Source organism: Pteronotus mesoamericanus, unplaced genomic scaffold (genome assembly GCF_021234165.1).
Source record: "Pteronotus mesoamericanus isolate MK-2021 breed Mesoamerican mustached bat unplaced genomic scaffold, CSHL_Meso_final contig_171, whole genome shotgun sequence".
Lineage (NCBI taxonomy): Eukaryota > Metazoa > Chordata > Mammalia > Chiroptera > Mormoopidae > Pteronotus > Pteronotus mesoamericanus.
In genome coordinates this window covers 1,025,575-1,136,215 of record NW_026555070.1, presented here as the reverse complement: position 1 = coordinate 1,136,215, position 110,641 = coordinate 1,025,575, and the positions used below count along the sequence as shown (strand labels likewise).

The window sequence follows — 110,641 nt, the reverse complement described above, 5'->3', positions numbered from 1 at the left end:
GGACACCGAGGTGAGGCCCAGGCTCACGCCCACTTTGGGGGACGGTGCAGGACAGGAGAAAAGGGGGCAGCCTACGAGCAGCCCTGCCGAGGCCGCAGGGCCAGGCAGCACGGCCGAGTGCAGTTGTGTCTCAGGTTTACGCAGGAGGCCTGAGGCAGTGAGGCAGCTCTCCGCCTCCTGAACAGCCCTGAGGCGCCCCGAGGCGCAGGCCTCAGGGTGGCCAGGCGGTGGGCCTTCCCTCCGAGGACCTCCCCAGCAGCCCCCAGGCTGGGGGTTCACTGCCCTATCTCTGGGTGCAGCCTCGGAGCCCAGAGCGGTGCCCCCGCCCCGCCTGCTCACAGCCACAGCAGTGGCTCCTTAGCCACATCCAGGAGTCAGGGCCCCGCCCTGCAGAGGCCCCTCCGTCCTCCCGCTATCCTGCTCAGGTGGCCCACAGGTGCTCCTGTGGGCAGGGCCTGCACTTCAGGGCAGGTGGCAGGAGCACAGATGGCGCCCAAGGCCAATGATGCCCCTGAGGCCCCGCTCGGCACCAGCCAACCCAACCCCACACGCTGCAGGTGCACAGCTGCTGGCTCACTGCACAGCAGGTGCGTGGGCCTCAGGGCTGCGGGCGCGCCAGCGGCCCCACGGGGCCCCGGGGGCCAGGAAGGGCTGCGGCCAGGGTCTCTCCTTTGTTGCCTGGAACTGAGTTCTGAGCCCTGCAGGAAGGGAGCAGCGCGGGCAGGGGACAGGAAGGCCTCCCCAGCCGGGGTTTGCCTCAGGGCCTCAGACCTGGCTGGGGCTCGGCACCATTCGGCTTCCGTGGGTGATCCGGGGGTCCTCTGAGGTCCCGGCCCCACGCTGTGGCTCCCTTGGAGAGCCCCCCGCCATCCCGCCATCCCCACGCTCTGCAGGTCCCTGGGAAGGCACCTCGTTGTGGCCGCTGACTTATCCCCAGAACCCAGCCCCAGCCAAGCCTCTGGAGAGCCTGTCCCTTCTGCTCGCAGCCCTCTAGGCAGGGCCCCAGGCAACCCCAGGGCAATCCACAGAGAGGGGGCCAAAGGTGTCCCAGCGATGCCACAGGCCCTGTCCCTGACCACTCGGGGACAGACAGCACCAGCGTGGCCTCTGTCCCTCAGGGCTGTCAGGCGGCCTCAGGCCCCAGTCGCTGTGTCCCACCCTGTTGCAGGACTCATCCGAGGTCCTCAGTGCGGGGGGGGGGGAGTGGAGAGCACCCGCCCACAGCACCGCCAGCAGTGCCCTCCTCAGGCTCGAGTTTGCTGCGGACGAGCCTGTCCATGGCCGAGAGCCACAGCCGGGTGCAACTCAGCTGGACGCTCCGCTTCACCCCCAAACTCAACACTCGGGCGTGAGCGCCCAGCCCTGGCCTGACCGACCCTATGAAAGTGGCACTGTCACCGTCACCCGGCGCCAGCGCCGATGAGCAGGAAGCTGGCTCCGCCCGTCCCCGCAGCCCTGCGCACGGGCCCGCGCACTGACCGGGGCCGTGTCCAACGTGACGTGGGTGCAGAGCAGCAGGTATAGCATGTGAGCGTTTGTGTGACAAGGCACAGGAAAGAATGTGAATTTGCATTCGCTCGTTTTACATTAAAAATCTCTAAAACTTTAAAAACATTAAAAAATAGACAAAAGCCTAACAATAATAGTTAACTTTTGAGAAATGTGGGCTGGGTAGATAGAGAAGGACTTTCTGCTTTTGAACCATGCCATGTATTACCTATTCAAATTAATGAATTAAAAATTTGACACACACACACACATCTCAGACTCTGAGGGCAGAGAAAATTGCTACCAGCTTCCAGCTGTGGGAGAGTTCTCTGCTGGGGGATTACTAAACAGGATCTGTATATTCCGAATTGTGCAGAATATCGCTTTCCAGAATGATGGCACCAGTCCATGTGCCCACCAGCAGGGTTCAGGGGTCCCCAGACCCTTGACGGCACTTATATCATCAGGGTATATTCCTGTGGTGAGATATGTGCACCAAATGAAAAAATCATGAAGGAGGATGGAAGTCAGAAATCGTGGCATCCTTCGCTGGACAAGGTCAGGCAAGTCCGGGGGGAGGAGCGGATGGGGCAGACGGCAGTGAGCACGAGGCCGGGCCGCCGGCCGGGCTGCCCCTGGGAGCCAGGGCAGGAGGGGCGGGGAGACGGGGGCGGCCGGCTCTTGTCATAGCCTTTGATGCTATAAATTATTTTCAAGCAATTCTCTGGTTTTAAAAATAACTTTTAAAGCCAGATCATAAAATTTCATTCCAGCATTGTACAACAAACAATTGCAGTGAATCGCTGTAGGCGGCAGGCTGGGGCTCCCACCCCTGAGGGGGCCTGAGGCCTTGAGGGGGGTCCCGCACCCAGCGTGGCGAGCAGGGCGACAAGGAAGCACAGGTGTCACAGGTGGGCAGAGGTAACCAGGTTCTTGGTGATCGTGGACAAAAAAATTGAACGGAACACGCAAGAGTTTATAGCAGAAAGCAAGAGTAGGCGGATTTCTTGAGCCACACAGAACATGGGAGCAGGCCAGCTCTGAGCAGAGCGGAGCAGAGAAGAGCAGAGCCTAACAGCCTCGACCTGAGGGGCTAGAGGGCTCGTATTCCTTTAGGGTGGGTCTCTCCTGGCTAGTTTTGGCGGGCTTTTATTGTGCATGTACAAGTACTATTATTTAAAAGTTACTGCGCACATGGTCTCCCATGCTTTCCTTGATTGGCTACCAGGAAGGGGGTCCCACAATGCTAATTTATTATAATACTGTTGTAATGAAGCAGGGGTCAGGTAGCATCTTCTGCGCAGGTGCAGTCCTGATTCACTGGGATTCAGTGCTTCTCCAGATACAGAAACTACCAGTCTTAGAACAGGGGCTCCGCCCTTTATCCCTGTTCTTTTTCTTAGCCCTGGGGCCCCTCTGGAGTTTCCTCCTTCCTGACCATCTCCTGCCTCACAGGGGCAGCCAGAGATGATGTATCCTTCAAAGGTGTCTCCTTCCAAAGTATTGTGATCCCAAACACATGGTGTGGGGCGTGCAGGGGCGGGGGGGTGCACACAGGGAGCGCAGGGACAGGGACACTTCTCAGGGCAGCGGCGAAGACAGACCTCCTCTCCACACCAGGAGCAGAAAGCTTGCAGAGCAGGCTGGTGGCAGGAGGGGCTCCACCGCCTCCCAGCAAAACAAGCATTATGGTTGAAAATGGTTGAAAAAGAAAAAGCTTCTGGAAACTGTCTTAAGAGCATAGAGTAATGAAGAAAATGCTAAGAAAATACACTAAAACGTATACTAGGTGGCCCACTTTCCCATCTCTGGCTCTCAGCTCAGCCTGGCAGAAGCTGTGTTCCCGCAGGCGCAGCCAAGAACACAGGGCTCCCCGCACGTCCCAGGCGAAGGCTCCTGTCTCCCCCAGAGGAAGAGCTGCCAGCACGTCTCAACCCTGTCCCCAGCTACTTGTGGCCAAAGGTAAATCCTGGGTAAGTACAAGGCGAGTGGTCAGGGCCCTGTTCCTCCGCCGGCCCCCGCATTCGTAGAGCGGAGACGCAGGCTCAGCTGCTTCAGTCGGAGGCTACAGGAGCCCCGGTTGCCCTCACCCCAGCTCACGTGCAGGGTGAGGGCCTCGCTTTGGCAGAGGCCGGCCAAGGAGAGCAGGCCGAGCTCTGGGAAGGGTCTTGTGACTAAACGGCAGGAGCATGAATGAGGGGGTGGAAAGCAAAGTAGGAGGCTGATGTGTGAAGAGGAGTTTGGCTTTTGCCCTCTAGGTCCTTGGTAGCCATTGAAGGTTCATGGTCCCTGACAGGGTCGTATTCTTTTCCCTGAATTCAGTGCACCAGTTGGGAAAGAGGGAACCACGGAGGGCAGACAGGTCATCAAGGAAAAGAGGCAGTGAGTATAAAGTGTTGGGGGCGACGCTTGCCAGATTGACGGGTGGGTGGGCGGGTGGACGCTGAGCGGACTATGGGTGATGGAGGGCGGATGAGGGCATGGACAATGGAGGGGAGGGAGGGACGACTGGACGGTTGGGGCCCAGGGATGGGGACAGACAGCGTGAAGGGAGGTCACACAGGACTCAGGGACAGACCGGATGTCAGGGGGCAGCGCGCTGCAGCCCAGGGCTCTGACACGCAGCCTCCCAGAACGACCCACCGCCCCTGCTCCTACGCGCGCACCCCGCTTATAGTCTAGTTAATCAGTACCGCAGCCCACTGGGCGCCCTTCCCCACCTTCCTCCCAGCTCCTGCAAGCTCATGTAGATGCAGGGAGAGTGGCGAAGGGATTGTCAACCAGAATTGGATCTTACTGTGCACATTACAACGGGCTCTTTTCTGTTACTGCAGTAGAGCCACGTGTTTCTCACTCTTTTTAAATAGCTGCATGACACCAAGTCTGGGTGTCCCTCAATGTGTTCAGTGCTTCTGCTGCTGAGGACACGGGCCTGGGGGACGGGGGGCAGCAGGAAAGGGCCTGGGTTTTTTTCACTGTAAACAAGACTGAAATATTGTGTGTGTGTGTGTGTGTGTGTGTGTGTGTATCCTGCTGAACTGTATTTTTAATTCTATGGAAATTAAATGGATGCAGCAAAAAAGCATTGAATTTGACTACATAAAATTAAGGATATCTGTTCAAAGACATAGACAATGACAACGTTAGTGAACAGATAATAGACTGGGAGAAAATATCTGTGAAATTGACAATATCTAAAATTGACAAGGGCCCTGGCTGGTGTGGCTCAGTGGGCTGAGTGCCGGCCGGTGAACCAAAGGGTCGCTGGTTCGATTCCCAGTCAGGGCATGTGCCCGGGCTGCGGGCTGGGTCCCCATTAGGGGGCACTCAAGAGGCAACTGCACATTGATATTTCTCTTCCCCTCTCCCTCCCTTTCCCTCTCTCTAAAAATAAATATATAAAATATTTAAAAATAAATCATAAAATTGGCAAGTGTTCCATACCTAGATTCTACAGCAAACCTCTGTAAATCAGCAGTAAAAAGAGAACACAATTTAAAAATGAGCAAAGGAGATAGATGGTAAAAACACAAGTCCTGACAGAATAACACCTTTATGAAGAAAAACTAAAGCATCAGGAGAAAGAAGTTGGAAACCAAGGTGGGAAACCTCTTTATAAACAAGTGCCCACGATTAGGAAAGCAGAGACGTCAGCCGCGGCTGAGACGGTGAGGGGGCAGCGCCCGTTCCGCTGGGAGACGCGGCGGGACCGCCAGGCCGGCGAGCCCCTTAGCAGTGTTTCGAAAAATTACGTGAGCGTATGTCCTACAAACCAGTGGCCCCATCCTGCGCACAGTCCCCTGCCGCCCCGAAACGACTGCACAGGGGCGCAGGACGCACACCCTCCGGAGTCCGGGCAGGGGAGTAAAAACCACGCCAGGGTCTTGAACGGGGCCATCGGGGCTGATAAACATAAATCGAACGAATTTCTAAAAATGAAACGACACTCCAAAGGAGAAATAGGATTTAAACTTTAATAAATACCGACAAATTACCCTCCCGAAAGGTTGCGTCGACACCCAGCCTCCTCAGGCAGGAGGGAAGGGGACAGCCCCGCGCCCGCTCCTCCCAGGACGCCGCGCGAGCGCCCGCGCGCGCCTTTGCTCTCTCCTTTTTGCCTCATTTCCTACAAGGCGTTATTTTAGTAAACAGGTGGCCGTCCCACAGGCAATACGTAGCTTGCTGGTTTAATTTTTTAAGAGACTGCCTTAAAAACATGTATCTTGCCCAGTGGGTTTTTCGGTGTCCCCTTGAACCCTGCGCCTGGGTTGCGGTCCCGCTGAGCGGCTGACCTGGAGGCGCCCAGAGGCCCGGCCCGGCCCCGGCGCCGCGGGGAGCCCCGCGGAGGCCCCTGAGCGGCAGCCCCGCGGCCCGTCCTGCCCCCCTGCCCCCGAGGCCGCGCCCCCACGCGCCAGGTGTCAGACGTGCGCGCGGCCGGAAACCCCCGCCCGCCCCCCGCGGCCGCTCGCCTGCGGCCCGTGGGCGCCTCTGCTCGGAGGTGCCCGGATCCGTTTCGTTCTCTCGGTCGGCGGCCCTCCCTGCGGCCGAGCCTCAGCCCCGCTCCCCAGGGGCGTCAGAGGGGCTCGGAGGGCGGCGGCCTCGCCCCGACATCAGAGCCGGCCACGCTCTCCCTGCTCACAGATGAGCCTCTTCTTCAGCGAGACACCGCCGGCCGGGCGCGGGCGCGGGCGCCGCGGGGGCTCCGGGGACGAGGCCGCCTGCCTCCGCGTGAAATGGACGCGGGCCTCGAGAACTCAGTCATCAAGGTTAATGGTACCTAATGCAAATTATTAAATCAAAACTAATGCAAAAAACGGATGATAAACAAAATGTCAACATTTTAAATAAAGACAGGATTAGAGTTTCCCTTTGGCCTCGGACTCCAGCCCTTGGAGCGACCAGCCTTTGATTTTTAAACCTGTCGCACGAAAACACTGGGTGCCGATGACGGAGGCGGGGCCGCCGTCTTAAACGCAGCGCCCGAGGCGGCCCGTCCGCCCGAGCCCTGGGCCCGCGGCCGGCTTCGGGGAGCGGCCGGCCTTCCCGGCGGGTAGGTACAGGGTCGTTCATTCCCGCGGGGCCCAGGGACAGTCCTCCTGGGGGCACGCCCGGAGGACGTGAAAACGGCCGTCCACGCAGGAACCTGTATGTGGGTGTTCACAGCAGCAGCACCCACGGGAGCTGAAGAGTGCAAACGGCTCAAAGGCCCCTCAACTGCCGACCGGAGGAGCCGAGCGCGTTCGCGCCCCCAGCGGCCGGTGACGCTGCGGCCCCGGGCGCCGCAGAACCCCGGCGCCGAGGGAGAGAGGCCGGGCGCCGAGGAAGCCCGCGCGTCGTCCGGTTCCATCTGTGCGAAGTGTCCAGAACAGGCACATCCAGAGGGAAAGGAGGCCGATTAGTGGTCGCCCAGGGCCGCGCGACGGCGATGCGGCCTGACCGCTCCCGGGCATTGCGGTTTTTGTTTTGTTTTGTTTTGAGTGCTGGACGTGTTATGGAATTGGATCGTGGCCATAGATGCAGAACTTTGTGAATATACTCAAAAGCACTGACTGTGCACTTTAAAACGGTGAATTTTATGTTAGGTGAAATTTTGTTATATAAAGTACAAGTCGGAAGGAAAAGAAAGCCAGGCAGGCTGATGAGGAAAGCCTGAGGCCTGAGACGGCGTAGGAAGGAGACGGGAAAGGCCCCTGCGAAGGCCCCTCTGCGCAAAGGCCCTGCGGCCGCGCCCCCGCCGCCAGTCGTCCCTTCCCTCACTCAGCGCAGGAAGGGTTTTTTGGTACCTATCGCTGCGGGACATTGTCCCCTAGGGATACCACAGGGACGAAACACCCTATAATATGATGCCAGATTGTGAAAGTGGCCAAGGGCCAGGAAGGAAAACGAAGTCGGGCGGGGAGAGAATAGCGATGGGGGGGGCAGATGGTCAGCAGGAGCCTCTCCTGCTTCAGGTGAGGAAGCAACACATGAGCAAAGAGGCAAGCGCAGGGGCAGAGGGCAGCAGAGCGGTGGAGGGGCCCACAGGGAGGGCTGGGCTGCGGGCGTGCAGAGGGCGCCGGGAGGGTGGGGGCGAACCCGGGACCCGGCTGGAGCCATTTCCCCGGGATCGGATGGCGCCGGCGGCCGTGGACTCGCGCTGCCACCCCTCATCGGCAGAGCTAGACAGAAGCTTTATTCAGCAGGTAGGACTGCTTTTCAAAGGAGATCTCATGTCACCTAAGTCCCAGGCATGACACTAACTGGGACTAAAAACTCTGGTGGATTCCTCAGGCCTCCATGGTGAAGCCTGGCCAGGGCCTCCAATCCAGCAGTCAGAGGGCCGGTGGCTGTGGCTCTTCCCAGAGATGCAGGGTCCTGGGCCCACCCCTAGGACTCAGGCTCAGGGTCCCAGGTTGTGCCCAGGTGATGCTGACGTGGTGGCCCTCAGTCCCCAGACTGAGAAGACAGCAGCCCAGGCTGTGCAGAGCATGGAGCCAAGGGACAGTGGGACCGCCGCCCAGACCCCCAGCCTGGCCACACAAAGCTCCAGTTTTCTTAACTGGAGATCATACACGTCAGTCTGGGTCCCAGGCTGCTCTGGAGACACCACACTGGCCCGCCTCTGCTGACAGCAGTTCTGCATGGTCCCCAGCGGCCTCCTGCCCGGTTTGGTACGGTGCTGTGGACACACTGCAGGTGCAACTGTAAGCCACTCAGGCAGACAAAAGCCACACCCTCATTTCTTTCTGGAATAAGCCCTTTTCATCCCACGGCTGAGAGCCAGGGGCCTGTGGGAAGCCTGTGGACCTGGTTAAAAAAATCTGGGACACACACTGGAGGCCACTTGTTCTGCAGAGGTCATAGGAGCCCTACTCGGTGTCCCCTTAAATCCTTCGTGTTGCAGATCTGTGCCCTTACTTGGAGAATGTTTTGCTGGTAAAGATTACGGATAAACATTTTTACTTTTCAAACTAGGTAGTCCTGGATTTTAAATTTTTTAATCTAAATTCTGCTTCAGAATTGAACTGTAAGTTTCTTACTTAATCGCTTATATTTTATTACAGACAGATAGGAAAGGGTCAGCTGACACTTTCTAAATTCTTCCCAGGGTTCTCCCCTCAGGTCCACTGAGTACGGCAGCGATTTCCCGTAGACGACGGCGTTGCCAGACCTCCCAGCACGTCGCAGCAAGGGGCCCGGCCTTTCTGCAGCATCCGAGAGCGCTGGCTGCACGGCCCCCCACGTCACTCCGCCCCAAAGCCAGGGCGCAGGTTTCAGGTGTCTGTTATGATGACACCCAACCTCCAGGCACTAAAACTTGTCCCAGTTAACTACTGCGGCATAGGAAGTTACGCCCAGCACTTAGTGGCTTCCTGAAAACAATCGTTTTCTTTTCTGTCACAATTTCGTTGGTCGTAAGTCTGAGGAGGGCTCAGCTGCAGGCTCTTCTGCCCCAGGCCACGCCCACTGAGCTCTCCGGTGGCATCCAGCTGGCCGGCGGGTTGGTCTGGGAGAACCTCGCTGTAAAGGAAGCTCCCAGACGTTTCCTTCCCACGCAGGGGAAACCAGTTCTTTCCCCCTTATGAGGGTCTTCCCTGGAGTCTCCCTGGTTACTCACACAGAGCACTTTACCTATGACATTTCTGGTCACCAATTATGTGGCAGTTTTTCCTCACAACCACCAATTTTTGGGGGACACCAGCTGGGTGTCCTACAATTTAACTCAGTTCTGATGCTATCTGCCTGGAGACAGCGCCAGCCCCACAAGACTCCACGCCCACCCGTACTTCAGACCTCGCCTGGTTTCCCCGGGCCTGGCGCAGCCCAGAAAGCCAGAGGCTCTGCCCAGGAATTTGGGCGGGGGGGCCTGCGGCTGATGCTGAGGGGGCACAGGCTGCCGGGGTGGCTGCTTTTTTTAGAGAAGAAAGGAGAAACCAGGAATGTGGCCCCCATTATGGGTTCTTCTTCAAGGTTTGTCCCTTCTCTTCAGTCCTTCCATTGTTAACATGTTAGAGTCCTCAGCTACTTACTTGTTTAACTTACCGAGAGTTCTCTGTTGCCCCCAGTGGGATAGATTGCAGTGGTTTTATGTCATCTTGGTTGGCATCAGAACCCATAAATATATTTTTTAAATGTTCCCAATTACCATGTGAGATCAATATTAATTCCCCTACTTTTAGGGTAAAGAACTTGAGGCTTCTAGACGTCTGGCCAACCTATCTAAGCCGACAGAGCCAGTGCTAGAGTGGAAATAGATATGATTGAGATTCGCTCCTGGAACAGGTGTGTGGAGTGGAGTCGGAAGGCAGGGGAGGCAGAAAGGAAACGGCGTGGGAAGGCGAGGGGGGCGGGGGTGGAGGGTGTGACGCGGGAGGGAGGCAGAAAGGCAGCCCTGGGGGAGCTGGGGCAGCAAGGCCAGGGCGTCAGGGGCACGTCAGGGGCGCCGCGCCCGCTGCAGGCTGAGCGCCTCTCCCCAGAGCTCACCCCTCTTCTGTGAGGCAGGTGAGCGATAAAGGGGCCCTGTGCTCTCTCCACCGGGCCCTGACGGAGCTGGGCAGCCTTGCTGGGCCTCCTTGTCCAGGCCTGGTAGGCCACGTTGCCACGGTGCCCGACGACGAGGATTTTCATTCTACCGTTGAGAAAATGCTGTCCCCCCATGCAGTAGGGGCTGGGAAACATGCTGTCCCAGCTATTTGCTGGCACCCACCGGTCACTGTGACTGAAGAAACGCTGGACACGAGGCTGCGCAAGAGGCCCACACGGACCCCTATCCCTGGGTCTCTCCCCGCCTCCCGAGAGCCAGGGTAGGTCGGGGCTGCTGCTCCCTGAGGCCCAGCGCCTTCTAACTGAGCCCCGGCCTGAACCGCCCTTGGCCATGTCCCAGGAGCTACCTGGCCCCAGGCTGGAGCTGAGAACCGCCTCCAGGGGCACCTGTTACTGTCCCACCCAGATCGGCCACCCTCTGCTTGTAAGCATCCTGGGGAGAACCCTCTGTTACGGCTTTTTTTTTTTTCACATCAGCAACCAATTAATTCAACTCCCTGGACACCAACCAATTCTGACACCAGCTGAGTGTCCTGCAATCCAATTTAATCCCGACACCAACGACCTGGCGTTAGCACAGGCCCCACAGCCCCGCTCCAACTGCCGGCCATGGGTACCAGGTCCCCAGGCGCCTTGCACTTCTCTCCGACGCTGTGACAAAGTCAGGGGTCCCCACAGCCCCCCTCTTCAGGCCCAATGTTCTGCTAGAATGATTCAGAGGACCCAGGACAATTCCTTACGTACCATCACTATTAAAAGGCCGTAACTCAGGAGCAGCCACGTGGAGGAGACACCCAGGCTAAAGCTGGGGCAGGCGCGCAGAGTCCACGCCCTCCACCGGCACCACGTGCCCAGCCCGGTGCGAGCGCAGCCGGGGGGCGCCCAGGCCCTGTCCCACGGGGGGTTTACGGAGGTCCCGACACACAGACACGAACTCTGGGCCGTCAGTGACTGAATCAGTCTCCTCCCCGAACGCTGGGGGCGGAGAGGTGGGGCTGAGAGCTTCAACCCTCTAATCGAGGCTTGATCCTTCTGGCAACTGAGGGGCCCCCCTCCACCTCACGTCCTTAGAGTGCAAAAGACTCCCTCATTGCACAGCTGCCACGGTTTCAAAAGCCGTGTGCCAGGAACCAGGGACAAAGACCAGATGCTTATTTTTTATCATATGCACCCTCCATCCTCAGTCCATGGGGTTGGATCGAGGAGGCTCGTCTGCCTCCCGGGGTGAATGTGCGGGAAGGTCTGGCAGTCAGAGCGCCTCCCCACCGACGCCCGCACTGCCTCAGTGGTGACCTTGTGACATGACACAAACCCAGTGAGACGCAGGCTTCGGCCTGGAAAGTCCTTCTCCCCGGCTGCACACCCTGGGACTCTGAGGGAACAGAACGTGCTCCCTGGACCTGCTGGAGGTCACCTTGCACCCACGCCGGGGCAGCCTGTCCGAGGAGGAGTGGAGACGACTGAGAAGACAGCAACGTTGAGAGGGCAGCAGCGGAAGCCCAGCTCTGAGGGTATCGTTTGACCTCCTAGATTCACTTGTGCCTGAGGTTAGACCAACCCTAGACTTTTCATAAGCAACCAAGTAAATTCTCCTCCATGGCGAGTTAAACCGGCCTGTTTAGAACACCCCGCCCCCCATGCCCACGGGGCCTCCCCCTCAGCCCTCTCCACTGAAGCCCCATTTCCAACTCTTTCTTTATTCTTCAAGGGGGGCCCCCTCCATCAGGAAGTGCTCTCCTTTTAGGCTAGGCCTAATTTGGGAGTCTTTTAAAATAAGCAGTATTGGGGAAGTTTCAGGAAGCCAGGGCACCTAGAGCCCAGGCAGAGCTGTGCTCAGAGGCAAATAAGGGGAAATCTTTCACGTAGCCATTTAAACAAAGAAGAGCAGGAGAATGCACGGACCCAGGCTCCTGCACCCTGCTTCCCCACCACCCTTAGCATGTGGCTTCTGTCACGATCTTGCGTGGGCAGGAGCAAGAGGGAGATGTGGCAACAGCAGACATTCCCTCCCAGTGCAATGGCCAGACACTCATCATGGTTGGGATGTGCCTTGAGAGTAGAGATTTTTAATTATTTGCTTACATATTCCAAGTACCTAGAACTGCTGCTCAATAAACATGTATTGAATGAATGAGTGGGCAGATGGATAGGTGGGTGGGTGGGTGGATGGATGTGTGGATGGGGTGGTAGGTGGGTGGATGGGTGGATGGATGGAGGGATGGGTGGGTGGTAGATGGAGGGAGGGAGGGAGGGAGGGAGAGAAGGATGGGTGGATGGACAGATGGATGGAAGTGTGGGCAGTAGAGGGAGGGAGGGAGGGAGGGAGGAAGGAGGGAAGGATGGATGGATAGACGGGTGGAAGGATGGGTGTGGTGGATGGATGCCTATACAAGAGAGTTGAGTTTTACCTTCTGGAGCCCACAGAGTGTACTCAGGCAAGGGAGAAGGGGCCGGAATGGCTACTGAGATCCACTGCAGCCTCTGCTACCCACTACCCACGTGGACACCCGGCCTCCTGGTATCCCGTGGGCCTTCATCCTCCCCAGGTAGGGTCTCTTGGGGGATTTCTTCTTTTACACATCTGAGCAGATCTGGATAACCCCATCTCAAACTTTTTTAGGAGATTCTTACCCAGCACATGACATATGCTTCACTGGGGAGATACATTCTCCACCTTTCTGTAACTTAACCTGGGGCAAAAATGATTGGCAGGAATGAGATCCAATCGTGACACCAGAGAGGATAACGAACTGTGTCTTTAATAGTAACAATATTAAAACCCTAGCTCGTGCAATTTTGAACAAAAGATTCTTCAAGAACGTTGCCAGCATTCCTACCTTACATGCTACACTAATGTGAGACTTATCTTTAGCAAAGATGCACACAGTCAACAGACCAGATTTATATCTATTCCCCCCCCGCCAAGGGATGGAGATAGAATCATTAAATGTATGGAGAATCTCATTGAGGGTGACCTGGAGCACACCCCAATTCTACCAGCCTGACCCCCTGCAGTACCCCGACCTTTCTGCCCTCAGCTCCACCTGCCACAGTCCACCCCTTCTGACAGGGTCCTCAGTGGTGTTTTGATGCATCATTAAAGATACCTTTTTCTGATTGCAAGAAGAACACAACATTTTGAAAACAGAAAACAAAAAATGGAAGTAAAAACAATCATGTATGACCCCCCTAATAAACCAAACTATTTTTACTTTGCTGGTTCCTTACCAGGCCTTGTTCACACATGCAAACTTATTCTACATGGTGACAACCAGGGTTTTGTTTTGTATTGTGTGGCTGCACTTAACAGTACATCCCAAACACCATGTTGCTACAGCTTGCTTGGTATACTAATAGCTGCATAATCATCCTCAAATTTGTTGTGCTATAATTTGCTTAACAAATAAATGAGTTTATTTTCCACTTTTTTTTTTTTTTTGCCCCTGCAGCTAATGCTGCAATAAACATCCTTGTGCACAGAGCTTTGTTTTATTTTTCTTGTGCTGAATGTTGTTCTGCAAGCCACATGCCCACTCTGGGCCGGTGCTGGCCTTGCCCTGCTTCGCCTGAAGCTCCAAGCCGCCGGGCCGAGCGAAGCTGCTGGGCCTCTCAGGTCAGTCTCTTGGCCAACCACAAATGACCCGGAAGCGGCATGATCCTCCAGCCAGGGGACAGGCCTGAAGAGAGCAGCTTGGAACCCCACCTCCACTTCTGGAAGAAACCACAGCACTCACCTGGCAGGACACGGGACCAGGCAGCACGCAGAGTCGCCCGGTCTCCCGTGCCCACCAGGCAGTGGGCTCTGGGGCTGTGCCCCTGCACCGGCTGCCCCAGGGCAGGCTGGCAGTCCAGGTGCCTGCATTCCTAGGATCAAGGCGCGGGCAACTGACTCAAACTAAACAGGTCAGGCGCTTTCTCCGTAGAGAGATGCAACGCTGGCTTGGCCCAAAGGCATGCCCTGATGAAGCCCCCCATCTCTCTGGCCCGGGGCCTGAGGCCGCCCGGGGCTGTCCTTCTGAGCCCAGGCCTGCTGCCTCGCCTTCCCCCGGCGAGCTGTCCCAAGGCCTCCCAGAAGGGTCTCCTTCTGCATGTGTCTCTCCTGCATGGGGACGGGCGGGGAGGCTCTTCCACACACAGCCAGGCCCCCTGACAGAGGGGCTCTGGGTGCCCAGGGACCACCGCTCCAGGTCAGCCTGAGGACCAGCAGACAAGAGGGCCCAGGCCAGCTCACCCCAGCTGGCCTCTCCCCTCTGCTCCGTCTGCTCAGCCATTCATCATTCTGACCAGACAAATCTTGACAAAGGACCAGGCAATGCCTTCGATCCTGCTAAACGGCCGCCACCCCGGCAGCAGTGCCCACTCAGCATCAGCCCTAGGCTGCCCGAATTCCTGGACAGAGGCTCTGGCTTCCTGGGCTGCTCTGAGTACCAAGAAATCCAAGCACGGTCTGAATCCTCAGCCAGGCGCCCACTGGTGGGCGCGCAGTGAGGGCGGGCCTGGAAGCCAGCTGGACTGGGCTCCCGCCAGCGCTGCTCACTGCTCCTGCGCTGGGGCGAGTTCAAAGAGCTCACTGCACTGAGCTTCAGTTTCATCATCTGCAACATGGGGTAACGCCTCCCATGCCTGAGAGTCCTCAGGAGAATTAAATTCGCCTCCTCATACCATGGCAAGTTCCAAATCTGAGTTGTTTTGTCTCTCAGCGCTCCTCTGTCCGCAGGGGGGTCTCATTCCACCTCACTGCGGGGACCCCCAGAGCCCTGGGCTCAGAGGGCTGCCAGTGCCCTGCCCGCAGGCCCCGCCCCAGCTTCCCTGAGGCCACGCCCCCAGGGCAGGGGGAAGGGAGACTGCTTCCTTCCACTAGCAGACCAGGGGAGGCGCCTGGGCCACTTCCACTTTCTGAGGTTCCTGGTATACGAAGAATGATGAAAGATGCAGTAACTGTTTACACAGCAAAAGTACAGTGCAATATACAGTGATGGGCAAAAGTAGGTTCACAGTTGCTCATATGGAAAAGTAAATGATACAAGAAAAACTCTGTGTTTCGCATACTCAAAACCGTAATTAAACCTTTCGCCCACCCGGTATTCATGTTACTGACAAAATCATTGCAGAACTCAACACATTTTCCAGTGAGTTCTGAGTGGGGCAGTCCAGGGCAGGACGTCAACTTCTTGGAAACTGCTGGGGCTGGGACTGAACCCTCAAAGTCTGAGATTTTTAGAAAAAGACATAATCAAGCCCAATGCAGAACCTTCACTGGATCCCATTCAAAACAAACAGTAGGGGTTAGGGGACATTTTTAGATGTTTGGAAACATTTGAATAGGGAGGGTATGGGATTATTTTATGGAATTACTATTTATTGTCTTGCTCATGGTAATAAAGAACAGCCCAAAGGGTCATAAAAGAGTTCATGAAAAAAACATTTCAAAGGAACAGCAATAGTTCAAGCACCAGCGGCCCAGTGTTGGGCACGGTTGAACCCTGTGGCGGGTGAAGCGCTTCCCGGGCCATCCCTCCAACTTGCCCTTGTCCTTGGTTCTTCGCGAGGGAAGGCGGGGCAGCGTGCGGTGTGTTTGTCTCCATGAGGCGTCGGTGCGTGTGTCCTGCTGGCAGAGGGGCGCCTGGCGCCCGCGTGGGCCGACGCTGATCAGCCTGCGCGCCCGTCCCATCAGGACGGCCGTTCTGGGTGGCGCCTGCGAGGGGGCGAAGCGGCCCTCACCCAGGCTGCCCCCGGCCCTTCGCGGCCTCGCGCCTCTAGTAACAAGTCACAAGGACGTGGGGTGACTGCGGGAGTTGCCGCGCCCGGCACCGACCTCCGTGCGCCCCTGTCAGCGCTGCAGGGAGGAGGCCGCGGGGCCACGTCACAGAGGGAAACTGACCCCAGAGCGGCCAGGACACGGCCTTGATGTTGCGCAGCTGACATGTGGCCAAGCAGGAATTTGAACCAGTGGCATTCTGGTACAGCACTTTCTGAAAAATAAGGAGAGACGGGGATGGGGGGGAAGATAGAGGGGGGAGAAAGAGAGAGAGAGGAGGAAGCCCGGATTCACAGTGTCCGCCAGTGTCTGTGGTATCAATACTACCCTACCACCACCACGGCCGATTTCCAGGTATCAATGGTTTAATGAATGACTTGCAAAATTCCTAAATATTTAACAACCAGCACCATTGATTTGAAACTGGTCTCTGAAGCCCCGACTCCATTCTCTGTCAGCATGTCCCACTTTTGCACGTCACTTGTACAATTTTGCCACATCTGTGTTCCACCTATTACTAGTAAATATTTTCCTCTAAGTCACCTCACTTTTTAAAGACAGGTGGCATTACTATCATTGAAAGTGAAATCACCTGCTATAAGTAGAAGGTAATAGTAAAATGAACAGTTAATTTTTAAAATAAAAATGTTCTTTGCGCTTCCTAAAACACCCTTTCTGTGTGTTGGTGCTGGGGACTCAGGAGCATCCCGGGTCTGGGGATCTGGGGCCCGTCTCTCTGCCTGTCCTCTGCAAGGGCCATGGCCTGTCCCTGGGTCCTTCAAAACGAGAGCACAGTAAATCTGACAGGAACGCGGAACGCTGGGCAGCATTCAGCCACACCTGGGTGTGACCCCCCTGCCTCTGCAGGACACGCCCAGCAGCCCTCAGGACCCTGGGGCCAGGAGGAAGACCCTCTGAGCAGATTCTCCGGGGCGGCCTGCCCATGGGCCCTGGACCGGGTTTCCACCGCGGCTTCCCCTGCGGCTGCCCTTGGGGTGGGCTTTGTTAATGCGCCACAGCGGCGGCGGGGCACCCAGCGCGGACCAGGCCTTTGAGGGCCAGAGCTGTAGGGTGGAAACAGGGAAGAGAGGTTCAGGCAGGGTTGACGGGGAGAAAGCCAACAAGGTCCGTGCTGACGCCCACCCAAGCTGAGTGCCGGCCCTCTTGTGTGTCGGCTCCGCCCCGGCCTACGTGCTCTCAGCGAGGGCTCCCCTGTCCACCAAAGGACCGGGTCTCCCCAACAGCCCCATTCACAGTAGCCCCACTTGGAAATCAATACAAATACACTTCCCATCAACAGGAAAATGGACGAATCCCTTTTAGAATAATATACAACAAAGAAAAAGCCAACAGCGCCAAGCACATGCAAAAAAGAATCTCACAGACATAATATTAAGGAAAAGAAACTAAGGGGAAGGAGGGTGGGTGGAGGTGGGAGAGGATATAAGAGGGATAAGTGGTGATGTAAAAAAATACAATTAAAAAAACTTAAAAAAAAAAAAAAGAAACTAGGCACCAAAGAATACATATTGTGTAATTCTGTTTCTATGAAGTTCAAGAACAGGCAAACTCATCTATGGTAATAGAAATCAGAATATTGGGGTGCTAATGAATAAGAGGTGTAGGGACGCTTTCAGGGGGTGCTGGTCATGTTCTCCACCTTGATCTAGTAGATAATACCAAAAAAATTATTAATGATTAAATGTAAGAAAAAGATTTTTTTAAAAAAACCAACATAGTGCTGGGTGAAGAGAGTGGGAAATAGAATGACATCTAAACAAATACAGTTTAGGGATTAAGAAGTGCACCTACGCTAAACAAGAGCGCACATTCTGCAGCAACATAAAAGATACATTTCAAATACATCACTATGGTTGCCTGTGGGTTAGGAAGGGGAGCGCCGGGCAGTGAAAAAAGGGAACACATACACAACAAGGTGAAGGCCTCTCTAGGACCAGAGGGGACCATGTGCCACTTAAGCAAGAAAAGGAACAGAAGGAACAGGAGGAGGAGGAGGAGGAGGAAGGGGAGGAAGAGCGAGACCCTGGACAACACTTTGAGGTTCCCAACATTGCCCAGGGAGCCAGCTGGGGCTCTGATCCCCGCAGCCGCACGAGTCCCACAGTGCGCTTCAGCAGCAGCGCCCCCTTCAGGCCCTGGGAGGGGCAGCACGGCTCCCCGAGGACGCAGGTGGGCTCCTGAAGGAGGGAAGCCCTCACTCACCACGGACGGACGGGAGCTGGGAGGCTGGCCCTGGCCCCGGAGCTCTGCAGACAGGCGGATTTCGGCTGGGGCTCACAGCTGGTGGCCTGGGGCTTCTTATGAGCTGGGAGTTGGGAGTAGAGGGAGGGGAGACTCCCGTGTGCTGGAGTGAGAAACGGGCCGCGGAGAGGACAGGCTCGTCGGCGGTCCTCCCATGTGTCCTCCACAGCCCAGGACCGCCTGTGCTTGTATGTACTTGACTTTTAATGCACTTACGTTTTTTTCACTTAAATAAATGTTTTAAAAGGTAGTTGTGTCTAAAGCGTTGGCATGGATGTGGAGAAATTGAAACCGTTGTCTTGGTGGGAATGTAAAATGGTGTGGCCTCTATGGAAAATGAACTACCCTATGATCTAGCAATCCCACTTCTGGGTATTTATGCAAAAAGTTTGAATCAGTATTTGTACACCCATATTTATAGCACTTGCAATAGTGAAAGGTACAAGCGAACCAAGTGTTCATCAATAGATGGATGAACGAAATGTGGTATATACATGCAACGGAATGCATTCATCCTTAAGGGGAAACATGGGACACACTACAACACGGATGAACCTGGAGGACGTTATGCCAAGTGAAATAAGCCAGACACAAAAGGACAACTATTGCACGATTCCACTTCCATGAGGTCACAGAAGCAGACGGCGGAGCGGCGGGCTGAGGGGGAGGGCCCGGGACGTCGTTCTACGCGCGCAGAGTTTCACAGGAAGCGAGTCCGGCGACGGCGGGGGCGCGCTGCGCGGCCGCGTGGACGTGCCTAATGCCGCTGAGCTGCGCACTTAAAAACGGTGACGATGGTACACTTTATATTGTACGTACTTTACCACAATTTTTTAAAGGTGGGTTTGTATCACTACTATAAATGAAAAACCTCTTGCCCTAAAGACAAGGTCTCCTCGAGATGAAAGCTCGTGCACCCTCAGGTGCGGCACGGCGCTGACGTCACGGGGTGCCGGGGCGGCCCGGGCTGTCCCGGGACCTCCTCCCGCTTTGGTTACCACGGGGATCGGCAAGTGCCAGGGGAGGGTTACCAGTGTTTCAGAACCAACTTTCTCCTTGACAAATTCAGGAGGGCCGGAAGAGGGCTTCAGAGGGACCCACCTTCTCCCCACAGGGCGGACTCCATAAACATTTCTCACGCTCCCCCGCGCTTTGCTAGACCCTTAAGGACAAGGGAGTAGGGAGCATGCGGTGTCGGACAGGGGCAGTAAGAACATGTCGAGTGAGAGGAGCAGAGCAAGGAGGCCCCCACCCAGACCAGGCCCGTGCAGGCTGTCCGGGCGGGAATTCCAGGTCTCCGGCGCCTGAGTTTGGGTACCTCGTCCCAAGGCCTCTCCGCCCTGTGAAGAGGGGTCTAGCTGCGTCAGGGCCAGAGCAGAGCCTTCTGTAGGAGCTGGGCTTAGAGAGGGGACCTGGATACTTTGGTCGAGGGGCTGTACTCCCAGGAGGCAAGTGAACAAAATCCAGCCTCAGTAGCCCGGCTGGAGACTGGACAGACGGCGACGCTGGAGGTGGAGGGTGAGCGGGTGCAAGGGCAGACGTGGGAGGGAGAGACTGCGAAGGATGCCGCTGAGAAAGCACCAGTTGACGACCTATGTTTTAACACGCGTTGCCTCTATACCCCTTTCCCAGAAACAGCGCCTCAGTTTTGGGAAATTCTCAGGATAGTCTCAGGATATTTGGCTGAGCAAGGCTGACTCCACGCCTCTCACCGCAGGAGGCAGGAGAAACGACTACCACCTGTGAGCGATAATGAGGACACAGTCCGGTATCCGATTACGCTCCTAAATTCAGCCTCACCCGAACCATCCTTCCCCTTCCTTTATGCTTTAGCAGGGTGCACAGCTCACCTGACACGGGGTGTGGGTGCGTGCGTTTTGCGGAGGGGAAGGAGGGTTAAAGGGGGTGTCTTACCACCATCTCTCCCTCGTGTGGGGCCTGCGGAGGTTTCATCTAGTCTACAGAGGTCCTTCCTAACCACTCGGGGGTGCTCACAGTTCCAGACTAGTGGGCTCCTGATACTCTTATTTACAGAGAACGCCCCCCATTTAAGTCATGTCACTAATATGACCTAAAACTGACCAATTGACAAATTAAATCTCACTTAATTGTAAAATTGTAAAGTTTTAGCTTTTCTTTTCCGTATTCTCGTCTGAAACTTTCCCATAGGTTCCTAGAAAGTTCCTAGGCTGCAGGCCCTGCTCCCACCACTCCCGACGGATAAGCAAGACCCAATACGGGGCGAGCCAGGGACCCGGCCAGCTCCGGCCCTCGTGCGGGCGGGCAGGCAGGAGGGAGCCGGCCAGACCACCACGCAGGCGCGCGGGGCGGGGCTGCGCCCAGGCCTGCGCGCTCCGCTCGGCCGGCGGGGGTGGGGCGGCGGCGAGCGCGCGCCGGGGGCGGCAGGCAGGCGAGCGGGACTTTGTGTTCCACGGACCCTCCTTTGGTCGCATCCTACTCCCGCGTCCTCGCCAGGAGCCCCCAACTTGGCGGGTCCGGCCTCAGAGATGGAAGGGGCTCGCCCCTACAGCCCTGGAGGGACCCCGAGTGGACGACCGCGCGCAGCCTGACCTGCCGTCCTCGCCAAGAGGCCATGGGCGCGTCCCCGCGGGCGGGCCGCGGACGTGAGGGCGGCGAGCAGCGGCGCCGCTGTGCTGAGGAAGGCCGTGCTTGTGCTCGGCCGCGCGCCGGCCGCGCGCGCGCGCTCCCGCCGCAGCGCCGGCCGCGCCCGCCCCGCCTCTCGGCTCTGGCCCCGGAGCCTGGTCCGCGACCGGCGGCGGCGGCCGGAGGGACGATGAGCGGCGCGACACGGGCGGGCCCGGCCCGGCTCGCCGCGCTCGCGCTGCTGACCTGCAGCCTGTGGACGGCGCGGGCGGACAACGCCAGCCAGGAGTACTACACGGCGCTCATCAACGTGACGGTGCAGGAGCCCGGCCGCGGCGCCCCGCTCACGTTCCGCATCGACCGCGGGCGGTACGGGCTCGACTCGCCCAAGGCCGAGGTCCGCGGCCAGGTGCTGGCGCCGCTGCCCATCCACGGAGGTGAGTGCCGGGCGGGGGCGACCCGGGCGCGGGGTGGGCTGGGGTCTCCACGCCGCCGGGCCCCCCGCGCCGGTCGGCGGGCGGCCTCGGGTAAGGTCTCGGTCGTGCGCAGCCCGGCCTCCTTGCGGCTGGGGGGGCTCTGAGAGTGGTTGGGTTTTCCTTTCGTCTCAAGACTTGGGGAGCGTCCCTGTGCGGGCAGAAGGCTTGTTTGCGGGAGGGCACTGGACCGCGAGTTTGCAGGGATGGCTCAGACAAAGGAGGCGGTGGAGGGGCGCAAAACTCAGTCACGGGGGGTGCTACTAACCTGCCCGAATCGCAGACTTAACTCTGCATTGCATCTCAAAGGACGAGGCCCTTTCCTCGCGTACAAACGTGCGGTTTTTCTTAAGTGGCAAGTGGGGGCAGGGGGAATGGAAGAGGAAAATGGGCATCTTCCCTGTTGCTTTTGGCTCTTGTTCTGCCCCAGTAGTTTTACTTCAATTTGACGCCTAAAAATCTCAGAATCTGATAGCCAAGTCTTCCGGTCACGGAGACCGACCAAAGGGGAAATAGGTAAAATTTTCAAGAATTGTCTTTGCAGCCATTTAGCTTATCCTCTGTTAAACATAACCATGGGCTCTGTTTAATTATTTGGCATAAAACATATGTTTATAGAAAGTACTGTTCATGTTTCAAAGGAAACTCTTCCACACTGTGGAATATGATTCTTTGTGTTTTTGGCCCACTGCGAACTTTTTGGAAAATGTCTGCTGTCAACACACAGTAAGTCCTCAAGAAAGGACTATGTTTTAGACAGGGTCCCCACCCCCACTGTCACCCTGAGAACGCTGGGGGTGGGGGAAAAGTTGCTGTTCCTGTTAACAGGACCTCAACTAGGCAACCTAAATAAGGTAATGGTGTTTGTTTTTCTACTCTAAGGTAGGAAAACATGCCGCTTCTCGGGTCTCTGTTGGTATGCCGTAAGGCTAAGTTGTTTTCTTCTCTGAAGGCAGGCTGGCTGAGGGAAAAAGAATCACCTAAGGCTCCTAACTCTGGTCTGTCTTCAGTTTAGACTGGCCTTTGGAAAGTCCTCTTTTGTGCCAATAATCAGGTGCTTAAGATGCATTTCTCCTTTCCACTTTGTTAAAAACAGCGGTCCGGCCTGCCCACGGAAGCAACTTTGGTCTTTAGTTCATTCTGTAAATATTTGCATGCCTGGTCTGTGCCAGTCACTGCGATTGGGACACATAATATTGCTACACTGTGGCACTAACAATGGTTGCCTATTTTCTGGTGCGGAGGAGAACTGTGAGGGTCACGTGGAAGGTAGGAAGAGGAAGAGAGCCTAGCTGTCCTGAAGCAAGAGCCGGCCCTGTGCAGTGTTTTGAAATCTGTGGTTTGGGGCTTGGTTCCTTAGGTCCCAAATCCATGACGATCACTTGAGATTCTTACCTGCTAAGTGCTCAGCTACTTGTTGCTTGCCTGTCACAGAACAAAAGCCCCACCTGTGAGGAAGCTTGTGGAAGGGCTGTGGAGAGAAGGGTGTGGGGAGCTAAGGGGCGGACACCGACGTGTGTGTGTGTGTGTGTGTGTGTGTGTGTGTGTATGGATGGATGACGGAGGGCTAAGCGCCGTGTGTCCTGCTGCAGTGAATACTGTGACGCTGGGAGCCCAGGAGCCTCGGTCTCACCTGCTAGGTGGAATGATGAAATAATTTACCTCGTGAGGCTGGTGGGAGGCTTAAAGGGTTCCTGCGTTTTTAAAAGAGGGACCCTGTTAACTGAAACGGTCTCTGGACTGGTGGGCTCTTAGACCCCGGGGGCAGTGTGAGGAGACGGAGTCTGGGGGCACTTCCCTGAGTGTCTGCCTGCCCGTCTTCTCCACTCGCTGGGCGCTCACTTTGTAGTTGCACGTGAGTTTGCTCCGGGTTTTCTCATGGTGTTGATGGGATCCTGCAGTGGTTTGGGTCTGGCATTGTTCTGAGGGGTCTGCACACATAGGGTCTCTCGGTCCAGCAAAAAGGAATTGAAATCCCACCATTTGTAGGGCTGAGGGAGGGGCAATAGCAGTGAAAAAAACAGAACTATCTTCCCCCCTTCCTGGAGCTCACATTCTAGTTGGGGTCTTTATAAGTCAGTTTACCTAGAAATTGTTTCTAAGCCTATGGGTTTACATGAAATCCAAGACATTTTGCAGCATTTGCAGTAGGAACTTACAACTGTATTTTAAAAACAAGAATGGCGGTGGAAATCTGTTAAAATTATTCATGGTTAAGAAAATGGCTTGTGTCGATATTTCAGTTTTTTAAAATGACTTAAGATTGGAATAATGTTTGGGTATTTCACATTATGATATTCTTGATTTAGTGAATTTCACATTTTTATGTTTTTAGAATACTGTACTTCTTACGACCTTTGCTTTTGTAATTTTGCACTAAAAATTCTCAACGTCTTTATTGAGGACTTACTGTGTGTTGACAGTAGACAAAGTGATGTTCAAATTACAAAAACAAAAAGTTTGAGACAGTTCCTGGCACAAAATAAAAGGTAAAAACACACACACAAAAAAAAAACCCCAGCTGTGGTCAATGGATGTGCTCTCAATTAAGTATATAATTGAGATATATAAGTATATAATTAAGTATATAAATGAGAGAGATTTATTCTATACTGCTGAAGGGTAGACTGACATTTTTTTCCTTAGATGCTATGGTATTTTGAAAGTACATTTTACAAAGTGTTAAACTTTATAAAATACTTCATGAACAAGTGTACTTTGAAAATATATTCTTTGTCATTAAATAGAATGCACCTGCAAGTGGAGATTCATTTGTGTGGCGTTAACAAATTGCATATTTTAACTGGCAGAGAATTCATGTTTAGAAATGGCCTTTTGAGGGAGCACCTCTTGTATTTATGTGCAGATCCTAGTTGCGTTTGCACAGGGTGAGCTTCGGAGGAGAAACAATGGAAGCTGGCGAGTGCGGTGCCCACTGTGGAGCAGACATTGTAAATGTGCTTTCTGTGTGCACACACTAACTTTTTGTCTGAGCCTGGAGTGGGGGCTGGGAGAGAAGAGGGCCCTGTGTCGATGACGTCACTGTGTATGCAGATGTGCTGGTGGGAAGAATTGGGTATCAACCACTTTTGGCTCCGCATAGAATTTTCAGGATGGGATCTTACAGCGTTAGAGAACAGTTTTACCAAATGATAAACCTTTTTTTTGGTCATCTTGCTGACTGTAGGGATGCCTTAAAATTTTTAAAAAATAACTTTAGGTTTTTATGTTTTCACAGTGATTCTGTTGGATGCATTCCTTCCATATGACCTTAGTTTTTAAAATTCTCATAAAGAGTGAAGGAGATGGATGTGGAAATAAGATCTTGGATGAAAGCAGTCATGTAATGTTAGAATTCACAATGGCAAATGCAGGGGCTACTGGATATAGACATTTCAAAATACTCAGAGAAGAACTAGGAATGATCCTGTGAGCAGAGCGTCTGAAAGAAAAGAGAATTCAGAAGGAGCTGGAGGCTCTAAAAACCAAATTTTTGTGTAAATTAAATAGCCAAGCAAGAAGATAGAGGAGATATATACAATAAATCATTTTACAACTTAGAAAATGTTTTTACTACTGTGTTTTTCCTTTGCCCTTGGATGATCCATTAGCATATAAATATTTGAATATTTTTTTAAAAAACGTTTGACATCCCCACCAAATGTCCATCCTCCTACCATCCACTTTCTCTGTTTCTCTTGGGGGCAGAGCTTCTTACAAGTGTTGTAGTTGCTGTCTTTAATCGTTCCTCCCGCTACTGTTCCTCACCTTGTGGAGGTCTTCGTAGACCATCCGCTGGGCCGCAGGGCCCCGGGGCTCGGAGCCCAGCAGTGGGCGGGGCTACAGAGTGCACCCAGGGAAATGACACCTGGTCCTGAACTTGGGTAAAGAAAAAAGTCACCTGGATTGAAGGGAGGGGGAGATGGGTTTAGTTGTGTGTCACAGGACAAAGCCCGTGCCCGCGGACGAGCTGGCCCGGTCCCGTCCTGCATTCATTTGGGCCCTGGGCCCCAGGGAGCGCTGGTCCCCTTTGCAGAGGCCAAGCTACACCGCAGTTCATGTTTTGTTCTGATCGTGAGTTTTAAGAGATGAACAACCTACAGAGGGTTGTTTTGAACACTATTCTGAAAGGGAAATCCTTCCTTGGAAGGAAGGTGAGATCAGATGACTTCTAAGATCCTTCCACCTTGAACAATGCACCACTGTAAAGTGGTAAAACAAACCTTTGTAAACAGACCTGTCAGAGTAGACCTATCAAGGAGAGTGGTGTTTTTTCCAAACCAATCCCACGTATACACACATATGGACATATTGTAATGATATGGACATATTGTAATGAACACATAAAGGTAAACACGTTTAAAATTTGTTTTGTGAGATTATGTGCAATGTGTCAAACCTGTGTCTTTTCTAGATTTGAATTGTGGCAGGTGACAGTCATTTTGAGGCCGTCCCTTTCTGCTGCGCTGCGAAGGCGCTCAGAGAGGAGCCCAGCGGTGTTGTGGCTGGTCTGCGCCAGGGCGAGGAGGCGGTGGCATGGGTGGACAAACGCATTGTCCTCGGAGCTGGTTTCCTCAGCGAAATAATTTTGACTTATTCACAAAACAAAATGATTTTTCAGGACCATCAACATTTGTTTCATCTTCTTTGGGGTATTGTATTCACTAGACATTCATTATTTTCTATAAGTTGTAGTAAGTATAGCTTTCTTGAGGGAGGCAGTTTTGAACAAAACAAAGGAACCCTTCAAATGTCAAACGAAATAAATTAAAAACTATTTCATAAGCACCTACTCTGGGCTTGTGTTTGTGCAAGTCCCGGGGTGTGTGTGGAAGCCGTGCTGTGTGGTTCCCGCCTGGGCGAGCTACGTCCGTGCGCTGCCGACAGCAGCTCGTCCGGTGGCAGACGATGGTGTGGCCGTCTCTCCCTGCCAGGGGACTTTGTTCTGAAGCAGGGCTCCGGGGCGGCCGCCTGTTATTTTAAACAGTGTATTGGAGCCAGCTGGGCAGTGTGTTCACATGTCTGGGGCTGCTTTCAAGCTACGGAGTCCAGTGGCTGCAATAGGAGCCTACATGGCCTACGGGCCTAAAATAAACTTCACTTTCTGGCCCTTCAAGAAAATATTTGACAGTCCCTGCTCTAAAGATTCATATATACCTTAGTTTTTCCCATTAAAAACTATGTTATGGATTTATGGATGAGAATTTGATTCCTGCCTAACTGCACTGCTCCATACCGTGGGGTCCTGGAAGTTCAAGAGAGGGTGCTGGTCTCAGCTGAGGCCCTGGGGCTGCGCCTGAGGAGGGCCTGTGGTGGGGGTTTGCCCTCCGTGTGGTCGGTGCTGAGACCCACGGCAGGTGTTGCAGGGGGCGGGGCGGAGGGCGGGGGCAGTGGTGGACAGAGGGTCCCGCAGGGCGTCTGTTCGTGGGCTCGATCGTAAATGGCAAGGAGACCAGAGAGTGATCTGTTTGGACTTATAACCTAGAAAGTTTTCATTGAAAATGTGGAATTTGAGGTCGAACTTGATTAGTTCTGCTTCTACTCATAATGGAGTAATGGGTACCAGGTTTACTTCCCTGCTGTAAGTGACTGGGAAACTTGACAAAGCTATGAAATAGCAGTTTTAGAAATAGGTCAGCGAACAGCCCAGGACAGTGATCTCTGAGAGGAAGTAAATAAACAACAGGCCACCTGGAGACTTTCCAAGCCACAGTGCTGGACGGCGGCGATCCCCGCAAGAACCTGGTGGTCTTCCTGAACCGGTGGGATGGGGTCCAGAGCTCATAGAGGCCAAGGCAGACGGGAGTGCGGTAGAGGGAGAGGACCGGGAAGGGGGGGCTGCACAGAGAGTGAGCTCCGGAGAGCGGCACTGGGTTCCCTTGAACCGATCAGCACATTTGATGGATTGTCAGAATTAGCAGGAGGAGTTCACAGAAAACCGGGAGTAGCTCCTGGTCTCCCTGATCCAGCAGAAAGGCTTGCTAATGCATAGGGCGTGGAGCCAGGCCAGGTCAGCCCTCGAGAAAAGCTGGTCTGGACCCTCCGATACAGGCAAACCTGGGCGAGGTCGGATGGATCAGAATGATAATATTTTAAAGAATACAACAAAGCCTGGTTCCCAAAACATAATATTCAAGAGAGACCCACCAAAATTAAGAAATAGGAAATTATGACCCATAACAGTACAAAAAACAATCAGTAGAAACAGGCCTAGAAATGGAACAAATGATGGAATTACAGATAAGGATGTTAGGACACTTCTTATAAATATGCTTGATTTACTTAACGAGGTAAAAAAAAACATGAACATGATGAGGAGAGAAATAGATACAAAAAAGACTCCCATCAGACTTCAAGCAGAGAACGCCAACCTGGAAAAGTGTGGAATTTATGCTGACAGAGAGGAGGGGAGAGGGTGTCCCCGGAGAGCGGCAGGTCCTGTTCGGTGCTCTCAGCTGGTCCCGGGAGCACGTGTGGGGTACATACTGTGTACCTGGAGTTGTGCTAAGTATTGTACATGGGTTATCATTTAGTCCTCTTCACAGCCATAGGTGGTACTAGATCCTCATTCTGTGGAAGGAATTTAAGGCACTTCTGATTCTCACTTAGTGCCTTTTTTCTTCATAACAATTAACATGGTGAGAAATTATTGTATATATATCTGTACGTTCGTTCTGAGAGCAGGGATTTTGACTTTCTGTCCACTCTTGTGCGCTTGATGCATAGTGTGACACCTGGGATGTAGGCAGTAGCGCGGGGTGACTAGTGTCAGGCAGATCAAATCGCGTGAGGCCGCCCCCCCAGCTGCGTGGCCGTGGGGTCTGCGGCGCTGGGGCTCGATGTTGGCCGGCAGCACCCCCCTGGGGCCCCTTCTCCACCCTGCGTCCCAGGCAGGTTTAAGGAGTTACGATGCAGCCACTACGGGGCTGGCGCCCCGCCGTTCCAGGGGGGTGTCATGAAAGCTGCATCTGTGCTACAGACGTGAATGCCAAGGGATTCAGTGGCGACTGTGTCAGGTTTGTGTGCAGTGGGCAAGGATGCAAAATAATATGCAAAAATAAAAACTGTTGTGTTAGAACGATTAGATTGCGGAGGACATTTCCCATTTTCTTTTTTCTCTGTTTGGAAATTGTTAATTTTCAATATAAAACCTTCGTAAGGGTTAAGTCATACTCTCTGAATGGAACAAGGATCTACAGGTTAATTTTTTGTAAAGTTTATTCTCCAGCTTCAAGAAGAATGAAGTGAATTGCAAGCAAAGGTTACAATGACTGGAGACTGGAAGCCATTATACTAGGAATACGTGAAAAGGGCACGTGTTTCCCGCATAAGCAAAGAAGAGCTCCAAGACCAGGAATAGTTGGTCCAAACGTGAAGCAAGCTGAAACGGCACGGCTGTGAGCAGTGAGTGGATCCTGGAGAGGAAGTGGAATCCTAGCACAGGACTCAATGTTTCTGTGATATTTTTATGATGATATTAGCACTTTCATTGGTTTTGTTGGTTTTCAATGCTTAAAATCAATCTGTAGTTAAAACATGAAAGACTTGTAGCTGCAGAACAGAAAGTAGATGTTATCAACCTTAAGAATATACAACTGTAAGTAGATGACAAGAGTGGAGAAATGGGAGAGGGGAAAGAGATGTTAAGGACTGGTGAGGACCAGCCTCTTCATCTTGTAGGGTGAGGATGCGAGAACTAGCCTGTAGTTGCAGAAATTATAAACATTTAACCACAGAGGAAAAGAATGAAATAATAAAATCAGGAGAGCGGGAAGATGAGGGAGCGTGAGAGAGAAAAGTCCTGATTTACGATAGCGTAAATGTGTAGGCAATGTCTGACGTTGACAAGCCGGGAAATATCAGCTGTAAGCCTTTTTAGAACAGATGGAGGGTGTCCATCAGAAGAACTAAAAGCAGACAGTTAAAGTGGGTGCCCCTGGTGACTGGGGCGCTGGGGTGAATGGGCAGGTGCACCCCCTTCCACGCCGCTGGAGGAACATGTCCTTTCTATCCACGTGTGCAGTGAGATTCCCACTCCTTCCCCTTCGTGCACTGCAAATGAATCCCCCCCCCCTTTTTTTTCCTTTATAGAATCTCCAGCTCCAGCGACATGCTGCGGAATGTAGGGTTCTGTGGAAACTAAGCACCGTCTCAGGAGATCTGCTTAGTTAAGCGCTGACAGACTGCAAAATCGGGAAATGCTACTGTCGAATTAACTGGCGATACTTCCTGCACAGATCTAAGTCCATGGACACTCGAAGCATTTTGGCCGCTGCTACAGCGCCTGGCTCACTGCCTTCCGCCCACCCCCTGGGGGAAGCTGTCAGCCAGCGTCCACCGAATGGAGCCCAGTGGGATCCCATCTTGTGGCCCCCCGGGAGAGGGAGCGAGCCCCTCACCTGCTCCTGGCTTCTCCCTTCTCTCCTCCTTTGATGTGGATTCTAAGAGTCTTCATGACAGTCACTCCTTTTCTCCCTTGTCCTGCATCATACTCGCTCGGCACAGCCTCCGCCCCGGTGAACCGCACACCGTTCGCCTTCTCTGTGCTTCCCACCTCCGAGCTGCTGAGTGTTGCTGGAGGAGCTCTTAGAGCCCAGCTGGCACAGGGTTGAGATCAGAGAACTTAAGCAAAAACAAATGGGCACTTAACAATGTGCGGTTATCCAGTATTTTCCTGTAAAGAAATGAAACAAATGTCTGAGACAGCATGTTTTTTTTCTGTCTCCACGAGCCTCCTGTTACCTTTTCCCGTCCCTTTACTTTTAGTCTTGTTCCCTCCCTGAGCTCTAGGCACGTACATCCAGCTGCATGCTGGCGGTCTCTGACATCAGTGTCCTGAGGACATCTCCAGGTTCGTAAGCCTCAAATGGAGTTGGGTGTTTCGGTCTTTGTTTTGCTCTCTGCTCTGCTACTGCTGCTCCCCAGGCGTCTCCATCTCAGGAAATGACACTCCTATCGTGTAAATGGATTTAGGTGTAATTCTTGCTTCTTTCCCGCACGGTTCACATGTCAGCTGCGCCCCACAAGTCGCCGCCAGGACGTGCCGCCTGCCCTCTGCTCGCCGTCTGCTCTCCTGCGCCCTCAGCAGGCGGCCGTCCTCTCCGGCCCTCGCTGGCCTCCCCCTGCTTCTCCTAGTGCCTGCCAGTCTCTCCTCCCTGCAGGAGACAGGCTGCTCGTGGAGCTGCATCCCCTGTGACGTGGGCTGCGCGGTCACGCTCCGGCCTCTCCTCCCCTCGGGCGTGCGCCCTGCCCGGCTCGCCGTGCGGAAGCTGCTCCGATACCCTTCGGTTCCTAGAGCCTCCAGGTTTTCTTCTGGCCGGCACCCCACTCACCGTCACTCCCGACTGCCGCCCCCGGGATTCGCTGCAGCGACGGACTGTCACTGCTCCTTGGTTCTGTGTAGTGGCCAGTGAAAGGCATGGGGGGGAAGCACAGAGGCTCAGAACTTGGTGTTCATCGGCGACCGCTCAGCGGCTGAGGCCTCAGCATTCACATCTCAGGAGCCTACAGCTCAAGCTACAGCAGATGCGTGAGAGCCCTCCCACACTCGTCCCTGGAAAACAGAATGTCAGAGAGTCTGTCATTCCTCTGGGGAAAAAGTGGATTCAAATATTTGCAGACAAATTTGAGTTATTTCCTGGTCAGACTCAAGTTCCCTGGCCTTTCAGCTTCAAGGTCCCTGTTCCTTTCAGCCATTCTTAAGAATGGGGCATTTTAAACCTTAGGTGTTTCTGTCTAGTAACACGCCACCTTTCAGGATGGAGTGGGTTTAGTGGTGCCCACAAAAATGCACATCCACCTTGAATGTCAGGATGTGTCTGTGTTTGCAAGCAGACTCTTTGCAGATGTAGGTCGTTGAGATAAAATCATACTAGTTTAGGGTGGGCCCTAAATCCAGTGACTGGCACCCGTCCAAGGAGAGGAGGGCATACAGACACACACACAGAAACAAGCCTGGAAAGGCAGGGACACAGAGACGGGGCGTTGTGCTGCCGCGGCCAGGGCGCGCCGGGTCACTGGCAGCCGCCAGGAGCTGGGTGATGACGTGGGACCATCTCTGCCTGGGTACCTCCCGAAGGGCCCGCCCCGCTGATACCTTGACTCCAGCACCGGCCCGCAAGCTTGTGGTCCTTAGTTGTGGCAACCCTAAGAAACGAATACAAAAAGAAACCCAAAATTGAACCGACTGTGGCAGTTTGGTTTTATCGACGCGCAGGAGTGAGTAGAGCTGCTCTATCCCGTGCCCGGCAGCGGCTGGCAGCGCGCGTCCTGTCGGCGGCCCCTCGCCGACCCTGCCGGCCCGCTGTCCTCGGCCGCATCTCAGCCTTCTCATGGGGGCTGCCCTAAGCCACGTGGTCTTACTGGGTTCATCCTGCTCGCCCAGCCTTTCAGGATGTTTTTGAACCCTGGTTTCTCACCCGTAGTCTTCACTCTTTCTAGCAGCTTTGTCACCCCCCAGTGACTGAACACAGGCTCTGTATGTTTATCTAAATCAGTGGCTCTTACTCCTCTGGGGTTATGGGTCCCCTTTGAGACTTTGATGAAATTTTGTGGAGCTTTCTGCTGAAAAATAGATATCTATGTAGATAAATGCAAACTTCTCAATAAGGTTTGTTAGGAAGTTCAGATATCCCTTGAAGCCCCAGGTGGTCCACAGGTTAGTTTTCTAGTGTCTCTCTTCTGTGAGTCCTCAGAGATTGTTGTCAGTAATGCACATCCTTATTTGCATGTTGTCACCAGACTATAATTCATCAGGATCAGAAACCCCACATGCATGTGGGACAACTGCTTTAAATACTCATTCAGCAAATAATTATTAAGCACCTACTGTGCGGCAAGCAGGCCAGGAAGTTGCTGTCTGGTAGGGAAGTGAGGTGAGCCAGCACTTACATATTGTCTAGTGGTGTACACACAGAAAGCAGATAACAGCACAAGCAATTCTTTAATACTAATTCTTGGAGAAAGTGTCAGGGTGCTAAGAGGGCATGAACGAGAGAACTAGGGTGGCCGGGGAGGGCGTCTCTGAAAAGATACTTCAACTGAGACCAAAGCAGGGGCAGATGTTAAGTGAAGAGGGCACAAAAGGAAAACCGTTCAGGCCACGTGGCCCTGTGGGGAGGCCAGGAGGAGCAGGAGCCCTGGCTGTGCCCAGGCACTGGACGCGCCGGCGCAGAGAGCGGGAGCCCGAGCCCAGCGCGCAGGCGGGGCAGGACGCTCGAGGCCGTGGTAGGATTTTGAACTTACCTCAAGAGGAATAGAAAACTGTCAAAGGGCGTGTTTTTTAGTTTTTAATTATGGTTAAATACGTATAAAATTTACCATCTTAACCATTTTTAAGTGCACAGTAGCATTAGGTATATTCACGTACACCCAGATTCCAGAACTCTTCCGCTTCGCAAAACGGAAACTCTGCACCCGGCAAACAAGTCCGCGTTCTCTCCGTCCCTGGCCCCGGGCACCTGCCTTTGTGCTGCCTGTCTCGATGACCCTGGCCGCTCCGGGCGCCTCGCATCAGTGGCATCATGCAGCATTTGTGCAGTCGTGACTGGCTTATTTCATTAGCGTAATGTCCTCAAGGCTCACCCGCGTGTCCAAATACTCTTGAAGGGCACTGGCCGGGAGGCTCGCTTGCTTGGAGCATTGTCCTGTGTGCCAAAAGGTTGCAGGTTCGATTCCCAGTCAGGGAGTGTATGGGAGGCAGCCAATTTCTGTTGATTTCTCACTGATGCTCTTTTCCCCACTCCTTCCTTTCTCTCTAAAATCAATAAATATATCCTGAGGGGAGGATTTAAAAACTGGTGAAAGGTTTTAACTTGGGGAGTGAGATAACCGAATTTTAAAAAATTAACACACGTTTTTACTAGCTATGACATGTACAATCTTAAGCCTACAGTTTGATGGATTGCCACAGTGAACACACTGAGTTAACCCCAAACCTGATCAGGCAGTAAAGCGTCACCAGCTCCACAGAGTCCCCAGAGGTCCCCTTCAGTCCTCCTCCTCCCTCCCTCCCTGCAAAAGTGCGTGCTGTCCTGACTTTGAACGCCAGGGACTGTGCCGGGTTTTGGTTCTTGTATCCTTGCGACTCGTTCCTCAGGACTCTGCGCTCCTGGGTGCAGCCGCTGTCTGGGGAGCGATCCAGGGCACAGGCGCGTCACGGCTGTGTCTGTGCACCTGCTCTGGGGTGGTCCCAGTGGTGCTGTCAGAGGGTGTGTGCGTGCTCTCACTTGTTACAAATACATTTTGTTGGGTGTGTGTTAAAAAGTAGAATTGTTGTTTCCCTCTCAGTTTTCTTTCAAGCTCAGTATGTCCATCATGGTATCTTTCCTCCAAAAGTCTCTTCCTCTTCCAGTGTTTACTGTTCAGTCAACAGCACCATCTCTACCCAGCACGTTACGCCAGCAACTAAGACATCATCATATAGCTCTACCCCCTCCCCCGCCCCCCATATCCAAACACCAGGCCCTGTTGATCCAGACTCCCGAATATCTCTAAAATGTGTCCATTTCTCTCGGTATGTATTGCAGCCTTCTCTCATCTCTTGCCTGGACTCGGGACTCCTGACCGGCTTCCCTGTGCTCACTGTCGTTGGACTTGCAACGTCCACATATGCACTACGATAAAAAATGTTACACCGCACTGTTGGTTTTCTTTGACACAGTATCTTATTTCTGATAGTCTTCATATTAATTTCTAACTTTTCGGCTTTCTTTTCCAATCTGATTAGTTGTTTTTTTCTTTTTATACCTTTTATTGTAGCTAAAAAGAGCTTGTATAGGAAAAGTGTGAGCTCTACCAGCTTCCTTTCGCCTTACCCAGCGTGGATTTTTTAAAAGGCATTTGTCATTTAATAAGGGATAGTTTAGTTAAAAGTGGATGGTTCATCTGTAAATCCATGTGATTGAGTATGTGCTGTTTCACATTGCACTGAAGACAGACATGTGTGAGGAGTCCCTGCTGTCCCCTGTACATATGTGGAACTTTGCTCTTCAGGACGCCTCAGATATCTTACGAGAGACACAACATCTGACATGGATTGAGGAAAGCAGCCCGTGTTAATCCATAATTAAATGTCAGCAAAGCTCATTTTATTATTACCCATAACGGTGATTTTTTTTTTAATTCAAGTAAATTTAGCAAGGTCACTTCATACAAAATTAGTACACATGCCCCTCCCTACCCCCAAGTCAGTCATACTTCTAAATGGCAGGAACAAACTATTAGGAAATAAAAATTTTAAAATACCATTTAAAATGACATTGTCACTGAAAAATACAAAATGTCTCAGAAAATGAAAGAATCTCTAAATAAATGGAAGGACATACCATGTTCATGGATCCAGAGACTAATAGTGATACAGTGGCAGTATTCCCCAAATTGACCTACAGATTCAACATGATCCTAAGAAAACACCAGCTGGCTTTCTGCTGACGTTGATAAGCTGATCCTAAAATTCATGTGGCTCAAGAATAGTCAACAGTATTGAAAGAAAATAATAAAATTAGAGGGCTCACATTTCCTGATTTCAAAATTTGCTCCAGGACAGTGAGGTGCAGGCACAGACTTCTGGGGCCCAGAACGGAACTGAGATCCAGCAGTAAACCCTTAAATTGTCAGTTGACTTTAAAAGGGGAGCCACAGAAATTCAGTGGTGCAAAGAATAGTGTTTTCAAAGGTCACAGGGTCCACTGGTCAACCAGGAAGACGGGGGTGGGGGGATGGAGGAGGCTAAAGAAGTGCGTCCTGTTTTAACAGTTAAGTGGGTGGCGGCTTCTGGCACTGCTGAGGAGGATGCTATGCTGAAGGCTGGAAAGTATGCTTTGCATTTGCGAATCTAAAACACAGTGACTAGAAACTTGGAAGAAGCAAATAAATCGTTAAATTTGCAAACCCCAGAACGAAGAAAGCTGGGTAGTTACACATTACCTCAATGGGATGAGAGATTATTTGAAGGAACCAGCATGAATGCACAAGATAAACATTAGTTATACTGAGAGGAAATGAGGGAGCATGTGGCGGAGAACCTAGTCCTAAAACTGACTGTGTGTGCTTTCTCGCAATTTCTGGCTGTCTCCCGCTCCTTCTCCTTGGTAAGCGCAGCGCAAGCAGAACCAGCTTTGAGAGGTGTTTTCATCCGTTGGTTGGTTGGTTGGCTCTGAGCAGTAGATACATTTCTTTCCTATTCTTGCTCTCTGAAAAAAACTTTTTAAAAAAATGTTTTGGAAAGGGTGTTAGAGAAACCCCTTGCTTGTTCTTGTCATTATTGGCAATCTTCCTCTCTTTCTGTGTTTTTTAATTTGGAAAAATAATTAAGTCTGCATTATCACCTTGCATTTGTCTTTACAGCTTTGGATGGTCTTCCTTAAAGTTTAGTTTATCTTGTGCATTCTAGCTGGCTTCTTTATTTAGTTTCCATCAAGAGGATTTATTATTACCCAGCTTCCTTTGCCATGAGATTTGCAAAACTCTAAAATGATGGTTGCTTTCTTCCAAGTTATTGGAGACTCCACATTCTGGATCCGTGTTAGGTTCTGGCTCTGGGTACCCCTAGCCGTTGTCTGCGGGCGGTGCAGAGGATGAGGAGGCCAATCACGAACTTGTCGACCGACGGCTCCCAGCAGTGCGCGGCGCCGCAGCTCTGTCGACACTCGGGACCCCCCAGCGCCCCCTGTCGGCCAGCTTTGTGATCTGCTGAGGGTTCCGTATTTATTTCATTTGGTCAGTTGACCTTGATGTATTGCCCCATTAGAATCTCATTTTTATCTCTCAGACATGTTCTCTAGTTCTTTCACTTGCATTTCCTTGAATGACATTCATTATCTTGATATAAAATATCTGCTTCTACTTTTTTCCCTCCGAATAGTAGTTTCTTCAGTAAAATATAGTTTTGCATCATTGAGAACCACTTCACCAAGCCTCGTTATGTTTTATATTGAAGGCAAACATTCGCGTGTTCTTACTCTCTTTCCTGTTCACGGACATCTCCGGCCGCGACACTGTCAGCCCTCCTGAGCCTTCTGTCCTCGCTCGTGCTGTGTTGCTGCCTCCCGTGGCGCGTTCATTTTCTGACCGTCCTCCAGACGGCCTGGGGGCATGGCTTTATTTTCGTGTTCTCCTGCTTCCTCCTCCTGCGGTTTAGTTCAGCCTCTGGGCAAGTGCTTCTCCCTGGATAGCGCGACCTGCACGGTCGGTGTGCACGCTGAGAGGGCGTCATTTCCTTAACTCACGCATTAACGGAGGAGTAACGGCAGCGTTGCACGGTCAGCTGACGCCTGTGAAATGTGCGGAATGGTAAGAAATTGTGGGGAGAAATTTGTGTAAAACAAGGACCCTAAGACAAAGAAATGTTTTTCCTATTGAGTTGTGCGAGTTCTTTATATATTTTGAGTATTAACCCCTTATCAGATGTGTGAATCACGAATGTTTTCTCCCGTTCCTTAGGTTGTCTTTTCTTTCTTTTGGTTGTATCCTTTGCTGGGCAGAAGCTTTTTAGTTTGATGTAGCCCCACTTATATATTTTTGCTATTGTTGCCAAATCCAAAAAATTATTGTCAAAACCAGTGTCCGTGTTTACTGCCTGTGTTTTCTTCTAGGAGTTTTAGGGTTTCAGGTCTTATGTTCAACTCTTTAATCCGCGTTGAGCTGATTTGTGTGTGGTGTGAGAACGGGGTCCCGCCGTATTCTGCTTCGGGCTGCCCAGGTCTCCCACCACTGTGTATTGGAGAGACTGTCCTTTTCCCATGATACATTGTTGGTTCCTTTGTTATATATGCAGTAACTAACCATATGTGTGTGGGTTTACTTCTGGATGGTCCATTCTGTTCCATTGATCTATGTGTCTGTTTTCATGCCACTTCCATCCTCTTTGATTACTGTAACCTTGTAGTGTATATAGTTTGAAATCAGGAAACACGATGCCTATAGTTTTGTTCTTTTTCAAGATGGCTTTCTCTATTCAGGGTTTTTCACGGTCCCTCACAAATTTTAGCATTACTTGTTCTATTTCTGTGAAAAATGCCATTGGAATTTTTACACAGACTGCATTGAATCTGTAGGTTTCTTTGGGTAGTGTGGATGTTTTAACAATGTTAATTCCTCCAGCCCGTGAGGCAGAATATCTGTTAATGTGTCATCTTCAGTTTCTTTCCTCGATGTCACTGTGTCAGTGTACAGGGTTTTCACCTCCTTGATGCACTTTATTCCAGGATATTATATTCTTTTTGGTGCAGTTGTAAGTGAGGTTGATTTCTTAATTTATCTAATAGTCTGTCATTACTGTGTAGAAATGCAACAGATGTTTGTATATTGGTTTTGCCTCCTGTGACTTTATTGAATTGATTTATTAGCTGTAATCAGTTAGTTTTTTCATAGAGTTTTTACAGTTTTCTATGTATTATATGTCATCTACAAATAGAGGGAGTTTTACTTCTTTCAGATTTGGGTGCCTTTTGCTCATCTTGCCTAGTTGCTGTGGCCAGGACTTCCAGTGCTGTGCTGAGTAAGAGTGGTGAGGTTGGGCGCCCTTGTCTTTGGTATTATATTCCCTCTATACCTGCATGTTGACAGTTTTTTGTTTTTTTGGTTTTTGTTTTTATCATAAGTGATGTTGAATCTTGTCAAATGCTTTTTCTGCATCTATTGATATGATCATGATTTTCGTCCTTCGTTTAGTTACTGGGATGTGTCAAGTTGATTTGCAGATGTTGAGCCATCCTTGCATCCCTGGAATAAACCCACTTGATCATGGTAGGAGAATTTAAAATGCCTTCCAGTGTTGCAAACTTTCATTTATGAGCTGAATAACTCCTGGGGATTTTATGTACAGCATGGTGACTAATTAATAATACTGTGTTGGATACTTGAAATTTGCAGAAAGAGTGGATCTTAAGTGTTCTCGCCAAAAAAATAAACTATATGAGGTGATAGATATGTTAATTAGCTTGGTTATAATGTGTGTGTATATATTGATACACACGCACCCCCTCCCCCCGCCCCTGTTTTTATTTGTTAGTTACGCCTCGAGCTGCGGGAAGGTGCGCCCCTGGGCCCCTGCCATTGCGCCCCCTCCTGCGTCGACAGCGCGAGTTGCAGCTGGTGGCTTTGCTCTCTCTGGGTGGCTCTTGGTGACTGCCAGGGGCCCTGGACACTGTGACGGAGCTGGGTTTCCTCCACGGCACGGCCCTGCTTTCTGGCCGGGTTTCCATCTGCGTTTTTGGGCAGGTGGCCATTGCTGTCACTTGCACGTGGGAAGATTGCATTTGAGGGAGGAAGGTGATGGGTGTGAGGTGCTCTCTGTTCGTGGAGAAGTACCAGCAGGGGCTGCACATTACACACTAAAGCTCTAGAGAGATTTCTCTGTAAGCACCGCCTGCCTGTGGGTGAAGACCGCTGCCGTGGGAACAGGCAGACTGTCCACCGAGAAGAGAGGGCCTGGGGGGCCTGGGTGAACGCCCGCAGCTCAGAAGTGAGAAGGAACAGTCCCGGGAGTGGGAGGGAAGCACAGCAGACAGGAGCCGGTCGATGAGCGGGCCTGAGAGAGAGCTGTGCTTGATGTTTAGTGCTTCTGTGGGGTGAGAAATGATGTGAGTTAGATAATTAGCACGTATGTTTATATGATACCATGATTTTCAAGGGTCTAGCTGTGATTTTTATTTAGTTCTTTTGATTTGTATGAAGTACAGGGCAGAGCAAAAGTCGGTTTACAGCTGTTCATATGGAAAGTAACACCATAGCTGGCCTGGGCCAGGGCGGCCCTGTTGGCTGGAGGGTCCCCCGTACCCCCGAGGCTGTGGGCCCTGCGCCCGGTTGGAGAGCCTGCGCGAGGCAAGCAGTCGATCTTTTCTCTCTCCTCCCGCCACCCCCCATCCTCTCTCTCCAAAAGCAATGAAAAAATGCCTGCTGCTGAGGATAAAAAATAAACTAAAATGAAAAAATAATACCATAATTAATAAATACTACTACAAGAATAAACTCTGTTCTGTGTACTGACAAATGGACACCTGTTTTTGCTCTGCCTTTTGTTTCCAGTTGTAACAGAAATTTTTTGGCTATGAGTTCAAGTAAAATAATTCATATTAACCACCATTTAAAATTACTTTTAAGATGCTTTGTATTATGTCATGGAGAACATTTAGCAGATATATTTAAGTTCTAAGGATGTGAAAAACAATAAATATCCGTCTGAGACGCAGTCACTAAGTGTAGGAGACAGACGGTGACGGAGGGCTCCTGGCCTGCAGGTGGCGCCGGCGCACGCCGCCCCCCTCCCCAGACCCCGCCGCCCCCCTCCCCAGACCCCGCCGCCCCCAGGTGCACGGGAACTGCTCTGTTGCTGCCTTCTTGAAAACTACGTGAAAGGGCAACGATTCATAGTAGAATTGTTTCAAAGAAGTAAAAAATACCAATTAGGAGAAAAATTTAAAATCACGTTTATTTTACTTTTTAAAAATACTAGATTCAAAATTAAAAAGTAGATACAAATAACATTTGAGAGCCTATACAGTTAAAACCTTCGGCTTCTTCTCAGCTTAATAAGCAGAAGACAATGGAATTGTGTCTTCAAAGTGCTAAGAAAAAGAACAATCCAGAATTTTTTACCGGATTAAGCTATCATTCAAGAATGAGGACAAAAGAAAGATGATTTCAGATGTAAAAACACAAAGTGACCCTAAAAATGTGAGTTAACTTGTAACAGATCCTCATGAAGGAACTTGTAGGGATGCAGGCCAGGGAGGGAGGAGGTGAAACGCAGGAGGAGGATGAGCTGTGGCCACTGGTGGTGAATTTCCTGTGTCGCTTCGCCTGGCCCACAGGGTACCAGCTGTTTGGTCAGACTTTGTCCTTGGTATTTCTGTGAGCTTGTTTTGGATGAGATTGATGTTAAAACTGTGAGACTGGATAAAGCAGATTATAGCGGCACCCTCCCCGGTGTCGGCGGGCCTCCTGCCGGAGCTTTAACCCAGGCCTGGGGGTCTGTTTCTCTGGAGAACCCTGACCAGCGTAAGAGCTGACGGCATCTGCAGGTTGGCATCTGCAGGTCGAGCTTAGCAGTCACTGACTGGGCGAACCATCCGTGTTGAGGAAGGAGTAATTAAAGCGAGAGGACTGCACGGGGCGGAGGGGGAGGCGCCCGTGGGCGTGGCAGCGGCAGGGGTCAGCAGTGGCCTCCCAGGCAGCACGTCCGGTCGGAACCCCGGAGCCTGTGAGTGTGCATGCCTTATTTGGGGAAAGGGTCTCTGTAGATGTAATTACGTGAGAATTTTCAGATGAGTTCATCCTCAGTTACCCAGGTGGACTGTAAGTCTGATGATCCGTGTCTTCACACAAGAGGGAAGTGCAGACACAGATGCAGGGCAGAGGCCTTGGAGTGACGCAGCCACCCGCCCAGAGCTGCGTGGGGCTGGGGGAGGCCGGGCAGCCCGCCCCGGGGCCCTCGGGGGGCACTCGGCCCTGCCCACGCCCCCTCCAGGCTCCGGCCTCGGGCTGGGGGAGAGCGTTTCTGTGGTTCAAGCCCTCGCGTTTGTAGGAGTTTATCGTGGCAGTCCTAGGAAATGGATCCACATTTTAAGAGCCTTGTGTTACTTAGGAAGAGAATAGAAATACTGGTTAAATGTAAACTTCTTTTGGGTATGCAAGTTAACATTTTAAGGGTAACCACTAAAAAACAGAACTTGAATATATAGATGGAGAAAAGGGGGGAATAAAAATGTCATGAGTGCATCAGAAGCAGAGAAGGGGAGAATATGAAGGAGATTAGAAATAACAGGGTAAATGAGAACAAAGTAAAGTAAGAGAAACAGATCTAAATGCATAGTGTAAATGATACAAATGGACTAAACCTGGTAGCTGAGGCTCCTTTTGCAACCTGGTGAAAAAGAACCCCTGGGCTGCTGCTCAGAATAGTGAGGAGGTGCAGGAGTAAATGGGATTTAAGGGTTTACTGAAACACCGTATCCGTGTGCTGTGTGTGACTTAGTAATACACAGGCCTCTTTATTAACACAGAAGTAGCAAGCCTTAGGAGCGGTGTTACCAGTGCTTTGCAGTATCTGTAGTAATGTCATTGCTGTTGCTTAAAGAGTTTAGATGTTTTGTTGTCTATATTCGTAGATACAGAATATGCGGGATTTCGGTCAGTTTACTGAGTGAAAAGAAGGATGATTTGCCCTCATCCAAGTGTCACTGGCCGCCTGGGTGCTGCCCACAGAGCCTGTCCCGATCCCTCGCTCTAGGTGCTGGTCTCCCGCGAAGGACTCGCCGCCACATTCAGGACAGCAGAGTAGGAGGGAGAGGTTCAGCCGAAGGGCCTTTCCAGGGAGGCTTCGTCCTCAGGTTCAACCGTCTTGGTGGGCTGGAGCTGCCGGCCGGCCGTGGGTCCCGGAGGAGCGAGAGGGCCACCTGGGAAGGACGCCGCACAGGCTCCACCGCAGCCCCCCGTCCTGCAGGAACCCAAGTGCTCGGGCGCAAACCCCTGCCCTGGCTGCTGGCCCGGAGCCGGACTTCGGTCCCACCCCAGGGCTGGAGGTGCTGAGGCAGGGCCGCGTTCGGGGTGTGGGGGTGCGAGCGGGGCTCTTGCTCCTTTCGCTTCCTCTTTGCCATCGGAGCGCTGTCTTCATCCTGGGGTTGTTCCCTGTGGATCATAGAAGGGCCGCCCGCTTCCTGTCACAGACCGCGGGGGGCAGAAAAGGCCTCCTCTCCACTTGTCATTGAAGTTCTTCACTTCTATGTGGCTCATTCTATTTTAAAGATTTTATTTTTTAGAGAGCGGGGGAAGGAGGGAGAAAGAGAGGGAAAGAAACATCGGTCGGTGCCTTGAGCGCGGGACCTGGCCCGCAGCTGGGCTTGGGCCCCGACTGGGAGTCTGGCTGCCAGGCCGGCGCTCAGTGCCCTGGGCCACGGCAGCCAGGGCTGTGTGGCTCGTTTTAGGTGGTCTGTCTCCCTTCCTCCCTCCAGAGCTGGGGCTCAGTGGGTGTCACTTAAAGCATCTGGCCCTGTAGAGCTGACCTGTAGATGCCAGAATTAAATAAATAAACATCCTGTTCTTGTTTCTCCTTTTGTTTTTGTTTTTCGGCGGGGGGCGTGGCAGATAGCAGAGTCCACTTTAGACTTTGAGGTGGTCCCACAGACCCGCCTGGAAGTGGGGTGAAGCAGCCTGGAAACAGATTAGACAGAGCGCCTGTCTGTCCACCTACGGGCAGAGACCCCTCGAGCTTCCGAGCACAGCACTGGGGACAGCCGAGGGTGCCTGCTGGCTTGTCAGGGTGCAGGCCGGCATCTGCTTGGGGCGGCAGGGACTGGACCCGTTTCCTTTGTTCAGTGTTCCGTGTTCTTCTTCTGGTTCTCAGCATGCTGTTGGCCTGATTTAGTTGTACATATTGGAAACTAGACTATATTATATAAGTAAAAATAAAAGAGTTTCTTAAGAAAGGGCCGACTGGCATGAAATATTAAGCATCCTTGTTCCAGTAAGAAAATAGTGTACCTTCCATGTGGAGAGAGTTCTAGCCCTGGGGTCCTGGGCCTGCGGTGGCCCTGCAGGTTCAGGTGGAGGAAGAGGGGTCAGCAGTGAAGCCGCGGAAGGGGACTGGGAAGGGGGGTTGGGCTGGGCGCTCAGCTGGGACAGACGTTGCTGGGAGGTCACTTGGGAGGGTGGAGAGGAGTCTTCTGAGGCACCTCCCTGCCTCTCCTCCCCTGCCTTCTCCTCCCCTGCCTTCTCCTCCCTCTCCTCCTCCTCTTCATTCTTAAAATAGAAGAGATCCACAGGTTTAATTGAGAGGAAAAGGAAAAGAGGACATGATCATCGATACGAGGTCCCTGAGCAGCCGCTAGTGAGGCCGTTTTGCTGGCGGTTAGTGTGACAGATCCTACCAGAAAAGATGGCGGTGACAGAGGTGAGCGGGGCCGGACAAAGCAATCCTAGAAACAGGTACAAGGTAAAGAAAAACTGAAACTTACAGGTAATGTAGCAGAAAATGAAGAGAAGAGGAGGACTAAAACATTTTCAACAAGACAAAACAAACAATAAGAAGAACAATAGTCAGGTTTAAATTAAAGTATAGAAGTAGTAAAAGAATAAATTATATCCATGGGAGTGGACGAAGGGATGAAGGCTGGACATTTAAGTCCAGTGGCTGAACATTAAAAATAAAATCAGGCCCCTGACCACTGTGGCTCAGTTAGTTGCATGTCATCCTGCAGAGAAAAAGGTCGCTGATTCTATTCCCGGTCGTGGCCCGTACCTGGGTTTTGGGTTTGGTCCCCGGTCAGAGTGCGTGTGAGAGGCAACCAGTTGATGTTCCTCTCTTATGTGGGATGTAGCTCTCCCTCTCTTTCTCCCTCTCTTCCCCTCTCTCTAAAAATAAATAAAATCTCTGAAAAAAATCAAATCAGGAAATTGGGATCAAAAATAAAGATCCCAATTGTAAAGAACTGTATTTTTTTCTTTAAATCATAAATTAAGAACTTAAGAAAAAATAAAAGACGAAGTACAAGCGGGAAACCTAAAAGTTAGAGATTATCATCTAGTGTAGAAATAGGAAAGCATATAACCAGAACATTCCTGCCAATGGAAATATCTAAATCCAGGGTAGCTAGTTAGGCTTATTTTTATTTTTACTTCTTTTGTAGGAAACGGCTGACAGGACAGTGGCCCATGAGACAGGTCTTCGGCACAGGGTTGTCCTCTGTACCCGTCCTCGCGCCCTCTCCCTCCATCAGCTTCCCTCTCTCCGGCTCCGTCGGTGCAGTGCCCACCGCGTGTGGACACACTACAGGGGACGCTGGATCTCCCACTGAGGAGGCGCTCAGATTAAACAGCCGGTGACTGATGAGGCACCACAAAGGCTAAGATGGCTGCGATCTCAGGGTGCCTTGGAGACATGAACACAGCCCCCAGCTCAGCCTTAGGAGGCCGGGAAGGCGTCCGAGGGGCTCTGTCGGCCGACTTCCTGAAGCTCGGGCGGCGGTTGGCCGTGGAGCAGTGGGGTTGGCGTTTCAGGCGAGGGCCACACAACGCACGGGCTCCGAGAGCGGGAGGCCGTGGGGCCGGCGCCGTGCGCCTAGAGAAGCCAGTGACCTTCCGTCCCCGTGGGGCTCTCAGGGCGTGGAAGGAAACGTCACCTGCACAGTGACGTGACTGCTGCTTACTAAGTCACTCAAGCCAAAGTGGAGGGTTTCAGGCTGCTGGGTTGGGGAAGAGAGTGTATCTTTTTCCTTATTCACTCACAGAACCCTTTAAATAGTTGCATATTCTTTGTACCAAAATAGCTTTCCTCCTTTTCCCACTAGTTGGGGTCGTCTTTTCAGACCTCGATTATTTTATGTGTGTGTGGTGTGGTACCTTTGGTCCTATTTTCACAAGAGCCTAAGGGAAGGGAGTAACCTTCGTCCTTGTGCCCTGCTCTTTTGAGTGAGCCATTCCCGCGCTCCACGTGGGCGCCTGGACCTCGCCGGCGCTCCGCTCCTTCCCTGGACGTCACGCGCCCTCCCTCTTGGCGCCCGACGTGGCCAGGGGTGTTTGATTTCTGTGCCAGGCCTGCCGCCTCCGTGCGCAGTGGGTCTCCAAGGTCCTGCACAATGGTACGTGGCTCTATTGCATTTCTCGGTGCTCAGGGTGTTGCCAAACATCCACGTTGACGTTCATTGAGGTGAGGGTCCCTAATTGTTCCTCATGAGAATTGTTCCGTTTTGGTCAAGGAGTAAATAAAAGTCTCTGTGCTGTGTCTGGACTCAATAGGAAAGGCGATACAGGGGAAAAAAAGTTAAATTTTTCTGTAATGCCGTATTTTTCAGCTTTACTGAGATGTAATTGACAAAATTGTAAAGTATTATATATGGTATTTTATATTATCTGTAATTTCACATTTCCATGATAACTTCTAGTAAGTTTTTCCTGACACCGTAACTAATAAATGCCAGGAAGTCAGAGGTGATGTCCAGTTCTGAACCTGGCAGGAAAAACAAAACAAAACAGAAGTAAATGATTTTGAATTTGAGCAAAATTGCCATTGGCAGCTTTTATGGTTCACAATTATATGGATACTTCACGTTTTCACGTGATGAGTTGCTTCGGGCGCAGTACCTGGCGCCGACCGAGAAGCGGTGCCACCTAAGGGCACCAACCGCTCCTCTGGGGAAGCGGGTTTTCTGTTTTTTAGCTGTGAACATTGTTTTCATTGTTAAAGTTATTTTTTAAGCATGCTGCAGTGTTAAGTGGCTGTGGAAACCCCTTCCGTTTTTCCTTTTTTAGAACTTTCGTTACCAAGGCTGTTACAGAGGCTAACCCACGCCCCGCGCCTCGGCCACTTCCCCCCGCTCCCACCCTCACTGTCTCTTCCCAGTGAGAAGAAGAGCTGCTTTGAGCAGGAGGCGGGATTTCTTACTCTTGCTTATTGATGCGTGTCCTGTGAGGAGTGTTTTCAGGGCCGCGTGACATCTGGCAGCCGCGGGAGCAGGGACGTTTTTTTGCTCATCCTGTCTGTTGTGGGAATTGGTTTGCCTGCTGCTCACAGTCTGTCCTGGCAGGTGGAGGCCCTTTTAAAAGGTGGGCTGTGCCCTGTGGTCGCACCCCTTGCAATGACTTGCAGCCTTAGCCGTTGTCACTGTCCCTGAGCATCTCTTCTTCCCAGTGGCCAGTGACACTGTCGGCGCAGCAGGGAGAGAGGATGAGACGGAGCTGCGGGATGTTCGGCAGTTCTGGGTGGATTTCATGAGCCTTGGCGTGGAGTCCCTGCGGCCACCGGGCTAGACCACTAGGGCAACATAGGGCGCCACCCACAACCCGAAAGGGAAGGAGTCAGTTTGAGAGCACCCAAGAGTGGAGGAGTTGTTACAGACATTTTCACATCCGTGTAACTCTTGCGAGGTCCCAATTTTATCTCAGTCTTTATCAGTAAGTAAAATTGAGGGTGAGGAGTTGGACCCCGCGCCAGCCGGGCCCCGCCTGTGTCGCCGCCTCCCGGCCGCACCGGGAGCACTCAGGGGCCCCAGGGACGCAGGAGGGCCTCGGGGAAGTGGGCGTCTCGCAGACGACACGTGTACAGCTCTCTAGATCGTCTCAATTCTGCCTTTTCTTCAGGGTTTGTGCAGCGGCGTGTTTTTAAAAATCACAGATGAGACACTCAAAACCAGTTCTTTGCTCCCATTTGGATGCAGTCGTGGAAGTTTTCCCAAGACAGTGGGGTTGTCCCAACATGTCACTGAAATGCTTATATTTTAAACCGCATAATAATCTGTAAAACAGACATATATCACGGAGAGTGAGCAGTCCGCTTCACAGTTTCACAGCGCCTTGACTGTGTCGAGCAGTAGTTGACTGCCAAACTCTAACTTGATCGGGAAGGGATGGGGCTTTGGAGTGCAGAAGTAGCCGAAGGGAAGCGTGAGTCGTGGCTGTAGACAGCGTCAGTCACAACAATCTGAAATCACGCGTCGCCCGCGTACTGTGTCTTAGGAGACCTCTGGTAGCAGACGTGCTCTCACGCCTCCCCATGATAAGTGAGCTTGGGAAAGACACACTAAGTGGAAATGATAGGCGTAACATTCCTCTGTAGTTAGTGGCTTCTGCCCATTTTAGAGCTTAAGTCATGTAAGCATTGTGGAAAGCAGGTATTTTCCCACTGGTATTGTCTCTTTACACTTTTTTGTTGATTAATACTTACTTAATATTTTTATTACGTACTTGCTTCCCGTGCTGGGCTTGTGCTGGCACCCTCCCCTCCCCGGCCCTCCTGGTGCTGGTGGCCAGGCATCCAGCAGGCACGGGCTCGCTGTCCCCCGCTGTCCCCCGCCCGTGAGCCTGCAGTCTTCAAATGCCCACCCCCCTCTGGGCTGCCCCTGCCCTTTCATGTTAGCGTGTTGTAAATGGGAGGAGGCGGAGGTGTGGGAGGAGGGCGGGGGTGTCTGAGCCGTGGCCATCGGTCGCCTTTGCAGAGTCGCACATTGAGGGGCCGCCCAGCCAAGCCGGGCGCACGGAGGACGGAGGACGGGCATCTGAAACCAGCTGCTCCCCCGAACCTAGGGCAGGGCCCCGGGATCTGCAGTCTTGGCATCTCGTTAGGCGGGGACAGTAAGTCAACGTGGATTCTATGTGGAATTGTAGTTTTTTAACAATAAATGTATATTAGAGGAATAATTATTCTAATTGTTATTTTATTTAAATTTCTAAATACAAGCCAAAAGTGAACTTTTCTAACTTCCCTTAGGCACTTACTAAGAAATACAGTATGTTCAAGCGCCCTTAAATGTCAGCAGGACCACTTGGTAACTGAACAAAACGTTGGTCTGGCTTCCTAACTTACCCAGGCAAAGCCCGTCTCTCCGGGTAGGGGGAGGTGGGGTGGGAGAGAGGGGCCTTTGGAGGCACTTCGGTCTCCTGGGCTTCTGGGGGTTTCTGTATTTGCCTTCTCTTCCTCTTCTCTTCACCAGCCTACACTGGATATTACAGTCTTCTCTATTTTTGACAATCTATCAACAGAGTTTTTCGCTTTTAATTTGCTTCACAGGAATGTCTGTCTCCGCGTGCAGACAGGATTTAGATTCTTTGTAATGCCCTTGGATGTCTTCATAGCTCTGCTGGCAGTGGGCTGCTTGATGTGCTTTACAGAAAGACTTAATTGATTTTATTTATCTTCACTTGAGAAAATGTACTTTTTTCCCTTTTCCCTTTAGTTGCCGATCATCTGGGCTGTGATCCTCAAACGCGGTTCTTCGTCCCTCCGAACACCAAGCAGTGGATTGCCTTGCTGCAGAGGGGGAACTGCACGTTTAAGGAGAAGATATCGCGGGCGGCCTTCCACAACGCCGCTGCGGTCGTCATCTACAACAACAAGTCCAAGGAGGAGCCGGTCACCATGACGCACCCAGGTAAGCGGGCCGGCTGCAGCCTCTCCTCCGCCCCAGGTCGGCGCCTCGTGGGCCGGCTTTCCCCCTCTGCTGGAACCATGTCGTTTTCAACCGAATTCTTTGATTGTATCTTTTGGTATCACCATTTACTTGTCTTTTCCCCTTAGTGGAATTCTTTTTCTTAAATAATGACCATAAGAGCCTATGAAACTTGTACTTATTAAGAAACTGGCTGTGATTGAATCCTTAGTCACTTTACATTTCTACATTTCACTTAGTAACTTTGGAAAAGAATGCATTGGATGTAGAATCGTTTATCTTGGTATGTCATGGATTCTCAAGGCTTAACTGAGAAGATTCTTTTGTCAGAATCAGTGTTGAAACTGATAGTTTATTAACAGTAGGAATGATATGACTAATTTCTTGAAGAAACATTTAGAATATTTCTAATATATCTGTTTTAATAACAATAGCTGCAATTTATTGAGCACTTACTATATATATGCCAGGCTCTCTGATATGAGCTTCTTTTTTATTTTTGTTCTTTTTAATAGACTTTAGTTTTAGAGTAATTTTAGCAATAGGGAATGGCTTTATATTATAATTAGATACATAAAAAATCAGAATAATATGGGAAAGTAAATTGGTGCGATACTTTGGAGAGAAATTTGGCATTATCTGATACCATTTAAAATCTCATACATTGTAGTTTAGCAATTTCATGCCTAGATAAATACTTGAGTACTTTTCAAACTTTAATGTGCATCCAGATCACCTGGGAATCTTATTCCAGTGCAAACTGTGGTTCAGTAGGTTTGGGATATAGCGTGAGCTTCTGTACTTTTTGTAAGTTTCCAGGTGGTGCTAATGAATGCTACTCTGGTCCCCAGATCTTGCTTTGAGAAACAAAGAAGACAGGCAGGAAGCAGAGATTTTAATCCCATGATCTCCACCAGCCTCCTCTGTGACGCAGGCCCCGAGTTTCCCCCGAGCAGGCAGGCCTCGGCGACTAAACCTGGTTCTCTGGCAGGCTGCGGGTCTCCGCTCTGCGGGACAGCAGCGGGAGGTCTTGGTGTGCTGAGGCTTTCGCGCTTTCCTGGCTCATCTATGGCACAGCTGCGGTCGCCCTTCTCTCCTGCAGGACGGCGCTGCCCACGTGAGGGTCAAGGACCCTTCTGTCAGAGCCACAGCCCAACCCCTCCCCCCAGGGGTGGACCCAGAAATCCGGGTTAGCCCTCCCTTGCGCACGTGTCCGTTCTGTCCACCCTTCGCTTGAGGCGAGAAGCCTTTGTGCTGTGCATTCTCGTGCGGGCCAGTGTGAGCTCGTAGGAGTTGAGAAGACCAGCCCCAGCGCACGCCCTCAGTGCGGCGGCCTTCGGAGGGCCTCCCGGCTCTGCGGAGGGCCACCGCGCCCGGGCACTGCGGGCGCGCGCTGCTGAAGGACGGCCTGGAGACGTGCTGTGTTGTTCAGCTCCCTGGTTTTCAAATTCTCCATTGCTAAGTGTGAGGAGTTCGTTTTCATGCCTTGTCGACGGTGTTCAAGAGCTCGCTTGTTCTTGTTCTAACCAGCGCCCCTCAGGGGTGACGGAAGGGCCCCTCCCAGCGCCGGGTCCTCAGCGTTGCTGCAGGGACGACCGTGCCACCCGTGGTTTCTCTGGTCCCTTCTGGTTAGCAGAACGGCTGAGCGTGTACGTGCTCACGTGAAGGGGGTGTGAGACGCTCTTGGGTAGGTTAAAATAACACGCACTTGTCTGAAAGTGAAGGCTTTATTTTCCTGGTTTTAAAAAACTTATATAGACTTTACTATTATTTAGCAGCCTTAAATTATGTCATATTATGTCAGGTTATTATCAAATTGAAAATCTCTTTTATAGTTCTATTTGTGTCTGTAAGAACCTATAGATAGTCTTTCCATTGTTTAAAGAAAACTGGGGTAATTTAGAGATACATGTAACCAAATGATAATTCTGTTTTTCTGTCTTTTTAAATCAGCAGTATCAGATGCTCTTTATTGTTCCTTTGGTTGAACAGAATTAGTTGACTCTTCACCTTTTTTCCATCTTATTCTCTTGAATGTATTATCCAACAGTAACTAGGAAATGTAGACTATTCATTAAGTGAACATTAAAATCACACTTTATGAAAATAAGATAAATGACACTTTGCAAAATACCTTTAAGTATCAGTAATATGAGCCACTTAATATAAATCTATTACCTTTATTCTAAAAGCCCATCAAGAAAATGAATATAATAGGCATTCTGTTGTTTGCTGTGTGAAGTTTTTGGGTTCTAGTTGAACGTGTATTTTATCGCCTGAGAGAAGACGGAGCCTGCAGCGGAATCGCTGCTGTGGCAGAAGGAACCGTCTCACCTGCGCCTGTCTTCTTGCCTTAGTCTGCAGTATTTCTAGAATATCTTCTAGGTGATCCATACATTTTTTTAAAAATTCATAATTATCCCAAAAACTCTAAAACTGAATCACTTAGGTAGTGTAGTTGCTTTTTAAAAATAAAAATAGATTTTAAATAATAACTGCTTGATGTTTCTGTTGTCAAACTTGTGCGTAAGCGCCGAGTTTCCCATCGTTCCTCTCCACCGTGGGAGGGCGCCGTGAGCCCCTCGCCCCGTCGGACGCCAGAGAGAACGTCTCTGCGAGCCCCCCGGCCGGCGGTTGGACGGCGCCCTCGGTTTGCCTTTGTGCCTCCGCTGCGCGCATCCTCCCCCCTCCCGCAGGAGGCGGCGGAAGCTCGGACAGCGCGGAGGGCCCGGACGGGGTTAGGATGCGGGTTAGAGGGCAGCCCCGGCTCCAGGCCGGAAGACGCGCGGCGCTGACCGCTGAGCGTGTGATCGGGACCCTGGATTCAGGCGGCCCCTCGGCGTTAGTCCCGCGGCGCGGCGGCTGCGGGGGGCGCGGCGCCCAGCGTCCGGGCCACCGGCATCGGGGGCTCTGGAGCCTTGCGGTGGGGGGGCCCTCCGGGTGCTCGCTTGCCGGTGTTCCCGGCTTTCTCGCGGGGCCGCCGGAGGAAGGGGCATTCGGGGCGGGGTCACCCTCTGCGCCGCGGGGCGCTCGCGTTGGGGAATGGCTGGCCTCCAGGCCGCCGGCCCTCCGTTTCCGCCGCTGCGCAGACCCTCTGTCAGGCTCGGGGTCTGGGATCCTTGGGGGCGTGACAAGGGGCCCCACCTCCGTGAGGGGTCGGACGGGCGTTTGTATTTACCCGCTTACTAACATTTCCGGAATTCTTCCTTCTTTCTGCGGTTCTGAGTCCAACTGTTGTCATTTCCCTTTCAACCTAGATCATCTTTTAGTCATTTCTCGCAGCACAGGTCTGCTCGTGACGAATTCTCCATTTATCTGAAAATGGCTTTGTTTTCTGCCATCGCTTTTCAAGGACAGTATTTTTCCTTTCAGCACTTTTAAAAGTTTTGGTTTCGTAGCCTTCTTTTATTTTCTGATGAGATGCTGTTCCCTTTTATATAGTGAGTCTTTTTTTAATAATCTCTATTTTTTAGAATAGTTTTACAATAAAAAAAAATCGCAAGGACGCCACAAAGGACTCCCACAGACCCTGCTCCCCGTCTCCCCAACGTTGGCACTTGCCTTTGTGTGGTTCGCGCGTCCCCTTCGTGAGCCCGTGTTGACATGTCGCTCCCTGAATGCCCCTAGTTTTTACCTGACGTCCTTTTTCTGTGCCAGGATCTCGTCCAGGACCCACAGGACATTTAGTCCTTTGTCTCCTTAGGCTCCTCCGGGCTGGGACGGTTTCTCAGACATTCCTTGTTTTGATGACCTTAATAGTTTTGAGGAGAACAGTTCCTCACTGGGGACTTATTTGATGTTTTCCTCACATTAGACGGAGGGTGTGGGTTTTAGGAAGGAAGACCGCAGAGGTGAAGCACGTCTGTGTCCCTCCGTGTCGTGGGCACGTGCTGTCAGCACGGGTGGCCGCCTGCGCGAGGCGGCCTGCGCCCGGCTGGCCCCCGCTCCCCGCACCGCACTCTGGGGAAGGAGGCCGCTGTGTGCGCGGAGTTAGGCCCCCGCCTCAGGGCAGAGGGTTATGTGCTTATTTTGAATTATTCTGCATAGATGAGTTATCCCTTCTCCATTTATAAATTTACTCAGTTATTTGCTTTTATATTGGCATGGACTCATGGACCCTTATTTTACACTTTGCATTATCACGCAGCACTACTTCATTTTGTCGCTCAAATTGTCCCAGCGTCGGCCACGGGGAGCTCTTTCCGTCGGTGACGCTGCCCTTCGCCAGCCCTCCATTCCTGGGGCACTGGTTGATGGGGCGTGCTGCCCTGGAGCGCACCCATACTTCTGGCGCCCTGAGGTGCTCCAAGCTCATTGGCCTGTGCACCCGGTGCCAGCACTGGGGTCGGCCATCCCTCCCGGGAACCGCAGACTCTTCATGGAGAACGTTGCTACAAATCAGGACCTGGGCATTGGGTGTCTTTTTACTTAAGCTTTGTTTCTTCTGGGCCTCTCAGCTGACAGAGCAAGGAAATACGTGTGTGCGCTGATCCTTGGGTGTGCACCCATCTGTAGATCTTCCTTCTGGCACCATCTCTCTTTATTCAGCCCAGAGCGACCCTCCATGGCACGGATTGTCGTACGTAGTGCCTCCTTTGGCTTACCTGTACGCTCCCACGCCAGCAGTGAGAAACTGGCCCCCTTCCGTTCTCTCGATGGTTCAGTTCGCCGAGCTCCCGGGCTTACAGCCTTCAACATAGAGACGACTGGCGGGCTCTCCGCCCTCTGGCGCTGGTGTGGGAGCCGATGTGGATAGCGCCCCCGCCCCCGCCCAGGGATGTTCTCTGGAGTGCCAGCCCTGTGCCTGACCTTTCCTCCTCACCCATTTAAAACTCTTTTATCCAACACTTGAAAGAAAACCTAAAAGTATCTTAACTTGAAAATGACACAAAACTAGGTGGGTCTTGGAACCCATGTAATGGCAAAAAGAAAAATTTCATCAAGTCCACCTGCAGGTGGGTTCAAAAATTAGTGAGCAGTGTTTGTGGAGACCAGGCCCCAGTAGCCGGCGGGGGCCCCAGCAGCCCCGGTCCCACCACAGGTGCCACCAACGTCAGCCACGGCTGCTCCAAGTGTGTAGGGGGCTTGGGCTGTGTCCCTGTGAACCTGCCGTTCAGACGCGGGAGATGTGAGTCTCGCAGAAGTATTGAGTTCAGTTTGCCATTTCAGTTTAAGAAAGACATTGAAAAACTGATGTCCAAAAAAGAAGAGGATAGAAAAAGTCTGTAAACAGTATTTTATCAAAAACAATTTGGCATTTGAACATCAAATGAATAATGATGATAGTAATTAACCCATTAAATAAAACAGGAACCAAGAATTCATACTGTCCTAAAAAGTAAGAGTAAATTGCAAGTTCGATTTGCCCGGGCTTAAAGCACCTACCCACAGAACGCTCAGCAACCACGGAGGGGCAGTGAGGGGGAGCCTCAGGGGCAGTGCCTGGGGCCGCACCTCCGACTGGTCCAGGTGGGGGCAGTGTGAGGTCCTTGAATCTTTTTTGACTGGTGTGGCTCTGTTGGTTGGAGCATTGTCCTGTAACAGAAAGGTTGCAGGTTCGATTCCTGGTCGGGGCACATGCCTGGGTTGTGGATTCGATTCCCAGTCCAGGCATGTACAGGAGGCTACCAGTCGATGCTTCTCTCTCCCCACCCCCAAAAACAATAAAAAAAAACTCCTTGGGTGAGGATTTTAAAAAAGTGAACTTTAGCGAGAATGAGATACATAAAATGTGCTACCTGGTAGTACACGCGGGGGAGAGCACAGCATCACTCCTGTGCTCTCACACTGGAGGTGCATGGCCTGGCGTGGTCACAAGGAAGCCCCAGGTAAATGCACATGGAGAGACATTCTACAGAATAATTGGGCTCTGATCTTCAAAAATGTCAAGGTCCGGAGCATCCAGGAAATTCTGAGAGGCTACTGCAGACAGACAGACAGACTAACAGGACGTGGTGGCTCATGCTCTGTGAGGCTCTGATCTGGACTGCTACATGGCGTGTTTTGGGGAAATTGGCGACACTTGAGTGGCTCTTGAATTAGACAGTAGGAATGTATTGGAGCTAATTTCTTGATTTTCATTTTTTTTGGTGGTTATACTCTGTTTACAAATGATTTTTGTTTGTAGAGTACACAGTAAATATTTGGGGGCAATGAGGCATCGTGCCAGGAACTCCTCAGTGGTTTTAGGAAAGGTGGTTTTTTTGTATTTCCAGCTTTTTGTAAGCATTAGAGTCTTTAATGATGTTTTTTAGAAAATGAGTAATTTGGGATGCTAGGAATAGTTATAGAGAAAAGACTAAGGTAAGTTCAGGGAAGATGTCTTCGATCATCTGCAGGACAGTTGCGTGGAAGAAGAATTTTCATTGGTCCTGATATGTACAGCTTGAAGTTGGGGCATTTATTATACTTAGTGGCATCTTACAGTTTATTGTGAGGGTTTTGTCCCCTCGTTATACAGTAATGATGTACCTTACCGTGGATGGTATTTTATACCATGTGAAAATTTTTTTTTTAATTCAGTAGTGTGGCTCCAGAGAGGAGAACCAAGAGCCATGAACAGCATCTGGGGGTCAGGGTTTTGCTTGTAGGCCAGCCCTCCCTCATGCTCAGAACCACGGCGTGTGGGACCAGCTGCCCAGACGAAGCCAGTAGTTCATGGGGCTCCTGCGCTCCGCCAGAGACGACCCCTGAGGGGTCTGGACCAAAGGACCCTGCAACTCTGCCGCCTGACTGGTCACCCCCTCCCCGCACCCCTCCTTCCTCTTCCTCTCCTGTGAAGGAAGAAAGTGGCTTTCTCTTCCACGCAAGTCTTTGTGCTCCTGCCATCTTGTCCTTTTTATGAAGTGTAAAAACAGATTGCGTGATGACTGCGCACCATCAGGAGGGTAGCATTGGAAGAAAAGAAGCTGGCGTCCGAGCGCCAGGCCCTGAGCCCTTGCCTGCCCGCGGGAGGCCAGAGAGCCGCCTCGGTGCCCTGTGTCCGCCGCGTGACCGGAGGCCCCACTGTGGGTGGCCGCACAGGCCCAGGTCTTCCGGGCACCTGCCAGATGCTGTGGTGCCGGGTTCAATTCTGTGCAGCTGCCCCCAGGGTCTCACACCTTCCCCATGACAGGACCTGCCCTTCCGTCCCTGTGCCCACGCCTGTGTCCTCTGCGCAGACACGTCCCAGCCTGGTGCTTCCCTCCTCTGAGGCCTTGACTCCCCGCTCTCCCGCGTGAAGTCCTGCCACCCTCTGGCTGGCTTCAGGGCCGTGGGGGAAGCGAGCAGCCTACCCGCCAGGTCCCTTGTTGGGTCTTTCAACCGCCCCCCAAGTCCACCCTGCCCGCCTCCCCTACCCCGCCCGGAGCCGGGTCCCATAGCTGCTTTCTGGGCCTCAGTGTCTCCCAGAACGGTCGTAGCTTTGAGTCTCTACTCTGGTGTCGTGTCCTCTGACCGATGCTCCCTCCTTTTCTCTCCCTCTTCTGTCACTTGGTTTTGTGGAAGCTTCCAGTTCCTCGAACCCCATCTCCATGACCCTCCGGACTTCACTCCTCTGTTCTCCTCAGACCGCAGGAGCCGCACTGTGGGTCACCTGGACCAGCAGCTTCGTTTGCTCAGTACGGGCTGCCTGCCGTCACCTGGCTGCACATGACCTTCAGGCTCATTTGGCCCCCAGATGCCTTGACTGTCAGGGTCAGGCGTCTGTATTCTATTTCGCGGACGAGAGGGGCACATCAGAGGGTTTGGCCAGAGCAGCGACATGACAGGTGTGTGTCGGAAAGGCCACCGACAGTTCCCAGCAGGAAATCTGTACCTGCTGTACCCTGTCATCTGCATCTGTCAGAACTGTTGCTGTACTCATTTTGTAAAAAGAATGTAGCGTATCTTTTTTTCTCTTGAGTTCTCTCAGGGTTTGTGAAGAGAAGATGAGGAGTTTGGTTTGAAGAAGCACAGGGTTGTCGGTACGCATTTGAAGAGGACTTGAGTCAAGTCAGTGGGTGTGAGTGAGCAAGAGGCCTCAGAGCAGAGGGAGCAGGCCCCCTGAGGCCCGGCCCAGGCCCCCGTGGCCTCGCAGCGTCCGTGAGGGAGTGAGACAGACAGCCCCCCAGTCACACGTCCCTGTTCCCTCAGCACGGCCGTTCAGGACTCGAAAGCAGTTCCAGTCTCTTTCACTTACAGTGTGCGGTGCTCCGCTTTACCTCGAGCTCGGCCGGGGCCTCTGCCCTGCCAGCCTCGCCCAGTTATCCTGGCAGACACGTGCCTGTGGGGGCGCGGCCTCCCGCAGCTCCTCCTGGGAGATTTTCTAGAACAGTCTAAGAGCTTTAAAATGTCCTAAAACTTTAGCAGTTGATTTGAACTGAACAAACAAGTTTATCTGTTAAAGCATAAAACCTACTAAGTGAGATTTTGCACAGGGATTTTTTTTTCTCTTAGATAAGTTTACAGTAAAAAAAAATTTTAAAAATAGCTCCAGGAAACCCGCCTCTCCCCACATGTGGTCTGGTCTGGTGCCTCAGATGACTCATTTGCTTCCTTTCCACTTCTGTCTTTCTGGGGTGAAAGGGTCAGCTGCCCAGGGGAGCGGGGCTTGCCCCAAGGTCCAGCCCCAGGAGGGGAGACAGTGTACAGAGGGGAGATTCCTGATGCCCCCCTCCGGGGGGCCCCCTGAGCTGAGGCACAATTCCTGGCGGGAGCCAGGGGGGCTGTGTCATCGGCAGGTGTCTGGCTGCGTCAGGAAGTGTGGGCGAGTCCCAGGGCGGGGCAGGAGCTCCAGAGCTCTGTGCGAGGGCGGTGTGCATTCCTCAGTAAGCAGTGCATTTACTGGGCCTCTGCCATGAATTCTACAGGTAGTATCTCATTTTTTTGGAAGAAGAAACTGATGTTCAGAGAGGTTAAATACCACACTAGGATTTGAACCTAGACATTCTGACCCCAGAGCCCAAAGTAGTCAATTCCGAGGCTCCTTTTGTTGGCCTCTGAAAATTGGTGTTGTGATCTGGATCATTTTGTAGCAACATTACCATAGTTTCCCACTTACCTTTTTTTCCCATTAAAAATAAAATTGCTAGGAGTGGGGGGCTCTTTTATACAGAGAAATCGCCCACCGAGCAGTCATATTTTTTAACAAGGAAAAAAGGTAGCTATAAGTGTGTTAGCGCCCTGGCGGTTGAGCCACTTCACACTGTGTAGAGTGGGTTCAGCACGAGAAACGTCCCTGTTTGCAGACACAGGCTCACAGACAGCAGGCTGGCAGCTGTCGGGGGACGCGGCGGGCAGAGTGGAGCAAGTGAGCAAACACGGAGAGAGAGAGAACTCAGGGACGTGGGCAGCAAACAGTGAGCCGCCTGCCAGGGGGAGGCGGAGGGGAAGGGAGAGGAGGGTAAACGGAGGATAAATGGTTGCGGTGATGAACACACAACACAGCGTACGGAGGCTGTGTTGTGGAATTGTGCACCTGAAACCTATACAATTTTGTTAGGCAGTGTCACCCAAATAAGTTCTATAAAAATTTTTAAAATTTTTTAAAAAGAAAGAAAATCACGCTTTTACACACACTATTGTAACTGACTTAGGCACCATCAATGGGGCTCAGTGCATTGAGTGAAAGCTTATTTGAGCACAGTGTCACCCCATAGATTGTTTGTTAATTAAAAAGAGAAAAGCGCTTGTTTACAGTGGAGAAATGTGGCAAGTCGGAGGCTAGCCAGCTGACAAAACCTGCCGCCCCCAGCGCACGCAGGGTTCTGTGTGCACGCTCCAAGGGCAGAGCCTGGCCGGCGGCGCGCTCCTGCCAGGAACCTTTGCTTCTGAGATCTGACCACGAAGGACAGTGAGATCCAGAGCGAGGGACAGTTTCTCAACATGGCCTGAACGCTTCAAAAAGGTCAAGGTCATGAGCAACCAGAAATGACTGAGGACCTGCGTAAGATCCAGAGGACCGGCCAGACAGCCAAGCACGCACTGCTGCGCTGCGCAGCCCTGGGAGGCCGTGCTGGGGCGGAGCAGGCATGTCTGAAAGGGGGCTGTATCTCAGAGCAGGGTGGTACCGGAGGTCGTTTTTTTGACTGTGATAAATGAATTATGTCCTTGTTCTTAGAAGATAAGCAGAAGTATTTAAGGAGGAAATGTCATGATGTTTGCAACTTACTCTCAATGGGTTCAACAAAAATAAATATATAGGGTCCAGCAGAAATAACACCCTTTTTTATTATAAAATCTCTTATTACAAAATCATAAGCTTGTAATTCTGCAACAACAGTAGCACACTCAAGCACATCACATGACATTTTAGGTGAAACGTTCAAATTAAGACTAAATTATTACACCCGTATTATTACCCTACCAACCACACTCAAGCAGGCGTTACTTCTGCCAGACCCTGTCGAAAAGGTAAACTGTTGCCAGTTGACAAATCTAAGTAAAAAGTGCGTGCCTGTTCACGTGGTATTGAAACTGTTTTGTGGATTTGAAAATTCTCAAAGGGGGAAAGAACTGAACAGTGTGTGAAAGCAGCCAGCGTGCAGCAGCAGCGGCAGCACAGATTCACAGAGAAGAAGAATAGGGGGACGTTTTCAAGGTGAATGACAGGGGGGACCACAGCTAGGTTTCTGCTCGGTTGTCATCTCTGGTAAATTCGCGTTGGTTGCGGGCTCGGGACGCCCGGGACGCTGGGCCGCCTCCGCGACTCGCTGGCAGGGGTGTGAGAGTGGGGTGGCCGTGCGGACGCGGGCCCAGCTCCTTCACTGTTGACACCAGTACAGTCTGATTGTTCCGTACGCAACACCTGTCAGCCACTGCTTGGTCAGACCCGAGTTTTTTCCTGAAGCTTATGTTTTCTCTGGCATTATGTCCCCCCACACACTGGGCCAGGTCTTTGCGAATCTTTAAAAGTCAGGTGTCCATGGCAACCTTAAATTGGGGCCTTGGAGGCCAGATTGACATCAGATGTGCGGAGTGGGGAGGTCCACAGACCTTCCCTGAAATTAGTACAGTTGGGGGGCTTCTCTTCTAAAAGGGGTCCCCTGTTGTCAGGTTTTGGGGGGGTTCATGACTGAAATGATAAGAACGCAGTGCCTTCCCTTGTAATCAGAGGATCTGCTAGGATTATTTTCATTTTGCTTGCCCTGCAGAGTTCTTAGTCTCCTTCCCTGTCACTCCGCCCAGTCTCCTCCTGTGTCCTGGCACCGTGAGGCTGCTTCAGTCCGGCTACTCCCTGTGGGCCCTCTGGTCCCAGTGGAAATGGGGTCCTGTCACAGAGGCACAGGAAAAGCATTTGGGGGACCCGTGTATGGGAAGGTGAGCTACAGTGGTGAGATTTATTGGGAAAGAAAGAAAAGGCCTCCCCCACCACACTCCTGGGGTCTTCTCTCTGTGGTCCCACTGCGGGGGACGCCCGGCCTCGTCTTCGCCAAGCCCAGAAGGAGGGCCGGATCCAGAAATTCTCTGCCATCAGTTCCTCCCATCTGGTCTCTGTCCCTGCCCGGCCAGCGTGGTCTCCGTTCCCGGCCGTGTTCCAGCCGGTGCTACGTCGCCATGTCCAACACCCAGGCTGGCCTGCGGCTGCGAGGCCCGCACGGCTGCCGCAGAGGGAGAGCAGGTGAGCACGGGTGCCTGGGTGAGGGTCCTGATGGTGCCGTCCGTCTTGGGCTTGGGAAGGACCAGTGCTCCCTCAAACTAGCCCATCAGATCCCCCGTCTGTCCCAGGCTTCTGCTGGGCCCGCCGCCTAACCAGCCCAGTCTTTTTCCCAGGTTAGACTGCTTCCCTTTATGATCTCCATCTTGGCTTCTGCTGCACAAACACCCAGCCAGGGAACTTCTCCTACTGTTTCTCTTCCCCCCTCGACTGTGTCTGCTGCTGGCCAGTTACGCCCTTCCATGCCCCTCCGCGTGTGTGAAGCTGTGACCCCCGATGAAGTGGGCTTCATGTCTGTCTTAGCTCCCTGGTAGGTGAGGTGTGTTGATGTCTGAGTCCCTTTGCTCTCTTCCTTTATTACTGTCCACCTGCCTACGCTGACACCTGTAAGAGTCCCTTTTCCCTTGGAGGGTATAGTTTCCATGCGATCAAGAGCAAGTGCACAGGACAAAGTACTCCTGTGTGTCTGCACCACTACTCACTGGGAGCACTTCACTTCTGGCTCTTCCGGTCACCAAATGTGTGGGGGTTTTTCTCAGTCCCAAGTGGTTCTCAGGGGTGTCAGCTGGGTGTCCTCTTATTCAGCTGGATTCGGACACGACGTGGAGTCAGCCTCAGCTCCTCCAGGCTAAGGGCTCCTCCACCCGCCCGCCCCCGGGCGCCTCCATAAGCCCTCCCCTGTCCTGGGTTGTCACCTGTGCTTCTGACCAACTGGCCGTAAATCAAGGTTTCCACAACCCCCTGCTCAGGTTCAGAAACTTGTTAGAATGGCTCACAGAATTGAGGGAATTACATTTACTGGTTTATTAGAAAGGATATATTAAAGGACAGATAAACTGCCAGATGAACGCTGACACAGGACAAGGGTCGAGGAGGGGGCTCTCTGGCACCCACCCTCCCGGCACCTCCGTGCGCTCACCACCCCCAGCAGCCAGGCAGCTCTCCAGACCCGGCCGGCGCCGACTCAGCCCCCAGCCCCGCTTCCCGCCCTGGAGCGCGCAGGGTGGGTGGGGGCGCAAGCTTCTGGTGACCACCTGCCACGCGCAGGCCACCCAGGAGCTGCCAGGAGAGGCCTCGTTAGAACCAAAAACTCTCCGATTGCCCAGGAAATGCCGAGGGAGTTTGGAGCCCTGTGCCAGGAGCCAGGGGCAGAGACAAATATGTTTTTTTACTAAATAGCAGGTAATTTTCTACTCTCTTTGAAAGGTGAGCATTCAGGAACTTGATCATAGTACGTGCTCAATAAATGCTGCTGAATGGAATTAAACACTTCTTTTCCCACACAGCTTTCCAGCTGAAGTTAGGCGGCGCGCACTTAGCGTTCTCTGAGTGAATGAGATGGCAGAGGCTGGTCCCCCGGCCACCCGTGCAGCTGTCCCTGTTCCTTTTCCAGCTTGGTCTTCAAGAGGGAGCCGCAGACGGCTTTCTAAACCCACGTTTGTGCCTGGTGTGATTATAAAGCAATGAGACTGATTGTCATGTGTCGAGTGTGGGATCCGTCTCAGTTACTTTATAGCCACGCCTGGCACCTCATGCCACTCGCCACTGCCTGTTGGACAGCACTGAAAGCTCACGCCTAAGGCCTCTTAATGGAAGTTTAAAGTGGGTTAGCATGACGCTAGGATTTTCTCTAACTTCATGATCAGAACTTTTATTTCAGAAAGATAATTAGACATTAACTTTGTTGCTTGCTTTAAATTTACAGTGTTTGTTTTGGGGTTTTTAATCAGTATCCTGATAAATTGCTATTCTGATAAAGTGGCAGCACAATTTTGAATAAGGTAATACAAAAGTATATGTTCCATCGGGTTAAATTTTTCATTAATCTACTTTACTGAATTTCTTTTCAGTTGCATGCGGTTTTTGGCTGCACATGATACAAGGACAGTCCTTCTAGTTAAATATGACAAATTAAATATATAAACCACATATTTAGTAGTAGTATTCATTGAAGAAGCCTTTGAAAGGTCCAATTTTGGGGGGTTTGTTTATTTTGTGTTGGTGATCTACATTTATATGCACAAACCTTATTCAAATTTGAATAAGTTGTTTCTAATTCTCTCTTCCCAAAATGAAAAGCTTGTTCTCCTTCCTCTAACGCCCAGAGTCTTTGGGACTTTTTGAAGAAGGGAGATGGTGGCAGTTGCAGGCTGCCCGGGCAGCTCCAGCCGGTGACGGACGGCAGCCGGCAGCCGGAGTGGGGGCTGACAGCTTCTCTTTTTCCTTGAGAGAAAGAGAGAGAGGACGAGGAGGAGCGACTGCAGTTTCTGCTCTGCCTGGGAGAGTCCCTTGCCCTTGGTGTATTGCAGTGTCTGGAGACGATGAACGAACGTGAACGTGCTAGGCGACTAGCAGTGCAGCTCAAACCCGCCCTCCTAGTTAGACTCAGGCAGCCGTCTGTGCTGAGCGGGGCTGCGGGGCCGCTGTTCGAGCTGGAAGTGTCTTGACGCCACATCACCCAGAACGGTGAAGGCTGGGTTTGTCTCCGGAAGAGTTTTGATTCCCAGCAGGTTCCGAGGTGAACTAGAAGGAAGCTTCCTCCAGCCAGGTCTGGACACAGGTCCAAAGTTAGTTTCAGCTGCTCTAAAAGGTACCACCGTTGGGCCCTTTGCTGCTGTTAACTCAGTTACCGGACTTGGGTCCTTAGGCCCGGTGCCCGTGCACAGCCGCGCTCCCTGGGTCCTCGCTACTCCTCGCGCTCGCCTGTATACAGCAGGTGATCCTTGATTGTTCCTAAGGATGATTGGTGTAAAAAGTGTATACATGACAGCACTTTTCTCCTTTACCTAAGGAGTCGGGACTTTCTAAAGAGCATTTGAAGATGGAAGGCGTTTTACAAAGAGAACCTGCCACGATTGTATCACATGTTCATTGCTGCATAATACAGTGTTTTTGTACTGTTTTCACACTTGACTGGATTTAGTAATTTTTAAAAAGATTGTTGTAGTGCAAGTTACTAATGGCTCTTAACATGACAACTATTTTATGCTCTGTCTTAAGAGCCACGCCACAGATGCCTGCTCCTGCCTGACACCAGCGTGCCCACCTGCAGCTTCATCTCATTTAAAAAGTTGAATCTGCAAGCGCACACCTTTAACAGAAGTTGTAATATAGTTTTTCTAAGCGTTTTTTTTTAATAGTTGATGTTCCCATAAGTTTTAAATGTCACTTGAGTATATATATTTATTTTACATTACAGGCACTGGAGATATTATTGCTGTCATGATAACAGAACTGAGGGGTAAAGATATTTTGAGTTATCTGGAGAAAAACATCTCTGTACAAATGACAATAGCTGTTGGAGCTCGAATGCCGCCAAAGAACTTCAGCCGAGGCTCTCTAGTCTTCGTGTCAATATCCTTCATTGTTCTGATGATCATTTCTTCGGCGTGGCTCATATTCTACTTCATTCAGAAGATCAGATACACAAGTGCACGCGACAGGAACCAGGTGAGCTGCCGGTGCTCTGGTGGCTGGTGCTCGCCGCCCACGGAGCACCGACCTCTGTCGGGACCATGCGTCATACAAAGATATTTTCATTTTACAAAAAGTTTTAACTTTCAGTAATTTTAATGTTGAAAACATATCTACACAAGTACTTTAAGGATATTTTAAATGCCTACGTGGGGAAATTACTAAATTATAGTGGTCACTTGGGAGTATTCTAAGTAGATGGTTAGCTTACTACCATCGTATGATCGAGCTAATTCTGGTAACTCTATAGAAGAAAGACAGAAAGCTGCATTTGTAAACTGGTAACGCTGGTCATCAGTGGGAGGGACTGGGGCATGGGGGAGACTTCACTGCACACCATTTTGTTCCATGAGAACTTTGAATTAGGTACTATCTATTCAGAAAAAGTAAGTCCATTGAAAATAAATTGTCGTGTCTAAGCACAGCCGTGCAGCAATGCTGGGAGACCCAGGGCCAGCAGAAGAGCTGAAGCCCTGCGGCCCGGCCGGCTGGCGCCCTCAGTGGGCTCTGGGCGGCGGAATGAAGACCCAGGGAGGAGAGGGCACGGCCTCGTGCCCCTGCAGACGGGGTGCAGTCCGTTTGTTACCTGGTCGTTGGACACACTGCAGACAGACTGTCTCCACAGGAGCTGAGACCCAGGCCTTAGGTCCCTGCGTGATCCTAGGCTTTCCGCCTGGGAAGCTGAGGAGCGACTCGCTTGGAGAGTGGTTTGAAGCCAGTTTGCGTTTAACCATCCTCTCCCTAAATATTCCATCCAAACCCCAGGGGGTGGGGTGAATTTTCACCCTTCCTCACTCTGGCGGAAGGAGCACAGGCTCTGTTTGCTCCGCAGCAGACAGGGTCTGAGTTCAGCTTCTGGCCTTACCGCCAGTTTGCCACGTTCCTCCAGTTTACCTAGCTTCTCAACTTGTTTCTTCATCTGAAAATTGGTATAAAATATTTTATTGAACATGTATGTACCAGGCTCTGTGCAGTGTCCTGTACACCTTTAAATTTTTTATTTTAATTTTTATTATTTAGAATTTCAGACTTAGAGAAAACTTGTAAGAATAAAGTATTCCCTCACCCACATTTGCCAGCTGTTAACGTTTTACCATATTTCCTTTTCTGTGTGTATATATTTTTTTAACCATTTGAGAATAAGTTTGAGATATGGTATCCCTTTATCCTTAAATACTTTATTATGTCTATTCTAATATAATACCATGATCTGATCTATAGATCTTTTCTAAGTTTTGTAAAATTATCTTAGTAATGTCCTTTGTAGCAGAGGAAACCCTAGATTATTCGATCAGTTTATGTGTTGCGTGCACTTGTCATGTTTCTTTTTCTGTTTCATGACATTGTTTCATGTCTTTCAAAGAGTTACGGGCCCCCTGTTTTCATTTGGAGTTTACCTGATGTCTGCGATCGTTCATGATTAGAGCCAGGTCACCTGTGTTTTTGTCAGAAATACCAGTCTGTTACATTTGTTAAACTTCTTAATTTGCGGTGATTACAGATTCACACGCATTTGTGAGAAATGCGGTCTCAGGCAGCCTTTGCCCGTCCCCCCCACAGTAAAATCTGCCATCACTGTGCTAAATGGCACAGCCAGGACATCGGCGCGGCAGCGGCCCCCCGCCCTTGCTCGAACTCCCCTAGCTTGCCTCGTACTTGTGCGCACGCGCGTACGTCTGTGCAACGTCAGGCGGCCTCTTCCACGGTCAGGATGCAGAGCGGCGTGGCGCAGGGACCACCGTGCTGGTCTCCTGTGGTCGCTGTGGGCTTCCTGTGGTCGCTGTCCTCCCCTTCTCCCTTCCCCAGCCCCCAGCCACCGCTGGCCGGCCCCACACTTGGCAATTTTGTCATCTCAGGGGCGCCGGGTAAATGGAGTCTCGTGGTGGTTCGCCTCTCGAGTTTGGGCTTCTTCCCCTAACGGAAGTCCCTTGAGATCCTTCCAAGGTGTGTGTATCAGTAGTTCGCTCCTTTGTACTACTCAGTGGTATTCCACAGCTGGGATAGACCACAGTTCGGTTAATCAGATTGGTTCCAGTTTTTGGCTATTAAAAATAAAGTGACTGTGAACATTCACACACAGGTTTTTGTGTGGACGTGAGTTTTCATTTCCCTGGGATAAATGTTCAAGGGTAAAGCTTTGGGGTTGTTATGGAAGCACATTCCTAATTTAATAAGAAGCTGCCGTACTCTTTTCCCAAGTGGCTGTACTCCTTCACATTCCCCCCAGACACAGAACCCTGATCCCATTCCTTTGCATGATTGAGTGCATATGATGTCGTCTCAACTTTTTATTTTAGCCATTCTGATAGGTGCAGTAACATCTTTTCTGTGGCTTTTCCTTTCCACGTGAATTTTGTGTGTTTTTACACTTATTTTTTAAAGATTATATATTTATTTATTTTTAGAGAGAGGTAAAGGGAGGGAGAAAGAGAAGGTGAGAAATTTCCACGTGACAGAGACTATTGGTTGCCTCTCGCACACTCCCACCTGGGGACCTGGCCCACAGCCTGGGCGTGTGCCCTGGCTGGGAACCAAACCAGCGACCTTTTCATTTGCCGGACGATGCCCAACCAACTGAGCTGCATCGGTCAGGGTGGTTTTTCCATTTATTTAGGTCCCATTTTCTTTCTTTCGTTAGCATTTTATAGGTTTTAGCATGTAGATCTTGTACATGTTTTAAGTTTATACCTAAGAATTTCAATTTGTTTAGAATGACTGTGAGTAGTAATGTAATGGTAAGTGGACTGTGTGTTTCAGTTCCAGGTTGCATGTGTTCATTGTTAGTGTATTGAAATGTGACTTATTTTCGGGGGTCGATTTTCTATTCTGCACCCTTGGTAAACTCAGTTGTTACTGTAGATTGATTGTGTGGTGTTTTCCACATAGTCAATCATGTGTGTCTGTGAAGAGGAACCCTCTTATTTCTTCCTTTTCCATCTTTATGCCTTCCTTCTTCAGCGTGTCCCACCGAATGGCCAGGACTTCAGCCCTGTGCTGAGGGGCGGCGGCGAGAGCGACCCCTGCCTGTGCCCTGCCTGAGGGCAGGCTCCGGCTCCGGTTGTCACACACGGCGCTGGCTGTGGTGCTCCGTAGATCTTTATTGCCAAGTTCAAGAAGCTGCTCCTTATTTCTAGTTTAATGACAGTTTTTATCACAAAGGAGTATTGGAGTTTGTCGAATGGTTTTATGTGTCAGTTGATGTGATCACATGACTTTTGGTTTCTTCTTTAGCCCATGGACATGGTGGATTGCAATAATTGATTTTTGAATGTTGAACCAGACTAACACACCTGCAGTAAACTGCACATGATCTAGCCTTGCATACGTGCAGTAAACCCCACTTGGTTATAGTGTGCCGTTTTTTGTACGTCGCTGGATTAGATTTGCTAATACTTTCTTGAGGATTTTGTATCTAAGTTTGTTAGAGATGCTAGTCCAGATGCCGGGGGGTTGGGGGAGGGTTGCAAAATTTAATTTCTTTTACCTTTTTAAAAATTTATTGATTTCAGAGAGAGATTGATTGATTGATTGATTTGTTGTTCCACTATCTATGCACTCATTGCTTGATTCTTATATGTGCCCTGACTGGCCATCAAACCTGCAACCTTGGCGTATCAGGATGACACTCTAACCAACTGAGCTACCCAAAGCCAAAATTTAATTTTTTTAATCATTAAAGATTTTTCATGTTGTCTATTTCATCTTTATTGAATTTTGATAATGGTGGGTTTTGAGAAACTGGCCTGCCCATTTTTCAGATATCAAACTTATGAATACAGTTTTTCAGACTATGCCCTTGTTCTCATTTTAAGGGCTGCAGTATCTCTAGCAGTATTCCCTGTTCATTCCTGATTTTAATGATTTGTATCTTTTTAACATATTTTATTGATTATGCTATTACGGTTGTCCCAGTTTTCCCCCCTTTGCTCCTCTCCATCCAGCATCCCCATTCCCTCCAGCAGTCAGCCCCCCAGTTCATGTCCATGGGTCATACACACAAAGTTCTTTGGCTTCTCCATTTCCTAAACTGTTCTTAACATCCCCCTGTCTATTCTATACCTACGAATTTGTGCTGCTTAATCCCTGCACATTTTCCCCCATTCTCCCTCTTCCCACTCCCAGCTGATAACCCTCCAAATGATCTTCATACCTATGATTCTGTTTCTGTTCTGCTTGTTTGCTTAGTTTGTTTTTTAGATTCAGTGGTCGATAGTTGTGAATTTATTGCCATTTTAATGTTCATAGTTTTGATCTTCTTTTTCTTAAATAAGTCCCCTTAACATTTCATATAGTAATGTCTTGGTGATGATGAACCCCTTTAGCTTTACCTTGTCTGGAAAGCACTTTATCTGCCCTTCCATTCTAAATGATAGCTTTGCTGGATAGAGCAATCTTGGCTGTAGGTCGCTGCTTTTCATGACTTTGAATACCTCTTGCCATCCTTCTTGCCTGCGAAGTTCCTTTCGAGAAATCAGCTGTAAGCCTTATGGGAACTCCCCTGTATGTAACTAACTGTTTTTCTCTTGCTGCTTTTAAAATTCTCTCTTTATCTTTAAAATGCCTTTGGCATTTTAATTATGATGTGTTCTGGTATGGTCCTCTTTCTGTCCATCTTGTTTGGGATTCTCTGCTTCCCGGACTTGTATGTCTATTTCCTTCCCCAAATTAGGGAAGTTTTCTTTCATTATTTTTTCAAATAAGTTTCCAATTTCTTGCTCTTTCTTTTCTCTTTCCAGCATTCTTATGCTTTGAATGTTCGTACATTTTAAGTTTTCCCAGAGGCTCCTTATACTATCTTTGTTTTGGGATTCCTTTTTCATCTTGCTGTTCTGCTTGAATGTTTTTTTCTTCCCCATGTGCAAAATCATTGACTTGATTCTCAGTTTCATCCACTCTGCTATTGATTCCATGTAAATTTTTCTTTATTTCACTTAGTGTAACCTTCATTTCTGCCTGGGTCTTTTTTAGGCTTTTGAAGTACCCAGTGAGTTCCTCGAGCATCCTTATGACCAGTGTTTCGAACTCCATATCTGATAGATTGCTTATCTCCATTTTGTTTAGTTCTTTTTCTGGAGTTTTGTTCTGTTCTTTCATTGCGGCCATGTTTCTTTGTCTCCTCCTTTGGTGGCCTCCCTGTGTTTGTTTCCGTGTATTAGATAGAGCAGCTTCGACTCCCTGTGTCAGGGAGCCCCTGTGCCGGTTTGTTTTGTTAGGTCCAGGGGTTCATAGGTCGAAGGGGGAGGACCTAGGAGGAGCAGGGCTACTCCACTGTGGCAGAACTGGAAGTCCCCCTAGCATCGCACATGGTTTTTGACTTGGACATAGGTAATCGAAGCAATAAATATTAGACGAAAGTGAACTGATGTAAAAATATCTTCCAGGGATAACATTATTGGGTATATGTGTATGAAATCAAATATACAGCCTTAAAACAGAATTTATCAGTTTTACAAGGTTTTTGACAAGATGAATAGTTGTAAAATCAAAATATGATGAGATGGAAGAGTACAGAGGCAGACGGGCACTAACCACATGATGGCATTTGTATATCATCATCAAAATACCAGATGAGAAAGTCTGAAGGAAACACATGTCAGCTGAAGCTCTTCAGCTGTTTGAAAGACAGGTCTGGCCTTCTTGGCATCTGTGCCCTGCCCTTCGAGAGCTGGGTGCTGCTGCGCCCAGCTGACATCTGCTACAAATATATATATCCCTTTAATGCTGGCAGAAAGGGTCAGATATATATATGTGTGTGTATATATATATATACACATATCAGATACATCAAATGCAGTTGGACTTGAAGACTGTGTGTAACTTCAGGAACATGATAATGTGTGCGCCAGAACATGTCTGGGTGGTTCACAAAAGTTGGCTGCCCTTGTTCTTGGGAGAGACTTCAGAACAAGCCAACTCTGAACAGCACTTCCGGTGTGTGGTCTGTCTCTGAAAACATGTCTTGAAAAGCTTTTTATATTCTTAAAATAGCTTCGCTTCTGTTAAGAATATATTGGTGAGCACTATATGGGAATGTTCCTCTCACCCTTGATTTCCTGATTAGAAAAAGAAGCCTTTGGGTTTTGAAGATGATTGCAGTATATTCAGAAGATCGCTGTCTTCATGGTTCACATTCCACTGTGTTGTCTGAGCCGACCAACAGAGCTGCCATTGCCTCTCGGCTTGCCCCAGCTGCCACGCTCTGCATCTTACTATCCCCGAGTGAGGGCCTCCACCTAGGTACCAACAGGCTTCAAGAAGCAGTTGGTATTCCTCAAGATTGGGACTTGTGGCAGTTTTACTTGGGCACCACATGACTCGGGCCACGCGGGTTACAACTTCCAGGCCCTGGAGTTGTTTCTTAGCGCTGAGGGGGAAGGAGGAAGGGGATGCTCTGTGAATCATTGTGAAGATGAAGGTCACCTGATTTTTGGGTTGGAATACAGCATGAAGCAAAAGTCCGTGTTGTAATTACGATTTTAAGAAGATCAAGCATTTCATTAGCCAGTCAAGTAACTTGTTTATTTACCTTGAAATAATAGTTACTTTCCATGTTAAAATTTGTCAATTGCAGGCTCAGTAACTTAATATGTAATAGTACTAATTCAAACTACCTGCTCTCCAGTGTGATTCTGAATAGAAGATACATTTTTATTGAAACTGTAAGGCAACCCCTGTAGAAAGAAACAAAGGAACACAGTTAAAGGGAAAGAGAACAAAGCCTGAAGGTCAGGAGGCATATAGATTCATGTTTAAACCACGCCCAGAGCTGCACATGCATCGTTCTTGTTCTTGTTCTAACCCAGCAACAATGACTGCCAACAAATTTTTTATGCATAATAGCACTTTGGAACTGTGGCTAAAACCAAAAAACTTCCATGTTTCTTTTTATCCCAAGTTGGTGTATGGGGTTGAACTGAACATTTTTTCTGAGACATAACTTGGCCAAATTTTGAGACAGAGTATGGTAGACATCTCCAGAAATTAGTGAGCAAGCGAGAGAGAGAGAGAGAGAGAGAGAGAGAGAGAGAGTGTGAGAGTGGCTCTAATAATACTCAGCCTGGAGTTCTGTGATTTAAAAATATAATAAATAATTTTTTTAAATTTGGAACAAAAAAAAAGTCCAGCCTTCTTTATTCAGTGATGTTGCTTCATTTCAAATTAAAAATTTTAAATGCTCTTTTACTCTCTGTCTTTATTGATTGATTTAGAGAGAGACAAAGGGAGAGAGAGAAACATCAACGTGCTGGTCCCCATATTTATGCATTCATTGATTGATTCTTGTGTGTGTCCTGACTGGTGATCAGACTCGCAACCTTGGCATATTGTGATGATGCTCCAACCAACTGAGCTACCTGGCCAGGGCTAAATTAAAATTTTGAACCAATATAATATATGAACATGATTTTTAAAAATAAATAGTAGCACAAGGCCTGGTTTCTTGCCCAGTCTTTTCCTACCCCTAATTCTTTTTTCCCCTTTCAACTCTTTTATCTGTTCCTTGTATTATGCACTTCAGATATCTAGCATGCCATACTCCTTTTTTTAAAAATAAAGATATTTTTTATATGTTGCATTATAAAACGCTAAAAATAAAATGACCACGAGTTGCTCTGAAATGGCGTTGTTGACAAGAAACCCGTCTAGTGAGGGGCTGAATGTAGCATCTCAAGGACTTTTCAGAAGGAGCAGACAGTGGGACCCCGGAGCCTGCTCTTTGGCAATAGCGCTTCAGTCTGCACTGCTTGGGGCCCCGTGTGGGGGGCCCAGCACAGCGCCATCTGCTGCGGCCGCAGGGGCGGGGTGGAGAGGCGCTTGTTTCCAAGCCTTAGATCTGCACTCACTGCACGCAGCCTTCCAACTCGCCTGCTCCAGACACTGCTGGAGTGGAAAGTGATGTTCTGACCTTTTTTCCTCCTTCCGTTTTTCCTAAGGTTGACAAATGCTTGATGAAATTTTTATGTGGTTTAAAAAGCTTAGTTTATTAAAGTTTAATAAGAAGGTGGCAGCAACTCAAGTGGTTGAAACCTTTGGCTATTTTAAAAGAGAAACCAGAACTATTAGCAAAGGAAAAACTGAGTGTAAGGAAAGACTCATTTTCTCCCATAAACTGCCATCATGACCACATTTTTCCCACAGAATGTGCTACCCAGAGAGCCACATGTTGTGAAGAGTTGTCTAAGCACAATGCAGTGCGCATAATCAATGCTATTTGACATGTGAAGTAAGAATCTGATGCCTCGGTGTTTTTGTATACTGCTAAGGATCTGTGGTTCGCTCTTCCTGAAAAACTGAGAACCCACCTAAGTACACTTTTAGGTACAGATTGCTCAGATGCTGGCTGATGGTAAACTTAGATGTCACCTCCTAATAAGTTAGTGATGGTTATGCCACACAAGGGGATGGAATGTTTGGTGTGTTTACATTGAACGATTTTCCTGAGAAATGTAAACTGTTTCAGAGTTACATGGCAAGTATTATGCCTTTAACCTCAAGGTGATCAGGTTGATTCCCAAAAGGAACAATAGCATTTTAATTTTCCTGTTGAAGAACGGGGTAGATTCAAAAAAAAAATTCTGCACCCTGGACTCCTGAGTTTAGAATGTCCTCCAGTGAAAATTCCATGTGAAAATGCATAGTTTAAACTTTTTCACAGAGACTTCCAGCCACGATGGAGGCGTAGGTAGATATACTTTGCTTCCTCGCACAACCAAAAGAACAACAACAAATTTTCTTAAAACAAAAAAACACCAGAACTGCCAGAAAATCGACCTGTATGGAAGTCCAACAGCCAAGGAGTTGAGGAAGAAACATTCCTCCCGACCAGTAGAGGGGGCAGAGACGGGCAGCCAGGGCTGAGAGGATGTGCAGCAAGGCGGCGACTGGTGGATCAGGCGGTCCCATTATAGCGTGCGGATAAACTGGGAGGAATAACTGGGGAGCGAGACAGACCGCCAAGCCCAGGATCCAGCGCAGGGAAATAAAGCCTCAAAACCTCTGGCTGTAAAAACCAGAGAGGGTTGCGGCGGCAGGAGAAACTCCCGGCCTCACAGAGGAGTTCGTTGGAGAGACCACGGGGTCCCAGAAAGTACTTAAACCTGCCCATCGGGGGGATCAGCACCAAAAAGGCCCAGTTTGCTTGTGGGAAGGGGGGAAGTGACAAAGTGGGGCAAGAGCTGAGCAAGAGGCATTGTTCCCTCTCTGACCCCTCCCCTACACACAGCATCACAACACAGAGACCTGGGTTGCCCAGCCATGGTGAGTACCTGAGCCTCCGCCCCTTACAATGTAAGAGGTGCACTGAGACAAAGAAATATGGCCCAAATGAAAGAACAGATCAAAACTCCAGAAAAAGAACCTGTCAGATGCAGAGTTCAAAACACTGGCAATCAGGATGCTCGCAGAAATGGTTGAGCATGGTTGCAAAATAGAGGAAAAAGTGAAGGCTATGCAAAGTACAATAAAGAGAAATATGCAGGAAACCAGCAGTGATGGGGAGGAAACCGGGACTCAAGTCAAGGACATGGAACAGGAGGAGGAAATAAACATTCAAGTGGAACAGAAGGAAGAAACAAGAATTCAAAAAAGTGAGGAGAGGCTTGAGGAACCTCTGGGACAGCTTTAAACATTCCAACATCCGAATCATAGGGGTGCCAGAGGGTGAAGAAGAACAAGACATTGAAAGCTTATTTGAAAAAACAATGAAGGAGAACTTCCCCAACCTGCCGAAAGAAATAGACTCCCAGGAAGTCCAGGAAGGTGAGAGAGTCCCAGAGAAATTGGACCTAAGGAGGCACACACCAAGGCACATCATAATTACATTACCCACGATTAAAGACAAGGAGAGAATCTTAAAAGCAGCAAGAGAAGAGGAGAGAGTTACCTACAAAGGAGTTCCCGTGAGACTGTCAGCTGATTTACAAAAGAAACCTCTAGGCAAGAAGGGGCTGGAAAGAAGTTTTCAAAGTCATGAAAGGCAAGGGCCTGCATCCAAGATGACTCTGTCCAGCCAAGCTATCGTTCAGAATGGAAGGGCAGATAAAGTGCTTCCCAGATAAGGTCAAGCTAAAGGAGTTGATCATCATCTATCCCTTATTATATGGAATGTTAAAGGGACTTACATAAGAAAAAGAAGAAATCCAAACTATGAGCAGAAAAATGACAACAAATTCACAGCTATCAACAACTAAACCTAAAAAACAAACTAAGCAAACAACTAGAACAGGAACAGAATCACAGAAATGGATATTAACCCTGACTGGTATGGCTCAGTGGATTGAGCACTGTCCTGCGAACCAAAGGGTCGCCGGTTCAATTTCCAGTAAGGGCACAGGCCTGGGTTTCAGGCCAGAGCCCCAGTCGGGGGTATGCGAGAGGCAACCACCTATTGCTGTTTCTCCCCCTCTCTTCTTCTCTTCTCCTCTCTAAAAATAAATAAAATCTTTTTAAAAAGAGAGATCACATGGAGCATTATGAATGGGGGTTGGGGGTGGGGGAGAATAGGGGAAATGGTGCAGGGAATAAGAAGCATAAATGGTAGGTACAAAATAGACAGGGGGAGGTTAAGAATAGCATAGGAAATGGAGAAACCAAAGAACTTACATGCATGACCCATGGACATGAATTAAGAAGTTGGGGATGCTGGTGGGGCGGTGGATGCAGGGCAGAGAGGTAGAAAGGGGAGAAATAAAATGGGACAATGCTGATAGCATAATGAATAAAATATACTTTAAGAAAATGAATGCCATCTTTGTTTCATTTTATTAAGCACCTGTAGTAGACTTAAGACATTTGTCCATGGACCACACCTTGAAAAACAGTGACCAGTGGCATGGTGGTCAGGTAAAGGTAAGGAACCTTACTAGAAAATGTTCACAAGAAGAATTTGTGCATTTTCCTAGATATTTTGAGAGTTAGCAGGACACTAGTAGTATCACAGCCAAGGAGTGGGGGGCGGGAGGGAACAGTGACTTTCAGACAGATTCAGTGAGAGACCAAAATCATAGCAGAGATACACCTATCAAAGTGACGGAAAATGCTGAAGGCTGACCACCTTCTCCCCCAGCTGCTGCTCTCCTCTTTCTGGTATTCCCTGGCCTATGTTACGCCACCTAGGAAGAAAGCGGGGACTGCTATCTGTGACGCCTCTGTATTCTCATGCCCCCAGGTCAGATAGTCACTAGGTTCTGTCAGTTTTACCTCCTAACCCTTCCTTGATTTTGCCCATTCCTCTCCCCACAACACTTGGCCTAATTCAGGCCCTTCCTGTCTCACAGAAGTCCTAGCCCCTGCCTGGTCTCGCTGCCTCTCATCTTTCCTGTATTACATTCTTCTCAGGAGGCCAGACAGGGATTCTCCAAAATTCAGATGTCATTACGGATCTCTTGTTTTTAACACTCTTCAGTAGAATTCTGACCTGAACAAGAGGGTTGTAGTAGGTATTTGTTTTTCAACCTCCCCAAATGGCCTTGAGGAAAAAAATGAACTTCTAATACAGCAAAAATGAAAACCCACAGACAGCATCTACAGCGATACCACGCAGCATGGCACCTCCAGGGACGCAGGGGAAAGGGGCGGCCAGGCCGGATTGCCGGCGGCTGGAAGAGCAGCACCGGGCTCCGGGGAGGGGAGCCAGGGGAAGCAGAGGGGCGGTCCTGCTGTCCTAAGAACCAGAACCCAGGCGTTCGTTCACTCTGAGGGAAAACCTGAGCAAACAGATCAGAGGACAACAGGTCGAACGGAGATGGTGCCCCAGATTCTTAATTTGTGAACAAGTGAGAAAAAGGCCCGGGAAATCCATCGAGGAGCGTAAGCACAGAAGGCGGGGGGGGGGGGGGGGGCAGCTCAACCCTCCAGGCCCTGGGTAACGTGGGAGCGTACCCGTGCACACCCGCACTCGGCCTGAAAGCCAGCGTCTCACTTGATGGATGGACACGTAGACATTCCAGCTTAGGTCCGGGCAAACTAGAGCTGCCTGTGTGCTGCTCTGCTATCTGCTCTGTAGCTGCAGTTGATAGCCTGTGTGGCTAGAAAAAGGCGTAAGATGCATAGCCCTTGGAAAAGTCTCTCTTTTCAGTTGATCTGAAGGTCTATCTGAAAATCTCAAAAGAATCAATTGAATAACTGCTATACACAGGGAAAAGATTTAGTAAAAGAACAGGATATAAAATTAATGTCACAGCCCTGCCTGGCGTGGCTCAGTGGATTGAGCGTAGACCTGTGAACCAAAGGGTTGCTGGTTCGCTTCCCAGTCAGGGCATAGGCCTGGGTTGAGGGCCAGGTCCCCCGTGAGGGGCACATGAGAGGCACCCACACATTGATGATTCTCTCCCTCTCTTCCTCCCTCCCTTCCCCTCTGCCTAAAAATAAATAAAATCTCATAAAAATTAACACAAATAATCAGAAGATATAATGGGAGTAGAAGGCACCGTTTATTGACAACTAGATGGATGGATGGGTCAATCTAGGTATCAGCTTAATAAAAACCAAGATCTTGTGAGAAAAACTGCAAAACACTCTTGAAAGACACAGGAACGTACTTAAATGGAAAAGAAACATCTTTTTCCAATTGAATATAAACTATAAAATAAACATGTCCATTTTCCTTAAGTTTATAATTTGATCCCAATAAAATCACCGTCACCTATTTTGGGGGGTTGGGTAAGACAGTTATAAAATCCATGTGGAAGAGTAAGTAAGTAAGAATAGCTCGAAAAGCCTGAGAAGCGGAGCAGGACCTGGCGGCCGGCCCCGCCGGGTTCTGTGGTGCGTGTGCAGCGCTCCTGCGAAAGGCTGTTGACAACTGCCCACGAATAAACGACAACAGAGCAAAACGCAAAACCCCAAAGCGAGCGCAGCTGCAAGTGGAAATCTAGTGCAGTGCGTGACAAAAAGCACCATCTCAAGTCAGCGGGGAAAGAGGAGCACTTTAATGAACGGTTGTGGGACTGAGGCGGACAGAATTGCATTCCTCACGTTCACCAGGATAAATTTCAAACGAAATAGAGGTCTAATTATAAACAAACTAAAAATAGAACAAAACAAGGGCTAAATTTGCCTTTATGATGGCAAATTTGGGAAGCTTTGAATTACAGCTCAGAATCCAGTAGAATAAGAAAAGCAACTATATTTTTAAAGGAAAATCAAAAGATAATTGAATGGCCAACCAGAAAAAAAGATACTGCAACATATTTCAAAAGACTAGTGTCCCTGATATATAAAGAAAACTAAAAACCCCACAGGGAAGAAAAAAAGGCAAAAAAAAAAAAAAAAGTTCACTTAAAAAAATGCAAATGGTTCTTAAAAAAATTTTTTAAAAAGCCAACTGCTCTCAAGTTAAATGGGACTTAGAACCATACTGGAGATACCACTTCTTACTAATCAATTTGTTAAAAAATAGAGGTGGGGGAGAGAGAGAGAGAAGGAAAACAGAAGACTCCTGAGGTTTGACAGAATACTCTTGACAACACAATAGGGAAACAGGTGTTCTGTGCATTGATGATGGGAACACAGAATGGTTTGACTTGTGGTGGGAACTAGCAAAGTTGTGTAGACACTCATCCTTTGTCTTAGCAACCCCACCAAGAGGATACAGCCCAGTGATCAACTTAAAAAACTGGAAAATGACATATATGCAGTTCATCATGTCACTATTTATACCAAAAGTCTTGAACTACCCAAATGTCCATCAATGGAATTCTGCTTGAATAAGCTAGAACTCTACACAGTGAAGTACTCTGACTGCAGTGGAGCAGGACATGCCGGTAAGAGGGTGTCCTGTGAAGGACTCCACGTGCTGCTATGGAGGGACCTCTTGGTGCAGGACAGCGTTAGTACACCAGTTCCTAGTAAGAACGAGTGGGACTGTGGGCGCATGTTCATGTACGTGGATACGCATATCACGTATCTGTATGTGCACACATGCGTATATATGCTTTTAATTTCAGAAGGGAACAATATAAGGTAAGACAAAAATTAAGAAAGAGTTACTACTTTTTCCTGCCTGGGAGGCTCGGTTGGTTGGGTGCTGTCCTGTACACCAGAAAGCTGCGGGCTAGATCCCTGGTCGGGGCGCTCACAGAGGGCAGCTAATTGATGTTCCTCTCCCTCTCTTTCTCCCTCCCTTCCCCTCTCTAAAATCAAATATAAAAATAAGATTAAAATCAATAAAAGCATATCCCCAGGTGAAGATTTAAAAAAATTGTTTTTAAAGAGTTACTACGTTGGAGGAAAGAGAACAGGGTAGAGGAAATAAGTGAGACCCCCTCGGACTGGGTTTATAGTTTGACTTTGGAACCATGTATAAGTGTCTGAGACAATTTTGTTGAAAAGAATTAAAAGTGAAAACAAATGGAAACAACATAAATATATTTCAAGATGGTGGCATAAACACATGGAGAAAGGAATTGTTTTAATTTTTTGACAGTACATTTCTATTGAAGTATATTTTAAAGATATTTAAAAAGTCTAAGTGCATTTAATAGTCTGATTGTTAGTAGTATTGATTGTTGTTTGAAACTATTATATGTCTATTGTAGGATAAAGCAAATAAGTGATTATGTTAATGATACTAGAAATCAAGATTTTCAGAGTAAAATAATTAAAATTAAAGAAAGTAATAACTATAATAATTTTGAGTTGGAAATATCAATATGAACTTCTGGTTTATCTTCCGTTTTCTAAAAAGTACAGCACTCCTCTGTCCGTGGCAGACGTAGCAGTGACAAGTACCCCTGTTTATAGAAGAATCCCAGCTAATAAATGGAGTATGACAGGATTAGAACAGTACCAATTCTCACCCTTAATAAAATAATGAATCTCTACCCCACCCTATTTCACCTTGAGGGTAATCTTTAAATGCCATCCCCCCACCCCCACCCCGGAGCCAGGGATCCTTGGAGAACTGGCCTAGTCAAGGTTTACGGCAGCAAGTATGTGTGATGAGTGTAGTTTCAAAGGCCTGACCGAAGATACTGCAGCGGTGTCTCCAGGGCCCGCGCCGCATCCGCGAGGCACCATATCCAAGGATGGGACAGAGCACCACGGAGCCAATCCTGAGGGAAGCTGGAGGGTGCTGGAGACCAACTTGCCATTCTAAAAACCAAGTTTTTAAAAAAGATTCATCCTGGGTGTTCTTTTTTCTGTACAAATTATATTGCATAGTAACCAACTAGTTGATAAGGGAAAGTTCTTTAAAGACGAATTTCAACTAATGAATGAATTCAACTCTTAGTTCATGTGACCATTGACAGATGCCAGACTCAGCTGAAGGACTGACTGATGGAGCTTGAAATGGACGGTCCGGCTGACGGAGCCTGCGCCGCTGATCGCGCTCGGTGTCAGCCAGCCTGGCCGTGGGGCCGTCCTCCCGGCGGCCGCACTGGGAGGCGCATAGCGCCACCTAGCAGCCGCTCTCGTCAAGGCAGTTGAGCCGGAATCCAACAACCATTTTCTGAGAAATGGACCAAGGAAAATGGCACAAGAAGGAAATAGGCAGCCAAATTTAGAATGTAGGACAAATAACCCAGTTTTGTCTTTTAAAAATAACACTTAAAAAATTGCATGGTAGAGACTTCTGCTTATGGCCAGGGTGGAAAAATGAGCTTGGGTTACCCTCCTGCCTGAAACAGTTAAAAAGAAATACATATGTATATTAAAAATACATGTATGTGTATAAATAAATATATATTTATACATATACATGTATAAACATATATAATATACACATGTATATAATATATGTGAAACAATGTTTTAAGACACTAGGCAACAGACAACAAAGGCAGGTGATTCCTGGGAAATGGGAAACGAGAGAGATGAACCGTAGAATTACTTAAAGTTTTGTACAAGTCCACAGTGCACTCAGGGGGAACCAAGGCAGAGCCCAGGGAACCACCTTATTTGAGAAGGCAGAGCTGCAAGTACAAGGAGAACGAAGGGGCTGATGTTCACTGAAGAGTCACCAGAGAGGAGAGAAAACAAAGCCCTGAGGTCTGTAGAGGGTCCGACCGCCTTTAGTGCCCAACAGTGCTGACCAGCCTGTGTGTGAGGGAGCTCCTCAAGGCTGGGACAGAACCATCCAGAAGGACTCAAAGGAATAGTGTCCAGCAGACGGTGCCTGCTCCCAGACTGCAAAACCTCATAATTCACAGAGGGGAGCACTCCTAAAGGGGCTCACTGGGCTAAAACGCAGGTGTTCTCAGGGTCGCATTCCTTTCTCTGGGCTGTGGGCACGAATCTGTTTCCTTGCCCTTCCCAGCTTCTAGAAGCCACCAACATTCCTTTGTTCCTAGCCCTCTTTCTCCATCTTCAAGGCCAGCAGTGCCAGGCCAAGTCCTTCTCACACTGCGTCTCTCCAATGCCCATTTCCTGTTCTCTCTCCCATTTTCAAGGACCCTCGTGATTATGTCGGTCCCAGCTGGACCAATGAGTCTCACCTCCCTGTTCTGAAGTCAGCTGTTGAACAGCCTTAGTTCCCTTCTGCCATGTAACAGGTTCCCAGGTTGAGGGTCTAGACATCTGTCGGGTACTCATTACTCAGTGTGCCGCTCATATATTCAAATAACTCAGTAGAGACATCAGAGATATTTGCAAAGCCCTTTCCAGTGTAGCTCAGTCAGTTGGACGTCGTCCTGCAAAGTGAAAGAGCCTAGGTTCAATTCCCAGTCCAGGCACATGCCTGGGTTGCAGGTTCAGTCCCTGGTCAGTGTGCGTACGAGAGGCAACTGATTGATGTTTCTCAAATTGATGTTTCTCTCTCTCCCTCCATTTTTCTCTCTCTGAAAATAAAATCTTTTTTTAAAAAGATCCAATTCAAAATTGTAAAGATAAAAACTATAATATCTGAAAGCAAAAATAAACTGACTAATGTTAATGGCAGATTAAACATTATAAAAGAAATGATTAGTGAACATAAAGACATAGCAGTAGAAACTACCAAAAATGAAATGCTGAGAGAATTACACAAAAAAATGAGCAGACCATTAGTAAGCTCTGGAACTACTTCAGGCAGCCCAGTATACGTGTAACTGGAGTCCCAAAAGAAAACGGGGGTAGGGGTGTGTGTCAGACAAAAAAAAAACATGCAAAGGAATAAACCTGAGGACAGTAGCAGTTGTCACCAAGAGCAATACCAGGGAGAGATACTGGGCAACGTCTTTAATTTTATATATGTTGCAAATATCTTTCAAATGTGAAGGTGAAATTCACCTGTATAAACCTCTAAGATTGACTCTCCATAGACCTACACTGTAAGACATGTTAAAGGAGGTGCTGCAGGGGAGGAAGATGGTATCGCTGGAAGTACGCAAAGGAAGGAGGAGCATGAGAAATGTGTTTGGCATGTGGGTACCTAATATCTTATTTAAATTTCTTTTTAAAGATAATTATTATAAATAACATCTGATAAGGAGTAAATACCAGAATATATAAAGAATGGCAATTCAACAAAACATTCAGTGTGCTTTCTTCTGTAGGGAGTTACTTGATCCGTTTTCTCCCCCGCAGTACCTAGGGTGCGACCAGACCTTCTGTTGCTCACGGTCCCTTGGCATGACCGAGCCTGTACTTGTAGTTGGGCGGGCAGCCTTCCACCCCACCTGAGGGGCCGACTTGTGCTACAGTCTGCCCCTGTAGCTCCTCCTGGCCTTCCTGAGACTCTCGCCCCTAGGGCTGGAAGCTTCTCTTCTCTTTCCTCCCCAGTGTTCCTTCCCTGCTCAGTCCCAGCTCTTTTTCTCTTGGGGTGTTTTGTTGGGCATTTCTGAAATCTTCGGGGCTGGGGACGCTCTAGCTTCTCCATCTCTCCTTGGCTAGTCATCGGACTCCGGATTCCACGTGTTGTCCTGTTGACTCATCGGGGGACGGGAGCCTGAGGGGTCTGCTCCTGGCTTCAGTGGCTGTTTCTCAGAGGCACTTGCTGAGGTTCTGGTCAGTGAGTCGTTGCTTTGCGGGCAAGGAGCTACCTTGTTGGGTGCTTTGCGGACTCCTCGGCTCTCCGGGCTGTCGGAGCAGAACCGTTCTCTGTCCCCCACCTCTGCCGTGACATCTGCGCAGGCGCTGCCCCTGTGTCCGTGCAGGACGGCGCAGCACTCGGCGGCCCGACCCCACCGGCCCTGGTCTGGGGTGTCCAGGCGCCCTTTCTCCTGCTCCCGTCCAAGCGGTTGTCCGTGGGCTTTTACTTGTACCCTTAGAGTTGCTCTCTGCGTTTTTATGAGGAAATTCGGTAAGATTTTAAAATTACCCAGCCACTGCCACCGTGCGCCAGGGAAGACCACTCCAATCCGGCTTCCCCCCCGTCCTTCCGCTGAGCCACCGTGACCGCGCTTTGCCATCTCCAGTGGTCAGTTCTTGGTCCTCCCCGTCCTCAACCCCAAACGCCATCCATCCAAAACGGAATTCTTCCAGACCTGCTCCTCCTGCGTCCGCCTCGTGTTACTAAAGGGCAGTTCTGTGCTTTAAGCTGCTCGGGCCAAAACCAGTGCCATCCCCGACCCCCTTCCTTCTCTTAGACCCCACACCAAATCCATCCGTTCTCAGGCCTGCCTTCAAAGTCTACCCTGTCATACGCTAACACCACACAATCCCAAAAGGAAGCCAAGAAAATAATTTCATTTACAGTAGCACCAAAAAAAAAATACTTAAGAATAAACTTAACCATGGAAGTGAAAGACTCGTATGCTGAAAAGTAAAAGCACCACTGGAAAAAATGGAAGAAGACACAGATAAATGGGGGAAAAAAACATGTTCATGGATTAAAAGAATTACGATTGTTATGCCATCACGACTGCAGCCAAAGTGACCCACAGATTCGGTGCAACCCGTATTGAAATCCTAAAGAGTTTTTCGCGGAAATAAATGCATCCTAAAAATTCATACGGAATTTCAAAGGATCCCAAATAACCAAAATAATCTTTAAAAAGAACTTAGTTTGTGACTTCACACTTCCTGGTTTATGACTTACTACAGAGCTACAGTAATCAGAACTGTGGCACTGGAGTAAAGGTAGGCAGATAGACCAGTGGAATAGAATATGGAGCCCAGAAATGAAACGTGCATATGTGGTCAAATGAATTTTGACATGGGGCCAAAACTCTTCAATGAGGAAAGGACAGACATTTCAACAAATGGTTCTGGGAAAAATGGGTATCCATATGCAAAAGAAGGAAGTTAGGCCCTTACCTTACACAAAAATTAACTCAAAATGGATCATAAGATAAGAGCTAAAACTGTTAAACTCTTAGAACAAACATAGGAAGAAAGCTACACAACATTGGATGTGGCGATGATTTCTTGGATTTGCCACCAACAACACAAGTAACAGAAAAATAGATAAATTGGAAGACCTCAAAATTTAAAATTTCAGTGCATCAAAGGACACAACAGAATGAAAAGGCAACCCAGAGAATGGGAGAAAACATTTGCAAATTATATATTTGATAAGGGAATAATAGCCAGAATATATAAAGAACTCCTACAACTCAATGACAAAAAAGCAAACACCGATTTTAAAAAATGGGCAAAGGACTGGAAGAGACATTCTCCAGAGATATACAAATAGTCAATGAGCGCATGAAAAGATGCTCTACACCACTAACCATTAGGAAAATGTAAATTGAAACTACAGTGAGACGCCACCTCACACCCATTAGGAAGACTACTCTCTAAAAGCAGGAAACGGTGCTGGCGAGAATGTGGAGAAACCGGAACCCTTGTGCACTACGGGCAGGAATGTAAAACATACGGCTGCTGTGGAGAGCGGCATGTACATTCCTCAAAAAATTAAAGTTGCCCTATGACCTAGCAATTCCACTTCTTTATACAAACCCGACAGAATTGAAAGTAGGGTCTCAAGGAGCTCTTTGGACACCCATGTTCATAGCAGAATTATGCGCAATAGCTAAAACATGGAAGCAACCCAAGGGTCCATAGACAGATGAATGAATAAGCAAAACGTGGGGTGTACGTAGAGTGGAGTATTAGGAGTATTATTTAGCCTTTTACAAAGGAAGAAAATTCTGTGATATGCTACAACATGGATGAACCTTGAGGACGTTACACTAAGTGAAATAAACCAGTCACCAAGAGACACTATGATTCCACTTCCATGAGGTGCTCAGAGTCGTCAAAATCGTAAGTACAGAAAGTAGGGTGGCAGTTGCCAGGGACTGGGAGAGGGGCAGTGGGGAATCAGGGTTTAATGGGGGCAGAGTGTCAGGTTTACAGGTGTTGTGGGAAAGGGTGGCGGGGCTGCAGGATAATGGGAATGTGTTTGATGCCACGACATGCTCGTTTACAGGGCGGTTTTTGTTATTTATATTTTAACAGTTAAGAAGTACTTAATTCAAAAGAAGACAGAAAAAGAAAAGGGAATAAAGAACATGGAACAAATAGAAAACAAATAGCAAGATAATAGACTTTAACATAACCATATCAATAGCTATATTAAAGTATACCTCCGTTTAAAAGCAGAGATTAACAGATTGCAGACCCAGCCCCGGCAGGGTGGTTCAGTTGGTTAGAGCGTCGTCCTGATGCGCCAAGGGTGGGGATTCGATCCCTAGTCAGGGCACAGCAAGGATCAACCAGTGAATGCATAAGTGGAACAACAAATCAATGTCTCTTTCACCTCCTCATCCTCTCTTGTTCCCTCCTTCCTCCTCTCCTTCTCTCTCTCCCCCCCTTTCCATCTCTTTAAAAAAAAAAAAAAGACCTAACCATTTGATGCCTACAAGTAACGCACTTTATATATAAAAATACAAATAGAACAAAAGTATGAAAAGTACTACACCATATTAACACAGTTCAAAATAAAGTTGAAACATCTACATTAATATGTAGAGATTAATATGCAAAGCTGTTGCCAGGGATGAAGTTGTTTCTTAATAAAATGGTTAATTTTGTAAGAGGATGTCGCACCTAAACATGGACGCACTTACTTAACAAAGCTTCAAAATATTATAAAGTGAGAACTGATAGAACTGCAATGAGAAATAGACTTGCAATTATAGTCAAAGATTTCAGTACCCCTCTCTCAATAACTGAAAGAACAACATTTTGCCATGTATAATGTGCACCCACATTTTTGGCACAAGCTTTCAGGTAAAAAACTTTGGTCTTAATTTTTTAATTCAACTATTTATTTATATTTAAATACTTGTTTTTGGTATTATGAAGGAATTTTAGCATTTATTTTTGAGCATATTATGGTACAAGAAATTTTATGTAACAAGTAATTACAAAACAAGAACAGATACAAGGTATTTCAGTACTACCCAAGGACAATGCACATCCTTATTTTTCTCTCAAAAATTTGGGCACAAAATTGCACATTATACACAGCAAAATATGGTAGGTAGAAAATCAATGAGTATATAAAAGATGTGAACAATGTAATCAGTTAACTTGACCTGATTGACGTTTATAGAACACTCCAACAAAAGTTGAGTACATGCACACTCTGGGCCGTGAAACAAGTCTCAATCAATTTAAAAGGATTCAAGTCATACAGAGTATGTTCTCTGACCACTTATCTGGAAAACCTCCACAATATTTAGAAACTAATGTATCAGTAATCTATAGGATAAAGAAATCAAATGGGAAATCAGAAAATCACTTGAATGAAAATGAAACAGTATGTCAAAATTATGAAGATGCTACTAAAGATGAAAGGTCTGAAATTAATGCTGTCAGCTTAAACTGAAGAAAGAAGAGCAAATTTAAACCCTAAATAATTAGGAAAAAAAGAGAAAAAGTAGTAGTTGGTGAACTAAAAAGCAGAAAAACAATAGAGAAAATCAGTAACTACAAGAGCGGGAGGATTCTTAGAGAAAATGGTAAAAAATTGGTAAGCCTCTGGCCAAACTGGTCAGGAGAAGAAGAGAGGAGGCATCGGCCAGTAGCATCAGAGGAGAGAGATGATGTCACTGCTGACCAGAAGGCCACAGGGGAGTATTAGGGACAGCTCTGTGCCAATACATTCAGCAGCTTCTGTGAAATGGACAAATGCCATGAAAGACACTAACGAGTGCTTGTTGAAGACAAAGAGATAAATTCAATAGCTTTATATCACTCAAGGAAATTGCATTCATAGTTTAAAACCTTCCCCAAAAAGGGGAACTCTGGCCAGATGGTTTCTGGTTATTTTTACCAAACATGTAAGGGAAAAAATAATCCTACATAAACTCTAGAAAATTGAAAAGGCTGGTATATCTCCCCAGTTCCTTCTATGAAGCCAGCATCATCCTGATACCAAAACTGGACAAAAACATGACAGAAAGCTACAGACCAGAATCGCTCTGGAACATAGATGCAAAAATTGTAAACAGAATGTTAGTTATATTTAACAACATATAAAAAGGATAATTCAACATCTGTTCTGGATTTTAAAGCCTTTAGCAAGCTAGGAATAAAAGATAACTTTGTTAAGCTGATGAGGAACAATCCACATCACAAAAAATGGGCAGCTATCATCATACTTACGGGGAAAGACTAAACACTCTTTCCTAAGATGAGGAACAAGGTTCTGTGCTCTGTTACTTCCACGTTGTACTAGGGTCCCTAAGCAACACAGCAAAGAAGAAAGGACCATTTTTAGAAATGAAGAAGTAAAACTGACTTCATTCACAGATCATATCATTGTCTATGTAGAAAATTTGAATGAGTCTCTTAAAAAGCTGCTAGAACTAATGTGGGTTTAGCGAGGCGGAGAAAGAAAAGATCAGTATACAAAAATCAGTTTTATTTCTATACAAGCAATGAATGGGAATCGAAATTTTTTTAGAGTACCATTTTCATTAGCATCAAAAAGGAAATAGCATAAACAGGAAATTAGTAGAGATCTCACCAGAGATGTGCAAGACTTGTACAGTGAAAATTATAAATCATTGCTGAGAGAAATTAAACAAGAAATGGATGGAGAGATACAGTGTTCAGCGGAAGGCTTGATACTGTTAGCATGTCAGTTCTCCCCAAGTGACCTACACATTCAGGGCACGGTAAAGCCCAGATGGCTTTTTAAGTAGAAATTAATAAGCCAAATCTAAAATTCTTATGGGATCAAGAACAACCAAAAGGGTGTTAGAAAAGAAAAAAGTTGGAGAGCTAACACTACCAGATTACAAATTTGTTACAAAGCCGCAGAAATGTCAGTGTGATGTTTGCTTAATAATAGGTACAAGATGACACAAAACTGTGTTCAGACACAGACCCACACGTTGATGAGCAACTGATTTTTGCCGAATGTAGGAAGACAATGCAGTGGGGAAAGGAGAGCCTTTTCAACTAATGGTGCTGGAACAATTGTATATCGCATTGCCCTTCCCCCGAAAAAAACAGTCTAAACCTCAGACTGTATGCAGCACTAACTCAAAATGGATGAGAGGCCTCCATGTAAAGCTAAAGTGATAAACCATCTGGAGAGTAGGGAAAGTCTTGTAATCTTGGGATAGGCAAAGTTACAATCCACAAATGAAACTGATAAATCACCAAAATTAAAAACTGCCAAAGAGTGAGAAAAAATAATATGCAAAAGGAATTTTGTCTAAAATTTGTAAAATACTCTCAAGTCAATAACAAGAAAACAAAAAAATTGGCAGAAGTTTTGAATAGACTTCACCAGAGGAGGTATTCAAATGGTGATAAGCATGGGAAAAGATGCTCAACATCATGAGGCAAATTAGGGCCCCAGTGAGACACCACAGCACTAATACCAAGTGCCAGTGAGAATGCAGGGACCCCCAGTGATCGTATGCTGCTGGCGGGAATGGCAGATGGTTTGCTCTCTCGGGAAAACGCTTTGGCAGTATCTTAAAGAGTCAAACACATCTACCGTATTAGCCAGTCTTCCCTCCTTTGTAGGTATTTACCCCAAAGAAAAGAAAGCATATGTCTTTATGAAGACTCATACAAGTAAAGAATGTTGTATTCATCTGTATCCATTGGAACCAAAATCTGGATAACAATACTAATGTCCCATCAACAGTAAAAAAGATAAATTGCGGTATTTGTATGCAGTGGGATACTGCATAGTGTAAGAGAGAAATGAACTGTTGATATATTCAACAACATGGATTACTCTCAAGATGGTTATACTGAGTGAAAGAAACGACACACAAAAGAGTGCATTCAAGTAAATAAATGTAAATATCTTTCCATTTATGTTAAACTGGTAAAAATAGGAACTACAGTAGCAGAAAGTCCATCATAGGGGATGGGATGGAAGGGCAGAGGGAGCGGGGAGAGGCACAAAGGCGCTGGGGGCTGGCGGGCGCACTTTCTGACAGTTCCAGGGCCTGTCAGAGCCTCACACTGCACATCACGCACGCAGTTTGTTACATGTCAGCTCCCCTCCACAAGGCTCGCATTCATTAACGGTTATGTAAATAAAACGTCTGGAGGCCACACACACACATACACACACACACATACACACACGATTGAGGGGGCCCTTAAAGATCAAAAGAGGTTCAAAAGTCTGAGCATTTGGTAAGATTAATTGTTAATTTTGTTAGATAAGACAGTGGCACCAAGTGAAAGCCCCCGTCTGTTAGACATAGTGAAGACTTTATGGGTGTAATTACACAAGTTTGTAATGTGCTTTGAAATCATCTCGTACGATAAAGAGGGAGAATAGATGGAAAATAGAGATAAAATATGGATAATTGAATCTGGATGATGGGTGCAAAGAGGTTCATTAAAGTATCTTTGCATATTTTTAATTCCCCCTAAAATTCTTACGTTTTTATGACTTTTTAATCGTTAGGATAGAATCCCAGGGGTTTCTCGTTTTAGCCCCCGCAGTTTAGAGCCTGGTTAGGTGTCCAGTGACCACCTGTCCCCGGGTGCCTGTTTGCACCTGGTGTCCCCATGTAACTATTAACAGGGTCCTCTAGCTTTCAGAGCATTTTAATCTGAACAGTACAATAATGCTTACCCTGGTCATCCTGGACCGTAGCGGCCTTCACATACCTGCTGTGTGTCTTGCTAGGCCACCTTCTCCCAGGGTCCCCTTGCAACCCTCACGCTTCTTCTTATCTAATGCCTTCCTGCTCCGTTTTCCAAGAATTGGTGTGGGCATCCTTCCTCAAAGCCCCCTGACATCTCCCCCCGGCCCTCGCCGGCCCGGCCTGCCAGCGGCAGGCCCCTTGTGCTGTCCGCCCCGCCCCCCACGGCCGGTGCTGTTGTACTGGGCCGACCCCAGTTTGGTTGCTTCACAAGACCAGAGACACGCTTTCTTTTCACTTTCAGGCTCGTAGTGCCTGGCAGCGTTAGATGACGCAGCCCTAGGGCCTCTCGGACTTCGCCCCTCAGTGGCTCCGCCTTGGGAGGGGTGTATCCCTTCCTTGAGACCACGGGGGGGGGGGGGGGGCAGCGGCCAAGGCGGGGCAGCGCTCGTGACCACGCCTGTTCCCGCACTGGGCCTTGCGAGAAGCTATTTCAGGGAACGCTGGAGGTGGCCCTTTGCTAAGAGGGAGCTTAGACAGTGGACGTCCGCGGAGCAGAATGGGGAGACCTCTGGCACAGTGGAGGAGCTCTGACATGGGCCAGGAGGAGGTTTTGGTAACGCGGCAGTATTTCCAATGCTTGCTAATACAAAATGCAGCAGTGATTGTGCCACCTGGCCTTTTAACTATATTCCCTTTTTCATTCTTCACCCAGAACACTGAGTCTGTGGGAAGACCGCCAGCTTCTCTCATTTTTTTATTGCTTTTTCAGAGCCCTCTCATGTGCTATGACATGGAAGGTGGTGTAGCATGCTAGGGACTTTACACATTTGATCACGTTAAAATAAAAAACATTTTTCAGAGATCTTGCACTTAATGTTTGTTTTTCTTTGCAATGTTCATAGCGTCGTCTTGGAGATGCAGCTAAGAAGGCCATCAGCAAGCTGACGACCAGAACAGTGAAGAAGGGCGATAAGGTACAGTAACAAATAGACTTCAACACTGTGGAAGCAAGACAGTAGTTGTGCTTTTGACCTGGTAGGAGAGAATGTACCCTGACCATTTGTGTCTCATTTGTTAGAGTATAGCCTTCTCCGAGTCTGTCCTAATGCTTTGCTTTAAACTGGCCTCTCTTTGAAATCCTGTGCATGGTGTACCTGCCATTTGGAGGCTTTGTCCAGAGCTCTGCCTCTCCTGGACCTTCTGTTCCCTGGCTGTGATTAGCTTCGCTGGATGATGCAGTTACAACAGCCGTGGTATTCCCAGAATTTCTTTCTGCCAAAACCTCACATGCTTTGGGGAAGAACATGAAGGAGCCAAGAATATGTGTCATCTTGTCTGCTTTCTGAGACACGGCCATATCTCCTTTGTGTTTTACTTCTTCACCAATGAAACAGGATGTTGGGTAACAGGGCCTCTCCCCATTGGCCTGGGGGCGGGCACGGAGGCACAGTGAGTCGGGGCCAGGCTGGGTCGCGGGGTCTGGCCCGCAGAGTCTGGCCCGCAGACACGGCGGCACAGCTGTGCCGAGGCCGTTCGCACCGTTCCCCAGTCAGGCCTCAGGTTATGCTGGAGCCCTGCTTCTCCTCTGCGAGGACAAAAGAGCAACTTGAAATGCGATAGTCAAGGTTACCTAGGATGAAAAAATGCCCACTCCGGAAGCATAACACCAAAGCCACCTTCCGCCCCACACCCAGCTCTGATGTTTCAACAGGGAGTTCGGAAGGATCATTTTAGGTGATTCTCTCACCTTGGTTTCACCACTTTATTGACTCAACTCATTTTATTCCCACTGCCTTGGCCCCGCCGGATCCAATCTCCTGCGATACCACACCGGCAGGGGGAGACGTGGTCAGCAGACTTCACTGCCCACTCCGGGAAGAAGGGGACACGCTGGCAGGAGACAAACAGAGGGGCCTCCTGGCCTCGTGGCCTCCAGCGGCCGCGTTACCTTCACCCTGCTTTGTCCCCAGGCCAGCACAGTGCAGTGCTTCCCTGTTGAAGCCCACACCTCCGCTCAGCGTGGATCCCTTGGCCCTGCCAGGAGCTGATGTGACAGACAGTGTCACCTTTCCTGGCTCAGATTCCTGGAGATGCTCCATTTGACGACAACATAGGGACACCCTTCCCCGAACCAGAAATGGAAGGACATGGTTGCTCTGGATGACCGAACACCTGGTTGAATCTTCCTGACTCTTGATAAGGTGCAGCATCCAGTTGAGCCCATGAGGTCTGTACCCCAGATCCGTGACCGTCCTTGAGGCGGGTCTCCAGGGGGCCGACCTCTGGGGACTCTGGTGAGCTCCAGGAGAGGAGGCGCACAGCGACACCTGCAGGCCAGAGAGAGACACAGCAGGAGTGGGGACCAGATGTGAGCCCTGTCCGGGGTCAGAGCTGGTTTGAATCTTGAAAAAAATTAGAATTCTGGCTTCAAAGGTGTTTCGCAAACAGAATTAGTATTGTTATAACAGTTTAAAAACAAAATAAATTGGTTTAGATATAATTTGGGTTGGTATATTAAGCAAGTAGAAACTTTAAGTTTTTTCATAACCTTTCACTTTATAAGTACTTGCTTCCAGTAGTTGCCACAGAAAAGTTCTCACCTGGGTCGCTTCGCTGCTGTTGATGCACTTCTGGCTCTAGCGTGTGACTTTGGTTCCTGTGTCCTTGCATTTCAGGAAACAGACCCGGACTTCGATCACTGCGCCGTCTGCATAGAGAGCTACAAGCAGAATGATGTGGTCCGGATTCTCCCCTGCAAGTACGTCGCCTTCGTATGTTTAAAGGAGAGCGCGGCTAGCGTGGGCTGTGCGTCTCGGCCTCCGACCGGGCACCTCCCGCCGGTCCGTCCAGCCGCGGGGCCGCAGGCCGAGGCCTGCCTGCGCGCTGCCGCCGTGGGGGCCGCAGTGCGTGGCCGGCATGCTCCCCAGCCGGGCCTGTCGCACGAGCCTTTCTGTAGTTAGACGCACGGCACAACCTCCAGCCACTGTCGTAGTCTAAGGAGCATTCAGGTCAAAAATGTTTCGTTCTGTGACTTGTGTGGGTTTCAGAGCCAACCACCGTTCCTCCTCCCCTGAGCCAGAGCCACAACTCGTCCGTAGGCCCTCCAAGCCTTGGCAGCGGTCACGGGCCGGCGCCAGGACTTGGGGACTTGGGGACTTGGGCCGTCCTTTTCTGAACCTGGGGTAGGCGGAGCCGGAGGGGGGGATAGGCGCTGCATGCCCGCCCGGGCCGGGCGCTCTGCTCTGTGCACCTCGCATCTCCTGTCTCCTGGAAGAGGGTGAGTGTTTCCTCCCTCGCACCCTGAAGGGTGCTAAGGCCCATGGTCCCTGCCAGGGCCACAGTATTCAGAAAAAGCAGAGCCGACACCACAGTGTGCGGTGACACCGGCGCTCCTCGGGTGAGGCCCGCGCCTCCCCGGGAGGGGGGTGTGCACCCGCAGTTCGGTGCCCCAGACGAGCACGTTGTCTGTGTCAGTCTGTCTCTTCCTAGCGTGGTGCTATCCCACGCTAGGGATCGTGAAACATTAGGATACACAGTTCCACGTACTGATTGGAAAAATAGGAAAGCGCCTATCGAGAAGCCTGAAATCAGAGATTTCTCCTCTTCCATCTCCCTGAGCTTTACAACATGTCCCCACAACTGCCACCTTCTAATCGTGCAGGACACGCCTGAGTGAAACAGTAGCAGCTGTCTCTGTGAGCCTACTGGTATAATTTAACTTAGAAAGTGATTTCTTTTGAGCCTAAGAAGATCTGCTTTTTAAAATATTCCATGGAACTTAAGAATAACTAGTTTGCATATAAAGGTCAATCTGTGAAAGTGCGTGTAAGCCGTCCCGTGGAAAGTTCAAGGAGGCAGGGACCAGTCGTCCCCCCCGCCCCCCGTGCGGTCCCTCCCTCCGGAGCAGGCCGCGGAAGGAGACGCACCTGCAAGTCGGGAAGCGGTCGGCAGGACGTCAGGCAGTGTGGTCGGCTCTCACCTGCTTTTTAAAACTCTTTACCTGCACAGACTTTTCTGGCACCAGAATGACCAGGGAGAAACCAAGTCTTTCCAAATACTCTGTCTTCCTATTTCAGCCCAGGGCTCGCGGAGCCCCCTGACACCTACAAGCAGAGGCCGCCAGAGCCGCTCATGGTTGTCGCCGACCTGAGTGTCTCCCTCAGGGGCCTCAGCTAGAGCTGTGTTACTGTCGGGCGCCCGCTCCCCGTTCTCTCCATCCCCTCAGCATTGGCTTTTCCGGAGGTCCGTTGTCGGCTCTCTGTTCCTTAGTCAAGCACCCTGCCGTCAACCCTGCCCGTGCGCCGGGGTTGGCGCGGCATTCAGGAGCAGGGCCCTGGCGGCGTCAGGCCTGTGTGTGTACAGTCCCGGGTGGCTCTGGTGCGGCAATGCCACGCCCTCCCTGGGGATCCCGATCTCCGGTGGCCTCGGTCGTTTCTGTGGTCACCTAGCACCCAAGGAGGCATCTCAGCCTATGTTTGTGGTCCACTTTTGAGTATTAGAATTAGAATTTTTGCAAACCTAACGTCATTTCCTTACACCTATAGTTCTGGCTCCGCTCTCTCCAGCCCTGCCTGTGTAGCCAAGGTCCGCGTTTGGTTTGGAGCAGGGGGATGTTTGCCACATTTACATCTGAAGCCTCCACAAGTTGTAGCTTTCTCTAAACTATATCACACATCGTGCCCAACAAAACATGTCACCTCATTGAAATGGTAACAGCGTGACCCTGGGTGGGGTAAAAATTAACTTTGTGCATTGAACAACGTTCTGTGGGACCAAGTTGGTAACTTTGGACCTGGAACAGGGTCCCTCGGCCTTGGCACTGCTGACATTTGGGAGCAGACCGCTCTTTGTTGGGCCGAGGGTGGCGGGCTGTTTTGTGCACTGCAGGACATGTAGCAGAGTCCCTGGCTCTAGGCAGGAGATGCCAGCGGCACCGCCCACACAGCCTGACCGCCTGGCCTGCAGGGGTCTGCAGGGGAGGCCCCCCTACCCAGGCCGTCTGCTGGGGGGCGTGACCGGCGCGAGGGTGTGGCCTGCACAGTGCACCGTTCTGTCCGGGTCTCCTCCAAGCCGCACTCCCAGCAGGTCCCCCTCAGTCCCTTCATTCACTCATGCCTTGTGCTGCGGCTTCCTTGCGCCCTCGGCCTGGACACCCTGCCCTTCCACTTGGGTCTGCAGGTCTCTGACACCGCAGACATGCGTGACTGCGCTGCTTCTTTTCGCTCGTGCTGCCAGGCAGCTCTGGTCCCTCTGGCCCCCGGGCGCTGCAGAGCCTTTCTCTGGACCTGGCTGGCTCTCCCTGGTCCTCACAGCAGTGCTTCCAGGTGTACTCGTTCTCCTTAAACACCTTCATTCGCCCCTTGTCCCCGTCCGCTCATCTCTTCCCCGTCAGCCGCAGAGAGAGGCCAGTGGCTGTCAGTCGGCTGAAATGGCTTCCCCAGCCGGCCTCGCGCGCCCGCCGCACCCCCATCGCTGGCCTCCCGCCCGGGTCTCCCCCAGCGGCCCGCCAGCCAGGCCTGCTCCCTTGGCTGCTCCCCCAGGTAGGTCCCTGTCTGCTCACAGGGCCCGGGCCTTCCCCGCGCCAGCTGCCCGGCTCTCTCAGACCGGCTGCAGGCGCCGCCCTGCTGCCCAGCTGCCCAGCCAGACTCAGGGAGAAACTGCATGCACTGTGCCTCTCCTCCTGAGCGCAGGCAGAAGGGCCCCGGGTGCTTTGGTGTCTGTCTGTCTGTCTGTCTGTCCTGGTTTTAACAGGCCTGCCTGGAGCCGGAACCAACCTTCCTGGCTTCTGTTGCATGACCTTTGCTTCCCATCCTCCGTCCCATGAGTGTGCTGTGGACGGATGGCAGCTGGTGTTGCTTTGGGACCTCCATTTGTGTCACTTGATAACTGCTGACCTTCCTTTGAATGTGAGCCAACGTGGGTTGAAAACTGAAAAGCTGTCGCCTCATTTAGACCTCTTTTATGGAAAGATCAGTCAGCCACAACATTCTTGAGTAGATAAAAATACTTTTCACAAGCCAAATACTGCCCTGTGGACAAACGTCCACCTAAGATGCCACTTTATAAGCTAAAACAGGTCAGTCGCCTGGCTGCTGGCCGACCGGTCACTGTGCTGCCCCCTCAGCAGGCGGGCCACTTGCGGCCAGTGTCTGCTGCCAGTCCCAGCCGGAGAAAGAGTGCGTATCTCTGACTTCGAATAACCCTGGATCCTTTTATATTTGCCCGGTTCTTGCATGGCACCACGAGGCTGCAGCGCTGCGACAACAACTCGCCTTCACTGTAGACCCCAAGCCCCTGCCGCGCTGCTCCGCTCATGACGTGGCGTGTGGCGAGCGGGGGGGGGGGCGCTGCGTCCCAGCATTACTGGTTTCGATCCTCTCGTGTGCCGTGCGTTTTGTGCTCTGTGTCCGCAGGTCTTTCTCGCAGGAATAAAGGACTTGGTTGAATCTCTGATCGGCTTGTTCTTCTCACGTCTCACTGTCCCTGGTTTTCATCCCAGTCCCACCATTCAGCCTAAATGCATAGGGCCCTTGTCTGCTTTTGTGTGCATTTTTGTTGTTTTATTATTTGTATCAAGTCTTATATAACAGAGGGAAGGGGGTTCTCTGCAAGGTCTGACTGGCCCCAGAGCTGCCCTCGGGGGTGGCGGGCAGGGGGCGCCTGAAGCCATCGGCAGGGCACTCTGGTGCCCGGCGCGCCTGCCTGCACCGTTTCCTGGGACACGTGGGAGGCATTCCCGCTGCCCTGCCTGAGTGTGTGCCTAACAGCACCCTTCATGCACGTCCTTGGTGCTGCTCTCAGGGTCCCATGTATACGGTTTTCACTCACTACTGCTCCCCACCCCTCAGCCCCAGCTCTCAGAGGAAGCAGCTGGGAGTCAGAAAGGGCGCCCATCCAGGCCGGATGGCGTAGCAGCAGGGCTTCGCTGGGGGGAGGCAGAGGCCATGCTGAGCTCGGTGAGGAGCCAGAAGCGAGAGGGGGGAGAGAATAGCTGGCTGATGGAGAAAAGAAACAAACGCAGGGCAGCTAGTTCCCAAGATCCCACCCTCCCGCAGCCCAAAGGAGAGGGATGTGCAGTGGAGATCAGGCCGCCGACCTCCGGGTCAGGGTTGGGGGACGGGCGGCTGGCTGGCCGGGCGAGGGGCTAGGAAAGCCGTGGGTGGACAGTCAGTCATAAAAGAAAATGTCATGGGCTTTTTAAAGAAAACACTTCTTTCAAATTTTGAGTTATCTGAGGAAGGGAGGCTCTTTGGGTTTGTCTCCAAGAACCAGTTAGTCTCTGTGGCCCTTTACGGGGTGCCCAGAGCCGGGTCCGAGTGCTTTCTGTTAAATCAGCAAAGCTGCAAGGAAACACCCCGGCATAAGGAAAATCTATCCCTCGGGTTTAAAGGACGAGATGAGCAGGGAACACTCATCTCCGGCAGCTTTAGAAATTACATATGGGAGCATACTGTTTCGTTCTTTCTGAATAACCAGAAACAGACCAGCAAGGTGGGCCATAGGTGGGGAAAGCGCAGGGCAGGTGAGGGGGTGGGGCTGGCCCCAGGCCACTGCCACTCCCCTCGGGGAGTCTCCACACCTGTCTGCCTCAAGCCCGCTGCCCGCCCGCCCGCCCCTGGACCAGGCAGCCCTTCAAGGCCACATGACCCTATCTCTTCTGTCACCTGTCAGCTGGCCAAAGTCCACTCTCCACCCCACATAAAACCAGCCTCGAGAACCTTCTTGGACTTCCATCCCCACCCGACGCTGACTGCACCCTCAGCATCAGTGGGCCTCCAAACACCTGTACCAGGTACTAGGCAGATGCACCCTGGTCGGGGAGGACCTGTCCTTTACATCAGAACTAAAGGCGCCTACGTCCCCAGAAAGAGTTGAAAGCTTAATTCCAGTCTTTGTGAGGCCACAGCCAGCAGCCGCGGGGACAGTGCGCAGCCGCGGGGACAGTCCGCGCTCTGAGCACGTGCTCAGTGCTGCCCTGCATCACGGAGCCTCGGTCGCGGATACGAGCAGCAGGAAGCGGACCCACGGTGCCTCCTGTACGTGTATTTAGTTAGGTCTCAGCTGCTGTTGGGTGACTTCTGCCTCTTCAGTAAAAACCTTCAGATTTAAATAAAAGCTTCCAGGGATGATTGGGTTCTGTTTCAGTGCATTCTCTGCAGGTTTCGAACTGGAATGATAAATTCCATCTTCAGGGTCTTTGTTCTTACCCCAAAGAAATGGATGCAGAGCCGCCGAATGGGTGGCAGGTGGATAGGTGCGCGTTGTTGGGGCTCAAATTGTCAACACAGATGTTTCTTCCAAATCCCAGTGGAAACTGAGTTTTCTACACCTCTTTTTAAAATCAAAACTGCATTTGTAAGCAGCTGTATCTAACTTTATAAGCTACGTGTACATTAACAAAGTTTTAAAGACATACCATGGTTCAATCTGGTACATTCCTCAAAATTTCTTCCATCTTATTCCAAGATGTGATTCCAGTTGCTGCAAAGGCCCCGGACATGGGCCTGCGCCTTCCCATGTGGCCGGGCCCCAGGCCCCCCAGCCCCTCCACCGCCGAGGGGCAGGAGCCAGACTGTGTGCTGCCGTCCTCCCGGAGGGCACGCCCTTCTCCAGGGCGGGAGCCCCCGTGGCTGACTTGTTTTCTCTCCTGGGAGGTAGTCACCTCTCTCTCCCCCTTTTAACATTTCAGCTGAAATACAGTTCATCCCTAAAAATAGCCCCAACTTCCTTGTGATACACAGACACTTAGCATAGGTTGCTTACAAGGGTTCTTTTTGTTTGTTTTGTTTTTTTATCCTCCCCTGAGGACATTTTTTTCATTGCTTTTAGAAAGAGAGGGAGAGAGGGAGGGAGAGAAACTTCAATGCGAGAGATTGTATGGGCCTGGACGGGGGCTCGAACCTGCAACCTTCCATTACAGGACGACACCCCAGCCCACCAGGCCACACCAGCCAGGGTGCTTACGGCTCTTTTAAGGGATGTTTTAAATGACATTTAGAGTTCCATGAAGCCAATAATCATACAGAGAACTTCTTCATTTTACTCTTGTTTAACATATTTTCGAAATTCCACTTTCCTTCTTTAGCCATTGTAGAAAACACAACTGATTTCTAAGGTGTAATTCATTGTCTTCATTCTTAACAAGTTTCCTAAGTTTTCTCAAATCATATTTGGAATTTAGTGGAATAAAAAGACCAAACAGCCAAATGCTACTTATCAGTTCTCATTATATAGTCCCGTGGATATATAAGAATGGGTTCAGGAGATTTTCTGTTAGCTCTTTGTTAATACAGTTGTTTTCTCATTTTGACCTAATAGTTTTTCAGTATGTAATTTCTGATACGATTGCCCATTTTTTTACAGGCATGTGTTCCACAAATCCTGCGTGGATCCCTGGCTTAGTGAACATTGTACCTGTCCTATGTGCAAACTTAATATTTTGAAGGCCCTGGGAATTGTGGTACGTTGCCTCTTTTGCTACTCTTGTGCGGTACCGTTGCCAAGTGGAATGTGACAACACACACGGACAGCTGCAGCTCAGGAGAAGGCGCTGCCTTCTTCGCCGCGGCCCCGCTCCCTGCTCCCCGCTCTGCGCTCCCCGCTCCCAGCCTGCCTCGGAGCCGCTAGAGTGGTGGGGCCTCTGGGCGGGAGGCGTGGGGGGGGGGGGGGGGGGGGCCGAGGTGGAGACAAAGATATGACTCTCCTTCATTCCAATGCCTTTAAAAAAAAGGGATAGAATATAGTCTTTTTGACTCCTGTCTTTAGCGTAATGTAAAATGTGTCATCGCTTAGGTTTCTTCCTCTTGAACCTGGCTTCCCCCTCCTGGGTTTGGTAAGCGGCCAGCAGTGAAGGTGGGCGGTGCCAGCCCCAGGCGAGCCTGGCCCCAGCTTCCGGCGGGTCACAGCGGGCTGTGACCGGCGCTCCCCAAGCGAGGGCCTTGGAGGCTTCCTGCCATTACAGTTCCTTAAGAGAAGTATACATCCAGGATTGTTGCTTTTTACACAAAAACAAAAAAAAACTTTCTGGTCTCAGAGTGAATGAGTAATCTTCTTACCAAGCAGAAAGTTCAGTTTGACCAAGAGATGAATTCCTCATGTTAGGCCCCAGCGGACCGGTCAGGCCCGGCTCTGAGGCAGACCCAGCCGCCGCGTTTCCCCCGTCGGCGTCGGCCGCGTGCCGACGCAGACACAGCGGAGCTGCGTGTCTCTGCCCCTGCACCGCGACACTCCGCGCGGCGGCCGCATCCCGCCTCTGCTAAAGGCCCCCAGCCTGACTGCCAGTCACACAGTGAAAATGTCTCCAGATGTCGCCAAGTGTCCCTTGGGGGAAGAGTCGCCCCCATTTGAGGGTTTAACACGGAGCTGCTACCATACTGTCTGGCATGGAGTAGATGCTTGGAAAATACTGACTTAGCCTCTTTCGTTGCCTCCAGCCTTGCTGCTGGTTTTCAAATCCTATTCTTCTGAACTGTGACTTTTTCCTTCCACTTTTAGTGAAAGTCCTTCCAAAATGTATTATCAGTGGCCATGGCTCCTCACATATTAAAAACACAGGATCAGCCTCACGGAGGGGGTGTCAGTATACGCACCCGTCCTCGCACTGGGCTGTGATTTTTAACTGGGCTGCGGGCGGATCCAGGACGCAGTGCTCTTGCTCAGGGAGCCATTGGTGTGCGTTGGGGCGGCTGTCACGTCTCTGTATGTAAGCTTCTCGGGGCCTCCGGCCCCAATTCTGCTTCTAATGTGCAGTCTGCCTGGGCTGAAAGAGTACGAGTTGCCCAGGAAACCCGGCAGGGGAGGCCCTGCGTCGGCAGATGCGTGCCCGCTTCCCAGGCGGCCAGCCGGGCCCGGGCAGCTCGGTCCCCCCACAGGGCCGGACGCTGAGCGGCTTTCTCACAGCGCAGAGGTCTCCCCAGCGGCCCGGCTCTTGCTTTGCAGTCTCACTTGTGTTTAAAGGAGGAAGGGCTTTAAAAACCGATGACTGGACAATGGGGCATCACAGGGATGTGAACGGGGTGAGCGGGGTGTCGGGTGCCACCTGCCGTCCCCGGGCGTGAGCCAGAGTCGCACACTCGGCTTTGTCAGCTTCACACTGAGGCCTGCGGTGCCTGCGCGTCCCCCCGCAGCTTGTCCTGCTCTGCAGAAATGAGGTGTCCGGTTTCCCCAGTTACACAGTGGATTTTGGTTTTTCTTTATAGGAAATTACCTGTTTATTTTAAAGAAAAACTCTTGGGTGAGAGTGGAAAGGGGAGAGGGGGAGAGAAATGATTGGAAATCACATGGAAAAAAACTTGAAGTCTTTTCAACATAGTTTCAAACCTTTAGAAATTGTTATTCTTACAACTACTTTTAATCTGGAACGATTTTGCAGCCAAATTTGCCATGCACTGATAACGTCGCGTTTGATATGGAAAGACTCACCAGAACCCAGGCAGTTACCCGGAGACCAGCCCTAGGTGACCTCGCTGGCGACACCTCCCTTGGCCTCGAGCCACTGAGAACTTCGGGAACCTCGCCTCTTCCTCAGGACGGGGAGCTCACTCCCAGAACGGGAGAGATCAACATTGCCGTAACAAGTAAGTGGGCCTGTGCCCAGTGAGCGGCCGGCGTGCTGTGCGTCAGCGCGTGGTGGCAGTTCCGGAGGAGAGCGGAGACAGTGACCTAGTTTGCACCCAAGAAAGTACTGGGTCCTTTTGTTAAACCCGCTGTGGGGGAGAGCAAGCCTTGCTCTGTGATAAGGGGCTTTGTGTATCTGTGTGCAATGAGTAGGAGGGGTTGTTCAGAGGTTTGCATCGGGTGCTGTGTATGAATGTGTTTTGAAATGACTTAATGCAAACGAGTATAAAGGCATTTGTGAGGGGCCTGCTGGGCCATGAAGGGCGGCAGCCACTGGGGGCGGGGGCGGGGCGGGGGGCGGTGGCTGTGAGCACCAGTGCGGGCTGCTTCCCCGGGCTGCGGGCGCCCCGCCCGTGAGAATCCACCGCGCTGGGGACCGCGGAGGTGGCCGGGGATGCCCGCTGTATTTCATGCCCTTCCTGAGGTTTGGTATTTCGGCACTTACCTGGTTGGTACAATTAATGGTACACAAGAGGGAGAGATGCCAGAGGAAAATCTGCCCTAAGCTTGTGGGCCGGTGGTGACGGTCACCATGAGTGAGCCGCCGGCGGGGAGAGGAGCGCCAGGATTTCGGTGGCCAGGCCGATGTGCGTGTGAGTGGTGGGCGGGCGTGCGTGGGGCTGTGTGCGCTGTCTGCTGTGACCAGCCGCTGTCGTCTTCAGTCCCACTCTTCCTGTCACTCATCGCCCGGCTCCGCACCGCCTCGCCCACTCTGCGCTGCCTTCCCCCGCGTGCGCTGCCGCTTGCCTCCAGCTTCGGCCCGAGCCTCCCGAGACCCCGCCTGACTCAGAGTCCGGCCGTGGGGAAGCCGCTCGGAGAGGCTTGCCCCTCCCGCAGTCAGACTCGTGTGGTCCGCCAGTGAGTGTGCACGGGCTTCTCAGCAACCAAACACCGCCAGAAAATGGTGTCCCAGGTTCTCGTCTGCCATTGTTCTAAACGCAAGGAGCCTTCGTTCCATTATAAAATAAGTAAACTAGTCCTTAATTTGGTTTGACTCATTTCTGACCATTACCCAATAATTTGTTTTCGCAGCATTTCATATTTTCCTGCTTTGGCGTTTAGATTTTTTTAATTGGTCTAGTAGTAATAAAGGAGATGAAAATTGTTTGTTTATTAATGAGTTTTGTAGCCCTTCATTGATCAACATTTATTGAGCACCTACTACAATATTAAGTACCGATTCCATTATACTTAATGTGGAAATGTCCTTTTAAAATCTCCTATTTTGATGATAAAATTTCATTTATCAAATCAGTCACTGTTAGCAGAATTTATGCATGTTAATAAATAAAGTCCACGTGGCTGAGTTACAGCAAAGCTGCCTGTCTCCTCCCTCGAAGCCCCGCAGCGCCCGGCAGCCACCGCGCACGCAGCCGCCCTCCCGCCCAGGTGCCCGCACCGCGCAAACCAGGCGCGGGCGCTTGGAGGTGCCTGCGGCCCCGCGGCGGGGGCCTGTGCTGAAGGGCCCCGAGCCTCTTCGGTGCTGTCACGCTGGGGTCTGCTGTTTTTTTATGACGAGGCTTTTGTCACTGAAATTCCACACACACATGGATGGTACAATCAGAAGCGTGGACGTAACTGAAGTTCTAAAAGAGCCTGCTTGTCAGGCATGAAAGTCTCCAAGGGAAAAAAAATAAGAATGCCGTGTTAAGCTTCTTGATACTGATAACCAATCATCTCCTAATTTTTTTAAATGCCAATATTCATGTTTTCCTAACAACATATATGCAGGTAAAATGGTGGATTTTGTGTAGGTTCTTGAACATTTATTTTGACTTATATAAAAACCTTATAATTCACTCTATGAATGAGAAGTTTATAATCTAAAGAGCAGCAGCTACACTGTTATTTAAATAGAACAACTTTGCTAAGTCTTTTAATAAACCAAGGTGGATAGAGAACTAAAGATCAGCACCTTTAAAATCCAATGAAAGTAGAATCACCTTTTCCCAGAAAAATCCCTAGGCGCACACAGCATAGTCACAGGGTTCGTGGAGGCCAGACTGAGGAACGCCCCGCTGCATACAGCTCCTGCGCGCGCGCGGCGGGCCCGGCGCCCCCTTCCCTCTGCCCCCTGCAGGCGCGTTGGCAAGCCAGCCCTAGTCAGTGTGTGCCCCAGGAAGCGTTTCAAAGCTCACACTTTGAGGATGTCAGATTGGTTCTCAGGTTATTTTCAAGATTCCAGGTAAATATTTTTAGAGTGTTACTCATAATGCCGACTTTGAAAAGTTCAGAGAAAATATAAACTGACTTCCTGGATCTAGAGCAAGACTAGATACAAACCCTTAGAGTTCTGTGTACCAGAGGTTTCAGCCCTTTGCTGGGCAGGTAGCTTGTGAATCACCCGCCCTTCCTGCCAGGCGGGACAGAGCCAGAACAGCCCGCACAGCACCCAGCGGTGGGCTTGTGAAGGGAAGCCCTTTGCAGGAGACACCGATACCATGTAATTTTTAAATACAGACTGTAAGTAACCTGTGCACAGGAGAAAAGAAGGTAGATGTGAGTGCCGCGGAAGGCCCACCTGCAACTGCTCGGGTGCCCACGGGACCTCTGGGAACCACTACTTCGTGTTCTAAGCCGTTGCCTAAGGATGAATGACATATATGCAGAAGTGACAAAATGAAGAACGAAAGGTTTTATGTATGGCTAGTCTACTGTCACTTCAGTGAACAACTAAAAACAAAATATCTATGTCCACATGCAGTTCTGTGTACATATTTTCACTGCACGGTTTTCGGTGGCCACACGCCTCACAGACCGCAGGACGTGACCGGGAAGAAATGCCGGGCCGCGCTTTCCTGTCTCCCTGGCCGCTTCCACCACTCCTCCCACTAACCTCCTCCAGCTAGGAGCTCTCTGGCAAACCTCCTCCTGCTTCACTTCCTTGGGCCACTCTGGGCTTACACCTCCGTTGACGTCTGAGTCGTTGCTTTTGAGGGAAATGTTGACATCGATTTGCCTTAAGCCTTCTCCCCAGAGTGATTTCCTCCCTTTCCTTTGTCAACAGAAGAATGGTTTATTATTGCCAGTTTTGGCCTCCTCAGTGCCCTCACACTCTGCTACATGATCATCAGAGCCACAGCTAGCTTGAATGCTAATGAGTAAGTAAAAAATTGTTTTTTGGATTGCATGTACCAGATGATCCCAAGAAAACATGTAGAGTAACTTTTATAAAGATGGTGAGGATTGGCTTTCACCAGTTTCATACTGATTCTGACGGGATCATACCTCGCAAAATAATTCATTCCATGAACAGAAACTCAGAGGGGGAGCCGCCTTGCTCGGCAGCACAGCTCACCTGAGAAAAGATGCAGGGCTTCCGTCAGCCAGACCTTAGAGGGGATCAGCGGCGCCGTGCAAATGCCAAGGGGACCAGTGCAGTCGCGGGACAAAGCCACACTCGTGTCCCGACCACTGAGGGGGCAGCCCCTGTACTCTGAGCCCGTCGGACTTTACCTGGAGTCTGATGTCCTGAGCGTTTGGTGGCGCCCTGGCCAAAGGTCAAGGAGCAGTGACCTGCAAGAAAGAAGCAATTGGGAAGGCTGTCTGGGGGGAGAGGGGGTGAAGAAAATAGGGCAAGATGAGGACCAAAGGGTAGGTTACGGGAAGGCAGGTCTCACCGAGGTAGAAGGAAGACATCTGCCAGTGAGACATTTTGCTGTGGGAGTGGGGAGCACCCAGGACTAGGAAACTGGATGTCACTTGTCAGGGCTGATGTTCGTGACAGGTTTTCCAGAGGATGGAACATTGGGCTAGGTGACTGGTAAGGTCCATTTTGACCCACTGATTTTCCAAGATTAGCTCCCCACAGGGGTAAGATATAGAAAAGGGTTTTGGTTTTGTTTGTTTTGTTTTACATACCGGACATTTACTTTAGGATATCATTCAGTCTTTTACCGGTATTCAGGCAAACTGATTCGAGATGGAAGCCTCCCTGGACCGTGCCCAAATCCGAACATAAATGGTGCAGGTGGAACTCACGTGCTCTCCATGTCCAGTTATGTCTGCTGCTTTAATTGATTAATAACAATCAAGCAAGCTCCTGTAATCGATATAATTCAGTGCTCATTGTTCAGCCGTAGAAACTATGGGCAAGTCACTTCCACTTCAGTGATGGGATTTTATTACCTCTCACCTGATGTGTTGACAAGATGCCCACAGGAAGTGCCCTTGGGACTCCTGACCAGCGGCGTGTTGGGAGGACGTCGTAGTCAGGTGGCCGTCCTCAGCCTGGAGGTGGGTCGTCCCTGCCTCATCCAGCCGGCTGCCGGCCGGCCGCGCTCACTGGGCGCGTCGGCTGGGTGCGCCAGGGCAGGGCGGCTCCAGTGTCGCCCAGCGCCACCTGCGCAGGCCCCGGAGGCACCCGTGCCTGGCTAAGGCTCCCTGCTGCGCTGGCTCCTGGAAGCTCGTTTTAGTCCTCCATAAAACGGGTGGTGGCAGGAGGGCGTCCTAGGGACAGCACGCGAAGCGCTTAATACAGTGACGGGAACGTGATAAGTGCTCAATAAATGTTAGCCGACGGGTTCCGCTGAGACGCTTTAGGTTCTGTGAGTGAGCTAGCCGTCTGCCTTGCTCATGTGGCACATGAATGTGCTTTCCTTCCTGAAACAGGATGCAGAGTCCTAGGAGCTCTGTGAGTGCCTATGATTAAAGCCACAGTTTGGAGGGAAATGTTTATATTTCACCTGCAGCCACCTCTTCTGCTTACTCCCATACTGACCCATGAGGCCAGATGACTTCACAAATGACTGAAAACCATCACAGCAAATAGTGGCACTAGGGGCACTTTTAGAGAGTTTTTAAGTAATTTAACGGTCGCCTGGCTGCCACTCACTATCTGCAGACGTGCAGTTCATGCATCAGCTATTTTAGAGAATGCTCAGCGGACCTGCCACCTGTCCGAAGCCCGAGGGCCTGGGACATGACATTTCCGCTCCATGCATAAATGCCTGCATGCCTCAGAGTCTAAGCCACGGCCCCGAGACCCGCGTCTCAGTGCAGCCCGTCTCCCGGCAGCCTTGAGGCCGCAGCCATGCAGCTGAGTGGTGTCTGTGTGCCTTCCATCAAAACCGCCCCGAAAGGTGATTTTCATGATCCCATTTAAAGAGAGAAGCTGCGAGAGTGTGAGAGTGTGTGTGCGCACACGTACGGGTGCATGGAAGGTGCTCACCAGAATGTGAATGGTGGCTGTCTCACCTTAGTAGTCTTGTGGTATTTTTCTCTTTATTGTGCTTTTATGTATTGCTTTTTCAATAGCATGAATTACCTAATTTTTTTAAAAACTTTTTTTAATTGTAGGAGATAATAGTCACTCAATGTCTCCCCAAAGTGTTGGTGAAAAACTTTAATTCCAGAAAAAAGTTTATTTTAGCAAATAAATTTATAAGTAATCTCATTCATGAATTTTTTGAAATCCATTTTAGTCCTGTTTTTGCCTTTATCAAAAATTTGCAACCAAATGAGATTGCCTTTTCAATTTAATAGCTCTCTTTTAATTTTCTAGGGAACCTCATTCATTTGTAAGAGAGTCTTCTGTTAGAGTTCACTTTCCTGACAGCATTGCACTGCACTTGTGTGTGATTTCAGCAGGACCTTGACCCAGTCTAGTCATTTGTGAGCCAGACGAAGCATCGCCCGTGCGACGTCAGGGCAGGCCCAGGGCACCAGCAGGCGGCCGGGCGCCACCCGCCCGCATGGGCTGCTGCCCACCCCTCACCCGGCCCTGCAGGGCTCCCCGGGGCTTGTGCTGTTGGCTTAGTCAGAAGTCAATCAGAAGTCCATGTACCCGGGGTCCCCCCGCTTCTACTTTGATGAAATTCTATTTAAGTACTGAACCATGACTAATTGTGCTTTTAATTTGTTTAACACTGCAAATCTAGTGAATTTTGAGACTTTGCAATATAAATAGGATAGTAGTCAAGCAAATAAACACGAAGTAAATGTATTTTTACATGTTTGCTTTTCATACCTCTGTCTCTTAGTGCCTAAGTAAGCAAGGTTATTGAAGTTAATGTCCAGAGGAGGTTTTCTCCTAAACTTCATTATTCAAATAGACCTTGTTAAAACCTAGCATTTACAGACTTGCAATTATATCAAGCCAGTTTTCTCTCACAATAAGAAGAGTCAGTGTTGTCATTGTTTCTTTATTTGAGGAGCAAGCAGTGAGATCTGTCGACAATGCGGGCAATTGTGAGTCGAGTGGCAAGGTCAGCGAGGTGTCCTCTGCAGCCCATGTCAGTCCCTAGATTTCGATTCATGGAAATTGCACCCTAAAATTAGCAGAGGAGTGTAGCCTAAACATTCAAGATTGAAACAGCCTGGGCAGGAGGAAGTGAATGGGCAGGATGATGTAACTGGAAAAATGGGGCCCTATGGCGTTACCCACCCCCAGAGCCCTGGCTCTGCAGCAGGCAGGCGGGCCCAGGCTGCCCCCAGACCACATCAGAGGAACTGGGGTCTCTGTTTTACTCTCAGTATTTCTGAAATGTTCTGCTCAGACGCTTTAAGAGGAACACCGACATATTGCTATAGAAGAGGGTCTGAAAATGAATCATTTGATGTGTTGGGGATGCTTAGCTCAGAAAAACAGGAACCTAGGTGAGATGACAGGTGTCTCCAGGGGTTTGAAGGACTCTCAGAGTGAGGACAGCTCCTGCCAAGAACGTGCTCCTGCAGTGGGCTCTGCTACTCTCCACATCGCTGCTAATGCCCCTGAGCAGGGCTCACAGGCGGCGACTCTGCTCTCTGTGAGGAAGACCTTCCGGCCAGTCAGGGTTGCCGCCCTGGCGTGGGATGTTTTGAAAGCCCGTGAGCTTGCCAGGACCCGCTTATTCAGACAGAAACTGTTCAGAAACAGGTCCTATGTCTGGCGGAAGTCACAGATTCCGTCCAGCTCTGAGAGTCCCTCCTGAACTGGTCCAAAATGGCCCCTTCCTGGTAGCGATCAGAGCCAAAGGAGAGGGCTAGGTTCTCTGTTGCCTTTTTTAGGACTTTACGTATCAAAAGCAGTGTTTTTAACATTCATTTTTTATGCCATCTCCCACTGTAAGAAATACATTTTGCATTGTGACCCATGGCTCCCACGTCTACTCAAACAGCTAGAAGGGAAATTTCATAGACATTTTCCTTGTACATGCAATATTCTCTGATCTGTCCTTCTCTGTGCTTTGTTGTTGTTAATGCTCCTACACTGATTTTACAATCCATCAATAAGTTTGAGAAACAATAATCTAAAGAACTTTGAATTTTTACTTCTTAGCTCCTTACTGCTTGCTCACACTGGCTCCTGTCTTTATTTCCCTGAGACAGCCTTTCTTGTAGCAATGCCAGCAAAGATTTGAACTTGCCTCTGTTTGTTAATGGACCCCCTTCTTTCTCTGAGTATTTACTTCTCCATTTAGCCCCCTGAGCCTGGGATACATATGGAGGAGTGAGCTGAGGGCCAGGCGGGCCAAGAGACCCCGAGCAGCGCCGGGGCGGCCGAGCAGCGTTCCTGGTCAGCCTCTCCCCTCACACCGCTGGTCTCTCACTTCTCCAGGGAGCCATGTAAGAGCTCCAAACTATGTGGCTGAAAATGACAAATTTGGTTTTCTAAAAACATAATGACAAGGAGGACTAAAGGCAGTGGTCATTTTTTATACTTCAGAAATACCTTTAATGTTGTGGCTGCATTAGTTTATAATTTCTCAGTAAGACAGCAAAATAAAGTAAGTTTAAATTTTTTGATTCACCCATTAAGAGTCCTTATCCCTGATTTCCAGCTTTTGTAAGGAAGTATTATCAAAACAATGCACTACCTTACGAATGAACTAGAGTATGTAATAGAGCCCAGAGCTTGACAGGAAGTGGCTGGGAACGGCCTCTCCTCCGTTCAGATCCCAGGGTGCCTTCCAGCCAGGCCTGGACGGGAGGGCCGCCCTGTCCCGGGCGCCCCAGCTGCTGACGTGCCGGCAGAGCGAGAGCTGCCTGTGGGAAAGGCACAGTCACTCAGCACCACACGGACGGGGTCGCTGGCCACGTCTCCCCAAAAGGCTTCCTGCAGGCAGTGACGTAGAACCAGGATGAGCATAGTCAGGGCACGCAGTGAGGAAAACGCAGAGCCGGTTCAGGGAGTCTCGTGGGCAGTGTGAGCACTAGGGGCGGTCGTGGCGGCAACAGGCAGCTTCCAGAGTTTAGACTTTGTCCTGTTGAATGGTGAGTAACTGTAAGGCTTTTCAGCAGAGGACACTTCCCGGTGGTAGAGGAGGCACATGGGCTGGTGGACGGGAGGCCGGGGACAAGCGCAGTGAAAAGGCAGGGAGGAGCTCAGGGCGGTAGGGGAGGAGGTGCAGTCGAGAAGTGCCAGAGGGTTGTGTGAGGGTGGAAGACGGTAGTTTGAATCACGGACCCGGAATTCAGCAAAGAGAGGAGACCAGAACCGAAGACGTGGTTTGGGAACTGCAGAAATGAAGCTGACTGTACAGAGCGCAGGAAGCTGGGGCCCCACCAAGCTCGCCATGGTGCAGCGCCCCCCTGAGGGCAGTGCAGGAATCGAATGGGCAAAAGACCGGAGGTGCCTTCAGATGCCTGGTGCAGGGACGCGCACACGGGTGATCTGGGGGCCCCCATAAGAGAGCCAGACATCCCTGGGAGACTGTACCCCTCAAATATTATTTCAAAATAGAAATGACCTTCTTGTTTGAAGATAAGGGGAGAGTGTGTTTTAAGGACAACAGCTACAGATTTCAGGACACTCAGCACTTGAACATGTGTTCACTTGTGTGATTCTCCCGCATTTTTAAACAAAAAGCTGTTAGCCAGGAGTGCCAACACCTTTCTGAGGTGACCGTGTCGCTTGACCACAGGCCTGATGCTGCTGCGTTCAGGAAGGCCTGAGGGCTTCCCGGCTTTACCCGACGCGGTTGGGGAACAGGGACAGCACAGGCCACCCTTCAGTTAGGGTCAGTTTTTCTGTTATTTTAAAACTTGGACAAGTACCCTTTAATTCTTGACCTGTCTTTTTCCTTTTATCCCATAGGGTAGAATGGTTTTAAAGAAGAAACAGACAGCTTTCTGACTGGTTGCCTCGAAGGAAAAAAGAACCTATTTTTGTGCTGCATTTACCAATCATGCCACACAAGCATTTATTTTTAGTACATTTTATTTTTTCATAAAATTGCTAATGCCAAAGCTTTGTATTAAAATAAATAAATAATAAAATGAAAAGGCTGCGCAGTGAAGTATTATTCGCCCCCTTGGGTTCGCAGGCTGATTGGGGTACCGCGCGCCCAGACATCTGCTGCGGAGACCACGCGCCCACCACCCGGGGCCAGGCCGCTCTTCCTGCCAGCGTTCTCGCCACTGACTGCTCCCGTGCGCAGACGGGGCCCACGCCTGGCTCGTCCTCTGTGGCAGTGCCCCTCCGGCTCGGGGTCACCGCTCATTCTCTGATAATACCTTGTTCCACTGCGGTCGACAGGCCTGCAGCCACAAAGCCAGCTCCACAGCGGAGGCAGCAGGACATTGTGTTGCTTGCCGCTCTGTCCCCATACCTAGCAGAGTGCTTTGCACATAGTACGTGCTCAATAAATATTTGTGGGATGAAGGGTTGAGTGTAAGAAAAATTTCCAAACTACACACCAATTGGTAATAAACTATATCTGCCTGAATTTTTAAAACCTAGTTTGTACAGCATTCTTTTAGAAAGCAAATTCTAAAAAGTTGGATAAAAGCCATTTTACATGTATAAATGAAATATGTTTGCTTTATTGATGAAAACAATGTTGAAATATTTTGTTACAGTGAATCCTGTGCTTGAAGGACCGTCCGCACGCGCAGTGTTCTGAGCGGTGAACTCCCAGCCTCCCTGCGGATGAGGACGTAGCCTGCTGGTGGCAGAGTCCTTCAGCAGCCCTCCTCTCCCTGGGGGGCCAGGGTGGGGGGGTTTCCTTTTTCTTTTATTGAGCTATAATTCACAAGCCATAAAATTGACCATTTTAAAGAATAAGCCATTTCAGGGGGTTTTGGTATATTCACAAGGTTGTGCAGCCATCACAACTCCAACTCCAGAGCATTTTCATCACCCGAAAATGAAATCCCTCCCCATGAACAGCACCCCTGCCCGCATCCACCTGCTGTCCACAGCCGCTCAGCTGCCCTCTGTCTCTATGGATGCATCTACTTGGTGCATTTTACATGAATCGAATCGTACAGTCTGTGGCCTTTTGTATCTGGCTAATGTTTTCAAGGTTCGTCCATGTTGTAGCATGTATCAGTACTTCGTTCTTTTTTGTGGCCACATAATACTGCACCACACGGAGGTACCACATTTTGTTTTTGTTTTCTATTTTATCGATTATGCTATCACAATTGTCCCAATGTTCCCTTTGCCCCCCTCCCAGCCGGAAACCTCCGTCCCTCAGGCCATCCATACACTTTTGTTCAAGTCCATGGGCGATGTGTGTAAGTCCTTTGGCTACTCCACTCCCTATCCTGTGCTGTACGTCCCCATGGCTGTTCTGTAACTACCTGTCCGTACTTCTTAATCCCTTCACCTCGTCACCCACTCCCCATCAACCCCCTCCCATCTGGCAACCATCAAAATGTTCTCCATATCCATGATTCTGTCTCTGTTCTTGTTTGCTTAGTTTTTCAGATTCACTTATTGATAGATACATATTTATCGCCATTTTATTATTCATAGTTTTGATCTTAAGTAAGTCCCCTTAACATTTCATATAATAATGGTTTAATGATGATGAACTCCTTTAGTTTTTTCTTGTCTGGGAATCACTTTATCTGCCCTTCAATTCTAAGTCATAGCTTTCCTACGTAGAGCAATCTTGGCTGTAGGTTGCTGTTTTTTATGACTGAATATTTTTTGCCAATCACTTCTAGCCTGAAAACTTTCTGTTGAGCAATCAGCTGACAGTCCTATGGGAACTCCCCTGTAGGTAACTATCTGCTTTTCTCTTGCTGCTTTTAAGATTCTCTCTTTATCTTTGACCTTCAGTATTTTAATTATGACGTGTCTT

General features: G+C 49.9%; 1 protein-coding gene across 2 annotated transcripts; it reads left to right on the top strand.

The window, feature by feature from the left end:
- The first annotated feature begins 20,404 nt into the window (after positions 1-20,404).
- Positions 20,405-108,833, top strand: RNF130 (ring finger protein 130). Of its 2 annotated transcripts, none has more exons than XM_054566281.1 (9): positions 20,405-21,072; positions 47,775-47,969; positions 62,801-63,051; positions 88,916-88,987; positions 90,689-90,771; positions 97,377-97,473; positions 99,385-99,589; positions 102,637-102,730; positions 108,646-108,833. In XM_054566281.1, exons 1-9 carry the CDS (start codon positions 20,625-20,627, stop codon positions 108,659-108,661), a joined length of 1,461 nt encoding a protein of 486 aa, XP_054422256.1. In that variant the 5' UTR covers positions 20,405-20,624; the 3' UTR covers positions 108,662-108,833. The 2 variants fall into 2 exon arrangements, with proteins under 2 accessions (XP_054422256.1, XP_054422257.1); XM_054566282.1 differs by lacking the exon at positions 108,646-108,833 and adding an exon at positions 107,275-107,413.
- The last annotated feature ends 1,808 nt before the right edge of the window (positions 108,834-110,641 follow it).

Coding starts and splice junctions, on each gene's coding strand:
- RNF130 (XM_054566282.1), top strand. CDS start 20,625: ATGGGCGCGTCCCCGCGGGCGGGCCGCGGACGTGAGGGCGGCGAGCAG. Junction 88,988..90,688: donor CAGTGAAGAAGGGCGATAAG/GTACAGTAACAA, acceptor CTTGCATTTCAG/GAAACAGACCCGGACTTCGA. Junction 97,474..99,384: donor TGAAGGCCCTGGGAATTGTG/GTACGTTGCCTC, acceptor ACGATTTTGCAG/CCAAATTTGCCATGCACTGA.